We start from the raw sequence: 144,179 nt of genomic DNA on the forward strand, positions 1-144,179 counted from the left end.
TGGTGAATCCACAATGCCCTCCTATCCGAGACTGCCATGAAATTGGCCCGTGAACTCAAGAGTCCTATATCCCTTGCAGTCGTAAGTATGCTGCAGTGTCCTTGATATGATCCAACGTAAGGAGCATCCCATGTCTCCAGGATATCTATATCGGATGACAAGGTATTCGACCAATTCTTGAATACTACTACTCACCCATGCGCATGTAATGGCAGGTCTAAGTAATGTACCCGTGGTTACATAACTAGAAATAATGTAGCTTCCTGCATACGATCCGCTGGATTTGTGACAGGGCCCCATGCAGAACAGGGGGTGATTCCCACTTTATTCTGTCCGCGGCAGGAAATGAATAAACAACCGGAAACCTTTTGGGGATTTGAAACCATCTTGTCGAGCTTGCCCAGACTTTCTCAAACAGAGATGGAGGAACGTTACATCAGCTTTCATTATATATCTATATATACATACATATAGACCCCTTTGTCAGGAACAGCAGGGTCCTCAGTGATGTTAATATGTCCTTAATATCCACAATCATGTACTGAATGCTCCTTGCCAATATTGGATCTAATCAGGAAATATTATGGTCGACATAGGAATCAGTATCCGAGTCAGTATCAGTGTGTAGTAACTGGGCAAAATAACATTTTTGCGGGGCCTGAGGGAAAAGAAGCATAGCCATGAACATCACATCTTTTCTCTACGTCTGTGTCTGGGACACAGATTTATCCAACCTCACTCTGATATTACTGAAACTTTCACCCAGTCAGTTATTGGTGGTGCCAACAGGGCCACCATCATATGTCTGCATTCCTAATATAGTTTCCTCTTGGGAAAAACATTCAGCCACCGACATGTTGACACACATGTACCAAGTACCCACAGACACATTGGCTTATGGGGGATAGACCTACAGTAAATCTGTCAGAGGGACAGATGGGATTTTTCAGCTCACAACCCAGCGTCAAAAGTACACAGTCTGGGAAATAATAAACTCTATAGTGATAGACTTGTAACGCTCTATAGATGTGCTGGTGAGGTGAGGAAGAAGCCCCGCCGCTGTAATGGCACGCTTCTGTCCCGCTCAGAAACAAATAATTAATTACGCTGGTGGGGTAAGGACAGTGCCCAGGCACTAATGTCCACTTTTGCCAGCCTTTTGTGAGGAATTTATGCTGCCCAGGGTGCCCCCCCCCCCCAACGCCCTGCACCCTGCAGTGCCTGTGTTTGTGTGGGAGCATGGCGCACAGCATTCCGCTCGCTGCGTGGTACCTCAGAATGCCATCTGTTCTTCTGCTACTCGCCTGTCTTCTGACTTCTGGCTCTGTAAGGGGGTGATGGCAGGCTACGGGAGTGGGCATCTAGGCGTACCCAGCGATCAGCACCCTCAGGAGCTAATGGTGTCCTGTCAGCCAGAAGTAGAGCCATTGAACTCACTAGAAGTTGGTCATACTTCTCTCCCCTAAGTCCCACGAAGCAGGGAGACTGTTGCCAGCAGCCTCCCTGAAAATAAGAAAAACTAACATAAGTCTTTTCAGAGAAACTCAGTAGAGCTCCCCTGTAGTGCATCCAGTCTCACTGGGCACAATTCTAAAACTGGAGTCTGGAGGAGGGGCATAGAGGGAGGAGACAGTTCACACCCTTTGAAAGTCTTAAAGTGCCCATGTCTCCTGCGGATCCCGTCTATACCCCATGGTTCTTAATGTGATCCCAGCATCCTCTAGGACGTATGAGAAAACAAATAACGCACACACGAGGAGAGAACAAAGGAAGCTATAAGGAGGGGAGGGGAGGGGGGGGTAAGGTAAGGTAGTAAAGGCATATTGGATAAACTACAACCTTATACATATTCATTAATGTACCAGTAGTTAGAAGTAGAAGAGCTCTAACAGAAACCACAAAGCTTATCTAAAGCCACACCACACTGGATATGCCCAATCTCATTTGATCTTTGAAGCAAAGCAGTATTGGACTTTGTTACTACCAAGCAGTCTCCCATCCATGTATTATCAGATTCTTTAGGTGTTTTTAAACTACCAACACCCTTTTCTTGGTACATTTAATTTTTACATGTATTCTTTTATGTACCAGAAGTTAGAAGTAGAAAAGCTCTAACAGAAACCACCAGCTCATCTACAGCCACAGCACACTGGATTTGCCCAATCTCTCCTGATCATGGAAGCTGAGCAGTGTTGGTCCTGGTTTTAGTACTTGGATGGGAGACCACCAGGAAATACCAGGAGCTGTGTGTATTTTTACAATACCAACACCGTTCTCTTGATGCATTCCATTTTGAAACATTGGGGCAGATCTATTAAGCCTGGTGAACTGATAAAGTGCAAGGTGATAAAGTACCAGCCAGTCAGCTCCTAACTGTCATTTTTCAAACCCAGCCTGTGACATGGCAATTAGGTACTTTATCACCATGCAAATTATCATTCCACCAGGTTTAATAAATCGGCCGCTTATTCATTTATGTACTAGTAGTTAGAAGTAGAAGAACTCTAACAGAAACCACTAAGCTCATCTACAGCCACACCACACTGTATATGCCCAATATCACCTGATCTTAGGCCTGGTTTGTTCTTGGATGTGAGACCACCTGGGAATACCAGGTGCTGTAGGTAGTTTTATACTACCAACACCGTTCTCTTGATGCATTCTATTTTGAAACTTATTCATTGATGTAGAAGTTAGAAACAGCAAAAATCATCTACAGCCGCATCACACTGGATATGTCCAATCTCATCTGATGTTGGAAGCTAAGCAGTGTTGTGCCTGGTTAGTTTTTGGATTTCAGGTCCTGCCTTCTGGTTTGGCCACGGCACCTCGGAAATTCACCAAGGTCATGGCCGTGATGACGACCCTTCACCATCGGTGGACCAGGGAGGAATCTCTCCTCCCGATAAACATTCTGGAATTGCGGGCAGTGTTCAATTCATTGATACTGGCCCTGCCTCTAGTACAGAACAGGCCTGTTCAAGTACAATCGGACAACGCCACCACGGTAGTGTACACAAATCATCAAGTCGGCACTCGAAACTGCATGGCAAAGCTGGAAGTATAAAAAAATCCTCAGTTGGGTAGAACGTCATCTGCCAGCAATATCGGCAGTGTTCATTCCCGGAGTCCTCAACTGAGAAGCGGATTTCCTCAGTCGTCAGGACGTTCACGCTGGAGAGTGGAGAGGCTGCAGCAGAAATATCTGCACTGGTGTCAGTAGGTGACTGAGGCAGGGATGACTGGGAGATAGTGGGTGACTGAAGCATGTATGAGTGGGATATAGTGGGTGACTGAAGCCGGGGTGACTGGGAGATAGTGGGTGACTGATGCAGGGGTGACAGTGATAGTGGGTGACTTAGGCAGGGGTGACAGGGAGATAGTGGGTTACTGAGGGAGGGGTGATAGGAAGGGGTTGGGTAAGTATGGGAAGAAAGTGGGTGACAGGGATAATAAATGAATAAGGCAGGGATGATAGGGAGATAGTGGATGACTGTGGCAGGGGTGACAGGGACAGTAAGAGACTGAGGCAGGGGTCGCAGGTATAGTGGTTGACTGAGGCAGCGGTGACTGGGAGATAGTGGGTAACTGAGGCAGGGGTGACAGGGAAAGTGTGCGACTCAGGCAGGGGTGATAGGGAGATAGTGGGCAGCATATCTCTGCCTCACTGCAGCAGCACATTCCTGCTTCACTGACAGCAGCACATCCCTGCAACGTTGACAGCAACACATCCCTGCAACATTGACGGCAGCACATCCCTGCCTCATTGACGGCAGCACATCCCTGCCTCACTTATAGCAGCACATCCCTGCCTCGCTGACAGCAGCACATCACTGCCTCGCTGACAGCAGCACATCACTGCTTCACTGACAGCAGCACATCACTGCTTCACTGACAGCAGAACATCCCTGCCTCACTGGCAGCAGCACATCCCTGCTTTACTGACAGCTGTATATAGGGCCTAATTAAGACCTGATCCCTGCTGTGCATATTCACACAACAGGAGATCAGGTCTGAAGTGCGTGTGTGCTGGTGCCACAGTGCACCGGCACATGCCAGAGATGCGATCAGCATCTCTGCCCAGTGAGCGCCTCTGCCTGATTGACAGGTAGAGGCGGTCACTGGGCAGGAGGAGTCGGGCCAGCGGCGTTGTGCCGCCATTTTGGGGGCACAGTCAGGACAACGCAGACATGACCGGACCGTATGGGGGCGGGGCCGTGACGGCTGTGTGACCCGGACAGCAACAGGCCTTATTTACTAAAATCTCAGATAAATTTTATGGCATTTATGTGCAGTCTAGTTTGCACAGTTGATAGAGTGTTGATCTTGCACTATCAATGTAAGCCTCACATAGGTTTGATACACATGTAAGTTTGTTTTTATTTTACTACATTGTGGTTTGTGGCTCTATACCATGTAATGCATGTCTTTTAACAGTAGTCAAGTCTTCCAATGTGCTTGTTAGTGAAACCCAATACATAGCTTTATTTTATTTTGTTTCTTCAAATATTACATAGTAACATAGTAACATAGTATCTGAGGTTGAAAAAAGACAATTGTCCATCGAGTTCAACCTATTTGTGGTGTCCTATGCATGATGATTTTACTAAAATGTCTGACTGATGCTGCTGTCAGCCATTGCATTTTATCCCTATTTATAGTAATTATAATGCATGACTATGCACCATACCCCTGGATATCCTTATCCAATAGGAATTTATCTAACCCATTCTTAAAGGTGTTGACAGATTCCGCCATTACAACTCCCTCGGGCAGGGAATTCCAAACACGTATTGTCCTTACCGTGAAAAAGCCTTTACGCTGTATTGTGCGGAATCTCCTCTCCTCTAACCTGAGCGAGTGTCCACGAGTCCTCTGTGTTGATCTAACCAGAAACAGGTCCCGCGCAAGCTCTGTGTATTGTCCCCTTATATATTTGTAGATGTTGATCATATCCCCTCTTAGTCTCCGCTTTTCCAATGTAAACATGCCTAGTCTTTCAAGCCTTTCCTTGTATTCCATCATCTCCATGCCCTTAATTAGTTTGGTCGCCCTCCTCTGTACCTTTTCAAGCTCCAGGATATCCTTTTTGTAGTACGGTGCCCAGAACTGTACACAGTATTCAAGGTGTGGCCTCACTAGTGATTTATATAACGGGAGTATAATACTCTCGTCCCTAGCATCAATACCCCGTTTTATGCATGCTAATATCTTATTAGCCTTCTTTGCTGCAGTCCTACTTTGGGTACTACTGCTTAGCTTGCTATCTATGAGGACACCTAAGTCCTTTTCCAGTACAGAATCCCCTAATTTTACCCCATTTAGTAGGTAGGCATATGTCTTATAACTTTTTTTTTCAATATATAAACATTTTTATTATAAGATTTTCAATGACACAAGTACATCCAAGTTGCAGATTATGGATTGTGAAGGACAAATCAACCATATAAACAATTTAAGCAATTTAAATTGCATGCAGGTAGTAGAATATCAAACTCCTTGGATGAAAGTTGGTCGTAATAAACTAGGATAGAAAAGAATAAAGTAGAAAATAAGATTTTAAACCTACCGGTAAATCTTTTTCTCGTAGTCCGTAGAGGATGCTGGGGACTCCGTAAGGACCATGGGGATAGACGGGCTCCGCAGGAGACATGGGCACTTTAAGAAAGACTTTAGTTCTGGGTGTGCACTGGCTCCTCCCTCTATGCCCCTCTATGCCACAGTTAGAGAAACTGTGCCCAGAGGAGACTGACAGTATGAGGAAAGGATTTTGTTAATCCAGGGCAAGATTCATGCCAGCCACACCAATCACACCGTATAACTTGTGATAAACTACCCAGTTATGAGTACGAAAAAACAACATACTGTAGCATCAGTGCAGGATTGATGCAACTCTAACATAACCCTTATTGAAGCAATAACTATATACAAGTATTGCAGAAGTAGTCCGCACTTGGGACGGTCACCCAGCATCCTCTACGGACTACGAGAAAAAGATTTACCGGTAGGTTTAAAATCTTATTTTCTCTAACATCCTAGAGGATGCTGGGGACTCCGTAAGGACCATGGGGATTATACCAAAGCTCCAAAACGGGCGGGAGAGAGCGGATGACTCTGCAGCACCGATTGAGCAAACATGAGTTCCTCCTCAGCCAGGGTATCAAACTTATAGTATTTTGAAAAGGTGTTTGAACCTGACCAAGTAGCAGCTCGACACAGCTGTAGTGCCGAGACCCCTCGGGCAGCCGCCCAAGAAGAGCCCACTTTCCTCGTGGAATGAGCCTAGACCGATTTCGGTAACTGCAATCCAGCCATAGAATGCGCTTGCTGAATCGTGTTACAAATCCAGCGAGCAATAGCCTGCTTTGAAGCAGGGGCACCAATCTTGTTGGTTGCATACAGGACAAACAGCGCTTCAGTTTTCCTGACTCTAGCCGTCCTGGCCACGTAAATCTTCAAAGCCCTGACCACATCAAGTAACTCGGAATCCTCCAAGTCACGCGTAGCCAAAGGCACCACAATAGGTTGGTTCATGTGAAAAGATGAGACCACTTTTGGTAGGAATTGAGGACGGGTCCGCAATTCCGCTCTATCCACATGGTACACCAAATATGGGCTTTTATGTGACAAAGCCGCTAATTCCGACACTCGCCTAGCCGAAGCCAAGGCTAATAACATGACCACCTTCCATGTGAGATATTTTAACTCCACCGTTTTAAGTGGTTCAAACCAGTGTGATTTTAGAAAACTTAACACCACGTTAAGGTCCCAAGGTGCCACCGGAGGCACAAAAGGAGGCTGAATATGCAGCACTCCTTTTACAAAAGTCTGAACTTCTGGAAGAGAAACCAATTCTTTTTGAAAGAAAATGGATAAGGCCGAAATCTGGACCTTAATAGAGCCTAATTTTAGGCCCAAATTCACTCCAGTTTGTAGGAAGTGAAGGAAACGGCCCAGATGGAATTCTTCCGTAGGAGCATTCCTGGCCTCACACCAAGAAACATAATTTCACCATATACGGTGTAATGTTTTGACGTTACATCCTTCCTAGCCTTTATCAGCGTAGGGATGACCTCAACCGGAATGCCTTTCACTGCTAGGATCCGGCATTCAACCGCCATGCCGTCAAACGCAGCCGCGGTAAGTCTTGGAACAGACAGGGCCCCTGATGCAACAGGTCCTGTCTTAGAGGAAGAGGCCACGGATCTTCTGTGAGCATTTCCTGCAGATCCGGATACCAGGTCCTCCGTGGCCAATCTGGAACAATGAGGATTGTTCTCACTCCTCTTTGTCTTATTATCCTTAACACCTTGGGTATGAGAGGAAGAGGAGGAAATACATAGACCGGCCGGAACACCCACGGTGTCACTAGGGTGTCTACAGCTACTGCCTGAGGGTCTCTTGACCTTGCGCAATACCTCTGTAGCTTTTTGTTGAGCCGGGACGCCATCATGTCTATCTGTGGCAGTTCCCACCGACTTGTAATCTGTGCAAAGACTTCCTGATGAAGTCCCCACTCTCCCGGATGTAGGTCGTGTCTGCTGAGGAAGTCTGCTTCCCATTTGTCCACTCCCAGAATGAACACTGCTGACAGTGCGCTTGCGTGATTCTCCACCCAGCGAAGAATTCTGGTGGCTTGTGCCATCGCCACTCTGCTCCTTGTGCCGCCTTGGCGGTTTACATGAGCCACTGCGGTGACGTTGTCTGACTGGATCAGAACCGGTTGGTCGCGAAGTAAGGTCTCCGCTTGACGTAGGGCATTGTATATGGCCCCTAGTTTCAGGATGTTGATGTGAAGACAAGTCTCTTGACTTGACCAAAGACCTTGGATATTTCTTCCCTGTGTGACTGCTCCCCAACCTTGGAGGCTTGCCTCTGTGGTCACCAGGATCCAGTCCTGAATGCCGAATCTGCGTCACTCGAGAAGGTGAGCACTCTGCAGCCACCACAGGAGTGATACCCTGACCCTGGGGGACAGGGTGATCAACCAATGCATCTGCAAATGTGACCCAGACCACTAGTCCAGTAGGTCCCATTGGAAAGTCCTCGCATGGAACCTGCCGAATGGAATGGCTTCGTATGATGCCACCATCTTTCCCAGGACTCGAGTGCAGTGATGCACTGACACAAGTTTTGGTTTCAATAGGTTCCTGACAAGAGTCATGAGTTCCTGAGCCTTTCCTATCGGGAGATAAACTCTCTTCTGGTCTGTGTCCAGAATCATGCCCAAGAAAGACAGACGAGTCGTAGAAACCAACTGCGACTTTGGGATATTGAAAATCCAGCCGTGTTGCTGTAACACTTTCAGTGAAAGTGATACGCTGTTCAGCAACTGCTCTCTTGATCTCGCTTTTATGAGATCGCTCAAGTACGGGATAATTGTGACACCTTGCTTACGCAGGAGAACCATCATTTCCGCCATTACCTTGGTGAAAATTCTCTGGGCCGTGGAGAGACCAAACAGCAACGTCTGAAATTGGCAATGACAGTCCTGTACCGCAAATCTGAGGTACGCCTGATGAGATGGATAAATGGGGACATGAAGGTATGCATCCTGTACACAAATGCGGACAACAGGTGTCAAGCCGTGTGTTGCCTTTGTCAAGCTGTAATAAGTAGGGGTAAGGACGTTAACCACCTCAGAACATCCTCCCTTATACGTCACCTGCAGCGCATTAATCATAAGTCAGTGACAAGTTCAAAAACTTTGGATGACAGCGGAAGCAGTCCACTGACCACTAAATCCCTTCCTCTTGTAACCAAGCTCCTGCAAACCACACCACCAACTCCCTCAGTGTCAATTTCCTCCTTAGACAGGAAAGCCAATAGTCCTGTAGGCCATGTCACTGGCAAGTCTGACGAGTCCTCTCCTGCCTGGGATTCCTCCGATGCATCCTTGAGTGTAACGCCTACTGCTGCTGGCGCTGCTGTTGTTGCTGCTGGGAGTCGATCGTCATCCCAGAGGGGAAGTCGGAAGACCACTTGTACTACTTCCAGTAGGCAATTGACTGTCCAACAGTCCTTTGCGAGGAAGATGAAATATCACAGCAGTCATCCTGCTGCAAAGCGGATAACTCAGGTCTTGTCAGCCTGGGTGGTGAGAAACGTGGTTCCGGTATCCATCGTTAATTCAGAGGCAACTAGAGACTTGATTGAGGTACTGTGTCCCCGGTACCAAATGCCATCTAGGTTCCATTTCTCTAGGCAGGCGATACCGAAAATGTACACAGACCTCAGAAAAAGAGTCACCAGTGTCCTAAAAAATGCAGTTGTACCCAAGGTCCACTAGTCCACATGTCCGTGGTTAAGTGGAGCAGGGCAGACTCAGGACTATATGACTGTGACAGCCCACTGGGTAGATGTATTGCCTCCCGCAGCAAGAACAGCAGCGGCGGCACCAGTAGCAGCATCTCGCAAATGCCAACTCGTTCCTAGGCAGACTACGCTTTGTATCACCGCTTTCCATAAGAGGCACACAGCTGACAACCTCTTACGGAAACTGAGGAACATCATCGCAGAATGGCTTACCCCAATTGGACTCTCCTGGGGATTTGTGACATCGGACAATGCCACCAATATTGTGCGTGCATTACATCTGGGCAAATTCCAGCACGTCCCATGTTTTGCATATACATTGAATTTGGTGGTGCAGAATTATTTTAAAAAACGACAGGGGCGTGCAAGAGATGCTGTCGGTGGCCCGAAGAATTGCGGGCCACTTTCTGCATTCAGCCACCGCGTGCCGAAGACTGGAGCACCACCAAACATTCCTGCACCTGCCCTGCCATCCTCTGAAGCAAGAGGTGGTAACGAGGTGGAATTCAACCCTCTATATGCTTCAGAGGATGGAGGAGCAGCAAAAGGCCATTCAAGCCTATACATCTACCCACGATATAGACAAAGGAGGGGGAATGCACCTGACTCAAGCGCAGTGGAGAATGATTTCAACGTTGTGTAAGGTTCTGCAACCCTTTGAACTTGCCACACGTGAAGTCAGTTCAGACACTGCCAGGCTTTTGCAGAAGAAGCTGGAGACATTGAAGGAGGAGCTAAAACAGAGCGATTCCGCTAGGCATGTGGGACTTGTGGATGGAGCCCTTAATTCGCTTAACCAGGATTCAATCTGTTGAAATCAGAGCAATACATTTTGGCCACCGTGCTCGATCCTAGATTTAAAACCTACATTGTATCTCTCTTTCCGGCAGACACAAGTCTGCAGAGGTTCAAAGACCTGCTGGTGAGAAAATTGTCAAGTCAAGCGGAACGTGACCCGTCAACAGCTCCTCCTTCACATTCTCCCGCAACTGGGGGTGCAAGGAAAAGGCTAAGAATTCCGAGCCCATCCGCTGGCGGTGATGCAGGGCAGTTTGGAGTGAGTGCTGACATCTGGTCCGGACTGAAGGACCTGGCAACGATTACTGACATGTCGTCTACTGTCACTACATATGATTCTGTCACCTTTGAAAGAATGGTGGAGGATTATATGAGTGACCGCATCCAGGTAGGCACGTCAGACAGTCCGTATGTATACTGGCAGGAAAAAGAGGCAATTTGGAGGCCCTTGCACAAACTGGCTTTATTCTACCTAAGTTGCCCTCCCTCCAGTGTGTACTCCAAAAGAGTGTTTAGTGCAGCCGCTCACCTTGTCAGCAATCGGCGTACGAGGTTACTTCCAGAAAATGTGGAGAAGATGATGATCATCAAAATGAATTATAATCAATTCCTCCGTGGAGACATTTACCAGCAATTGCCTCCAGAAAGTACACAGGGATCTGAGATGGTGGATTCCAGTGGGGACGAATTAATAATATGTGAGGGGGGCGATGTACACAGTGAAAGGGGTGAGGAATCGGAGGATGATGAGGTGGACATCTTGCCTCTGTAGAGCCAGTTTGTGCAAGGAGAGATTGATTGCTTCTTTTTTGGTGGGGACCCAAACCAACCAGTCATTTCAGTCAGCCGTGTGGCAGACCCTGTTGCTGAAATGATGGGTTCGTCAATGTTTTTCTTTTCAATCTAAGCCCCTGCAGTTTTCTGTAAGAATCTGCTTCGCTATGATGATCAACAAGTCACAAGGGCAAACACTCAGGGCTGGAGGTGTAGATCTTAGGACCAGCTGCTACAAGCATGGCAAAGGTGTCACTATCATTGGTGACACCCAGAGAGGCAGCGAGGGAGATTGTAATGCAGTGCGCGCAGATAAGCAGCGCAATGGTAAAAAGGAGGCATGGTCTCATAGGTAGGGGTGTGGCCTGTTTTCCTGAATCTCCATTTTGTTGCTCCGGGTATCCCGGGGGTTGAGTGCTGCACCCGGGGACTAGTGTGTGAGTGGTGCTGGCTCCTGCACAGTGACAGAAACTGGGTGTTGCACGTAATGTTACAGTGAAACACCCATATTCTGTCACTGAAGAGGAGCCGGCACTTTGGTGTCACCCCCCTTGGCGGGTGACACTCGGGTGTGGGCCGCAACCCCGTTGTGATGCCACTGACCCATGGGAAGCTTTACGTGGCTTACCCATGTGTTAGTAGCCCCAAGCATCTTTTGTGTTAGTCCCTGAAGAAAAACTTCAAATATTTACAAATACATTTTGTAATCAATGGGCCTAATTCAGTAAGGATTGCAAATTCTGCTAAGTAACAGAATTTGCAATCCTTTGGTTCGCATGCTGGGGCCACCCAGCATGCCGCCTCCCTTCTTGACCACGCTGAAATTGCAGTCTCAGTGCAGTTCAGCGTGATCATAAAAAATGGGTTAGCCTCCTGTTGGTGCAGACTGTATGTGTGCGCAGGAAGCCGCCACCATTTTTGTGATCGCAGCTGCTGCATGTGATGTCATGCAGCAGCACTGACCACGCCTCCTGTTTCTCCGTTGCCGACCCCATTTTGTAGCCCTGCCCATGCACCGCTCCATCTCCGACTTGGAAATGGATTGTTGCTGCCCCCCCCCAGCACCGATTGACAGTCAGAAGCGATCGCATTATCTGCGGGGTGCCGCAGAAAATGCAGGCGCATGCGTATGCTCTTAGCAATTTTTGCAGTTGGATTGCTTATTGCGATTGCAATCCAACCTGAATCAGGCTCTATTACCTATCACAATGCACTGCGGGTAGTACAAAATGGGGTTAATATAAGAGAAAACCCCCCCAGAGCTGTGCTCCTTAACTGTCCCTGGTGGCTAGTGGAGCGGCTGCCCAGTAATCAGTGTCCATGCCAGTGCGCACATGGCCCACCCCCTACAGCCACGCTGGATCACGGTATAGTGTGGGCACAGAAGTCCCTTACCTCCCTTTCATCAGCGGCCTCGTGATCCCGGAGGGCGGTGTGTGTGTGACTGACCTTAGGAAGAAACCGGAGCCTCCGCTGCAGTGACCCAGCAACCAGGGCACGGGAGTATACTGCGCCGCTGGGAGTGATGGAGCTGTAGTAAAGATGTCTATTAGACCTAACCTGCTGCAGCCCTTGTAGATTCTTATAAAAAAAGTTCTTCTTTTCTTGTCAAAATTAATAGCTAAGAATAGGCTGCCTGAGGCAGCCCCCTGTTAAGTGGCCTGCTACTGAAGGCACCAACTACAAACTGAGCTCCCTGTTCATGGAAGCGAGGTTATAGAGCAGGGGGCGCTGAGCATCTTGGGAACAGTCAAAAGCTTTGAGCCTGTTGGTGCCTCAGATCAAGATCCTACTCTACACCCCAATGTGAATCCTTGTGGAGTCCAGTGTACCCCACAGAAGAAATGAATGTGTCACACCCATTGGCAGCAACATTAGAATAGCTGCTGATGGGCACAATTGAGAAAGGAAGGGGGGAAAACATTTGAATCCAGCACATATATGTAATTTGAATATGTAATTTGTACCTTCCTACTTTAAAATGTAATGGATGAACCTCACCCTGTGAGAACTATCTTCATGATCAAGAGATCTCATACGCAAGAAAAGCATGTGTTGGGATAGGGCTGTGGAGGGCGGCTGCTCGAGCACACCCCCGTCAAGTTAAGGAGATTCAACTGAGGAAGCACAAGGGAACTCTTGTCTGGGGACAACAACTGCAGGGAGACCACATCTTTTCAGATGAAAATGAGAGGGCGGAAGGCTGCCTAATACTGAAGCACCCTCAAACATCAAACCATATGCAACAACTAGTACAAGCATTCCTGGGGAAAGGTCTGCAGCAGACGGATTTGCATACGGTGATGTCATCCAAGCAGTGGGCCAAAGTTGTCTGGAACCCTCATCTGCATATGAAAAGAGAAAAGGGGCGCTTGGATGACCCCTAGTTCGCATTGAACACCCCCCACCCTCCTTTGGTGTGGGGCTCATGTTGGCCATGCCCCAGCCCCTGAAGCATTCAAGCTGATTTCTTGCAGCAGCTGGGCACTGTAACAGCTCCAGAGCTGCTCTGTAAGGCAAATAAAAGGGTGTGGGCCCTGCAACACCACCTGTAGTTCGCATTGTGCGTTGGAAGGCACAAAGTAAGCAGACGGGAGAAGTCAGGATAGTGCGCAAGGGCATAGAAGGGAGGGGCTCAAGAAAAGAGAAGTGGAAACAGACAGCAAACTAGGCGGGAGAGAGACCTGAGACAATGAGATCTAAATTATACCAGAGCCAACCAGGGGAAAGCACAAATGCAGTCCCCCCCCCCCTACCACAAATTATGCAGTCGAGATTCCCACATTTGGGGAAATCACAGAGGTCAGCATACCCAGAATGCAATGAATGAACCTCACCCTGGGAAAACAATCTTCATGACCATGGAATCACCTAAGCAAAATAAGTATGATTTGAGATAGGGCTGGGGAGGGCCGCTGCTCAGGCACACCTCCGTCAAGTAAAGGAGATTCAACTGAGGCAGCACAAGGGAACTCTCATCTGGGGACAACAACTGCAGGGAGAACACATTTTCAGACGAATGTGTGAGGGAAGAAGGCTGCCTAATACTGAAGCACCCCCCAAACAACAAACCAAATGCAACAACTAGTGCAAGCATTCCTGGGGGAAGGCCTGCAGCAGATGGATTCGCATATGGTGATGTCATCCAAGCAATGGGTATAGTTGGCTGCAACCCTCGTCTGCATATGAAAAGAGAAAATGGTCACGCAGGGCATGGCGGCCTTTGTGGGGTTGCGCTTGGATGACCCCTAGATCGCTTTATACACCCCCATCAGTGTGGGGCTCATGTTGGCCATGCCCCAGCCCCTGAAGCATTCAAGCTGATTTCTTGCAGCAGCTTGACCCAGTAACAGCTCCAGAGTTGCTCTACAAGACAAGTAAAAGGGTGTGAGCCATGCAGCACCACCTGTAGTTTGCATACACACATATATAGGACAGCATCTCTTATATGCCCCAGGGGCAATAAAATAGTATCCTTATCTAGAGTATCCGTCCATGCCGCTACAGCACTACACATACACACCCAGGCCGACGCAATTGCCGGTCTGAGTAAGGTACCTGAATGTGTATAAATGGACTTCAGGGTAATCTCCTGTTTGCGGTCAGCAGACTCTTTGAGGGTAGCCGTATCCTGGGACGGGAGGGCTAACTTCTTGGATAAGCGTGTTAATGCTTTGTCCACCCAAGGGGAGGATTCCCATCGTAACCTATCCGTTGATGGGAAAGGATACGCCATAAGAATCCTTTTGGAAATCTGCAGGAGATTCCCAAGCTTTTTCACATAACTCGTTCAGCTCGTGTGAGGGGAAAAGGTTACCTCAGGCTTCTTTCCCTTGTACATATGTACCCTCTTGTCAGGGATAGGGGGCTCCTCTGTGATGTGCAAAACATCTTTTATTGCCATAATCATATATCAAATGTATTTTGCCAATTTTGGCTGTAACTTTGCATCATCGTAATCGACACTGGAGTCAGAATCCGTGTCGGTATCTGTGTCAACAATCTGGATAGTGGGCACTTATGAGACCCTGACAGTCCCTGCGACATAGGATCAGGCATGGGTTGAGACCCTGACTGTCCCAAAGCTTCAGCCTTGTCTAATCTTTTGTGCAATGAGTTTACACTAGCATTTAAAACATTCCACATATCCATCCAATCAGGTGTCGGCGGAGACACCACATTCATTTGCTCCCGCTCCTCTCTAATATAGCCTTCTTCCTCAGACATGTCGACACACGCGTACCGACACACCACACACACAGGGAATGCTTTTACTGAAGCCATTTCCCCCACAAGGCCCTTTGCCAAAGCTGGCCCTAACCAATATGATGCCCTAGGCAAGATTTTGCCTGGTGCCCCCTAGCACCACCGCTGGTTCCGCCTCTGACCTTGCACCTCTTTCCCAGCACCATCAACCCTCACCCATAACAGTACTTATTTTGGTGTTTGTACCCCCTATATTTTAAACAGGAACAGTTCGCACATTTGGCGCACAGTCCAAAAAGGGGTGTGTTTTTGCTGGCAATGGGCATGTCCACACAATAGTACCCCCAATTAAAATTCCGCCACACAGTACTGCAATTTTATTCACATTTGATCACGCGATAGTGTCCATAATTCACATTACATCCCACAGTAGTATTACTTTACCTTATAAACGTTACTTCTCACAGTAGTGCTCCGTATTCACATTACATCACACTGAATTGCTCCTTATTTACATTACACCACACCCTATTGCTCTTTATTCACATTAGACGACACAGTAAATGCCCTTTCTATACGCAACGCTACATATTAGAGCACCTTATACACATAATGCCACACATTAGTAATGCATTTATACACATAATTCCACACAGTAATGCCCCTTACACATATGAGACACATCACTAATGTCCTTATAAACATAATGCGTCTTACACATTATGACAACCTTTATTAATGCCCTTTTACACATAATGGCCCTCATTCCGAGTTGTTAGCTCGCAAGCTGCTTTTAGCAGCATTGCACACGTTAAGCCGCCGCCTACTGGCAGTGAATCTTAGCTTATCAAAATTGCGAACGAAAGATTAGCAGAATTGCGAATAGACACTTCTTAGCAGTTTCTGAGTAGCTCCAGACTTACTCGACAACTGTGATCAGTTCAGTCAGTTTCGTTCCTGGTTTGACGTCACAAACACACCCAGCGTTCGCCCAGACACTCCCCCGTTTCTTCAGACACTCCCGCGTTTTACCCAGAAACGGCAGCGTTTTTTCACACACACCCATAAAACGGCCAGTTTCCGCCCAGAAACACCCACTTCCTGTCAATCACACTACGATCAGCAGAACAAAGAAAAAACCTCGTAATGCCGTGAGTAAAATACCTAACTGCATAGCAAATTTACTTTGCGCAGTCGCAGAGCGAACATTGCGCATGCGCAATTAGCGGAAAATCGCTGCGATGCGAAGAAAATTACTGAGCGAACAACTCGGAATGACCACCCTTGCGCATGCGCAATTAGCGGAAAATCGCTGCGATGCGAAGAAAATTACCGAGCGAACAACTCGGAATGACCACCAATGTCCCTTACACATATGCCGCACATTATTAATGCCCTTATACACATAATGACACACATAGTGCCCCTTACACATATGTTGCACATTATTAATGCATTTTTACATGACACACATAATGCTCCTTACTCATATACCGAACACTACTGCACAATCAACCCACTCACATGCACACAGCACTCACACTGCCACTAACACTGTGACCTCTGCCTCTGCTTGGATACAGATGTGTCCTCATAAATCTTGCCTCAATGCTAACGTTGGGGCACCTTTTTTTTATTAAAATGCATCTTATTTGCATTGCTATGTTGTTAGGATGCACACGCAGCTTCTGCCGATTAAAATGATATGCAGCACGCCTATATACTGTGTGAGACTGTGGCTGTATCTGCATATGAAATGCTACACACAGAATATAGGCATGCCGCATATCATTTTAATCAGCAGAAGTTGCTGATGCCCCTAGGCATATCAAATGCCCTAGGCAATTGCCTAGTTTGCCTATGCCTATGGCCGGCTCTGCCCTTTGGAGAGACAGAGAGAGAGTATGCCAGCACATACCCCAGCGCTATATAACCCAGGAATAGCACAGTAACTTAATGTTTGCACAGTAGCGCTGCTGTAAGTAATTTGCGCCAAATTATGTGCCCCCCCCCCTCTCTTTTCAACCCTCTTGTCTACCGTGGTATAAGCAGGGGAGAGTCCGGGGAGCTTCCTCTCAGCGGTGCTGTGGAGAAAAAATGGCGCTGGTGAGTGCTGAGGGAGAAGCCCCGCCCCCTCGGCGGCGGGCTTCTGTCCTGCTTAAACTGTACAATTGGCGGGGGCTCATACATATATACAGTGCCCAGCTGTATATATGTTATATTTCTGCCAAAAAAAAGGTTTATATTGCAGCCCAGGGCGCCCCCCCTGCGCCCTGCACCCTTACAGTGACCGGAGTATGTGAGGTGTATGGGAGCAATGGCGCACAGCTGCAGTGCTGTGCGTTACCTCAATGAAGATCATGAAGTCCTCTGCCGCCTCTGAAGTCTTCTTTTCTTCTCATACTCACCCGGCTTCTATCTTCCGGCTCTGCGAGCGGGACGGCGGCGCGGCTCTGGGACGGACGGCGAGGGTGAGATCCTGCGTACCAATCCCTTTGGAGCTAATCCCTTTGGAGCTAATGGTGTCCAGTAGCTTAAGAAGCAGGACCTTGCAACTCGGAGAGTAGGGCTGCTTCTCTCCCCTCAGTCCCTCGATGCAGGGAGTCTGTTGCCAGCAGTGCTCCCTGAAAATTAAAAACCTAACAAAATACTTTCTGTCAGAAAGCTCAGGAGAGCTCCTGAAAAGCACCCAGTCTCCACTGGGCACAGTATCAAACTGAGGTATGGAGGAGGGGCATAGAGGGAGGAGCCAGTGCACACCCAGAACTAAAGTCTTTCTTAAAGTGCCCATGTCTCCTGCGGAGCCGTCTATCCCCATGTTCCTTACGGAGTCCCCAGCATCCTCTAGGACGTTAGAGAAAATAGGATTTTAATACCTACAGGTAAATCCTTTTCTCTTATTCCGTAGAGGATGCTGGGCACCCGTCCCAGTGCGTACTGTGTCTGCAGTTATTAAATGGCCCTTAACTCCAGAACATTTATGTGGAGACAACTTTCCAGACTTGACCATCTTCCTTGGACGTTTTCCCCCTGTGTGACTGCTCCCCAGCCTCGGAGGGTTGCATCCATGGTCCCTAGGATCCAGTCCTGGATCCCGAACCTTCGCCCCTCTAGGAGGTGAGAACTGTGCAGCCACCAATGGAGTGAGATTCTGGTCTTGGAAGACAGGATTATCCTCCGGTGCGTGTGTAGGTGGGATCCGGACCACTTGTCCAACAGGTCCCACTGGAACACTCTGGCATGGAACCAGCCAAACTGAATGGGCTCGTAGGCCGCAACCATCTTACCCAGCAACCAAATGCATTGATGGATTAACACTCTTGCTGGTTTCAGAATTTGTTTGACCAGACTCTGGATCTCCAGAGCCTTTCCACTGGAAGAAAACCTCTTCTGTGTCCAGTATCACTCCCAAAAACAACAACCGCGTCATTGGGACCAACTGCGATTTTGGCAAGTTTAGGAGCCAACTATGTTGTTGAAGAACTGTCAGGGAGAGTGCAATGTTTTGCACTAACTGGTCCCTGGATTTCGCCTTTATCAAAAGATCATCCAAGTACGGGATAATTGTTACTCCTTGCTTGCGATCACCCTGGTGAAAATCCTCAGAGCCGTGGACAGACCAAACGGCAATGTCTGAAATTGGTAATGACAATACTGAATTGCAAACCTCAGGTAGCTTGATGCAGAGGCTAAATGGGAACATGTAAGTAGGCATCCTTTATGTCTACCAAAACCATGAAATCTCCTTCCTCCGGACTGGAGATCACTGCACTGAGAGATTCCATCTTGAAATTTAATTTCCTTAGGTAGAAATTGAGGGATTTCAGATTTCAGATTGGTCTGACTGAGCTGTCCGGCTTAGGGACCACGAAGAGGCTTGAATAAAAACCTGCTCCCTGCTGACTAAAGCCGATTTGAACAATCGGTGAGGGGGAACGTCTTGAAACCCCAGTTTGTACCCTTGGGACACTATTTGTAAAACACACGAGTCCATGTCCGAATGAATCCAGAACTGACTGAAGAGTTTTAGACGTGCCCCCACTGGTGCGGGCTCCTGCAAGAGAGCCCAAGCGTCATGCGGTGGATTTGGCAGAAGCAGAGGATGATCTCTGCTCCTGCGATCTTGAAGAGGATGCAGACCTCTTCCCTCTTCTCCTTCCTCTACCTGCAAAGAAAGGGGAATCTTAACTTCTTGCATATCTATTGGGCCGAAATGACTGCATCAGATAATGATGCGTCTTCATCCGTTGGGAGGGAACATAGGGCAAGAAGGTTGACTTACCTGCGGGAGCTGCCGAGATCAAATTAACTAGGCAGTCACCAAACAACGCTTCACCTTCATAGGGAAGGGACTCCCTTTCTTCTTGGAGTCAGCATCAGCATTCTCTTGGTGAATCCACAATGCCCTCCTATCCGAGACTGCCATGAAATTGGCCCGTGAACTCAAGAGTCCTATATCCCTTGCAGTCTCACGTAAGTATGCTGCAGTGTCCTTGATATGATACAACGTAAGGAGTATCCCATCTCTCCAAGGTATCTATATCGGATGACAAGGTATTCGACCAATTCTTGAATACTACTACTCACCCATGCACATGTAATGGCAGGTCTAAGTAATGTACCCTTGGTTACATAACTAGAAATAATGTAGCTTCCTGCATACGATCCGCTGGATTTGTGACAGGGCCCCGTGCAGAACAGGGGGTGACTCCCACTTTATTCTGTCCGCGGCGGGAAATGAATAAACAACCAGAATCCTTTTAGGGATTTGAAACCATCTTGTCGAGCTGGCCCAGACTTTCTCAAACAGAGATGGAGGAACGTTACATCAGCTTTCATTATATATCTATATATACATACATATAGACCCCTTTGTCAGGAACAGCAGGGTCTTCAGTGATTTTAATATGTCCTTAATATCCACAATCATGTACTGAATGCTCCTTGCCAATATTGGATCTAATCAGGAAACATTATGGTCGACATAGGAATCAGTATCCGTGTCAGTATCAGTGTGTAGTAACTGGGCAAAATAACATTTTTGCGACCCCGCGGGGCCTGAGGGAAAAGAAACATAGCCATGAACATCACATCTATTCTCTACGTCTGTGTCTGGGACACAGATTTATCCAACCTTACTCTGATATTACTGAAACTTTTACCCAGTCAGTTATTGGTGGTGCCAACAGGGCCACCATCATATGTCTGCATTCCTAATATAGTTTCCTCTTGGGAAAAACATTCAGCCATCGACATGTTGACACACATGTACCAAGTACCCACAGACACATCGGGTTATGGGGGACAGACCATCAGTAAATCTGTCAGAGGGACACAGAGGATTTTTCAGCTCACAATCCAGCGCCAAAAGTACACAGTCTGGGAAATAATAAACTCTATAGTGATAGACTTGTAATGCTCTAAAGATGTTCTGGTGAGGTGAGGAAGAAGCCCCGCTACTGTAATGGCGCGTATCTGTCCTGCTCAGAAATAATTAATTACGCTAGCGGGGTAAGGACAGTGCCCAGGCACTAATGTCCACTTTTTCCAGCCTTTTGTGAGGAATTTATGCTGCCCAGGGTGCCCCCCCCCGTGCCCTGCACCCTGCAGTGCCTGTGTTTGTGTGGGAGCATGGCGCGCAGCGTTCCGCTCGCTGCTCTGTACCTCAGAATGCCATCACTGGAGAAGAAGTCTTCTGTTCTTCTGCTACTCACCTGTCTTCTGGCTCTGTAAGGGGGTGACGGCAGGCTGCGGGAGTGTGCATCTAGGCGTACCCAGCGATCATCACCCTCAGGAACTAATGGTGTCCTGTCAGCCTGAAGCAGAGCTATTGAACTCACTAGAAGTTGGTCATACTTCTCTCCCCTAAGTCCCACGAAGCAGGGAGACTGTTGCCAGCAGCCTCCCTGAAAATAAAAAAAACTAACAAGTCTTTTCAGAGAAACTCAGTAGAGCTCCCCTGTAGTGCATCCAGTATCACTGCGCACAATACTAAAACTGGAGTCTGGAGGAGGGGCATAGAGGGAGGAGACAGTTCACACCCTTTGAAAGTCTTAAAGTGCCCATGTCTCCTGTGGATCCAGTCTATACCCCAAGGTTCTTAATGTGACCCCAGCATCATCTAGGACGTATGAGAAAACAAATAACGCACACATGAGGAGGAGAGAACTAAGGAAGCTATAAGGAGAAGAGGGGAGGGGGGGTTGAAAGGTAAGGTAGTAAAGGCATATTGGATAAACTACAACCTTATACATATTCATTAATGTACCAGTAGTTAGAAGTAGAAGAGCTCTAACAGAAACCACAAAGCTTATCTAAAGCCACACCACACTGGATATGCCCAATCTCATTTGATTTTTGAAGCAAAGCAGTATTGGACTTTGTTAATACATGGATGGGAGACTGCTTGGTAGTATCAGATTCTTTAGGTGTTTTTAAACTACCAACACCATTTTCTTGGTACATTCAATTTTTACATGTATTCTTTTATGTACCAGAAGTTAGAAGTAGAAGAGCTGTAATAAAAACCACCAGCTCATCTACAGCCACAGCACACTGGATTTGCCCAATCTCTCCTGATCATGGAAGCTGAGCAGTGTTGGTCCTGGTTTTAGTACTTGGATGGGAGACCACCAGGAAATACCAGGAGCTGTGTGTATTTTTACAATACTAACACCGTTCTCTTGATGCATTCCATTTTGAAACATTGGGGCAGATCTATTAAGCCTGGTGAACTGATAAAGTGCAAGGTGATAAAGTACCAGCCAGTCAGCTCCTAACTGTCATTTTTCAAACCCAGCCTGTGACATGGCAATTAGGAGCTGATTGGCTGGTACTTTATCACCATGCAAATTATCATTTCACCAGGTTTAATAAATCGTCCGCTTACTCATTTATGTACGAGTAGTTAGAAGTAGAAGAACTCTAACAGAAACCACTAAGCTCATCTACAACCACACCACACTGTATATGCCCAATATCACCTGATTTTAGGCCTGGTTTGTTCTTGGATGTGAGACCACCTGGGAATACCAGGTGCTGTAGGTAGTTTTATACTACCAACACCGTTCTCTTGATGCATTCTATTTTGAAACTTATTCATTGATGTACCAGTAGTTAGAAGTAGAAGTTAGAAACAGCAAAAATCATCTACAGCCGCATCACACTGGATATGTCCAATCTCATCTGATGTTGGAAGCTAAGCAGTGTTGTGCCTGGTTAGTTTTTGGATTTCAGGTCCTGCCTTCTGGTTTGGCCACGGCACCTCGGAAATTCACCAAGGTCATGGCCGTGATGACGACCCTTCACCATCGGTGGACCAGGGAGGAATCTCTCCTCCCGATAAACATTCTGGAATTGCAGGCAGTGTTCAATTCATTGACACTGGCCCTGCCTCTAGTACAGAACAGGCCTGTTCAAGTACAATCGGACAACGCCACCACGGTATTGTACACAAATCATCAAGGCGGCACTCGAAATTGCATAGCAAAGCTGGAAGTATCAAAAATCCTCAGTTGGGTAGAACGTCATCTGCCAGCAATATCGGCAGTGTTCATTCCCGGAGTCCTCAACTGGGAAGCGGATTTCCTCAGTCGTCAGGACGTTCACGCTGGAGAGTGGAGAGGCCGCAGCAGAAATGTCTGCACTGGTGTCAGTAGGTGACTGAGGCAGGGATGACTGGGAGATAGTGGGTGACTGAAGCATGTATGAGTGGGAGATAGTGGGTGACTGAGGCCGGGGTGACAGAGATAGTGGGTGACTAAAGCAGGGGTGACTGGTATAGTGGGTGACTGAGGCAGGGGTCGCAGGTATAGTGGTTAACTGAGGCAGCGGTGACTGGGAGATAGTGGGTAACTGGGGCAGGGGTGACAGGGAAAGTGTGTGACTCAGGCAGGGGTGATAGGGAGATAGTGGGCAGCAGATCACTGCCTTGCTGACAGCAGCACATCCCTGCTTCACTGACAGCAGCACATCCCTGCCTCACTTATAGCAGCACATCCCTGCCTTACTGACAGCAGCAGATCACTGCCTCACTGACAGCAGCAGATCACTGCTTCACTGACAGCAGCACATCCCTGCCTCACCGGCAGCAGCAGATCCCTGCCTCACTGGCAGCAGCAGATCCCTGCCTCACTGGCAGCAGCAGATCCCTGCCTTACTGACAGCTGTATATAGGGCCTAATTCAGACCTGATCTCTGCTGTGCATATTCACACAACAGGAGATCAGGTCTGAAGTGTGTGTGTGTGCTGGTGCCGCAGTGCACCGGCACATGCCAGAGATGCGATCAGCATCTCTGCCCAGTGAGCGCCTCTGCCAACACATACTTATCTTGCATATGAGATCTCTTGATCATAAAGATAGTTCTCACAGGGTGAGGTTCATCCATTACATTTTAAAGTAGGAAGGTACAAATTACATATTCAAATTACATATATGTGCTGGATTCAAATGTTTTCCCCCCTTCCTTTCTCAATTGTGCCCATCAGCAGCTATTCTAATGTTGCTGCCAATGGGTGTGACACATTCATTTCTTCTGTGGGGTACACTGGACTCCACAAGGATTCACATTGGGGTGTAGAGTAGGATCTTGATCTGAGGCACCAACAGGCTCAAAGCTTTTGACTGTTCCCAAGATGCTCAGCGCCCCCTGCTCTATAACCTCGCTTCCATGAACAGGGAGCTCAGTTTGTAGTTGGTGCCTTCAGTAGCAGGCCACTTAACAGGGGGCTGCCTCAGGCAGCCTATTCTTAGCTATTAATTTTGACAAGAAAAGAAGAACTTTTTTTATAAGAATCTCCAAGGGCTGCAGCAGGCTAGGTCTAATAGACATCTTTACTGCAGCTCCATCACTCCCAGCGGCGCAGTATACTCCCGTGCCCTGGTTGCTGGGTCACTGCAGCGGAGGCTCCGGTTTCTTCCTAAGGTCAGTCACACACACACCGCCCTCCGGGATCACGAGGCCGCTGATGAAAGGGAGGTAAGGGGCTTCTGTGCCCACACTATACCGAGATCCAGCGTGGCTGTAGGGGGCGGGCCGTGTGCGCACTGGCGTGGACACTGATTACTGGGCAGCCGCTCCACTAGCCACCAGGGACAGTTAAGGAGCACAGCTCTGGGGGTTTTTCTCCTATATTAACCCCATTTTGTACTACCTGCACTGCATTGTGATAGGTAATAGAGCCTGATTCAGGTTGGATTGTAATCGCAAAGAGCTGCGCATTGGAAAATTCAGGGCTATGCCGTGTAGATGATGGCCTAACAGGAGGCTTTAAAATTTTCTTTCTAGTGTCCTTCGTTTGGAATTTTAAAGCCTCCTGTTAGGCCATCATCTACACGGCATAGCCCTGAATTTTCCAATGCGCAGCTCTTTGCAAAAGAGAGATATTGGCAAGGAAAAGCTGTCTTGTACCTTTGCATTTTTCTCCCAAGCGAAGGACACTAGAAAGAAAATTTTAAAGCCTCCTGTTAGGCCATCATCTACACGGCATAGCCCTGAATTTTCCAATGCGCAGCTCTTTGCAAAAGAGAGATATTGGCAAGGAAAAGCTGTCTTGTACCATTGGATTTTTCTCCCAAACGAAGGACACTAGAAAGAAAATTTTAAAGCCTCCTGTTAGTGCTTCATCTACACGGTATAGCCCTGAATTTTCCAATGCGTAGCTCTTTGCAAAAGAGAGATATTGGCAAGGAAAAGCTGTCTTGTACCTTTGCATTTTTCTCCCAAACAAATGTAGTTTGTTTTTGTCAATTACCATTTTAATAATAGGGTAAAAAAAATTAAGTAGATTTTTGAAAGAAAACAATACTGTCAATATACTATTAAAACAAATTAAAATGGTAAAAGTTATTGTACTTTAAGAAAACATAAAAGAGCTAACATATCAATCCCAGTTTTGGATTACTTTAATTAACAAAAAAAATGCATATAGCAGAGGATAGTTTCAATCTGCCTACCTCTGGGTAATGGGCCCAGCATGCTTCCATTGCAGTACTCTGCTGCACATGTAAGTGCAAGAGATCCTAAAGCACTCACTCATCATGGGAAAGTACCAATGTGTTTCTTCGTTGGTTGATGGAAGAAACATCTTAAAAAAACTCTCCAGATTATTGACTTTTTAAAGTTTTTCTAGGAAAAGTTTTAGATGTATGCTTATTAGCCTTTGTCAGTAGGTAATTTTTGCGAAGTGTCTCTGTGGCGCAATCGGTTAGTGTGTCCGGCTACTAACCAAAAGGTTGGTGGTTCAATCCCACCCAGGGACGTAATTGACCTTGTTATCAGATTTTGGTGATCTTTAAGTAGACAAGTCAAAATTTCAAACCCCCTGTTATGGTGTAGGGTACCTGGCCTTTTCTGATGTAATCAGAGTTAGATTTGATTCAGTGATTTAATAAAAACAGCTAGGAAGCACAATTTAGCAGTGGGTTGCAGAGAAAAAGAAATATGCTGGCAAAAAAAATCCAATTGAGTGATTAAACAGCTCTTCATTTTCTGGCTTTATTTTTATGCTAACAAATTTGTTCTCTGAAAAGTGTCCACAAAGCCAAGTCTCTGATTAACACCTTTGTAGGGATGGTTTTTCACCTATTACTAAATTAAACTTGCTTCATTGGAAAGGCAGCAAGATGCATCCTCATTTCAATGTCTACTGAAATAATACAGGTTGACACCAGGAAACATTAATGCCACTGCATCCTTGCTGCTTTCTCATGTAGAAGTCTGTTTAATGTGAAAACAAGGTGATATCTAATTAGCACACAGGTAAGGAATTAAGAAAATCTTTATTTAAGGGTGAAGATGTTTCTCACAAAATCGTTGCCCCAATGCATCATTGAAATTCAAGCTGGAAAGATGATTTTAATATATCACTTGTACATTTTGTATTGCTCTTCTGGTGACAATGTAGTTTGTTTTTGTCAATTACCCTTTTAATAATAGGGTAAAGAAAATGAAGTGGATTTTTTAAAGAAAACTATACTGTCAATATACTATTAAAACAAATTAAAATGGTAAAAGTTATTGTACTTTAAGTAAAAATAAAAGAGCAAAAATATCAATCCCAGTTTTGATTACTTAAATTAACAAAAAAAAATGCATATAGCAAAGGATAGTTTCAATCTGCCTACCTCTGGGTTATGGGCCCAGCATGCTTCCATTGCAGTACTCTGCTGCACATGTAAGTGCAAGAGATCCTGAAGCACTCACTCATCATGGGAAAGTACCAATGTGTTTCTTCATTGGTTGATGGAAGAAACATCTTACAAAAACTCTCCAGATTATTGACTTTTTAAAGTTTTTCTAGGAAACGTTCTAGATGTATGCTTATTAGACTTTGTCAGTATATACTTTTTGCAAAGTGTCTCTGTGGCGCAATCGGTTAGTGTGTCCGGCTACTAACCAAAAGGTTAGTGGTTCAATCCCAACCAGGGACGTAATTGACCTTGTTTACAGATTTTGGTGATCTTTAAGTAGACAAGTCAAAATTTCAAACCCCCTGTTATGGTGTAGGGTACCTGGCCTTCTCTGATGTAATCAGAGTTAGATTTGATTCAGTGATTTTATAAAAACAGCTAGGAAGCACAATTTAGCAGTGGGTTGCAGAGAAAAAGAAATATGCTGGCAAAAAAAATCCAATTGAGTGATTAAACAGCTCTTCATTTTCTGGCTTTATTTTTATGCTAACAAATTTGTTCTTTGAAAAGTGTCCACAAAGCCAAGTCTCTGATTAACACCTTTGTAGGGATGGTTTTTAACCTATTACTAAATTAAACTTGCTTCATTGGAAAGGCAGCAAGATGCATCCTCATTTCAATGTCTACTGAAATAATACAGGTTGACACCAGGAAACATTAACGCCACTGCATCCTTGCTGCTTTCTCATGTGGAAGTCTGTTTAATGTGAAAACAAGGTGATATCTAATTAGCACACAGGTAAGGAATTAAGAAAATATTTATTTAAGGGTGAAAATGTTTCTCACAAAATCGTTGCCCCAATGCATCATTGAAATTCAAGCTGGAAAGATGATTTTAATATATCACTTGTACATTTTGTATTGCTCTTCTGGTGACAATGTAGTTTGTTTTTGTCAATTACCATTTTAATAATAGGGTAAAGAAAATTAAGTGGATTTTTGAAAGAAAACAATACTGTCAATATACTATTAAAACAAATTAAAATGGTAAAAGTTATTGTACTGTAAGTAAAAATAAAAGAGCCAACATATCAATCCCAGTTTTGGATTACTTTAATTAACAAAAAAAAATGCATATAGCAGAGGATAGTTTCAATCTGCCTACCTCTGGGTTATGTGCCCAGCATGCTTCCATTGCTGTACTCTGCTGCACATGTAAGTGCAATAGATCCTGAAGCACTCACTCATCATGGGAAAGTACCAATGTGTTTCTTCGTTGGTGGATGGAAGAAACATCTTACAAAAACTCTCCAGATTATTGACTTTTTAAAGTTTTTCTAGGAAACGTTTTAGATGAATGCTTATTAGCCTTTGTCAGTATGTACTTTTGCAAAGTGTCTCTGTGGCGCAATCAGTTAGTGTGTACGGCTATAAACCAAAAGGTTGGTGGTTCAATCCCACCCAGGGACGTAATTGACCTTGTTATCAGATTTTGGTGATCTTTAAGTAGACAAGTCAAAATTTCAAACCCCCTCTTATGGTGTAGGGTACCTGGCCTTCTCTGATGTAATCAGAGTTAGATTTGATTCAGTGATTTTATAAAAACAGCTAGGAAGCACAATTTAGCAGTGGGTTGCAGAGAAAAAGAAATATGCTGGCAAAAAAATCCAATTGAGTGATTAAACAGCTCTTCATTTTCTGGCTTTATTTTTATGCTAACAAATTTGTTCTCTGAAAAGTGTCCACAAAGCCAAGTCTCTGATTAACACCTTTGTAGGGATGGTTTTTCACCTATTACTAAATTAAATTTGCTTCATTGGAAAGGCAGCAAGATGCATCCTCATTTCAATGTCTACTGAAATAATACGGGTTGACACCAGGAAACATTAACGCCACTGCATCCTTGCTGCTTTCTCATGTGGAAGTCTGTTTAATGTGAAAACAAGGTGATATCTAATTAGCACACAGGTAAGGAATTAAGAAAATCTTTATTTAAGGGTGAAGATGTTTCTCACAAAATCGTTGCCCCAATGCATCATTGAAATTCAAGCTGGAAAGATGATTTTAATATATCACTTGTACATTTTGTATTGCTCTTCTGGTGACAATGTAGTTTGTTTTTGTCAATTACCCTTTTAATAATAGGGTAAAGAAAATTAAGTGGATTTAAACAAATTAAAATGGTAAAAGTTATTGTACTTCAAGTAAAAATAAAAGAGCAAAAATATCAATCCCAGTTTTGATTACTTAAATTAACAAAAAAAATGCATATAGCAAAGGATAGTTTCAATCTGCCTACCTCTGGGTTATGGGCCCAGCATGCTTCCATTGCAGTACTCTGCTGCACATGTAAGTGCAAGAGATCCTGAAGCACTCACTCATCATGGGAAAGTACCAATGTGTTTCTTCGTTGGTTGATGGAAGAAACATTTTACAAAAACTCTCCAGATTATTGACTTTTTAAAGTTTTTCTAGGAAACGTTCTAGATGTATGCTTATTAGCCTTTGTCAGTAGGGACTTTTTGAGAAGTATCTCTGTGGCGCAATGGGTTAGTGTGTTCGGCTACTAACCAAAAGGTTGGTGGTTCAATCCCACCCAGGGACGTAATTGACCTTGTGATCAGATTTTGGTGATCTTTAAGTAGACAAGTCAAAATTTCAAACCCCCTGTTATGGTGTAGGGTACTTGGCCTTTTCTGATGTAATCAGAGTTAGATTTGATTCAGTGATATAATAAAAACAGCTAGGAAGCACAATTTAGCAGTGGGTTGCAGAGAAAAAGAAATATGCTGGCAAAAAAAATCCAATTGAGTGATTAAACAGCTCTTCATTTTCTGGCTTTATTTTTATGCTAACAAATTTGTTCTCTGAAAAGTGTCCACAAAGCCAAGTCTCTGATTAACACCTTTGTAGGGATGGTTTTTCACCTATTACTAAATTAAACTTGCTTCATTGGAAAGGCAGCAAGATGCATCCTCATTTCAATGTCTACTGAAATAATACAGGTTGACACCAGGAAACATTAACGCCACTGCATCCTTGCTGCTTTCTCATGTAGAAGTCTGTTTAATGTGAAAACAAGGTGATATCTAATTAGCACACAGGTAAGGAATTAAGAAAATCTTTATTTAAGGGTGAAGATGTTTCTCACAAAATCGTTGCCCCAATGCATCATTGAAATTCAAGCTGGAAAGATGATTTTAATATATCACTTGTACATTTTGTATTGCTCTTCTGGTGACAATGTAGTTTGTTTTTGTCAATTACCCTTTTAATAATAGGGTAAAGAAAATTAAGTGGATTTTTTAAAGAAAACTATACTGTCAATATACTATTAAAACAAATTAAAATGGTAAAAGTTATTGTACTTTAAGTAAAAATAAAAGAGCAAAAATATCAATCCCAGTTTTGATTACTTAAATTAACAAAAAAAAATGCATATAGCAAAGGATAGTTTCAATCTGCCTACCTCTGGGTTATGGGCCCAGTATGCTTCCATTGCAGTACTCTGCTGCACATGTAAGTGCAAGAGATCCTGAAGCACTCACTCATCATGGGAAAGTACCAATGTGTTTCTTCTTTGGTTGATGGAAGAAACATCTTACAAAAACTCTCCAGATTATTGACTTTTTAAAGTTTTTCTAGGAAACGTTTTAGATGAATGCTTATTAGCCTTTGTCAGTATGGACTTTTGCAAAGTGTCTCTGTGGCGCAATCAGTTAGTGTGTATGGCTATTAACCAAAAGGTTGGTGGTTCAATCCCACCCAGGGGCGTAATTGACCTTGTTATCAGATTTTGGTGATCTTTAAGTAGACAAGTCAAAATATCAAACCCCCTCTTATGGTGTAGGGTACCTGGCCTTCTCTGATGTAATCAGAGTTAGATTTGATTCAGTGATTTTATAAAAACAGCTAGGAAGCACAATTTAGCAGTGGGTTGCAGAGAAAAAGAAATATGCTGGCAAAAAAATCCAATTGAGTGATTAAACAGCTCTTCATTTTCTGGCTTTATTTTTATGCTAACAAATTTGTTCTCTGAAAAGTGTCCACAAAGCCAAGTCTCTGATTAACACCTTTGTAAGGATGGTTTTTCACCTATTACTAAATTAAACTTGCTTCATTGGAAAGGCAGCAAGATGCATCCTCATTTCAATGTCTACTGAAATAATACAGGTTGACACCAGGAAACATTAACGCCACTGCATCCTTGCTGCTTTCTCATGTAGAAGTCTGTTTAATGTGAAAACAAGGTGATATCTAATTAGCACACAGGTAAGGAATTAAGAAAATCTTTATTTAAGGGTGAAGATGTTTCTCACAAAATCGTTGCCCCAATGCATCATTGAAATTCAAGCTGGAAAGATGATTTTAATATATCACTTGTACATTTTGTATTGCTCTTCTGGTGACAATGTAGTTTGTTTTTGTCAATTACCCTTTTAATAATAGGGTAAAGAAAATTAAGTGGATTTTTTAAAGAAAACTATACTGTCAATATACTATTAAAACAAATTAAAATGGTAAAAGTTATTGTACTTTAAGTAAAAATAAAAGAGCAAAAATATCAATCCCAGTTTTGATTACTTAAATTAACAAAAAAAAAAATGCATATAGCAAAGGATAGTTTCAATCTGCCTACCTCTGGGTTATGGGCCCAGTATGCTTCCATTGCAGTACTCTGCTGCACATGTAAGTGCAAGAGATCCTGAAGCACTCACTCATCATGGGAAAGTACCAATGTGTTTCTTCTTTGGTTGATGGAAGAAACATCTTACAAAAACTCTCCAGATTATTGACTTTTTAAAGTTTTTCTAGGAAACGTTTTAGATGAATGCTTATTAGCCTTTGTCAGTATGGACTTTTGCAAAGTGTCTCTGTGGCGCAATCAGTTAGTGTGTATGGCTATTAACCAAAAGGTTGGTGGTTCAATCCCACCCAGGGACGTAATTGACCTTGTTATCAGATTTAGGTGATCTTTAAGTAGACAAGTCAAAATATCAAACCCCCTCTTATGGTGTAGGGTACCTGGCCTTCTCTGATGTAATCAGAGTTAGATTTGATTCAGTGATTTTATAAAAACAGCTAGGAAGCACAATTTAGCAGTGGGTTGCAGAGAAAAAGAAATATGCTGGCAAAAAAATCCAATTGAGTGATTAAACAGCTCTTCATTTTCTGGCTTTATTTTTATGCTAACAAATTTGTTCTCTGAAAAGTGTCCACAAAGCCAAGTCTCTGATTAACACCTTTGTAAGGATGGTTTTTCACCTATTACTAAATTAAACTTGCTTCATTGGAAAGGCAGCAAGATGCATCCTCATTTCAATGTCTACTGAAATAATACAGGTTGACACCAGGAAACATTAACGCCACTGCATCCTTGCTGCTTTCTCATGTGGAAGTCTGTTTAATGTGAAAACAAGGTGATATCTAATTAGCACACAGGTAAGGAATTAAGAAAATCTTTATTTAAGGGTGAAAATGTTTCTCACAAAATCGTTGCCCCAATGCATCATTGAAATTCAAGCTGGAAAGATGATTTTAATATATCACTTGTACATTTTGTATTGCTCTTCTGGTGACAATGTAGTTTGTTTATGTCAATTACCATTTTAATAATAGGGTAAAGAAAATTAAGTGGATTTTTAAAAGAAAACAATTCTTTCAATATACTATTAAAACAAATTAAAATGGTAAAAGTTATTGTACTTTAATGAAAAATAAAAGAGCAAAAATATCAATCCCAGTTTTGGATTACTTTAATTAACAAAAAAAATGCATATAGCAGAGGATAGTTTTAATTTGCCTACCTCTGGGTTATGGGCCCAGCATGCTTCCATTGCAGTACTCTGCTGCACATGTAAGTGCAAGAGATCCTGAAGCACTCACTCATCATGGGAAAGTACCAATGTGTTTCTTCGTTGGTGGATGGAAGAAACATCTTACAAAAACTCTCCAGATTATTGACTTTTTAAAGTTTTTCTAGGAAATGTTTTAGATGAATGCTTATTAGCCTTTGTCAGTATGTACTTTCGCAAAGTGTCTCTGTGGTGCAATCAGTTAGTGTGTACGGCTATAAACCAGAAGGTTGGTGGTTCAATCCCACCCAGGGACGTAATTGACCTTGTGATCAGATTTTGGTGATCTTTAAGTAGACAAGTCAAAATTTCAAATCCCCTCTTATGGTGTAGGGTACCTGGCCTTCTCTGATGTAATCAGAGTTAGATTTGATTCAGTGATTTTATAAAAACAGCTAGGAAGCACAATTTAGCAGTGGGTTGCAGAGAAAAAGAAATATGCTGGCAAAAAAATCCAATTGAGTGATTAAACAGCTCTTCATTTTCTGGCTTTATTTTTATGCTAACAAATTTGTTCTCTGAAAAGTGTCCACAAAGCCAAGTCTCTGATTAACACCTTTGTAAGGATGGTTTTTCACCTATTACTAAATTAAACTTGCTTCATTGGAAAGGCAGCAAGATGCATCCTCATTTCAATGTCTACTGAAATAATACAGGTTGACACCAGGAAACATTAACGCCAATGCATCCTTGCTGCTTTCTCATGTGGAAGTCTGTTTAATGTGAAAACAAGGTGATATCAAATTAGCACACAGGTAAGGAATTAAGAAAATCTTTATTTAAGGGTGAAGATGTTTCTCACAAAATCGTTGCCCCAATGCATCATTGAAATTCAAGCTGGAAAGATGATTTTAATATATCACTTGTACATTTTGTATTGCTCTTCTGGTGACAATGTAGTTTGTTTTTGTCAATTACCATTTTAATAATAGGGTAAAGAAAATTAAGTGGATTTTTGAAAGAAAACAATACTGTCAATATACTATTAAAACAAATTAAAATGGTAAAAGTTATTGTACTTTAAGTAAACATAAAATAGCTAACATATCAATCCCAGTTTTGGATTACTTTAATTAACAAAAAAAATGCATATAGCAGAGGATAGTTTCAATCTGCCTACCTCAGGGTAATGGGCCCAGCATGCTTCCATTGCAGTACTCTGCTGCACATGTAAGTGCAAGAGATCCTGAAGCACTCATCTCATCATGGGAAAGTACCAATGTGTTTCTTCGTTGGTTGAGTTAAGAAAATTCTTACAAAAACTCTCCAGATTATTAACTTTTTAAAGTTTTTCTAGGAAACGTTCTAGATGAATGCTTATTAGCCTTTGTCAGTATGTACTTTTTGCAAAGTGTCTCTGTGGCGCAATCGGTTAGTGTGTCTGGCTACTAACCAAAAGGTTGGTGGTTCGATCCCACCCAGGGACATAATTGACCTTGTGATCAGGTTTTGGTGATATTTAAGTAGACAAGTCAAAATTTCAAACCCCCTCTTATGGTGTAGGGTACCTGGCCTTCTCTGATGGAGTTAGATTTGATTCAGTGATTTTATAAAAAACAGCTAGGAAGCACAATTTAGCAATGGGTTGCAGAGAAAAAAAATATGCTGGCAGAAAAATCCAATTGAGTGATTAAACAGCTCTTCATTTTCTGCCTTTATTTTTATGCTAACAAATTTGTTCTCTAAAAAGTATCCACAAAGCCAAGTCTCTGATTAACACCTTTGTAGGGATGGTTTTTCACCTATAACTAAATTAAACTTGCTTCATTGGAAAGGCAGCAAGATGCATCCTCATTTCAATGTCTACTGAAATAATACGGGTTGACACCAGGAAACATTAACGCCACTGCATCCTTGCTGCTTTCTCATGTGGAAGTCTGTTTAATGTGAAAACAAGGTGATATCTAATTAGCACACAGGTAAGGAATTAAGAAAATCTTTATTTAAGGGTGAAGATGTTTCTCACAAAATCGTTGCCCCAATGCATCATTGAAATTCAAGCTGGAAAGATGATTTTAATATATCACTTGTACATTTTGTATTGCTCTTCTGGTGACAATGTAGTTTGTTTTTGTCAATTACCCTTTTAATAATAGGGTAAAGAAAATTAAGTGGATTTTTTAAAGAAAACTATACTGTCAATATACTATTAAAACAAATTAAAATGGTAAAAGTTATTGTACTTTAAGTAAAAATAAAAGAGCAAAAATATCAATCCCAGTTTTGATTACTTAAATTAACAAAAAAAATGCATATAGCAAAGGATAGTTTCAATCTGCCTACCTCTGGGTTATGGGCCCAGCATGCTTCCATTGCAGTACTCTGCTGCACATGTAAGTGCAAGAGATCCTGAAGCACTCACTCATCATGGGAAAGTACCAATGTGTTTCTTCGTTGGTTGATGGAAGAAACATCTTACAAAAACTCTCCAGCTTATTAACTTTTTAAAGTTTTTCTAGGAAACGTTCTAGATGTATGCTTATTAGCCTTTGTCAGTATAAACTTTTTGCAAAGTGTCTCTGTGGCGCAATCGGGTAGTGTGTCTGGCTACTAACCAAAAGGTTGGTGGTTCAATCCCACCCAGGGAAGTAATTGAACTTGTTATCAGATTTTGGTGATCTTTAAGTAGACAAGTCAAAATTTCAAACCCCCTCTTATGGTGTAGGGTACCTGGCCTTCTCTGATGTAATCAGAGTTAGATTTGATTCAGTGATTTTATAAAAACAGCTAGGAAGCACAATTTAGCAGTGGGTTGCAGAGAAAAAGAAATATGCTGGCAAAAAAAATCCAATTGAGTGATTAAACAGCTCTTCATTTTCTGGCTTTATTTTTATGCTAACAAATTTGTTCTCTGAAAAGTGTCCACAAAGCCAAGTCTCTGATTAACACCTTTGTAGGGATGGTTTTTCACCTATTACTAAATTAAACTTGCTTCATTGGAAAGGCAGTAAGATGCATCCTCATTTCAATGTCTACTGAAATAATACAGGTTGACACCAGGAAACATTAACGCCACTGCATCCTTGCTGCTTTCTCATGTAGAAGTCTGTTTAATGTGAAAACAAGGTGATATCTAATTAGCACACAGGTAAGGAATTAAGAAAATCTTTATTTAAGGGTGAAGATGTTTCTCACAAAATCGTTGCCCCAATGCATCATTGAAATTCAAGCTGGAAAGATGATTTTAATATATCACTTGTACATTTTGTATTGCTCTTCTGGTGACAATGTAGTTTGTTTTTGTCAATTACCCTTTTAATAATAGGGTAAAGAAAATTAAGTGGATTTTTTAAAGAAAACTATACTGTCAATATACTATTAAAACAAATTAAAATGGTAAAAGTTATTGTACTTTAAGTAAAAATAAAAGAGCAAAAATATCAATCCCAGTTTTGATTACTTAAATTAACAAAAAAAAATGCATATAGCAAAGGATAGTTTCAATCTGCCTACCTCTGGGTTATGGGCCCAGCATGCTTCCATTGCAGTACTCTGCTGCACATGTAAGTGCAAGAGATCCTGAAGCACTCACTCATCATGGGAAAGTACCAATGTGTTTCTTCGTTGGTTGATGGAAGAAACATCTTACAAAAACTCTCCAGATTATTGACTTTTTAAAGTTTTTCTAGGAAACGTTCTAGATGTATGCTTATTAGCCTTTGTCAGTACGTAATTTTTACAAAGTGTCTCTGTGGCGCAATCGGTTAGTGTGTCTGGCTACTAACCAAAAGGTTGGTGGTTCAATCCCACCCAGGGACGTAATTGACCTTGTTATCAGATTTTGGTGATCTTTAAGTAGACAAGTCAAAATTTCAAACCCCCTGTTATGGTGTAGGGTACCTGGCCTTCTCTGATGTAATCAGAGTTAGATTTGATTCAGTGATTTTATAAAAACAGCTAGGAAGCACAATTTAGCAGTGGGTTGCAGAGAAAAAGAAATATGCTGGAAAAAAAATCCAATTGAGTGATTAAACAGCTCTTCATTTTCTGGCTTTATTTTTATGCTAACAAATTTGTTCTCTGAAAAGTGTCCACAAAGCCAAGTCTCTGATTAACACCTTTGTAGGGATGGTTTTTCACCTATTACTAAATTAAACTTGCTTCATTGGAAAGGCAGCAAGATGCATCCTCATTTCAATTTCTACTGAAATAATACAGGTTGACACCAGGAAACATTAACGCCACTGCATCCTTGCTGCTTTCTCATGTGGAAGTCTGTTTAATGTGAAAACAAGGTGATATCTAATTAGCACACAGGTAAGGAATTAAGAAAATCTTTATTTAAGGGTGAAGATGTTTCTCACAAAATCGTTGCCCCAATGCATCATTGAAATTCAAGCTGGAAAGATGATTTTAATATATCACTTGTACATTTTGTATTGCTCTTCTGGTGACAATGTAGTTTGCTTTTGTCAATTACCATTTTAATAATAGGGTAAAGAAAATTAAGTGGATTTTTGAAAGAAAACAATACTGTCAATATACTATTAAAACAAATTAAAATGGTAAAAGTTATTGTACTTTAAGTAAACATAAAATAGCTAACATATCAATACCAGTTTTGGATTACTTTAATTAACAAAAAAAATGCATATAGCAGAGGATAGTTTCAATCTGCCTACCTCTGGGTAATGGGCCCAGCATGCTTCCATTGCAGTACTCTGCTGCACATGTAAGTGCAAGAGATCCTGAAGCACTCACTCATCATGGGAAAGTACCAATTTGTTTCTTCGTTGGTTGATTTAAGAAAATTCTTACAAAAACTCTCCAGATTATTGACTTTTTAAAGTTTTTCTAGTAAACGTTTTAGATGAATGCTTATTAGCCTTTGTCAGTATATACTTTTGCAAAGTGTCTCTGTGGCGCAATCAGTTAGTGTGTATGGCTATTAACCAAAAGGTTGGTGGTTCAATCCCACCCAGGGACGTAATTGACCTTGTTATCAGATTTTGGTGATCTTTAAGTAGACAAGTCAAAATTTCAAACCCCCTGTTATGGTGTAGGGTACCTGGCCTTCTCTGATGTAATCAGAGTTAGATTTGATTCAGTGATTTTATAAAAACAGCTAGGAAGCACAATTTAGCAGTGGGTTGCAGAGAAAAAGAAATATGCTGGCAAAAAAATCCAATTGAGTGATTAAACAGCTCTTCATTTTCTGGCTTTATTTTTATGCTAACAAATTTGTTCTCTGAAAAGTGTCCACAAAGCCAAGTCTCTGATTAACACCTTTGTAAGGATGGTTTTTCACCTATTACTAAATTAAACTTGCTTCATTGGAAAGGCAGCAAGATGCATCCTCATTTCAATGTCTACTGAAATAATACAGGTTGACACCAGGAAACATTATCGCCACTGCATCCTTGCTGCTTTCTCATGTGGAAGTCTGTTTAATGTGAAAACAAGGTGATATCTAATTAGCACACAGGTAAGGAATTAAGAAAATCTTTATTTAAGGGTGAAGATGTTTCTCACAAAATCGTTGCCCCAATGCATCATTGAAATTCAAGCTGGAAAGATGATTTTAATATATCACTTGTACATTTTGTATTGCTCTTCTGGTGACAATGTAGTTTGTTTTTGTCAATTACCATTTTAATAATAGGGTAAAGAAAATTAAGTGGATTTTTTAAAGAAAATAATACTTTCAATATACTATTAAAACAAATTAAAATGGTAAAAGTTATTGTACTTTAATGAAAAATAAAAGAGCAAAAATATCAATCCCAGTTTTGGATTACTTTAATTAACAAAAAAATATGCATATAGCAGAGGATAGTTTTAATCTGCTTACCTCTGGGTTATGGGCCCAGCATGCTTCCATTGCAGTACTTTGCTGCACATGTAAGTGCAAGAGATCCTGAAGCACTCACTCATCATGGGAAAGTACCAATGTGTTTCTTCGTTGGTGGATGGAAGAAACATCTTACAAAAACTCTCCAGATTATTGACTTTTTAAAGTTTTTCTAGGAAACGTTTTAGATGAATGCTTATTAGCCTTTGTCAGTATATACTTTTGCAAAGTGTCTCTGTGGCGCAATCAGTTAGTGTGAACGGCTATAAACCAAAAGGTTGGTGGTTCAATCCCACCCAGGGACGTAATTGACCTTGTGATCAGATTTTGGTGATCTTTAAGTAGACAAGTCAACATTTCAAACCCCCTCTTATGGTGTAGGGTACCTGGCCTTCTCTGATGTAATCAGAGTTAGATTTGATTCAGTGATTTTATAAAAACAGCTAGGAAGCACAATTTAGCAGTGGGTTGCAGAGAAAAAGAAATATGCTGGCAAAAAAATCCAATTGAGTGATTAAACAGCTCTTAATTTTCTGGCTTTATTTTTATGCTAACAAATTTGTTCTCTGAAAAGTGTCCACAAAGCCAAGTCTCTGATTAACACCTTTGTAGGGATGGTTTTTCACCTATTACTAAATTAAATTTGCTTCATTGGAAAGGCAGCAAGATGCATCCTCATTTCAATGTCTACTGAAATAATACGGGTTGACACCAGGAAACATTAACGCCACTGCATCCTTGCTGCTTTCTCATGTGGAAGTCTGTTTAATGTGAAAACAAGGTGATATCTAATTAGCACACAGGTAAGGAATTAAGAAAATCTTTATTTAAGGGTGAAGATGTTTCTCACAAAATCGTTGCCCCAATGCATCATTGAAATTCAAGCTGGAAAGATGATTTTAATATATCACTTGTACATTTTGTATTGCTCTTCTGGTGACAATGTAGTTTGGTTTTGTCAATTACCATTTTAATAATAGGGTAAAGAAAATTAAGTGGATTTTTGAAAGAAAACAATACTGTCAATATACTATTAAAACAAATTAAAATGGTAAAAGTTATTGTACTTTAAGTAAAAATAAAAGAGCAAAAATATCAATCCCAGTTTTGATTACTTAAATTAACAAAAAAAATGCATATAGCAGAGGATAGTTTCAATCTGCCTACCTCTGGGTTATGGGCCCAGCATGCTTCCATTGCAGTACTCTGCTGCACATGTAAGTGCAAGAGATCCTGAAGCACTCACTCATCATAGGAAAGTACCAATGTGTTTCTTCGTTGGTTGATGGAAGAAACATCTTACAAAAACTCTCCAGATTATTGACTTTTTAAAGTTTTTCTAGGAAACGTTCTAGATGTATGCTTATTAGCCTTTGTCAGTACGTACTTTTTACAAAGTGTCTCTGTGGCGCAATCGGTTAGTGTGTCTGGTTGGTGGTTCAATCCCACCCAGGGACGTAATTGACCTTGTTATCAGATTTTGGTGATCTTTAAATAGACAAGTCAAAATTTCAAACCCCCTGTTATGGTGTAGGGTACCTGGCCTTCTCTGATGTAATCAGAGTTAGATTTGATTCAGTAATTTTATAAAAACAGATAGGAAGCACAATTTAGCAGTGGGTTGCAGAGAAAAAGAAATATGCTGGGAAAAAAAATCCAATTGAGTGATTAAACAGCTCTTCATTTTCTGGCTTTATTTTTATGCTAACAAATTTGTTCTCTGAAAAGTGTCCACAAAGCCAAGTCTCTGATTAACACCTTTGTAGGGATGGTTTTTCACCTATTACTAAATTAAACTTGCTTCATTGGAAAGGCAGCAAGATGCATCCTCATTTCAATTTCTACTGAAATAATACAGGTTGACACCAGGAAACATTAACGCCACTGCATCCTTGCTGCTTTCTCATGTGGAAGTCTGTTTAATGTGAAAACAAGGTGATATCTAATTAGCACACAGGTAAGGAATTAAGAAAATCTTTATTTAAGGGTGAAGATGTTTCTCACAAAATCGTTGCCCCAATGCATCATTGAAATTCAAGCTGGAAAGATGATTTTAATATATCACTTGTACATTTTGTATTGCTCTTCTGGTGACAATGTAGTTTGTTTTTGTCAATTACCATTTTAATAATAGGGTAAAGAAAATTAAGTGGATTTTTTAAAGAAAATAATACTTTCAATATACTATTAAAACAAATTAAAATGGTAAAAGTTATTGTACTTTAATGAAAAATAAAAGAGCAAAAATATCAATCCCAGTTTTGGATTACTTTAATTAACAAAAAAATATGCATATAGCAGAGGATAGTTTTAATCTGCTTACCTCTGGGTTATGGGCCCAGCATGCTTCCATTGCAGTACTTTGCTGCACATGTAAGTGCAAGAGATCCTGAAGCACTCACTCATCATGGGAAAGTACCAATGTGTTTCTTCGTTGGTGGATGGAAGAAACATCTTACAAAAACTCTCCAGATTATTGACTTTTTAAAGTTTTTCTAGGAAACGTTTTAGATGAATGCTTATTAGCCTTTGTCAGTATATACTTTTGCAAAGTGTCTCTGTGGCGCAATCAGTTAGTGTGAACGGCTATAAACCAAAAGGTTGGTGGTTCAATCCCACCCAGGGACGTAATTGACCTTGTGATCAGATTTTGGTGATCTTTAAGTAGACAAGTCAACATTTCAAACCCCCTCTTATGGTGTAGGGTACCTGGCCTTCTCTGATGTAATCAGAGTTAGATTTGATTCAGTGATTTTATAAAAACAGCTAGGAAGCACAATTTAGCAGTGGGTTGCAGAGAAAAAGAAATATGCTGGCAAAAAAATCCAATTGAGTGATTAAACAGCTCTTAATTTTCTGGCTTTATTTTTATGCTAACAAATTTGTTCTCTGAAAAGTGTCCACAAAGCCAAGTCTCTGATTAACACCTTTGTAGGGATGGTTTTTCACCTATTACTAAATTAAATTTGCTTCATTGGAAAGGCAGCAAGATGCATCCTCATTTCAATGTCTACTGAAATAATACGGGTTGACACCAGGAAACATTAACGCCACTGCATCCTTGCTGCTTTCTCATGTGGAAGTCTGTTTAATGTGAAAACAAGGTGATATCTAATTAGCACACAGGTAAGGAATTAAGAAAATCTTTATTTAAGGGTGAAGATGTTTCTCACAAAATCGTTGCCCCAATGCATCATTGAAATTCAAGCTGGAAAGATGATTTTAATATATCACTTGTACATTTTGTATTGCTCTTCTGGTGACAATGTAGTTTGGTTTTGTCAATTACCATTTTAATAATAGGGTAAAGAAAATTAAGTGGATTTTTGAAAGAAAACAATACTGTCAATATACTATTAAAACAAATTAAAATGGTAAAAGTTATTGTACTTTAAGTAAAAATAAAAGAGCAAAAATATCAATCCCAGTTTTGATTACTTAAATTAACAAAAAAAATGCATATAGCAGAGGATAGTTTCAATCTGCCTACCTCTGGGTTATGGGCCCAGCATGCTTCCATTGCAGTACTCTGCTGCACATGTAAGTGCAAGAGATCCTGAAGCACTCACTCATCATAGGAAAGTACCAATGTGTTTCTTCGTTGGTTGATGGAAGAAACATCTTACAAAAACTCTCCAGATTATTGACTTTTTAAAGTTTTTCTAGGAAACGTTCTAGATGTATGCTTATTAGCCTTTGTCAGTACGTACTTTTTACAAAGTGTCTCTGTGGCGCAATCGGTTAGTGTGTCTGGTTGGTGGTTCAATCCCACCCAGGGACGTAATTGACCTTGTTATCAGATTTTGGTGATCTTTAAATAGACAAGTCAAAATTTCAAACCCCCTGTTATGGTGTAGGGTACCTGGCCTTCTCTGATGTAATCAGAGTTAGATTTGATTCAGTAATTTTATAAAAACAGATAGGAAGCACAATTTAGCAGTGGGTTGCAGAGAAAAAGAAATATGCTGGGAAAAAAAATCCAATTGAGTGATTAAACAGCTCTTCATTTTCTGGCTTTATTTTTATGCTAACAAATTTGTTCTCTGAAAAGTGTCCACAAAGCCAAGTCTCTGATTAACACCTTTGTAGGGATGGTTTTTCACCTATTACTAAATTAAACTTGCTTCATTGGAAAGGCAGCAAGATGCATCCTCATTTCAATTTCTACTGAAATAATACAGGTTGACACCAGGAAACATTAACGCCACTGCATCCTTGCTGCTTTCTCATGTGGAAGTCTGTTTAATGTGAAAACAAGGTGATATCTAATTAGCACACAGGTAAGGAATTAAGAAAATCTTTATTTAAGGGTGAAGATGTTTCTCACAAAATCGTTGCCCCAATGCATCATTGAAATTCAAGCTGGAAAGATGATTTTAATATATCACTTGTACATTTTGTATTGCTCTTCTGGTGACAATGTAGTTTGTTTTTGTCAATTACCCTTTTAATATTAGGGTAAAGAAAATTAAGTTGATTTTTTAAAGAAAACTATACTGTCAATATACTATTCAAACAAATTAAAATGGTAAAAGTTATTGTACTTCAAGTAAAAATAAAAGAGCAAAAATATCAATCCCAGTTTTGATTACTTAAATTAACAAAAAAAATGCATATAGCAAAGGATAGTTTCAATCTGCCTACCTCCGGGTTATGGGCCCAGCATGCTTCCGTTGCAGTACTCTGCTGCACATGTAAGTGCAAGAGATCCTGAAGCACTTACTCATCATGGGAAAGTACCAATGTGTTTCTTCGTTGGTTGATGGAAGAAACATTTTACAATAATTCTCCAGATTATTGACTTTTTAAAGTTTTTCTAGGAAACGTTCTAGATGTATGCTTATTAGCCTTTGTCAGTATGTACTTTTTGCGAAGTGTCTCTGTGGCGCAATCGGTTAGTGTGTCCGGCTACTAACCAAAAGGTTGGTGGTTCAATCCCACCCAGGGACGTAATTGACCTTGTTATCAGATTTTGGTGATCTTTAAGTAGACAAGTCAAAATTTCAAACCCCCTGTTATGGTGTAGGGTACCTGGCCTTTTCTGATGTAATCAGAGTTAGATTTGATTCAGTGATTTAATAAAAACAGCTAGGAAGCACAATTTAGCAGTGGGTTGCAGAGAAAAAGAAATATGCTGGCAAAAAAAATCCAATTGAGTGATTAAACAGCTCTTCATTTTCTGGCTTTATTTTTATGCTAACAAATTTGTTCTCTGAAAAGTGTCCACAAAGCCAAGTCTCTGATTAACACCTTTGTAGGGATGGTTTTTCACCTATTACTAAATTAAACTTGCTTCATTGGAAAGGCAGCAAGATGCATCTTCATTTCAATGTCTACTGAAATAATACAGGTTGACACCAGGAAACATTACCGCCACTGCATACTTGCTGCTTTCTCATGTAGAAGTCTGTTTAATGTGAAAACAAGGTGATATCTAATTAGCACACAGGTAAGGAATTAAGAAAATCTTTATTTAAGGGTGAAGATGTTTCTCACAAAATCGTTGCCCCAATGCATCATTGAAATTCAAGCTGGAAAGATGATTTTAATATATCACTTGTACATTTTGTATTGCTCTTCTGGTGACAATGTAGTTTGTTTTTGTCAATTACCATTTTAATAATAGGGTAAAGAAAATTAAGTGGATTTTTGAAAGAAAACAATACTGTCAATATACTATTAAAACAAATTAAAATGGTAAAAGTTATTGTACTTTAAGTAAAAATAAAAGAGCCAAAATATCAATCCCAGTTTTGGATTACTTTAATTAACAAAAAAAAATGCATATAGCAGAGAATAGTTTCAATCTGCTTACCTCTGGGTTATGTGCCCAGCATGCTTCCATTGCTGTTCTCTGCTGCACATGTAAGTGCAGTAGATCCTGAAGCACTCACTCATCATGGGAAAGTACCAATGTGTTTCTTCGTTGGTTGATGGAAGAAACATCTTACAAAAACTCTCCAGATTATTGACTTTTTAAAGTTTTTCTAGGAAACGTTTTAGATGAATGCTTATTAGCCTTTGTCAGTATGTACTTTTGCAAAGTGTCTCTGTGGCGCAATCAGTTAGTGTGTATGGCTATTAACCAAAAGGTTGGTGGTTCAATCCCACCCAGGGACGTAATTGACCTTGTTGTCAGATTTTGGTGATCTTTAAGTAGACAAGTCAAAATTTCAAACCCCCTCTTATGGTGTAGGGTACCTGGCCTTCTCTGATGTAATCAGAGTTAGATTTGATTCAGTGATTTTATAAAAACAGCTAGGAAGCACAATTTAGCAGTGGGTTGCAGAGAAAAAGAAATATGCTGGCAAAAAAATCCAATTGAGTAATTAAACAGCTCTTCATTTTCTGGCTTTATTTTTATGCTAACAAATTTGTTCTCTGAAAAGTGTCCACAAAGCCAAGTCTCTGATTAACACCTTTGTAGGGATGGTTTTTCACCTATTACTAAATTAAACTTGCTTCATTGGAAAGGCAGCAAGATGCTTTTTCATTTCAATGTCTACTGAAATAATACAGGTTGACACCAGGAAACATTACCGCCACTGCATCCTTGCTGCTTTCTCATGTAGAAGTCTGTTTATTGTGAAAACAAGGTGATATCTAATTAGCACACAGGTAAGGAATTAAGAAAATCTTTATTTAAGGGTGAAAATGTTTCTCACAAAATCGTTGCCCCAATGCATCATTGAAATTCAAGCTGGAAAGATGATTTTAATATATCACTTGTACATTTTGTATTGCTCTTCTGGTGACAATGTAGTTTGTTTTTGTCAATTACCATTTTAATAATAGGGTAAAGAAAATTAAGTGGATTTTTTAAAGAAAATAATACTTTCAATATACTATTAAAACAAATTAAAATGGTAAAAGTTATTGTACTTTAATGAAAAATAAAAGAGCAAAAATATCAATCCCAGTTTTGGATTACTTTAATTAACAAAAAAATATGCATATAGCAGAGGATAGTTTTAATCTGCCTACCTCTGGGTTATGGGCCCAGCATGCTTCCATTGCAGTACTTTGCTGCACATGTAAGTGCAAGAGATCCTGAAGCACTCACTCATCATGGGAAAGTACCAATGTGTTTCTTCGTTGGTGGATGGAAGAAACATCTATCAAAAACTCTCCAGATTATTGACTTTTTAAAGTTTTTCTAGGAAACGTTTTAGATGAATGCTTATTAGCCTTTGTCAGTATATACTTTTGCAAAGTGTCTCTGTGGCGCAATCAGTTAGTGTGAACGGCTATAAACCAAAAGGTTGGTGGTTCAATCCCACCCAGGGACGTAATTGACCTTGTGATCAGATTTTGGTGATCTTTAAGTAGACAAGTCAAAATTTCAAACCCCCTGTTATGGTGTAGGGTACCTGGCCTTTTCTGATGTAATCAGAGTTAGATTTGATTCAGTGATTTAATAAAAACAGCTAGGAAGCACAATTTAGCAGTGGGTTGCAGAGAAAAAGAAATATGCTGGCAAAAAAAATCCAATTGAGTGATTAAACAGCTCTTAATTTTCTGGCTTTATTTTTATGCTAACAAATTTGTTCTCTGAAAAGTGTCCACAAAGCCAAGTCTCTGATTAACACCTTTGTAGGGATGGTTTTTCACCTATTACTAAATTAAATTTGCTTCATTGGAAAGGCAGCAAGATGCATCCTCATTTCAATGTCTACTGAAATAATACGGGTTGACACCAGGAAACATTAACGCCACTGCATCCTTGCTGCTTTCTCATGTGGAAGTCTGTTTAATGTGAAAACAAGGTGATATCTAATTAGCACACAGGTAAGGAATTAAGAAAATCTTTATTTAAGGGTGAAGATGTTTCTCACAAAATCGTTGCCCCAATGCATCATTGAAATTCAAGCTGGAAAGATGATTTTAATATATCACTTGTACATTTTGTATTGCTCTTCTGGTGACAATGTAGTTTGTTTTTGTCAATTACCCTTTTAATAATAGGGTAAAGAAAATTAAGTGGATTTTTTAAAGAAAACTATACTGTCAATATACTATTAAAACAAATTAAAATGGTAAAAGTTATTGTACTTTAAGTAAAAATAAAAGAGCAAAAATATCAATCCCAGTTTTGATTACTTAAATTAACAAAAAAAAATGCATATAGCAAAGGATAGTTTCAATCTGCCTACCTCTGGGTTATGGGCCCAGCATGCTTCCATTACAGTACTCTGCTGCACATGTAAGTGCAAGAGATCCTGAAGCACTCAGTCATCATGGGAAAGTACCAATGTGTTTCTTCGTTGGTTGATGGAAGAAACATCTTACAAAAACTCTCCAGATTATTGACTTTTTAAAGTTTTTCTAGGAAACGTTCTAGATGTATGCTTATTAGCCTTTGTCAGTATGTACTTTTTGCAAAGTGTCTCTGTGGCGCAATCGGTTAGTGTGTCTGGCTACTAACCAAAAGGTTGGTGGTTCAATCCCACCCAGGGATGTAATTGACCTTGCTATCAGATTTTGGTGATCTTTAAGTAGACAAGTCAAAATTTCAAACCCCCTGTTATGGTGTAGGGTACCTGGCCTTCTCTGATGTAATCAGAGTTAGATTTGATTCATTGATTTTATAAAAACAGCTAGGAAGCACAATTTAGCAGTGGGTTGCAGAGAAAAAGAAATATGCTGGCAAAAAAAAATCCAATTGAGTGATTAAACAGCTCTTCATTTTCTGACTTTATTTTTATGCTAACAAATTTGTTCTCTGAAAAGTGTCCACAAAGCCAAGTCTCTGATTAACACCTTTGTAGGGATGGTTTTTCACCTATTACTAAATTAAACTTGCTTCATTGGAAAGGCAGCAAGATGCATCCTCATTTCAATGTCTACTGAAATAATACAGGTTGACACCAGGAAACATTAACGCCACTGCATCCTTGCTGCTTTCTCATGTAGAAGTCTGTTTAATGTGAAAACAAGGTGATATCTAATTAGCACACAGGTAAGGAATTAAGAAAATCTTTATTTAAGGGTGAAGATGTTTCTCACAAAATCGTTGCCCCAATGCATCATTGAAATTCAAGCTGGAAAGATGATTTTAATATATCACTTGTACATTTTGTATTGCTCTTCTGGTGACAATGCAGTTTGTTTTTGTCAATTACCCTTTTAATAATAGGGTAAAGAAAATTAAGTGGATTTTTTAAAGAAAACTATACTGTCAATATACTATTAAAACAAATTAAAATGGTAAAAGTTATTGTACTTTAAGTAAAAATAAAAGAGCAAAAATATCAATCCCAGTTTTGATTACTTAAATTAACAAAAAAAATGCATATAGCAAAGGATAGTTTCAATCTGCCTACCTCTGGGTTATGGGCCCAGCATGCTTCCATTGCAGTACTCTGCTGCACATGTAAGTGCAAGAGATCCTGAAGCACTCACTCATCATGGGAAAGTACCAATGTGTTTCTTCGTTGGTTGATGGAAGAAACATCTTACAAAAACTCTCCAGATTATTGACTTTTTAAAGTTTTTCTAGGAAACGTTCTAGATGTATGCTTATTAGCCTTTGTCAGTATGTAATTTTTGCAAAGTGTCTCTGTGGCGCAATCGGTTAGTGTGTCCGGCTACTAACCAAAAGGTTGGTGGTTCAATCCCACCCAGGGACGTAATTGACCTTGTTATCAGATTTTGGTGATCTTTAAGTAGACAAGTCAAAATTTCAAACCCCCTGTTATGGTGTAGGGTACCTGGCCTTTTCTGATGTAATCAGAGTTAGATTTGATTCAGTGATTTAATAAAAACAGCTAGGAAGCACAATTTAGCAGTGGGTTGCAGAGTAAAAGAAATATGCTGGCAAAAAAAATCCAATTGAGTGATTAAACAGCTCTTCATTTTCTGGCTTTATTTTTATGCTAACAAATTTGTTCTCTGAAAAGTGTCCACAAAGCCAAGTCTCTGATTAACACCTTTGTAGGGATGGTTTTTCACCTATTACTAAATTAAACTTGCTTCATTGGAAAGGCAGCAAGATGCATCCTCATTTCAATGTCTACTGAAATAATACAGGTTGACACCAGGAAACATTAACGCCACTGCATCCTTGCTGCTTTCTCATGTAGAAGTCTGTTTAATGTGAAAACAAGGTGATATCTAATTAGCACACAGGTAAGGAATTAAGAAAATCTTTATTTAAGGGTGAAGATGTTTCTCACAAAATCGTTGCCCCAATGCATCATTGAAATTCAAGCTGGAAAGATGATTTTAATATATCACTTGTACATTTTGTATTGCTCTTCTGGTGACAATGTAGTTTGTTTTTGTCAATTACCATTTTAATAATAGGGTAAAGAAAATTAAGTGGATTTTTGAAAGAAAACAATACTGTCAATATACTATTAAAACAAATTAAAATGGTAAAAGTTATTGTACTTTAAGTAAAAATAAAAGAGCCAAAATATCAATCCCAGTTTTGGATTACTTTAATTAACAAAAAAAAATGCATATAGCAGAGGATAGTTTCAATCTGCTTACCTCTGGGTTATATGCCCAGCATGCTTCCATTGCTGTACTCTGCTGCACATGTAAGTGCAGTAGATCCTGAAGCACTCACTCATCATGGGAAAGTACCAATGTGTTTCTTCGTTGGTTGATGGAAGAAACATCTTACAAAAACTCTCCAGATTATTGACTTTTTAAAGTTTTTCTAGGAAACGTTTTAGATGAATGCTTATTAGCCTTTGTCAGTATGTACTTTTGCAAAGTGTCTCTGTGGCGCAATCAGTTAGTGTGTATGGCTATTAACCAAAAGGTTGGTGGTTCAATCCCACCCAGGGACGTAATTAACCTTGTTATCAGATTTTGGTGATCTTTAAGTAGACAAGTCAAAATTTCAAACCCCCTCTTATGGTGTAGGGTACCTGGCCTTCTCTGATGTAATCAGAGTTAGATTTGATTCAGTGATTTTATAAAAACAGCTAAGAAGCACAATTTAGCAGTGGGTTGCAGAGAAAAAGAAATATGCTGGCAAAAAAATCCAATTGAGTGATTAAACAGCTCTTCATTTTCTGGCTTTATTTTTATGCTAACAAATTTGTTCTCTGAAAAGTATCCACAAAGCCAAGTCTCTGATTAACACCTTTGTAAGGATGGTTTTTCACCTATTACTAAATTAAACTTGCTTCATTGGAAAGGCAGCAAGATGCATCCTCATTTCAATGTCTACTGAAATAATACAGGTTGACACCAGGAAACATTATCGCCACTGCATCCTTGCTGCTTTCTCATGTGGAAGTCTGTTTAATGTGAAAACAAGGTGATATCTAATTAGCACACAGGTAAGGAATTAAGAAAATCTTTATTTAAGGGTGAAGATGTTTCTCACAAAATCGTTGCCCCAATGCATCATTGAAATTCAAGCTGGAAAGATGATTTTAATATATCACTTGTACATTTTGTATTGCTCTTCTGGTGACAATGTAGTTTGTTTTTGTCAATTACCATTTTAATAATAGGGTAAAGAAAATTAAGTGGATTTTTTAAAGAAAATAATACTTTCAATATACTATTAAAACAAATTAAAATGGTAAAAGTTATTGTACTTTAATGAAAAATAAAAGAGCAAAAATATCAATCCCAGTTTTGGATTACTTTAATTAACAAAAAAAAATGCATATAGCAGAGGATAGTTTCAATCTGCTTACCTCTGGGTTATGTGCCCAGCATGCTTCCATTGCTGTACTCTGCTGCACATGTAAGTGCAGTAGATCCTGAAGCACTCACTCATCATGGGAAAGTACCAATGTGTTTCTTCGTTGGTTGATGGAAGAAACATCTTACAAAAACTCTCCAGATTATTGACTTTTTAAAGTTTTTCTAGGAAACGTTTTAGATGAATGCTTATTAGCCTTTGTCAGTATGTACTTTTGCAAAGTGTCTCTGTGGCGCAATCAGTTAGTGTGTATGGCTATTAACCAAAAGGTTGGTGGTTCAATCCCACCCAGGGACGTAATTGACCTTGTTATCAGATTTTGGTGATCTTTAAGTAGACAAGTCAAAATTTCAAACCCCCTCTTATGGTGTAGGGTACCTGGCCTTCTCTGATGTAATCAGAGTTAGATTTGATTCAGTGATTTTATAAAAACAGCTAGGAAGCACAATTTAGCAGTGGATTGCAGAGAAAAAGAAATATGCTGGCAAAAAAATCCAATTGAGTGATTAAACAGCTCTTCATTTTCTGGCTTTATTTTTATGCTAACAAATTTGTTCTCTGAAAAGTATCCACAAAGCCAAGTCTCTGATTAACACCTTTGTAAGGATGGTTTTTCACCTATTACTAAATTAAACTTGCTTCATTGGAAAGGCAGCAAGATGCATCCTCATTTCAATGTCTACTGAAATAATACAGGTTGACACCAGGAAACATTATCGCCACTGCATCCTTGCTGCTTTCTCATGTGGAAGTCTGTTTAATGTGAAAACAAGGTGATATCTAATTAGCACACAGGTAAGGAATTAAGAAAATCTTTATTTAAGGGTGAAGATGTTTCTCACAAAATCGTTGCCCCAATGCATCATTGAAATTCAAGCTGGAAAGATGATTTTAATATATCACTTGTACATTTTGTATTGCTCTTCTGGTGACAATGTAGTTTGTTTTTGTCAATTACCATTTTAATAATAGGGTAAAGAAAATTAAGTGGATTTTTGAAAGAAAACAATACTGTCAATATACTATTAAAACAAATTAAAATGGTAAAAGTTATTGTACTTTAAGTAAAAATAAAAGAGCCAAAATATCAATCCCAGTTTTGGATTACTTTAATTAACAAAAAAAAATGCATATAGCAGAGGATAGTTTCAATCTGCTTACCTCTGGGTTATATGCCCAGCATGCTTCCATTGCTGTACTCTGCTGCACATGTAAGTGCAGTAGATCCTGAAGCACTCACTCATCATGGGAAAGTACCAATGTGTTTCTTCGTTGGTTGATGGAAGAAACATCTTACAAAAACTCTCCAGATTATTGACTTTTTAAAGTTTTTCTAGGAAACGTTTTAGATGAATGCTTATTAGCCTTTGTCAGTATGTACTTTTGCAAAGTGTCTCTGTGGCGCAATCAGTTAGTGTGTATGGCTATTAACCAAAAGGTTGGTGGTTCAATCCCACCCAGGGACGTAATTAACCTTGTTATCAGATTTTGGTGATCTTTAAGTAGACAAGTCAAAATTTCAAACCCCCTCTTATGGTGTAGGGTACCTGGCCTTCTCTGATGTAATTAGATTTGATTCAGTGATTTTATAAAAACAGCTAAGAAGCACAATTTAGCAGTGGGTTGCAGAGAAAAAGAAATATGCTGGCAAAAAAATCCAATTGAGTGATTAAACAGCTCTTCATTTTCTGGCTTTATTTTTATGCTAACAAATTTGTTCTCTGAAAAGTGTCCACAAAGCCAAGTCTCTGATTAACACCTTTGTAAGGATGGTTTTTCACCTATTACTAAATTAAACTTGCTTCATTGGAAAGGCAGCAAGATGCATCCTCATTTCAATGTCTACTGAAATAATACAGGTTGACACCAGGAAACATTATCGCCACTGCATCCTTGCTGCTTTCTCATGTGGAAGTCTGTTTAATGTGAAAACAAGGTGATATCTAATTAGCACACAGGTAAGGAATTAAGAAAATCTTTATTTAAGGGTGAAGATGTTTCTCACAAAATCGTTGCCCCAATGCATCATTGAAATTCAAGCTGGAAAGATGATTTTAATATATCACTTGTACATTTTGTATTGCTCTTCTGGTGACAATGTAGTTTGTTTTTGTCAATTACCATTTTAATAATAGGGTAAAGAAAATTAAGTGGATTTTTTAAAGAAAATAATACTTTCAATATACTATTAAAACAAATTAAAATGGTAAAAGTTATTGTACTTTAATGAAAAATAAAAGAGCAAAAATATCAATCCCAGTTTTGGATTACTTTAATTAACAAAAAAAAATGCATATAGCAGAGGATAGTTTCAATCTGCTTACCTCTGGGTTATGTGCCCAGCATGCTTCCATTGCTGTACTCTGCTGCACATGTAAGTGCAGTAGATCCTGAAGCACTCACTCATCATGGGAAAGTACCAATGTGTTTCTTCGTTGGTTGATGGAAGAAACATCTTACAAAAACTCTCCAGATTATTGACTTTTTAAAGTTTTTCTAGGAAACGTTTTAGATGAATGCTTATTAGCCTTTGTCAGTATGGACTTTTGCAAAGTGTCTCTGTGGCGCAATCAGTTAGTGTGTATGGCTATTAACCAAAAGGTTGGTGGTTCAATCCCACCCAGGGACGTAATTGACCTTGTTATCAGATTTTGGTGATCTTTAAGTAGACAAGTCAAAATTTCAAACCCCCTCTTATGGTGTAGGGTACCTGGCCTTCTCTGATGTAATCAGAGTTAGATTTGATTCAGTGATTTTATAAAAACAGCTAGGAAGCACAATTTAGCAGTGGATTGCAGAGAAAAAGAAATATGCTGGCAAAAAAATCCAATTGAGTGATTAAACAGCTCTTCATTTTCTGGCTTTATTTTTATGCTAACAAATTTGTTCTCTGAAAAGTATCCACAAAGCCAAGTCTCTGATTAACACCTTTGTAAGGATGGTTTTTCACCTATTACTAAATTAAACTTGCTTCATTGGAAAGGCAGCAAGATGCATCCTCATTTCAATGTCTACTGAAATAATACAGGTTGACACCAGGAAACATTATCGCCACTGCATCCTTGCTGCTTTCTCATGTGGAAGTCTGTTTAATGTGAAAACAAGGTGATATCTAATTAGCACACAGGTAAGGAATTAAGAAAATCTTTATTTAAGGGTGAAGATGTTTCTCACAAAATCGTTGCCCCAATGCATCATTGAAATTCAAGCTGGAAAGATGATTTTAATATATCACTTGTACATTTTGTATTGCTCTTCTGGTGACAATGTAGTTTGTTTTTGTCAATTACCATTTTAATAATAGGGTAAAGAAAATTAAGTGGATTTTTGAAAGAAAACAATACTGTCAATATACTATTAAAACAAATTAAAATGGTAAAAGTTATTGTACTTTAAGTAAAAATAAAAGAGCCAAAATATCAATCCCAGTTTTGGATTACTTTAATTAACAAAAAAAAATGCATATAGCAGAGGATAGTTTCAATCTGCTTACCTCTGGGTTATATGCCCAGCATGCTTCCATTGCTGTACTCTGCTGCACATGTAAGTGCAGTAGATCCTGAAGCACTCACTCATCATGGGAAAGTACCAATGTGTTTCTTCGTTGGTTGATGGAAGAAACATCTTACAAAAACTCTCCAGATTATTGACTTTTTAAAGTTTTTCTAGGAAACGTTTTAGATGAATGCTTATTAGCCTTTGTCAGTATGTACTTTTGCAAAGTGTCTCTGTGGCGCAATCAGTTAGTGTGTATGGCTATTAACCAAAAGGTTGGTGGTTCAATCCCACCCAGGGACATAATTAACCTTGTTATCAGATTTTGGTGATCTTTAAGTAGACAAGTCAAAATTTCAAACCCCCTCTTATGGTGTAGGGTACCTGGCCTTCTCTGATGTAATCAGAGTTAGATTTGATTCAGTGATTTTATAAAAACAGCTAAGAAGCACAATTTAGCAGTGGGTTGCAGAGAAAAAGAAATATGCTGGCAAAAAAATCCAATTGAGTGATTAAACAGCTCTTCATTTTCTGGCTTTATTTTTATGCTAACAAATTTGTTCTCTGAAAAGTATCCACAAAGCCAAGTCTCTGATTAACACCTTTGTAAGGATGGTTTTTCACCTATTACTAAATTAAACTTGCTTCATTGGAAAGGCAGCAAGATGCATCCTCATTTCAATGTCTACTGAAATAATACAGGTTGACACCAGGAAACATTATCGCCACTGCATCCTTGCTGCTTTCTCATGTGGAAGTCTGTTTAATGTGAAAACAAGGTGATATCTAATTAGCACACAGGTAAGGAATTAAGAAAATCTTTATTTAAGGGTGAAGATGTTTCTCACAAAATCGTTGCCCCAATGCATCATTGAAATTCAAGCTGGAAAGATGATTTTAATATATCACTTGTACATTTTGTATTGCTCTTCTGGTGACAATGTAGTTTGTTTTTGTCAATTACCATTTTAATAATAGGGTAAAGAAAATTAAGTGGATTTTTTAAAGAAAATAATACTTTCAATATACTATTAAAACAAATTAAAATGGTAAAAGTTATTGTACTTTAATGAAAAATAAAAGAGCAAAAATATCAATCCCAGTTTTGGATTACTTTAATTAACAAAAAAAAATGCATATAGCAGAGGATAGTTTCAATCTGCTTACCTCTGGGTTATGTGCCCAGCATGCTTCCATTGCTGTACTCTGCTGCACATGTAAGTGCAGTAGATCCTGAAGCACTCACTCATCATGGGAAAGTACCAATGTGTTTCTTCGTTGGTTGATGGAAGAAACATCTTACAAAAACTCTCCAGATTATTGACTTTTTAAAGTTTTTCTAGGAAACGTTTTAGATGAATGCTTATTAGCCTTTGTCAGTATGTACTTTTGCAAAGTGTCTCTGTGGCGCAATCAGTTAGTGTGTATGGCTATTAACCAAAAGGTTGGTGGTTCAATCCCACCCAGGGACGTAATTGACCTTGTTATCAGATTTTGGTGATCTTTAAGTAGACAAGTCAAAATTTCAAACCCCCTCTTATGGTGTAGGGTACCTGGCCTTCTCTGATGTAATCAGAGTTAGATTTGATTCAGTGATTTTATAAAAACAGCTAGGAAGCACAATTTAGCAGTGGATTGCAGAGAAAAAGAAATATGCTGGCAAAAAAATCCAATTGAGTGATTAAACAGCTCTTCATTTTCTGGCTTTATTTTTATGCTAACAAATTTGTTCTCTGAAAAGTGTCCACAAAGCCAAGTCTCTGATTAACACCTTTGTAAGGATGGTTTTTCACCTATTACTAAATTAAATTTGCTTCATTGGAAAGGCAGCAAGATGCATCCTCATTTCAATGTCTACTGAAATAATACGGGTTGACACCAGGAAACATTAACGCCACTGCATCCTTGCTGCTTTCTCATGTGGAAGTCTGTTTAATGTGAAAACAAGGTGATATCTAATTAGCACACAGGTAAGGAATTAAGAAAATCTTTATTTAAGGGTGAAGATGTTTCTCACAAAATCGTTGTCCCAATGCATCATTGAAATTCAAGCTGGAAAGATGATTTTAATATATCACTTGTACATTTTGTATTGCTCTTCTGGTGACAATGTAGTTTGTTTTTGTCAATTACCATTTTAATAATAGGGTAAAGAAAATTAAGTGGATTTTTGAAAGAAAACAATACTGTCAATATACTATTAAAACAAATTAAAATGGTAAAAGTTATTGTACTTTAAGTAAAAATAAAAGAGCAAAAATATCAATCCCAGTTTTGATTACTTAAATTAACAAAAAAAATGCATATAGCAAAGGATAGTTTCAATCTGCCTACCTCTGGGTTATGGGCCCAGCATGCTTCCATTGCAGTACTCTGCTGCACATGTAAGTGCAAGAGATCCTGAAGCACTCACTCATCATAGGAAAGTACCAATGTGTTTCTTCGTTGGTTGATGGAAGAAACATCTTACAAAAACTCTCCAGATTATTGACTTTTTAAAGTTTTTCTAGGAAACGTTCTAGATGTATGCTTATTAGCCTTTGTCAGTATGTACTTTTTGCAAAGTGTCTCTGTGGCGCAATCGGTTAGTGTGTCCGGCTACTAACCAAAAGGTTGGTGGTTCAATCCCACCCAGGGACGTAATTGACCTTGTTATCAGATTTTGGTGATCTTTAAGTAGACAAGTCAAAATTTCAAACCCCCTGTTATGGTGTAGGGCATGGGTCTTCAACCTGTGGCCCTCCAGCTGCTGTGGAACTACACATCCCAGCATGCCCTGCCTCAGTTTTAGCATACCTTAATAGCAAAACTGTGTCAGGGCATGCTGGGATGTGTAGTTTCACAACAGCTGGAGGGACACAGGTTGAAGACCCATGGTGTAGGGTACTTGGCCTTTTCTGATGTAATCAGAGTTAGATTTGATTCAGTGATTTAATAAAAACAGCTAGGAAGCACAATTTAGCAGTGGGTTGCAGAGAAAAAGAAATATGCTGGCAAAAAAAATCCAATTGAGTGATTAAACAGCTCTTCATTTTCTGGCTTTATTTTTATGCTAACAAATTTGTTCTCTGAAAAGTGTCCACAAAGCCAAGTCTCTGATTAACACCTTTGTAGGGATGGTTTTTCACCTATTACTAAATTAAACTTGCTTCATTGGAAAGGCAGCAAGATGCATCTTCATTTCAATGTCTACTGAAATAATACAGGTTGACACCAGGAAACATTACCGCCACTGCATCCTTGCTGCTTTCTCATGTAGAAGTCTGTTTAATGTGAAAACAAGGTGATATCTAATTAGCACACAGGTAAGGAATTAAGAAAATCTTTATTTAAGGGTGAAGATGTTTCTCACAAAATCGTTGCCCCAATGCATCATTGAAATTCAAGCTGGAAAGATGATTTTAATATATCACTTGTACATTTTGTATTGCTCTTCTGGTGACAATGTAGTTTGTTTTTGTCAATTACCATTTTAATAATAGGGTAAAGAAAATTAAGTGGATTTTTGAAAGAAAACAATACTGTCAATATACTATTAAAACAAATTAAAATGGTAAAAGTTGTTGTACTTTAAGTAAAAATAAAAGAGCCAAAATATCAATCCCAGTTTTGGATTACTTTAATTAACAAAAAAAAATGCATATAGCAGAGGATAGTTTCAATCTGCTTACCTCTGGGTTATGTGCCCAGCATGCTTCCATTGCTGTACTCTGCTGCACATGTAAGTGCAGTAGATCCTGAAGCACTCACTCATCATGGGAAAGTACCAATGTGTTTCTTCGTTGGTTGATGGAAGAAACATTTTACAAAAACTCTCCAGATTATTGACTTTTTAAAGTTTTTCTAGGAAACGTTTTAGATGAATGCTTATTAGCCTTTGTCAGTATATACTTTTGCAAAGTGTCTCTGTGGCGCAATCAGTTAGTGTGTACGGCTATAAACCAAAAGGTTGGTGGTTCAATCCCACCCAGGGACATAATTGACCTTGTGATCAGATTTTGGTGATCTTTAAGTAGACAAGTCAACATTTCAAACCCCCTCTTATGGTGTAGGGTACCTGGCCTTCTCTGATGTAATCAGAGTTAGATTTGATTCAGTGATTTTATAAAAACAGCTAGGAAGCACAATTTAGCAGTGGGTTGCAGAGAAAAAGAAATATGCTGGCAAAAAAATCCAATTGAGTGATTAAACAGCTCTTAATTTTCTGGCTTTATTTTTATGCTAACAAATTTGTTCTCTGAAAAGTGTCCACAAAGCCAAGTCTCTGATTAACACCTTTGTAGGGATGGTTTTTCACCTATTACTAAATTAAATTTGCTTCATTGGAAAGGCAGCAAGATGCATCCTCATTTCAATGTCTACTGAAATAATACGGGTTGACACCAGGAAACATTAACGCCACTGCATCCTTGCTGCTTTCTCATGTGGAAGTCTGTTTAATGTGAAAACAAGGTGATATCTAATTAGCACACAGGTAAGGAATTAAGAAAATCTTTATTTAAGGGTGAAGATGTTTCTCACAAAATCGTTGCCCCAATGCATCATTGAAATTCAAGCTGGAAAGATGATTTTAATATATCACTTGTACATTTTGTATTGCTCTTCTGGTGACAATGTAGTTTGTTTTTGTCAATTACCATTTTAATAATAGGGTAAAGAAAATTAAGTGGATTTTTGAAAGAAAACAATACTGTCAATATACTATTAAAACAAATTAAAATGGTAAAAGTTATTGTACTTTAAGTAAAAATAAAAGAGCCAAAATATCAATCCCAGTTTTGGATTACTTTAATTAACAAAAAAAAATGCATATAGCAGAGAATAGTTTCAATCTGCTTACCTCTGGGTTATGTGCCCAGCATGCTTCCATTGCTGTTCTCTGCTGCACATGTAAGTGCAGTAGATCCTGAAGCACTCACTCATCATGGGAAAGTACCAATGTGTTTCTTCGTTGGTTGATGGAAGAAACATCTTACAAAAACTCTCCAGATTATTGACTTTTTAAAGTTTTTCTAGGAAACGTTCTAGATGTATGCTTATTAGCCTTTGTCAGTATGTACTTTTGCAAAGTGTCTCTGTGGCGCAATCGGTTAGTGTGTCCGGCTACTAACCAAAAGGTTGGTGGTTCAATCCCACCCAGGGACGTAATTGACCTTGTTATCAGATTTTGGTGATCTTTAAGTAGACAAGTCAAAATTTCAAACCCCCTGTTATGGTGTAGGGTACCTGGCCTTTTCTGATGTAATCAGAGTTAGATTTGATTCAGTGATTTAATAAAAACAGCTAGGAAGCACAATTTAGCAGTGGGTTGCAGAGAAAAAGAAATATGCTGGCAAAAAAAATCCAATTGAGTGATTAAACAGCTCTTCATTTTCTGGCTTTATTTTTATGCTAACAAATTTGTTCTCTGAAAAGTGTCCACAAAGCCAAGTCTCTGATTAACACCTTTGTAGGGATGGTTTTTCACCTATTACTAAATTAAACTTGCTTCATTGGAAAGGCAGCAAGATGCATCTTCATTTCAATGTCTACTGAAATAATACAGGTTGACACCAGGAAACATTACCGCCACTGCATCCTTTCTGCTTTCTCATGTAGAAGTCTGTTTAATGTGAAAACAAGGTGATATCTAATTAGCACACAGGTAAGGAATTAAGAAAATCTTTATTTAAGGGTGAAGATGTTTCTCACAAAATCGTTGCCCCAATGCATCATTGAAATTCAAGCTGGAAAGATGATTTTAATATATCACTTGTACATTTTGTATTGCTCTTCTGGTGACAATGTAGTTTGTTTTTGTCAATTACCATTTTAATAATAGGGTAAAGAAAATTAAGTGGATTTTTGAAAGAAAACAATACTGTCAATATACTATTAAAACAAATTAAAATGGTAAAAGTTGTTGTACTTTAAGTAAAAATAAAAGAGCCAAAATATCAATCCCAGTTTTGGATTACTTTAATTAACAAAAAAAAATGCATATAGCAGAGGATAGTTTCAATCTGCTTACCTCTGGGTTATGTGCCCAGCATGCTTCCATTGCTGTACTCTGCTGCACATGTAAGTGCAGTAGATCCTGAAGCACTCACTCATCATGGGAAAGTACCAATGTGTTTCTTCGTTGGTTGATGGAAGAAACATCTTACAAAAACTCTCCAGATTATTGACTTTTTAAAGTTTTTCTAGGAAACGTTTTAGATGAATGCTTATTAGCCTTTGTCAGTATATACTTTTGCAAAGTGTCTCTGTGGCGCAATCAGTTAGTGTGAACGGCTATAAACCAAAAGGTTGGTGGTTCAATCCCACCCAGGGACATAATTGACCTTGTGATCAGATTTTGGTGATCTTTAAGTAGACAAGTCAACATTTCAAACCCCCTCTTATGGTGTAGGGTACCTGGCCTTCTCTGATGTAATCAGAGTTAGATTTGATTCAGTGATTTTATAAAAACAGCTAGGAAGCACAATTTAGCAGTGGGTTGCAGAGAAAAAGAAATATGCTGGCAAAAAAATCCAATTGAGTGATTAAACAGCTCTTAATTTTCTGGCTTTATTTTTATGCTAACAAATTTGTTCTCTGAAAAGTGTCCACAAAGCCAAGTCTCTGATTAACACCTTTGTAGGGATGGTTTTTCACCTATTACTAAATTAAATTTGCTTCATTGGAAAGGCAGCAAGATGCATCCTCATTTCAATGTCTACTGAAATAATATGGGTTGACACCAGGAAACATTAACGCCACTGCATCCTTGCTGCTTTCTCATGTGGAAGTCTGTTTAATGTGAAAACAAGGTGATATCTAATTAGCACACAGGTAAGGAATTAAGAAAATCTTTATTTAAGGGTGAAGATGTTTCTCACAAAATCGTTGCCCCAATGCATCATTGAAATTCAAGCTGGAAAGATGATTTTAATATATCACTTGTACATTTTGTATTGCTCTTCTGGTGACAATGTAGTTTGTTTTTGTCAATTACCATTTTAATAATAGGGTAAAGAAAATTAAGTGGATTTTTGAAAGAAAACAATACTGTCAATATACTATTAAAACAAATTAAAATGGTAAAAGTTATTGTACTTTAAGTAAAAATAAAAGAGCCAAAATATCAATCCCAGTTTTGGATTACTTTAATTAACAAAAAAAAAATGCATATAGCAGAGAATAGTTTCAATCTGCTTACCTCTGGGTTATGTGCCCAGCATGCTTCCATTGCTGTTCTCTGCTGCACATGTAAGTGCAGTAGATCCTGAAGCACTCACTCATCATGGGAAAGTACCAATGTGTTTCTTCGTTGGTTGATGGAAGAAACATCTTACAAAAACTCTCCAGATTATTGACTTTTTAAAGTTTTTCTAGGAAACGTTCTAGATGTATGCTTATTAGCCTTTGTCAGTATGTACTTTTTGCGAAGTGTCTCTGTGGCGCAATCGGTTAGTGTGTCCGGCTACTAACCAAAAGGTTGGTGGTTCAATCCCACCCAGGGAAGTAATTGACCTTGTTATCAGATTTTGGTGATCTTTAAGTAGACAAGTCAAAATTTCAAACCCCCTGTTATGGTGTAGGGTACCTGGCCTTTTCTGATGTAATCAGAGTTAGATTTGATTCAGTGATTTAATAAAAACAGCTAGGAAGCACAATTTAGCAGTGGGTTGCAGAGAAAAAGAAATATGCTGGCAAAAAAAATCCAATTGAGTGATTAAACAGCTCTTCATTTTCTGGCTTTATTTTTATGCTAACAAATTTGTTCTCTGAAAAGTGTCCACAAAGCCAAGTCTCTGATTAACACCTTTGTAGGGATGGTTTTTCACCTATTACTAAATTAAACTTGCTTCATTGGAAAGGCAGCAAGATGCATCTTCATTTCAATGTCTACTGAAATAATACAGGTTGACACCAGGAAACATTACCGCCACTGCATCCTTGCTGCTTTCTCATGTAGAAGTCTGTTTAATGTGAAAACAAGGTGATATCTAATTAGCACACAGGTAAGGAATTAAGAAAATCTTTATTTAAGGGTGAAGATGTTTCTCACAAAATCGTTGCCCCAATGCATCATTGAAATTCAAGCTGGAAAGATGATTTTAATATATCACTTGTACATTTTGTATTGCTCTTCTGGTGACAATGTAGTTTGTTTTTGTCAATTACCATTCTAATAATAGGGTAAAGAAAATTAAGTGGATTTTTGAAAGAAAACAATACTGTCAATATACTATTAAAACAAATTAAAATGGTAAAAGTTATTGTACTTTAAGTAAAAATAAAAGAGCCAAAATATCAATCCCAGTTTTGGATTACTTTAATTAACAAAAAAAATGCATATAGCAGAGGATAGTTTCAATCTGCTTACCTCTGGGTTATGTGCCCAGCATACTTCCATTGCTGTACTCTGCTGCACATGTAAGTGCAGTAGATCCTGAAGCACTCACTCATCATGGGAAAGTACCAATGTGTTTCTTCGTTGGTTGATGGAAGAAACATCTTACAAAAACTCTCCAGATTATTGACTTTTTAAAGTTTTTCTAGGAAACGTTTTAGATGAATGCTTATTAGCCTTTGTCAGTATGTACTTTTGCAAAGTGTCTCTGTGGCACAATCAGTTAGTGTGTATGGCTATTAACCGAAAGGTTGGTGGTTCAATCCCACCCAGGGACGTAATTGACCTTGTTATCAGATTTTGGTGATCTTTAAGTAGACAAGTCAAAATTTCAAACCCCCTCTAATGGTGTAGGGTACCTGTCCTTCTCTGATGTAATCAGAGTTAGATTTGATTCAGTGATTTTATAAAAACAGCTAGGAAGCACAATTTAGCAGTGGGTTGCAGAGAAAAAGAAATATGCTGGCAAAAAAATCCAATTGAGTGATTAAACAGCTCTTCATTTTCTGGCTTTATTTTTATGCTAACAAATTTGTTCTCTGAAAAGTGTCCACAAAGCCAAGTCTCTGATTAACACCTTTGTAAGGATGGTTTTTCACCTATTACTAAATTAAACTTGCTTCATTGGAAAGGCAGCAAGATGCATCCTCATTTCAATGTCTACTGAAATAATACAGGTTGACACCAGGAAACATTATCGCCACTGCATCCTTGCTGCTTTCTCATGTGGAAGTCTGTTTAATGTGAAAACAAGGTGATATCTAATTAGCACACAGGTAAGGAATTAAGAAAATCTTTATTTAAGGGTGAAGATGTTTCTCACAAAATCGTTGCCCCAATGCATCATTGAAATTCAAGCTGGAAAGATGATTTTAATATATCACTTGTACATTTTGTATTGCTCTTCTGGTGACAATGTAGTTTGTTTTTGTCAATTACCATTTTAATAATAGGGTAAAGAAAATTAAGTGGATTTTTGAAAGAAAACAATACTGTCAATATACTATTAAAACAAATTAAAATGGTAAAAGTTGTTGTACTTTAAGTAAAAATAAAAGAGCCAAAATATCAATCCCAGTTTTGGATTACTTTAATTAACAAAAAAAAAATGCATATAGCAGAGGATAGTTTCAATCTGCTTACCTCTGGGTTATGTGCCCAGCATGCTTCCATTGCTGTACTCTGCTGCACATGTAAGTGCAGTAGATCCTGAAGCACTCACTCATCATGGGAAAGTACCAATGTGTTTCTTCGTTGGTTGATGGAAGAAACATCTTACAAAAACTCTCCAGATTATTGACTTTTTAAAGTTTTTCTAGGAAACGTTTTAGATGAATGCTTATTAGCCTTTGTCAGTATATACTTTTGCAAAGTGTCTCTGTGGCGCAATCAGTTAGTGTGAACGGCTATAAACCAAAAGGTTGGTGGTTCAATCCCACCCAGGGACATAATTGACCTTGTGATCAGATTTTGGTGATCTTTAAGTAGACAAGTCAACATTTCAAACCCCCTCTTATGGTGTAGGGTACCTGGCCTTCTCTGATGTAATCAGAGTTAGATTTGATTCAGTGATTTTATAAAAACAGCTAGGAAGCACAATTTAGCAGTGGGTTGCAGAGAAAAAGAAATATGCTGGCAAAAAAATCCAATTGAGTGATTAAACAGCTCTTAATTTTCTGGCTTTATTTTTATGCTAACAAATTTGTTCTCTGAAAAGTGTCCACAAAGCCAAGTCTCTGATTAACACCTTTGTAGGGATGGTTTTTCACCTATTACTAAATTAAATTTGCTTCATTGGAAAGGCAGCAAGATGCATCCTCATTTCAATGTCTACTGAAATAATATGGGTTGACACCAGGAAACATTAACGCCACTGCATCCTTGCTGCTTTCTCATGTGGAAGTCTGTTTAATGTGAAAACAAGGTGATATCTAATTAGCACACAGGTAAGGAATTAAGAAAATCTTTATTTAAGGGTGAAGATGTTTCTCACAAAATCGTTGCCCCAATGCATCATTGAAATTCAAGCTGGAAAGATGATTTTAATATATCACTTGTACATTTTGTATTGCTCTTCTGGTGACAATGTAGTTTGTTTTTGTCAATTACCATTTTAATAATAGGGTAAAGAAAATTAAGTGGATTTTTGAAAGAAAACAATACTGTCAATATACTATTAAAACAAATTAAAATGGTAAAAGTTATTGTACTTTAAGTAAAAATAAAAGAGCCAAAATATCAATCCCAGTTTTGGATTACTTTAATTAACAAAAAAAAATGCATATAGCAGAGAATAGTTTCAATCTGCTTACCTCTGGGTTATGTGCCCAGCATGCTTCCATTGCTGTTCTCTGCTGCACATGTAAGTGCAGTAGATCCTGAAGCACTCACTCATCATGGGAAAGTACCAATGTGTTTCTTCGTTGGTTGATGGAAGAAACATCTTACAAAAACTCTCCAGATTATTGACTTTTTAAAGTTTTTCTAGGAAACGTTCTAGATGTATGCTTATTAGCCTTTGTCAGTATGTACTTTTTGCGAAGTGTCTCTGTGGCGCAATCGGTTAGTGTGTCCGGCTACTAACCAAAAGGTTGGTGGTTCAATCCCACCCAGGGAAGTAATTGACCTTGTTATCAGATTTTGGTGATCTTTAAGTAGACAAGTCAAAATTTCAAACCCCCTGTTATGGTGTAGGGTACCTGGCCTTTTCTGATGTAATCAGAGTTAGATTTGATTCAGTGATTTAATAAAAACAGCTAGGAAGCACAATTTAGCAGTGGGTTGCAGAGAAAAAGAAATATGCTGGCAAAAAAAATCCAATTGAGTGATTAAACAGCTCTTCATTTTCTGGCTTTATTTTTATGCTAACAAATTTGTTCTCTGAAAAGTGTCCACAAAGCCAAGTCTCTGATTAACACCTTTGTAGGGATGGTTTTTCACCTATTACTAAATTAAACTTGCTTCATTGGAAAGGCAGCAAGATGCATCTTCATTTCAATGTCTACTGAAATAATACAGGTTGACACCAGGAAACATTACCGCCACTGCATCCTTGCTGCTTTCTCATGTAGAAGTCTGTTTAATGTGAAAACAAGGTGATATCTAATTAGCACACAGGTAAGGAATTAAGAAAATCTTTATTTAAGGGTGAAGATGTTTCTCACAAAATCGTTGCCCCAATGCATCATTGAAATTCAAGCTGGAAAGATGATTTTAATATATCACTTGTACATTTTGTATTGCTCTTCTGGTGACAATGTAGTTTGTTTTTGTCAATTACCATTCTAATAATAGGGTAAAGAAAATTAAGTGGATTTTTGAAAGAAAACAATACTGTCAATATACTATTAAAACAAATTAAAATGGTAAAAGTTATTGTACTTTAAGTAAAAATAAAAGAGCCAAAATATCAATCCCAGTTTTGGATTACTTTAATTAACAAAAAAAATGCATATAGCAGAGGATAGTTTCAATCTGCTTACCTCTGGGTTATGTGCCCAGCATACTTCCATTGCTGTACTCTGCTGCACATGTAAGTGCAGTAGATCCTGAAGCACTCACTCATCATGGGAAAGTACCAATGTGTTTCTTCGTTGGTTGATGGAAGAAACATCTTACAAAAACTCTCCAGATTATTGACTTTTTAAAGTTTTTCTAGGAAACGTTTTAGATGAATGCTTATTAGCCTTTGTCAGTATGTACTTTTGCAAAGTGTCTCTGTGGCACAATCAGTTAGTGTGTATGGCTATTAACCGAAAGGTTGGTGGTTCAATCCCACCCAGGGACGTAATTGACCTTGTTATCAGATTTTGGTGATCTTTAAGTAGACAAGTCAAAATTTCAAACCCCCTCTAATGGTGTAGGGTACCTGTCCTTCTCTGATGTAATCAGAGTTAGATTTGATTCAGTGATTTTATAAAAACAGCTAGGAAGCACAATTTAGCAGTGGGTTGCAGAGAAAAAGAAATATGCTGGCAAAAAAATCCAATTGAGTGATTAAACAGCTCTTCATTTTCTGGCTTTATTTTTATGCTAACAAATTTGTTCTCTGAAAAGTGTCCACAAAGCCAAGTCTCTGATTAACACCTTTGTAAGGATGGTTTTTCACCTATTACTAAATTAAACTTGCTTCATTGGAAAGGCAGCAAGATGCATCCTCATTTCAATGTCTACTGAAATAATACAGGTTGACACCAGGAAACATTATCGCCACTGCATCCTTGCTGCTTTCTCATGTGGAAGTCTGTTTAATGTGAAAACAAGGTGATATCTAATTAGCACACAGGTAAGGAATTAAGAAAATCTTTATTTAAGGGTGAAGATGTTTCTCACAAAATCGTTGCCCCAATGCATCATTGAAATTCAAGCTGGAAAGATGATTTTAATATATCACTTGTACATTTTGTATTGCTCTTCTGGTGACAATGTAGTTTGTTTTTGTCAATTACCATTTTAATAATAGGGTAAAGAAAATTAAGTGGATTTTTGAAAGAAAACAATACTGTCAATATACTATTAAAACAAATTAAAATGGTAAAAGTTGTTGTACTTTAAGTAAAAATAAAAGAGCCAAAATATCAATCCCAGTTTTGGATTACTTTAATTAACAAAAAAAAATGCATATAGCAGAGGATAGTTTCAATCTGCTTACCTCTGGGTTATGTGCCCAGCATGCTTCCATTGCTGTACTCTGCTGCACATGTAAGTGCAGTAGATCCTGAAGCACTCACTCATCATGGGAAAGTACCAATGTGTTTCTTCGTTGGTTGATGGAAGAAACATCTTACAAAAACTCTCCAGATTATTGACTTTTTAAAGTTTTTCTAGGAAACGTTTTAGATGAATGCTTATTAGCCTTTGTCAGTATATACTTTTGCAAAGTGTCTCTGTGGCGCAATCAGTTAGTGTGAACGGCTATAAACCAAAAGGTTGGTGGTTCAATCCCACCCAGGGACATAATTGACCTTGTGATCAGATTTTGGTGATCTTTAAGTAGACAAGTCAACATTTCAAACCCCCTCTTATGGTGTAGGGTACCTGGCCTTCTCTGATGTAATCAGAGTTAGATTTGATTCAGTGATTTTATAAAAACAGCTAGGAAGCACAATTTAGCAGTGGGTTGCAGAGAAAAAGAAATATGCTGGCAAAAAAATCCAATTGAGTGATTAAACAGCTCCTAATTTTCTGGCTTTATTTTTATGCTAACAAATTTGTTCTCTGAAAAGTGTCCACAAAGCCAAGTCTCTGATTAACACCTTTGTAGGGATGGTTTTTCACCTATTACTAAATTAAATTTGCTTCATTGGAAAGGCAGCAAGATGCATCCTCATTTCAATGTCTACTGAAATAATACGGGTTGACACCAGGAAACATTAACGCCACTGCATCCTTGCTGCTTTCTCATGTGGAAGTCTGTTTAATGTGAAAACAAGGTGATATCTAATTAGCACACAGGTAAGGAATTAAGAAAATCTTTATTTAAGGGTGAAGATGTTTCTCACAAAATCGTTGCCCCAATGCATCATTGAAATTCAAGCTGGAAAGATGATTTTAATATATCACTTGTACATTTTGTATTGCTCTTCTGGTGACAATGTAGTTTGTTTTTGTCAATTACCATTTTAATAATAGGGTAAAGAAAATTAAGTGGATTTTTGAAAGAAAACAATACTGTCAATATACTATTAAAACAAATTAAAATGGTAAAAGTTATTGTACTTTAAGTAAAAATAAAAGAGCCAAAATATCAATCCCAGTTTTGGATTACTTTAATTAACAAAAAAAAAATGCATATAGCAGAGAATAGTTTCAATCTGCTTACCTCTGGGTTATGTGCCCAGCATGCTTCCATTGCTGTTCTCTGCTGCACATGTAAGTGCAGTAGATCCTGAAGCACTCACTCATCATGGGAAAGTACCAATGTGTTTCTTCGTTGGTTGATGGAAGAAACATCTTACAAAAACTCTCCAGATTATTGACTTTTTAAAGTTTTTCTAGGAAACGTTCTAGATGTATGCTTATTAGCCTTTGTCAGTATGTACTTTTTGCGAAGTGTCTCTGTGGCGCAATCGGTTAGTGTGTCCGGCTACTAACCAAAAGGTTGGTGGTTCAATCCCACCCAGGGACGTAATTGACCTTGTTATCAGATTTTGGTGATCTTTAAGTAGACAAGTCAAAATTTCAAACCCCCTGTTATGGTGTAGGGTACCTGGCCTTTTCTGATGTAATCAGAGTTAGATTTGATTCAGTGATTTAATAAAAACAGCTAGGAAGCACAATTTAGCAGTGGGTTGCAGAGAAAAAGAAATATGCTGGCAAAAAAAATCCAATTGAGTGATTAAACAGCTCTTCATTTTCTGGCTTTATTTTTATGCTAACAAATTTGTTCTCTGAAAAGTGTCCACAAAGCCAAGTCTCTGATTAACACCTTTGTAGGGATGGTTTTTCACCTATTACTAAATTAAACTTGCTTCATTGGAAAGGCAGCAAGATGCATCTTCATTTCAATGTCTACTGAAATAATACAGGTTGACACCAGGAAACATTACCGCCACTGCATCCTTGCTGCTTTCTCATGTAGAAGTCTGTTTAATGTGAAAACAAGGTGATATCTAATTAGCACACAGGTAAGGAATTAAGAAAATCTTTATTTAAGGGTGAAGATGTTTCTCACAAAATCGTTGCCCCAATGCATCATTGAAATTCAAGCTGGAAAGATGATTTTAATATATCACTTGTACATTTTGTATTGCTCTTCTGGTGACAATGTAGTTTGTTTTTGTCAATTACCATTTTAATAATAGGGTAAAGAAAATTAAGTGGATTTTTGAAAGAAAACAATACTGTCAATATACTATTAAAACAAATTAAAATGGTAAAAGTTATTGTACTTTAAGTAAAAATAAAAGAGCCAAAATATCAATCCCAGTTTTGGATTACTTTAATTAACAAAAAAAAATGCATATAGCAGAGGATAGTTTCAATCTGCTTACCTCTGGGTTATGTGCCCAGCATACTTCCATTGCTGTACTCTGCTGCACATGTAAGTGCAGTAGATCCTGAAGCACTCACTCATCATGGGAAAGTACCAATGTGTTTCTTCGTTGGTTGATGGAAGAAACATCTTACAAAAACTCTCCAGATTATTGACTTTTTAAAGTTTTTCTAGGAAACGTTTTAGATGAATGCTTATTAGCCTTTGTCAGTATGTACTTTTGCAAAGTGTCTCTGTGGCACAATCAGTTAGTGTGTATGGCTATTAACCGAAAGGTTGGTGGTTCAATCCCACCCAGGGACGTAATTGACCTTGTTATCAGATTTTGGTGATCTTTAAGTAGACAAGTCAAAATTTCAAACCCCCTCTTATGGTGTAGGGTACCTGGCCTTCTCTGATGTAATCAGAGTTAGATTTGATTCAGTGATTTTATAAAAACAGCTAGGAAGCACAATTTAGCAGTGGGTTGCAGAGAAAAAGAAATATGCTGGCAAAAAAATCCAATTGAGTGATTAAACAGCTCTTCATTTTCTGGCTTTATTTTTATGCTAACAAATTTGTTCTCTGAAAAGTGTCCACAAAGCCAAGTCTCTGATTAACACCTTTGTAAGGATGGTTTTTCACCTATTACTAAATTAAACTTGCTTCATTGGAAAGGCAGCAAGATGCATCCTCATTTCAATGTCTACTGAAATAATACAGGTTGACACCAGGAAACATTATCGCCACTGCATCCTTGCTGCTTTCTCATGTGGAAGTCTGTTTAATGTGAAAACAAGGTGATATCTAATTAGCACACAGGTAAGGAATTAAGAAAATCTTTATTTAAGGGTGAAGATGTTTCTCACAAAATCGTTGCCCCAATGCATCATTGAAATTCAAGCTGGAAAGATGATTTTAATATATCACTTGTACATTTTGTATTGCTCTTCTGGTGACAATGTAGTTTGTTTTTGTCAATTACCATTTTAATAATAGGGTAAAGAAAATTAAGTGGATTTTTTAAAGAAAATAATACTTTCAATATACTATTAAAACAAATTAAAATGGTAAAAGTTATTGTACTTTAATGAAAAATAAAAGAGCAAAAATATCAATCCCAGTTTTGGATTACTTTAATTAACAAAAAAATATGCATATAGCAGAGGATAGTTTTAATCTGCCTACCTCTGGGTTATGGGCCCAGCATGCTTCCATTGCAGTACTTTGCTGCACATGTAAGTGCAAGAGATCCTGAAGCACTCACTCATCATGGGAAAGTACCAATGTGTTTCTTCGTTGGTGGATGGAAGAAACATCTTACAAAAACTCTCCAGATTATTGACTTTTTAAAGTTTTTCTAGGAAACGTTTTAGATGAATGCTTATTAGCCTTTGTCAGTATATACTTTTGCAAAGTGTCTCTGTGGCGCAATCAGTTAGTGTGAACGGCTATAAACCAAAAGGTTGGTGGTTCAATCCCACCCAGGGACGTAATTGACCTTGTGATCAGATTTTGGTGATCTTTAAGTAGACAAGTCAACATTTCAAACCCCCTCTTATGGTGTAGGGTACCTGGCCTTCTCTGATGTAATCAGAGTTAGATTTGATTCAGTGATTTTATAAAAACAGCTAGGAAGCACAATTTAGCAGTGGGTTGCAGAGAAAAAGAAATATGCTGGCAAAAAAATCCAATTGAGTGATTAAACAGCTCTTAATTTTCTGGCTTTATTTTTATGCTAACAAATTTGTTCTCTGAAAAGTGTCCACAAAGCCAAGTCTCTGATTAACACCTTTGTAGGGATGGTTTTTCACCTATTACTAAATTAAATTTGCTTCATTGGAAAGGCAGCAAGATGCATCCTCATTTCAATGTCTACTGAAATAATACGGGTTGACACCAGGAAACATTAACGCCACTGCATCCTTGCTGCTTTCTCATGTGGAAGTCTGTTTAATGTGAAAACAAGGTGATATCTAATTAGCACACAGGTAAGGAATTAAGAAAATCTTTATTTAAGGGTGAAGATGTTTCTCACAAAATCGTTGCCCCAATGCATCATTGAAATTCAAGCTGGAAAGATGATTTTAATATATCACTTGTACATTTTGTATTGCTCTTCTGGTGACAATGTAGTTTGTTTTTGTCAATTACCATTTTAATAATAGGGTAAAGAAAATTAAGTGGATTTTTGAAAGAAAACAATACTGTCAATATACTATTAAAACAAATTAAAATGGTAAAAGTTATTGTACTTTAAGTAAAAATAAAAGAGCAAAAATATCAATCCCAGTTTTGTTTACTTAAATTAACAAAAAAAATGCATATAGCAAAGGATAGTTTCAATCTGCCTACCTCTGGGTTATGGGCCCAGCATGCTTCCATTGCAGTACTCTGCTGCACATGTAAGTGCAAGAGATCCTGAAGCACTCACTCATCATAGGAAAGTACCAATGTGTTTCTTCGTTGGTTGATGGAAGAAACATCTTACAAAAACTCTCCAGATTATTGACTTTTTAAAGTTTTTCTAGGAAACGTTCTAGATGTATGCTTATTAGCCTTTGTCAGTACGTACTTTTTACAAAGTGTCTCTGTGGCGCAATCGGTTAGTGTGTCTGGTTACTAACCAATAGGTTGGTGGTTCAATCCCACCCAGGGACGTAATTGACCTTGTTATCAGATTTTGGTGATCTTTAAGTAGACAAGTCAAAATTTCAAACCCCCTGTTATGGTGTAGGGTACCTGGCCTTCTCTGATGTAATCAGAGTTAGATTTGATTCAGTGATTTTATAAAAACAGATAGGAAGCACAATTTAGCAGTGGGTTGCAGAGAAAAAGAAATATGCTGGGAAAAAAAATCCAATTGAGTGATTAAACAGCTCTTCATTTTCTGGCTTTATTTTTATGCTAACAAATTTGTTCTCTGAAAAGTGTCCACAAAGCCAAGTCTCTGATTAACACCTTTGTAGGGATGGTTTTTCACCTATTACTAAATTAAACTTGCTTCATTGGAAAGGCAGCAAGATGCATCCTCATTTCAATTTCTACTGAAATAATACAGGTTGACACCAGGAAACATTAACGCCACTGCATCCTTGCTGCTTTCTCATGTGGAAGTCTGTTTAATGTGAAAACAAGGTGATATCTAATTAGCACACAGGTAAGGAATTAAGAAAATCTTTATTTAAGGGTGAAGATGTTTCTCACAAAATCGTTGCCCCAATGCATCATTGAAACTCAAGCTGGAAAGATGATTTTAATATATCACTTGTACATTTTGTATTGCTCTTCTGGTGACAATGTAGTTTGTTTTTGTCATTACCCTTTTAATAATAGGGTAAAGAAAATTAAGTTGATTTTTTAAAGAAAACTATACTGTCAATATACTATTCAAACAAATTAAAATGGTAAAAGTTATTGTACTTCAAGTAAAAATAAAAGAGCAAAAATATCAATCCCAGTTTTGATTACTTAAATTAACAAAAAAAATGCATATAGCAAAGGATAGTTTCAATCTGCCTACCTCTGGGTTATGGGCCCAGCATGCTTCCATTGCAGTACTCTGCTGCACATGTAAGTGCAAGAGATCCTGAAGCACTCACTCATCATGGGAAAGTACCAATGTGTTTCTTCGTTGGTTGATGGAAGAAACATTTTACAAAAATTCTCCAGATTATTGACTTTTTAAAGTTTTTCTAGGAAACGTTCTAGATGTATGCTTATTAGCCTTTGTCAGTAGGTACTTTTTGCGAAGTGTCTCTGTGGCGCAATCGGTTAGTGTGTCTGGCTACTAACCAAAAGGTTGGTGGTTCAATCCCACCCAGGGACGTAATTGACCTTGTTATCAGATTTTGGTGATCTTTAAGTAGACAAGTCAAAATTTCAAACCCCCTGTTATGGTGTAGGGTACCTGGCCTTTTCTGATGTAATCAGAGTTAGATTTGATTCAGTGATTTAATAAAAACAGCTAGGAAGCACAATTTAGCAGTGGGTTGCAGAGAAAAAGAAATATGCTGGAAAAAAAAATCCAATTGAGTGATTAAACAGCTCTTCATTTTCTGGCTTTATTTTTATGCTAACAAATTTGTTCTCTGAAAAGTGTCCACAAAGCCAAGTCTCTGATTAACACCTTTGTAGGGATGGTTTTTCACCTATTACTAAATTAAACTTGCTTCATTGGAAAGGCAGCAAGATGCATCTTCATTTCAATGTCTACTGAAATAATACAGGTTGACACCAGGAAACATTACCGCCACTGCATCCTTGCTGCTTTCTCATGTAGAAGTCTGTTTAATGTGAAAACAAGGTGATATCTAATTAGCACACAGGTAAGGAATTAAGAAAATCTTTATTTAAGGGTGAAGATGTTTCTCACAAAATCGTTGCCCCAATGCATCATTGAAATTCAAGCTGGAAAGATGATTTTAATATATCACTTGTACATTTTGTATTGCTCTTCTGGTGACAATGTAGTTTGTTTTTGTCAATTACCATTTTAATAATAGGGTAAAGAAAATTAAGTGGATTTTTGAAAGAAAACAATACTGTCAATATACTATGAAAACAAATTAAAATGGTAAAAGTTGTTGTACTTTAAGTAAAAATAAAAGAGCCAAAATATCAATCCCAGTTTTGGATTACTTTAATTAACAAAAAAAAATGCATATAGCAGAGGATAGTTTCAATCTGCTTACCTCTGGGTTATGTGCCCAGCATGCTTCCATTGCTGTACTCTGCTGCACATGTAAGTGCAGTAGATCCTGAAGCACTCACTCATCATGGGAAAGTACCAATGTGTTTCTTCGTTGGTTGATGGAAGAAACATCTTACAAAAACTCTCCAGATTATTGACTTTTTAAAGTTTTTCTAGGAAACGTTTTAGATGAATGCTTATTAGCCTTTGTCAGTATGTACTTTTGCAAAGTGTCTCTGTGGCGCAATCAGTTAGTGTGTATGGCTATTAACCAAAAGGTTGGTGGTTCAATCCCACCCAGGGACGTAATTGACCTTGTTATCAGATTTTGGTGATCTTTAAGTAGACAAGTCAAAATTTCAAACCCCCTCTTATGGTGTAGGGTACCTGGCCTTCTCTGATGTAATCAGAGTTAGATTTGATTCAGTGATTTTATAAAAACAGCTAGGAAGCACAATTTAGCAGTGGGTTGCAGAGAAAAAGAAATATGCTGGCAAAAAAATCCAATTGAGTGATTAAACAGCTCTTCATTTTCTGGCTTTATTTTTATGCTAACAAATTTGTTCTCTGAAAAGTGTCCACAAAGCCAAGTCTCTGATTAACACCTTTGTAAGGATGGTTTTTCACCTATTACTAAATTAAACTTGCTTCATTGGAAAGGCAGCAAGATGCATCCTCATTTCAATGTCTACTGAAATAATACAGGTTGACACCAGGAAACATTATCGCCACTGCATCCTTGCTGCTTTCTCATGTGGAAGTCTGTTTAATGTGAAAACAAGGTGATATCTAATTAGCACACAGGTAAGGAATTAAGAAAATCTTTATTTAAGGGTGAAGATGTTTCTCACAAAATCGTTGCCCCAATGCATCATTGAAATTCAAGCTGGAAAGATGATTTTAATATATCACTTGTACATTTTGTATTGCTCTTCTGGTGACAATGTAGTTTGTTTTTGTCAATTACCATTTTAATAATAGGGTAAAGAAAATTAAGTGGATTTTTTAAAGAAAATAATACTTTCAATATACTATTAAAACAAATTAAAATGGTAAAAGTTATTGTACTTTAATGAAAAATAAAAGAGCAAAAATATCAATCCCAGTTTTGGATTACTTTAATTAACAAAAAAATATGCATATAGCAGAGGATAGTTTTAATCTGCCTAACTCTGGGTTATGGGCCCAGCATGCTTCCATTGCAGTACTTTGCTGCACATGTAAGTGCAAGAGATCCTGAAGCACTCACTCATCATGGGAAAGTACCAATGTGTTTCTTCGTTGGTGGATGGAAGAAACATCTTACAAAAACTCTCCAGATTATTGACTTTTTAAAGTTTTTCTAGGAAACGTTTTAGATGAATGCTTATTAGCCTTTGTCAGTATATACTTTTGTAAAGTGTCTCTGTGGCGCAATCAGTTAGTGTAAACGGCTATAAACCAAAAGGTTGGTGGTTCAATCCCACCCAGGGACGTAATTGACCTTGTGATCAGATTTTGGTGATCTTTAAGTAGACAAGTCAACATTTCAAACCCCCTCTTATGGTGTAGGGTACCTGGCCTTCTCTGATGTAATCAGAGTTAGATTTGATTCAGTGATTTTATAAAAACAGCTAGGAAGCACAATTTAGCAGTGGGTTGCAGAGAAAAAGAAATATGCTGGCAAAAAAATCCAATTGAGTGATTAAACAGCTCTTAATTTTCTGGCTTTATTTTTATGCTAACAAATTTGTTCTCTGAAAAGTGTCCACAAAGCCAAGTCTCTGATTAACACATTTGTAGGGATGGTTTTTCACCTATTACTAAATTAAATTTGCTTCATTGGAAAGGCAGCAAGATGCATCCTCATTTCAATGTCTACTGAAATAATACGGGTTGACACCAGGAAACATTAACGCCACTGCATCCTTGCTGCTTTCTCATGTGGAAGTCTGTTTAATGTGAAAACAAGGTGATATCTAATTAGCACACAGGTAAGGAATTAAGAAAATCTTTATTTAAGGGTGAAGATGTTTCTCACAAAATCGTTGCCCCAATGCATCATTGAAATTCAAGCTGGAAAGATGATTTTAATATATCACTTGTACATTTTGTATTGCTCTTCTGGTGACAATGTAGTTTGTTTTTGTCAATTACCCTTTTAATAATAGGGTAAAGAAAATTAAGTGGATTTTTTAAAGAAAACTATACTGTCAATATACTATTAAAACAAATTAAAATGGTAAAAGTTATTGTACTTTAAGTAAAAATAAAAGAGCAAAAATATCAATCCCAGTTTTGATTACTTAAATTAACAAAAAAAATGCATATAGCAAAGGATAGTTTCAATCTGCCTACCTCTGGGTTATGGGCCCAGCATGCTTCCATTGCAGTACTCTGCTGCACATGTAAGTGCAAGAGATTCTGAAGCACTCAGTCATCATGGGAAAGTACCAATGTGTTTCTTCGTTGGTTGATGGAAGAAACATCTTACAAAAACTCTCCAGATTATTGACTTTTTAAAGTTTTTCTAGGAAACGTTCTAGATGTATGCTTATTAGCCTTTGTCAGTATGTACTTTTTGCAAAGTGTCTCTGTGGCGCAATCGGTTAGTGTGTCTGGCTACTAACCAAAAGGTTGGTGGTTCAATCCCACCCAGGGATGTAATTGACCTTGTTATCAGATTTTGGTGATCTTTAAGTAGACAAGTCAAAATTTCAAACCCCCTGTTATGGTGTAGGGTACCTGGCCTTCTCTGATGTAATCAGAGTTAGATTTGATTCATTGATTTTATAAAAACAGCTAGGAAGCACAATTTAGCAGTGGGTTGCAGAGAAAAAGAAATATGCTGGCAAAAAAAAATCCAATTGAGTGATTAAACAGCTCTTCATTTTCTGACTTTATTTTTATGCTAACAAATTTGTTCTCTGAAAAGTGTCCACAAAGCCAAGTCTCTGATTAACACCTTTGTAGGGATGGTTTTTCACCTATTACTAAATTAAACTTGCTTCATTGGAAAGGCAGCAAGATGCATCCTCATTTCAATGTCTACTGAAATAATACAGGTTGACACCAGGAAACATTATCGCCACTGCATCCTTGCTGCTTTCTCATGTGGAAGTCTGTTTAATGTGAAAACAAGGTGATATCTAATTAGCACACAGGTAAGGAATTAAGAAAATCTTTATTTAAGGGTGAAGATGTTTCTCACAAAATCGTTGCCCCAATGCATCATTGAAATTCAAGCTGGAAAGATGATTTTAATATATCACTTGTACATTTTGTATTGCTCTTCTGGTGACAATGTAGTTTGTTTTTGTCAATTACCATTTTAATAATAGGGTAAAGAAAATTAAGTGGATTTTTTAAAGAAAATAATACTTTCAATATACTATTAAAACAAATTAAAATGGTAAAAGTTATTGTACTTTAATGAAAAATAAAAGAGCAAAAATATCAATCCCAGTTTTGGATTACTTTAATTAACAAAAAAATATGCATATAGCAGAGGATAGTTTTAATCTGCCTACCTCTGGGTTATGGGCCCAGCATGCTTCCATTGCAGTACTCTGCTGCACATGTAAGTGCAAGAGATCCTGAAGCACTCAGTCATCATGGGAAAGTACCAATGTGTTTCTTTGTTGGTTGATGGAAGAAACATCTTACAAAAACTCTCCAGATTATTGACTTTTTAAAGTTTTTCTAGGAAACGTTCTAGATGTATGCTTATTAGCCTTTGTCAGTATGCACTTTTTGCAAAGTGTCTCTGTGGCGCAATCAGTTAGTGTGTCCGGCTACTAACCAAAAGGTTGGTGGTTCAGTCCCAACCAGGGACGTAATTGACCTTGTTATCAGATTTTGGTGATCTTTAAGTAGACAAGTCAAAATTTCAAACCCCCTGTTATGGTGTAAGGTACCTGGCCTTCTCTGATGTAATCAGAGTTAGATTTGATTCATTGATTTTATAAAAACAGCTAGGAAGCACAATTTAGCAGTGGGTTGCAGAGAAAAAGAAATATGCTGGCAAAAAAAAATCCAATTGAGTGATTAAACAGCTCTTCATTTTCTGGCTTTATTTTTATGCTAACAAATTTGTTCTCTGAAAAGTGTCCACAAAGCCAAGTCTCTGATTAACACCTTTGTAGGGATGGTTTTTCACCTATTACTAAATTAAACTTGCTTCATTGGAAAGGCAGCAAGATGCATCCTCATTTCAATGTCTACTGAAATAATACAGGTTGACACCAGGAAACATTAACGCCACTGCATCCTTGCTGCTTTCTCATGTAGAAGTCTGTTTAATGTGAAAACAAGGTGATATCTAATTAGCACACAGGTAAGGAATTAAGAAAATCTTTATTTAAGGGTGAAGATGTTTCTCACAAAATCGTTGCCCCAATGCATCATTGAAATTCAAGCTGGAAAGATGATTTTAATATATCACTTGTACATTTTGTATTGCTCTTCTGGTGACAATGTAGTTTGTTTTTGTCAATTACCCTTTTAATAATAGGGTAAAGAAAATTAAGTGGATTTTTTAAAGAAAACTATACTGTCAATATACTATTAAAACAAATTAAAATGGTAAAAGTTATTGTACTTTAAGTAAAAATAAAAGAGCAAAAATATCAATCCCAGTTTTGATTACTTAAATTAACAAAAAAAAATGCATATAGCAAAGGATAGTTTCAATCTGCCTACCTCTGGGTTATGGGCCCAGCATGCTTCCATTGCAGTACTCTGCTGCACATGTAAGTGCAAGAGATCCTGAAGCACTCAGTCATCATGGGAAAGTACCAATGTGTTTCTTCGTTGGTTGATGGAAGAAACATCTTACAAAAACTCTCCAGATTATTGACTTTTTAAAGTTTTTCTAGGAAACGTTCTAGATGTATGCTTATTAGCCTTTGTCAGTATGTACTTTTTGCAAAGTGTCTCTGTGGCGCAATCGGTTAGTGTGTCCGGCTACTAACCAAAAGGTTGGTGGTTCAATCCCACCCAGGGATGTAATTGACCTTGTTATCAGATTTTGGTGATCTTTAAGTAGACAAGTCAAAATTTCAAACCCCCTGTTATGGTGTAGGGTACCTGGCCTTCTCTGATGTAATCAGAGTTAGATTTGATTCATTGATTTTATAAAAACAGCTAGGAAGCACAATTTAGCAGTGGGTTGCAGAGAAAAAGAAATATGCTGGCAAAAAAAAATCCAATTGAGTGATTAAACAGCTCTTCATTTTCTGGCTTTATTTTTATGCTAACAAATTTGTTCTCTGAAAAAAGTCCACAAAGCCAAGTCTCTGATTAACACCTTTGTAGGGATGGTTTTTCACCTATTACTAAATTAAACTTGCTTCATTGGAAAGGCAGCAAGATGCATCCTCATTTCAATGTCTACTGAAATAATACAGGTTGACACCAGGAAACATTAACGCCACTGCATCCTTGCTGCTTTCTCATGTAGAAGTCTGTTTAATGTGAAAACAAGGTGATATCTAATTAGCACACAGGTAAGGAATTAAGAAAATCTGTATTTAAGGGTGAAGATGTTTCTCACAAAATTGTTGCCCCAATGCATCATTGAAATTCAAGCTGGAAAGATGATTTTAATATATCACTTGTACATTTTGTATTGCTCTTCTGGTGACAATGTAGTTTGTTTTTGTCAATTACCCTTTTAATAATAGGGTAAAGAAAATTAAGTGGATTTTTTAAAGAAAACTATACTGTCAATATACTATTAAAACAAATTAAAATGGTAAAAGTTATTGTACTTTAAGTAAAAATAAAAGAGCAAAAATATCAATCCCAGTTTTGATTACTTAAATTAACAAAAAAAATGCATATAGCAAAGGATAGTTTCAATCTGCCTACCTCTGGGTTATGGGCCCAGCATGCTTCCATTGCAGTACACTGCTGCACATGTAAGTGCAAGAGATCCTGAAGCACTCAGTCATCATGGGAAAGTACCAATGTGTTTCTTCGTTGGTTGATGGAAGAAACATCTTACAAAAACTCTCCAGATTATTGACTTTTTAAAGTTTTTCTAGGAAACGTTCTAGATGTATGCTTATTAGCCTTTGTCAGTATGGTCTTTTTGCAAAGTGTCTCTGTGGCGCAATCGGTTAATGTGTCCTGCTACTAACCAAAAGGTTGGTGGTTCAATCCCACCCAGGGACGTAATTGACCTTGTTATCAGATTTTGGTGATCTTTAAGTAGACAAGTCAAAATTTCAAACCCCTTGTTATGGTGTAGGGTACCTGGCCTTCTCTGATGTAATCAGAGTTAGATTTGATTCATTGATTTTATAAAAACAGCTAGGAAGCACAATTTAGCAGTGGGTTGCAGAGAAAAAGAAATATGCTGGCAAAAAAAAAATCCAATTGAGTGATTAAACAGCTCTTCATTTTCTGGCTTTATTTTTATGCTAACAAATTTGTTCTCTGAAAAGTGTCCTCAAAGCCAAGTCTCTGATTAACACCTTTGTAGGGATGGTTTTTCACCTATTACTAAATTAAACTTGCTTCATTGGAAAGGCAGCAAGATGCATCCTCATTTCAATGTCTACTGAAATAATACAGGTTGACACCAGGAAACATTAACGCCACTGCATCCTTGCTGCTTTCTCATGTAGAAGTCTGTTTAATGTGAAAACAAGGTGATATCTAATTAGCACACAGGTAAGGAATTAAGAAAATCTTTATTTAAGGGTGAAGATGTTTCTCACAAAATCGTTGCCCCAATGCATCATTGAAATTCAAGCTGGAAAGATGATTTTAATATATCACTTGTACATTTTGTATTGCTCTTCTGGTGACAATGTAGTTTGTTTTTGTCAATTACCCTTTTAATAATAGGGTAAAGAAAATTAAGTGGATTTTTTAAAGAAAACTATACTGTCAATATACTATTAAAACAAATTAAAATGGTAAAAGTTATTGTACTTTAAGTAAAAATAAAAGAGCAAAAATATCAATCCCAGTTTTGATTACTTAAATTAACAAAAAAAAAAAAGCATATAGCAAAGGATAGTTTCAATCTGCCTACCTCTGGGTTATGGGCCCAGCATGCTTCCATTGCAGTACTCTGCTGCACATGTAAGTGCAAGAGATCCTGAAGCACTCACTCATCATGGGAAAGTACCAATGTGTTTCTTCATTGGTTGATGGAAGAAACATCTTACAAAAACTCTCCAGATTATTGACTTTTTAAAGTTTTTCAAGGAAACGTTCTAGATGTATGCTTATTAGACTTTGTCAGTATGTACTTTTTGCAAAGTGTCTCTGTGGCGCAATCGGTTAGTGTGTCCGGCTACTAACCAAAAGGTTGGTGGTTCAATCCCAACCAGGGACGTAATTGACCTTGTTATCAGATTTTGGTGATCTTTAAGTAGACAAGACAAAATTTCAAACCCCCTGTTATGGTGTAGGGTACCTGGCCTTCTCTGATGTAATCAGAGTTAGATTTGATTCAGTGATTTTATAAAATTAGCTAGGAAGCACAATTTAGCAGTGGGTTGCAGAGAAAAAGAAATATGCTGGCAAAAAAAATCCAATTGAGTGATTAAACAGCTCTTCATTTTCTGGCTTTATTTTTATGCTAACAAATTTGTTCTCTGAAAAGTGTCCACAAAGCCAAGTCTCTGATTAACACCTTTGTAGGGATGGTTTTTCACCTATTACTAAATTAAACTTGCTTCATTGGAAAGGCAGCAAGATGCATCCTCAATTCAATGTCTACTGAAATAATACAGGTTGACACCAGGAAACATTAACGCCACTGTATCCTTGCTGCTTTCTCATGTGGAAGTCTGTTTAATGTGAAAACAAGGTGATATCTAATTAGCACACAGGTAAGGAATTAAGAAAATCTTTATTTAAGGGTGAAGATGTTTCTCACAAAATCGTTGCCCCAATGCATCATTGAAATTCAAGCTGGAAAGATGATTTTAATATATCACTTGTACATTTTGTATTGCTCTTCTGGTGACAATGTAGTTTGTTTTTGTCAATTACCATTTTAATAATAGGGTAAAGAATATTAAGTGGATTTTTGAAAGAAAACAATACTGTCAATATACTATTAAAACAAATTAAAATGGTAAAAGTTATTGTACTTTAAGTAAAAATAAAAGAGCCAAAATATCAATCCCAGTTTTGGATTACTTTAATTAACAAAAAAAAATGCATATAGCAGAGGATAGTTTCAATCTGCCTACCGCTGGGTTATGGGCCCAGCATGCTTCCATTGCTGTACTCTGCTGCACATGTAAGTGCAAGAGATCCTGAAGCACTCACTCATCATGGGAAAGTACCAATGTGTTTCTTCGTTGGTTGATGGAAGAAACATTTTACAAAAACTCTCCAGATTATTGACTTTTTAAAGTTTTTCTAGGAAACGTTTTAGATGAATGCTTATTAGCCTTTGTCAGTATATACTTTTGCAAAGTGTCTTTGTGGCGCAATCAGTTAGTGTGCACGGCTAATAACCAGAAGGTTGGTGGTTCAATCCCACCCAGGGACGTAATTGACCTTGTTATCAGATTTTGGTGATCTTTAAGTAGACAAGTAAAAATTTCAAATCCCCCTGTTCTGGTGTAGGGTACCTGGCCTTCTCTGATGTAATCAGAGTTAGATTTGATTCAGTGATTTTATAAAAACAGCTAGGAAGCACAATTTAGCAGTGGGTTGCAGAGAAAAAGAAATATGCTGGCAAAAAAAATCCAATTGAGTGATTAAACAGCTCTTAATTTTCTGGCTTTATTTTTATGCTAACAAATTTGTTCTCTGAAAAGTGTCCACAAAGCCAAGTCTCTGATTAACACCTTTGTAAGGATGGTTTTTAACCTATTACTAAATTAAACTTGCTTCATTGGAAAGGCAGCAAGATGCATCCTCATTTCAATGTCTACTGAAATAATACAGGTTGACACCAGGAAACATTAACGCCACTGCATCCTTGCTGCTTTCTCATGTGGAAGTCTGTTTAATGTGAAAACAAGGTGATATCTAATTAGCACACAGGTAAGGAATTAAGAAAATCTTTATTTAAGGGTGAAAATGTTTCTCACAAAATCGTTGCCCCAATGCATCATTGAAATTCAAGCTGGAAAGATGATTTTAATATATCACTTGTACATTTTGTATTGCTCTTCTGGTGACAATGTAGTTTGTTTTTGTCAATTACCATTTTAATATTAGGGTAAAGAAAATTAAGTGGATTTTTGAAAGAAAACAATACTGTCAATATACTATTAAAACAAATTAAAATGGTAAAAGTTATTGTACTGTAAGTAAAAATAAAAGAGCCAACATATCAATCCCAGTTTTGGATTACTTTAATTGACAAAAAAAAATGCATATAGCAGAGGATAGTTTCAATCTGCCTACCTCTGGGTTATGTGCCCAGCATGCTTCCATTGCTGTACTCTGCTGCACATGTAAGTGCAATAGATCCTGAAGCACTCACTCATGATGGGAAAGTACCAATGTGTTTCTTCGTTGGTTGATGGAAGAAACATCTTACAAAAACTCTCCAGATTATTGACTTTTTAAAGTTTTTCTAGGAAACGTTTTAGATGAATGCTTATTAGCCTTTGTCAGTATGTACTTTTGCAAAGTGTCTCTGTGGCGCAATCAGTTAGTGTGTATGGTTATTAACCAAAAGGTTGGTGGTTCAATCCCACCCAGGGACGTAATTGACCTTGTTATCAGATTTTGGTGATCTTTAAGTAGACAAGTCAAAATTTCAATCCCCCTCTTATGGTGTAGGGTACCTGGCCTTCTCTGATGTAATCAGAGTTAGATTTGATTCAGTGATTTTATAAAAACAGCTAGGAAGCACAATTTAGCAGTGGGTTACAGAGAAAAAGAAATATGCTGGCAAAAAAATCCAATTGAGTGATTAAACAGCTCTTCATTTTCTGGCTTTATTTTTATGCTAACAAATTTGTTCTCTGAAAAGTGTCCACAAAGCCAAGTCTCTGATTAACACCTTTGTAAGGATGGTTTTTCACCTATTACTAAATTAAACTTGCTTCATTGGAAAGGCAGCAAGATGCATCCTCATTTCAATGTCTACTGAAATAATACAGGTTGACACCAGGAAACATTAACGCCACGTGGAAGTCTGTTTAATGTGAAAACAAGGTGATATCTAATTAGCACACAGGTAAGGAATTAAGAAAATCTTTATTTAAGGGTGAAAATGTTTCTCACAAAATCGTTGCCCCAATGCATCATTGAAATTCAAGCTGGAAAGATGATTTTAATATATCACTTGTACATTTTGTATTGCTCTTCTGGTGACAATGTAGTTTGTTTTTGTCAATTACCATTTTAATAATAGGGTAAAGAAAATTAAGTGGATTTTTAAAAGAAAACAATACTTTCAATATACTATTAAAACAAATTAAAATGGTAAAAGTTATTGTACTTTAATGAAAAATAAAAGAGCAAAAATATCAATCCCAGTTTTGGATTACTTTAATTAACAAAAAAAATGCATATAGCAGAGGATAGTTTTAATCTGCCTACCTCTGGGTTATGGGCCCAGCATGCTTCCATTGCAGTACTCTGCTGCACATGTAAGTGCAAGAGATCCTGAAGCACTCACTCATCATGGGAAAGTACCAATGTGTTTCTTCGTTGGTGGATGGAAGAAACATCTTACAAAAACTCTCCAGATTATTGACTTTTTAAAGTTTTTCTAGGAAACGTTTTAGATGAATGCTTATTAGCCTTTGTCAGTATGTACTTTTGCAAAGTGTCTCTGTGGCGCAATCAGTTAGTGTGTACGGCTATAAACCAAAAGGTTGGTGGTTCAATCCCACCCAGGGACGTAATTGACCTTGTTATCAGATTTTGGTGATCTTTAAGTAGACAAGTCAAAATTTCAAATCCCCTCTTATGGTGTAGGGTACCTGGCCTTCTCTGATGTAATCAGAGTTAGATTTGATTCAGTGATTTTATAAAAACAGCTAGGAAGCACAATTTAGCAGTGGGTTGCAGAGAAAAAGAAATATGCTGGCAAAAAAATCCATTTGAGTGATTAAACAGCTCTTCATTTTCTGGCTTTATTTTTATGCTAACAAATATGTTCTCTGAAAAGTGTCCACAAAGCCAAGTCTCTGATGAACACCTTTGTAAGGATGGTTTTTCACCTATTACTAAATTAAACTTGCTTCATTGGAAAGGCAGCAAGATGCATCCTCATTTCAATGTCTACTGAAATAATACAGGTTGACACCAGGAAACATTAACGCCAATGCATCCTTGCTGCTTTCTCATGTGGAAGACTGTTTAATGTGAAAACAAGGTGATATCTAATTAGCACACAGGTAAGGAATTAAGAAAATCTTTATTTAAGGGTGAAGATGTTTCTCACAAAATCGTTGCCCCAATGCATCATTGAAATTCAAGCTGGAAAGATGATTTTAATATATCACTTGTACATTTTGTATTGCTCTTCTGGTGACAATGTAGTTTGTTTTTGTCAATTACCATTTTAATAATAGGGTAAAGAAAATTAAGTGGATTTTTGAAAGAAAACAATACTGTCAATATACTATTAAAACAAATTAAAATGGTAAAAGTTATTGTACTTTAAGTAAACATAAAATAGCTAACATATCAATCCCAGTTTTGGATTACTTTAACAAAAAAAATGCATATAGCAGAGGATAGTTTCAATCTGCCTACCTCTGGGTAATGGGCCCAGCATGCTTCCATTGCAGTACTCTGCTGCACATGTAAGTGCAAGAGATCCTGAAGCACTCACTCATCATGGGAAAGTACCAATGTGTTTCTTCGTTGGTTGATTTAAGAAAATTCTTACAAAAACTCTCCAGATTATTGACTTTTTAAAGTTTTTCTAGGAAACGTTCTAGATTAATACTTATTAGCCTTTGTCAGTATGTAGTTTTTGCAAAGTATCTCTGTGGCGCAATCGGTTAGTGTGTCTGGCTACTAACAAAAAGGTTGGTGGTTCAATCCCACCCAGGGACATGATTGACCTTGTGATCAGGTTTTGGTGATATTTAAGTAGACAAGTCAAATTTTCAAACCCCCTCTTATGGTGTAGGGTACCTGGCCTTCTCTGATGTAATCAGAGTTAGATTTGATTCAGTGATTTTATAAAAACAGCTAGGAAGCACAATTTAGCAGTGGGTTGCAGAGAAAAAGAAATATGCTGGCAAAAAATCCAATTGAGTGATTAAACAGCTCTTCATTTTCTGGCTTTATTTTTATGCTAACAAATTTGTTCTCTGAAAAGTGTCCACAAAGCCAAGTCTCTGATTAACACCTTTGTAAGGATGGTTTTTCACCTATTACTAAATTAAACTTGCTTCATTGGAAAGGCAGCAAGATGCATCCTCATTTCAATGTCTACTGAAATAATACAGGTTGACACCAGGAAACATTAACGCCACTGCATCCTTGCTGCTTTCTCAAGTGGAAGTCTGTTTAATGTGAAAACAAGGTGATATCTAATTAGCACACAGGTAAGGAATTAAGAAAATCTTTATTTAAGGGTGAAAATGTTTCTCACAAAATCGTTGCCCCAATGCATCATTGAAATTCAAGCTGGAAAGATGATTTTAATATATCACTTGTACATTTTGTATTGCTCTTTTGGTGACAATGTAGTTTGTTTTAGTCAACTACCATTTTAATAATAGGGTAAAGAAAATTAAGTGGATTTTTAAAAGAAAACAATACTTTCAATATACTATTAAAACAAATTAAAATGGTAAAAGTTATTGTACTTTAATGAAAAATAAAAGAGCAAAAATATCAATCCCAGTTTTGGATTACTTTAATTAACAAAAAAAATGCATATAGCAGAGGATAGTTTTAATCTGCCTACCTCTGGGTTATGGGCCCAGCATGCTTCCATTGCAGTACTCTGCTGCACATGTAAGTGCAAGAGATCCTGAAGCACTCACTCATCATGGGAAAGTACCAATGTGTTTCTTCGTTGGTGGATGGAAGAAACATCTTACAAAAACTCTCCAGATTATTGACTTTTTAAAGTTTTTCTAGGAAACGTTTTAGATGAATGCTTATTAGCCTTTGTCAGTATGTACTTTTGCAAAGTGTCTCTGTGGTGCAATCAGTTAGTGTGTACGGCTATAAACCAAAAGGTTGGTGGTTCAATCCCACCCAAGGACGTAATTGACCTTGTTGTCAGATTTTGGTGATCTTTAAGTAGACAAGTCAAAATTTCAAACCCCCTGTTATGGTGTAGGGTACCTGGCCTTCTCTGATGTAATCAGAGTTAGATTTGATTCAGTGATTTTATAAAAACAGCTAGGAAGCACAATTTAGCAGTGGGTTGCAGAGAAAAAGAAATATGCTGGCAAAAAAATCCAATTGAGTGATTAAACAGCTCTTAATTTTCTGGCTTTATTTTTATGCTAACAAATTTGTTCTCTGAAAAGTGTCCACAAAGCCAAGTCTCTGATTAACACCTTTGTAGGGATGGTTTTTCACCTATTACTAAATTAAATTTGCTTCATTGGAAAGGCAGCAAGATGCATCCTCATTTCAATGTCTACTGAAATAATACGATTTGACACCAGGAAACATTAACGCCACAGCATCCTTGCTGCTTTCTCATGTGGAAGTCTGTTTAATGTGAAAACAAGGTGATATCTAATTAGCACACAGGTAAGGAATTAAGAAAATCTTTATTTAAGGGTGAAGATGTTTCTCACAAAATCGTTGCCCCAATGCATCATTGAAATTCAAGCTGGAAAGATGATTTTAATATATCACTTGTACATTTTGTATTGCTCTTCTGGTGACAATGTAGTTTGTTTTTGTCAATTACCCTTTTAATAATAGGGTAAAGAAAATTAAGTGGATTTTTGAAAGAAAACTATACTGTCAATATACTATTAAAACAAATTAAAATGGTAAAAGTTATTGTACTTTAAGTAAAAATAAAAGAGCAAAAATATCAATCCCAGTTTTGATTACTTTAATTAACAAAAAAAATGCATATAGCAAAGGATAGTTTCAATCTGCCTACCTCTGGGTTATGGGCCCAGCATGCTTCCATTGCAGTACTCTGCTGCACATGTAAGTGCAAGAGATCCTGAAGCACTCAGTCATCATGGGAAAGTACCAATGTGTTTCTTCGTTGGTTGATGGAAGAAACATCTTACAAAAACTCTCCAGATTATTGACTTTTTAAAGTTTTTCTAGGAAACGTTCTAGATGTATGCTTATTAGCCTTTGTCAGTATGTACTTTTTGCAAAGTGTCTCTGTGGCGCAATCGGTTAGTGTGTCTGGCTACTAACCAAATGGTTGGTGGTTCAATCCCACCCAGGGACGTAATTGACCTTGTTATCAGATTTTGGTGATCTTTAAGTAGACAAGTCAAAATTTCAAACCCCATGTTCTGGTGTAGGGTACCTCGCCTGCTCTGATGTAATCAGAGTTAGATTTGATTCATTGATTTTATAAAAACAGCTAGGAAGCACAATTTAGCAGTGGGTTGCAGAGAAAAAGAAATATGCTGGCAAAAAAAATCCAATTGAGTGATTAAACAGCTCTTCATTTTCTGGCTTTATTTTTATGCTAACAAATTTGTTCTCTGAAAAGTGTCCACAAAGCCAAGTCTCTGATTAACACCTTTGTAGGGATGGTTTTTCACCTATTACTAAATTAAACTTGCTTCATTGGAAAGGCAGCAAGATGCATCCTCATTTCAATGTCTACTGAAATAATACAGGTTGACACCAGGAAACATTAACGCCACTGCATCCTTGCTGCTTTCTCATGTAGAAGTCTGTTTAATGTGAAAACAAGGTGATATCTAATTAGCACACAGGTAAGGAATTAAGAAAATCTTTATTTAAGGGTGAAGATGTTTCTCACAAAATCGTTGCCCCAATGCATCATTGAAATTCAAGCTGGAAAGATGATTTTAATATATCACTTGTACATTTTGTATTGCTCTTCTGGTGACAATGTAGTTTGTTTTTGTCAATTACCCTTTTAATAATAGGGTAAAGAAAATTAAGTGGATTTTTTAAAGAAAACTATACTGTCAATATACTATTAAAACAAATTAAAATGGTAAAAGTTATTGTACTTTAAGTAAAAATAAAAGAGCAAAAATATCAATCCCAGTTTTGATTACTTAAATTAACAAAAAAAAATGCATATAGCAAAGGATAGTTTCAATCTGCCTACCTCTGGGTTATGGGCCCAGCATGCTTCCATTGCAGTACTCTGCTGCACATGTAAGTGCAAGAGATCCTGAAGCACTCACTCATCATGGGAAAGTACCAATGTGTTTCTTCGTTGGTTGATGGAAGAAACATCTTACAAAAACTCTCCAGATTATTGACTTTTTAAAGTTTTTCTAGGAAACGTTCTAGATGTATGCTTATTAGCCTTTGTCAGTATGTAATTTTTACAAAGTGTCTCTGTGGCGCAATCGGTTAGTGTGTCTGGCTACTAACCAAAAGGTTGGTGGTTTAATCCCACCCAGGGACGTAATTGACCTTGTAATCAGATTTTGGTGATCTTTAAGTAGACAAGTCAAAATTTCAAACCCCCTGTTATGGTGTAGGGTACCTGGCCTTCTCTGATGTAATCAGAGTTAGATTTGATTCAGTGATTTTATAAAAACAGATAGGAAGCACAATTTAGCAGTGGGTTGCAGAGAAAAAGAAATATGCTGGCAAAAAAAATCCAATTGAGTGATTAAACAGCTCTTCATTTTCTGGCTTTATTTTTATGCTAACAAATTTGTTCTCTGAAAAGTGTCCACAAAGCCAAGTCTCTGATTAACACCTTTGTAGGGATGGTTTTTCACCTATTACTAAATTAAACTTGCTTCATTGGAAAGGCAGCAAGATGCATCCTCATTTCAATTTCTACTGAAATAATACAGGTTGACACCAGGAAACATTAACGCCACTGCATCCTTGCTGCTTTCTCATGTGGAAGTCTGTTTAATGTGAAAACAAGGTGATATCTAATTAGCACACAGGTAAGGAATTAAGAAAATCTTTATTTAAGGGTGAAAATGTTTCTCACAAAATCGTTGCCCCAATGCATCATTGAAATTCAAGCTGGAAAGATGATTTTAATATATCACTTGTACATTTTGTATTGCTCTTCTGGTGACAATGTAGTTTGTTTTTGTCAATTACCATTTTAATAATAGGGTAAAGAAAATTAAGTGGATTTTTAAAAGAAAACAATACTTTCAATATACTATTAAAACAAATTAAAATGGTAAAAGTTATTGTACTTTAATGAAAAATAAAAGAGCAAAAATATCAATCCCAGTTTTGGATTACTTTAATTAACAAAAAAAATGCATATAGCAGAGGATAGTTTTAATCTGCCTACCTCTGGGTTATGGGCCCAGCATGCTTCCATTGCAGTACTCTGCTGCACATGTAAGTGCAAGAGATCCTGAAGCACTCACTCATCATGGGAAAGTACCAATGTGTTTCTTCGTTGGTGGATGGAAGAAACATCTTACAAAAACTCTCCAGATTATTGACTTTTTAAAGTTTTTCTAGGAAACGTTCTAGATGTATGTTTATTAGCCTTTGTCAGTATGTGCTTTTAGCAAAGTGTCTCTGTGGCGCAATCGGTTAGTGTGTCCGGCTACTAACCAAATGGTTGGTGGTTCAATCCCAACCAGGGACGTAATTGACCTTGTTATCAGATTTTGGTGATCTTTAAGTAGACAAGTCAAAATTTCAAACCCCCTGTTCTGGTGTAGGGTACCTGGCCTTCTCTGATGTAATCAGAGTTAGATTTGATTCATTGATTTTATAAAAACAGCTAGGAAGCACAATTTAGCAGTGGGTTGCAGAGAAAAAGAAATATGCTGGCAAAAAAAATCCAATTGAGTGATTAAACAGCTCTTCATTTTCTGCCTTTATTTTTATGCTAACAAATTTGTTCTCTGAAAAGTGTCCACAAAGCCAAGTCTCTGATTAACACCTTTGTAGGGATGGTTTTTCACCTATTACTAAATTAAACTTGCTTCATTGGAAAGGCAGCAAGATGCATCCTCATTTCAATGTCTACTGAAATAATACAGGTTGACACCAGAAAACATTAACGCCACTGCATCCTTGCTGCTTTCTCATGTAGAAGTCTGTTTAATGTGAAAACAAGGTGATATCTAATTAGCACACAGGTAAGGAATTAAGAAAATCTTTATTTAAGGGTGAAGATGTTTCTCACAAAATCGTTGCCCCAATGCATCATTGAAATTCAAGCTGGAAAGATGATTTTAATATATCACTTGTACATTTTGTATTGCTCTTCTGGTGACAATGTAGTTTGTTTTTGTCAATTACCCTTTTAATAATAGGGTAAAGAAAATTAAGTGGATTTTTTAAAGAAAACTATACTGTCAATATACTATTCAAACAAATTAAAATGGTAAAAGTTATTGTACTTCAAGTAAAAATAAAAGAGCAAAAATATCAATCCCAGTTTTGATTACTTAAATTAACAAAAAAAATGCATATAGCAAAGGATAGTTTCAATCTGCCTACCTCTGGGTTATGGGCCCAGCATGCTTCCATTGCAGTACTCTGCTGCACATGTAAGTGCAAGAGATCCTGAAGCACTCACTCATCATGGGAAAGTACCAATGTGTTTCTTCGTTGGTTGATGGAAGAAACATTTTACAAAAACTCTCCAGATTATTGACTTTTTAAAGTTTTTCTAGGAAACGTTCTAGATGTATGCTTATTAGCCTTTGTCAGTATGTAATTTTTACAAAGTGTCTCTGTGGCGCAATCGGTTAGTGTGTCTGGCTACTAACCAAAAGGTTGGTGGTTCAATCCCATCCAGGGACGTAATTGACCTTGTTATCAGATTTTGGTGATCTTTAAGTAGACAAGTCAAAATTTCAAACCCCCTGTTATGGTGTAGGGTACCTGGCCTTCTCTGATGTAATCAGAGTTAGATTTGATTCAGTGATTTTATAAAAACAGATAGGAAGCACAATTTAGCAGTGGGTTGCAGAGAAAAAGAAATATGCTGGCAAAAAAAAATCCAATTGAGTGATTAAACAGCTCTTCATTTTCTGGCTTTATTTTTATGCTAACAAATTTGTTCTCTGAAAAGTGTCCACAAAGCCAAGTCTCTGATTAACACCTTTGTAGGGATGGTTTTTCACCTATTACTAAATTAAACTTGCTTAATTGGAAAGGCAGCAAGATGCATCCTCATTTCAATTTCTACTGAAATAATACAGGTTGACACCAGGAAACATTAACGCCACTGCATCCTTGCTGCTTTCTCATGTGGAAGTCTGTTTAATGTGAAAACAAGGTGATATCTAATTAGCACACAGGTAAGGAATTAAGAAAATCTTTATTTAAGGGTGAAGATGTTTCTCACAAAATCGTTGCCCCAATGCATCATTGAAATTGAAGCTGGAAAGATGATTTTAATATATCACTTGTACATTTTGTATTGCTCTTCTGGTGACAATGTAGTTTGTTTTTGTCAATTACCCTTTTAATAATAGGGTAAAGAAAATTAAGTGGATTTTTTAAAGAAAACTATACTGTCAATATACTATTCAAACAAATTAAAATGGTAAAAGTTATTGTACTTCAAGTAAAAATAAAAGAGCAAAAATATCAATCCCAGTTTTGATTACTTAAATTAACAAAAAAAATGCATATAGCAAAGGATAGTTTCAATCTGCCTACCACTGGGTTATGGGCCCAGCATGCTTCCATTGCTGTACTCTGCTGCACATGTAAGTGCAAGAGATCCTGAAGCACTCAGTCATCATGGGAAAGTACCAATGTGTTTCTTCGTTGGTTGATGGAAGAAACATCTTACAAAAACTCTCCAGATTATTGACTTTTTAAAGTTTTTCAAGGAAACGTTTTAGATGAATGCTTATTAGCCTTTGTCAGTATGGAGTTTTGCAAAGTGTCTCTGTGGCGCAATCAGTTAGTGTGTATGGCTATTAACCAAAAGGTTGGTGGTTCAATCCCACCCAGGGACGTAATTGACCTTGTTATCAGATTTTGGTGATTGTTAAGTAGACAAGTCAAAATTTCAAACCCCCTCTTATGGTGTAGGGTACCTGGCCTTCTCTGATGTAGTTAGATTTGATTCATTGATTTTATAAAAACAGCAAGGAAGCACAATTTAGCAGTGGGTTGCAGAGAAAAAGAAATATGCTGGCAAAAAAAATCCAATTGAGTGATTAAACAGCTCTTAATTTTCTGGCTTTATTTTTATGCTAACAAATTTGTTCTCTGAAAAGTGTCCACAAAGCCAAGTCTCTGATTAACACCTTTGTAAGGATGGTTTTTAACCTATTACTAAATTAAACTTGCTTCATTGGAAAGGCAGCAAGATGCATCCTCATTTCAATGTCTACTGAAATAATACAGGTTGACACCAGGAAACATTAACGCCACTGCATCCTTGCTGCTTTCTCATGTGGAAGTCTGTTTAATGTGAAAACAAGGTGATATCTAATTAGCACACAGGTAAGGAATTAAGAAAATCTTTATTTAAGGGTGAAGATGTTTCTCACAAAATCGTTGCCCCAATGCATCATTGAAATTCAAGCTGGAAAGATGATTTTAATATATCACTTGTACATTTTGTATTGCTCTTCTGGTGACAATGTAGTTTGTTTTTGTCAATTACCATTTTAATAATAGGGTAAAGAAAATTAAGTGGATTTTTGAAAGAAAACAATACTGTCAATATACTATTAAAACAAATTAAAATGGTAAAAGTTATTGTACTGTAAGTAAAAATAAAAGAGCCAACATATCAATCCCAGTTTTGGATTACTTTAATTAACAAAAAAAAAATGCATATAGCAGAGGATAGTTTCAATCTGCCTACCTCTGGGTTATGTGCCCAGCATGCTTCCATTGCTGTACTCTGCTGCACATGTAAGTGCAATAGATCCTGAAGCACTCACTCATCATGGGAAAGTACCAATGTGTTTCTTCGTTGGTTGATGGAAGAAACATCTTACAAAAACTCTCCAGATTATTGAATTTTTAAAGTTTTTCTAGGAAACGTTTTAGATGAATGCTTATTAGCCTTTGTCAGTATGTACTTTTGCAAAGTGTCTCTGTGGCGCAATCAGTTAGTGTGTATGGCTATTAACCAAAAGATTGGTGGTTCAATCCCACCCAGGGATGTAATTGACCTTGTTATCAGATTTTGGTGATCTTTAAGTAGACAAGTCAAAATTTCAAACCCCCTCTTATGGTGTAGGGTACCTGGCCTTCTCTGATGTAATCAGAGTTAGATTTGATTCAGTGATTTTATAAAAACAGCTAGGAAGCACAATTTAGCAGTGGGTTGCAGAGAAAAAGAAATATGCTGGCAAAAAAATCCAATTGAGTGATTAAACAGCTCTTCATTTTCTGGCTTTATTTTTACGCCACTGCATTTAATAATAGGGTAAAGAAAATCCACTTAATTTTCTTTACCCTATTATTAAAAGGGTAATTGACAAAAACAAACTACATTGTCACCAGAAGAGCAATACAAAATGTACAAGTGATATATTAAAATCATCTTTCCAGCTTGAATTTCAATGATGCATTGGGGCAACTATTTTGTGAGAAACATCTTCACCCTTAAATAAAGATTTTCTTAATTCCTTACCTGTGTGCTAATTAGATATCACCTTGTTTTCACATTAAACAGACTTCTACATGAGAAAGCAGCAAGGATGCAGTGGCGTTAATGTTTCCTGGTGTCAACCTGTATTATTTCAGTAGACATTGAAATGAGGATGCATCTTACTGCCTTTCCAATGAAGCAAGTTTAATTTAGTAATAGGTGAAAAACCATCCCTACAAAGGTGTTAATCAGAGACTTGGCTTTGTGGACACTTTTCAGAGAACAAATTTGTTAGCATAAAAATAAAGCCAGAAAATGAAGAGCTGTTTAATCACTCAATTGGATTTTTTTGCCAGCATATTTCTTTTTCTCTGCAACCCACTGCTAAATTGTGCTTCCTAGCTGTTTTTATAAAATCACTGAATCAAATCTAACTCTGATTACATCAGAGAAGGCCAGGTACCCTACACCATAAGAGGGGGTTTGAAATTTTGACTTGTCTACTTAAAGATCACCAAAATCTGATAACATGTTCAATTACGTCCCTGGGTGGGATTGAACCACCAACCTTTTGGTTAGTAGCCGAACACACTAACCGATTGCGCCACAGAGACACTTTGCAAAAAGTATATACTGACAAAGGCTAATAAGCATACATCTAGAACGTTTCCTAGAAAAACTTTAAAAATTCAATAATCTGGAGAGTTTTTGTAAGATGTTTCTTCCATCAACCAACGAAGAAACACATTGGTACTTTCCCATGATGAGTGAGTGCTTCAGGATCTCTTGCACTTACATGTGCAGCAGAGTACTGCAATGGAAGCATGCTGGGCCCATAACCCAGAGGTAGGCAGATTGAAACTATCCTTTGCTATATGCATTTTTTTTTGTTAATTTAAGTAATCAAAACTGGGATTGATATTTTTGCTCTTTTATTTTTACTTAAAGTACAATAACTTTTACCATTTTAATTTGTTTTAATAGTATATTGACAGTATAGTTTTCTTTAAAAAATCCACTTAATTTTCTTTACCCTATTATTAAAAGGGTAATTGACAAAAACAAACTACATTGTCACCAGAAGAGCAATACAAAATGTACAAGTGATATATTAAAATCATCTTTCCAGCTTGAATTTCAATGATGCAATGGGGCAACGATTTTGTGAGAAACATCTTCACCCTTAAATAAAGATTTTCTTAATTCCTTACCTGTGTGCTAATTAGATATCACCTTGTTTTCACATTAAACAGACTTCTACATGAGAAAGCAGCAAGGATGCAGTGGCGTTAATGTTTCCTGGTGTCAACCTGTATTATTTCAGTAGACATTGAAATGAGGATGCATCTTACTGCCTTTCCAATGAAGCAAGTTTAATTTAGTAATAGGTGAAAAACCATCCCTACAAAGGTGTTAATCAGAGACTTGGCTTTGTGGACACTTTTCAGAGAACAAATTTGTTAGCATAAAAATAAAGCCAGAAAATGAAGAGCTGTTTAATCACTCAATTTGATTTTTTTTGCCAGCATATTTCTTTTCTCTGCAACCCACTGCTAAATTGTGCTTCCTAGCTGTTTTTATAAAATCACTGAATCAAATCTAACTCTGATTACATCAGAGAAGGCCAGGTACCCTACACCATAAGAGGGGGTTTGAAATTTTGACTTGTCTACTTAAAGATCACCAAAATCTGATAACAAGTTCAATTACGTCCCTGGGTGGGATTGAACCACCAACCTTTTGGTGAGTAGCTGGACACACTAACCGATTGCGCCACAGAGACACTTTGCAAAAAATATATACTGACAAAGGCTAATAAGCATACATCTAGAACGTTTCCTAGAAAAACTTTAAAAAGTCAATAATCTGGAGAGTTTTTGTAAGATGTTTCTTCCATCAACCAACGAAGAAACACATTGGTACTTTCCCATGATGAGTGAGTGCTTCAGGATCTCTTGCACTTACATGTGCAGCAGAGTACTGCAATGGAAGCATGCTGGGCCCATAACCCAGAGGTAGGCAGATTGAAACTATCCTCTGCTATATGCATTTTTTTTGTTAATTAAAGTAATCCAAAACTGGGATTGATATGTTAGCTATTTTATGTTTACTTAAAGTACAATAACTTTTACCATTTTAATTTGTTTTAATAGTATATTGACAGTATTGTTTTCTTTCAAAAATCCACTTAATTTTCTTTACCCTATTATTAAAATGGTAATTGACAAAAACAAACTACATTGTCACCAGAAGAGCAATACAAAATGTACAAGTGATATATTAAAATCATCTTTCCAGCTTGAATTTCAATGATGCATTGGGGCAACGATTTTGTGAGAAACATCTTCACCCTTAAATAAAGATTTTCTTAATTCCTTACCTGTGTGCTAATTAGATATCACCTTGTTTTCACATTAAACAGACTTCCACATGAGAAAGCAGCAAGGATGCATTGGCGTTAATGTTTCCTGGTGTCAACCTGTATTATTTCAGTAGACATTGAAATGAGGATGCATCTTGCTGCCTTTCCAATTAAGCAAGTTTAATTTAGTAATAGGTGAAAAACCATCCTTACAAAGGTGTTCATCAGAGACTTGGCTTTGTGGACACTTTTCAGAGAACAAATTTGTTAGCATAAAAATAAAGCCAGAAAATGAAGAGCTGTTTAATCACTCAATTGGATTTTTTTGCCAGCATATTTCTTTTTCTCTGCAACCCACTGCTAAATTGTGCTTCCTAGCTGTTTTTATAAAATCACTTAATCAAATCTAACTCTGATTACATCAGAGAAGGCCAGGTACCCTACACCATAAGAGGGGATTTGAAATTTTGACTTGTCTACTTAAAGATCACCAAAATCTGATAACAAGGTCAATTACGTCCCTGGGTGGGATTGAACCACCAACCTTTTGGTTTATAGCCATACACACTAACTGATTGCACCACAGAGACACTTTGCAAAAGTACATACTGACAAAGGCTAATAAGCATTCATCTAAAACGTTTCCTAGAAAAACTTTAAAAAGTCAATAATCTGGAGAGTTTTTGTAAGATGTTTCTTCCATCCACCAACGAAGAAACACATTGGTACTTTCCCATGATGAGTGAGTGCTTCAGGATCTCTTGCACTTACATGTGCAGCAGAGTACTGCAATGGAAGCATGCTGGGCCCATAACCCAGAGGTAGGCAGATTGAAACTATCCTTTGCTATATGCATTTTTTTTTGTTAATTTAAGTAATCAAAACTGGGATTGATATTTTTGCTCTTTTATTTTTACTTGAAGTACAATAACTTTTACCATTTTAATTTGTTTGAATAGTATATTGACAGTATAGTTTTCTTTAAAAAATCAACTTAATTTTCTTTACCCTATTATTAAAAGGGTAATTGACAAAAACAAACTACATTGTCACCAGAAGAGCAATACAAAATGTACAAGTGATATATTAAAATCATCTTTCCAGCTTGAATTTCAATGATGCATTGGGGCAACGATTTTGTGAGAAACATCTTCACCCTTAAATAAAGATTTTCTTAATTCCTTACCTGTGTGCTAATTAGATATCACCTTGTTTTCACATTAAACAGACTTCCACATGAGAAAGCAGCAAGGATGCAGTGGCGTTAATGTTTCCTGGTGTCAACCTGTATTATTTCAGTAGAAATTGAAATGAGGATGCATCTTGCTGCCTTTCCAATGAAGCAAGTTTAATTTAGTAATAGGTGAAAAACCATCCCTACAAAGGTGTTAATCAGAGACTTGGCTTTGTGGACACTTTTCAGAGAACAAATTTGTTAGCATAAAAATAAAGCCAGAAAATGAAGAGCTGTTTAATCACTCAATTGGATTTTTTTTCCAGCATATTTCTTTTTCTCTGCAACCCACTGCTAAATTGTGCTTCCTATCTGTTTTTATAAAATCACTGAATCAAATCTAACTCTGATTACATCAGAGAAGGCCAGGTACCCTACAACATAACAGGAGGTTTGAAATTTTGACTTGTCTACTTAAAGATCACCAAAATCTGATAACAAGGTCAATTACGTCCCTGGGTGGGATTGAACCACCAACCTTTTGGTTAGTAGCCAGACACACTAACCGATTGCGCCACAGAGACACTTTGTAAAAAGTGCGTACTGACAAAGGCTAATAAGCATACATCTAGAACGTTTCCTAGAAAAACTTTAAAAAGTCAATAATCTGGAGAGTTTTTGTAAGATGTTTCTTCCATCAACCAACAAAGAAACACATTGGTACTTTCCCATGATGAGTGAGTGCTTCAGGATCTCTTCCACTTACATGTGCAGCAGAGTACTGCAATGGAAGCATGCTGGGCCCATAACCCAGAGGTAGGCAGATTGAAACTATCCTTTGCTATATGCATTTTTTTTGTTAATTTAAGTAATCAAAACTGGGATTGATATTTTTGCTCTTTTATTTTTACTTAAAGTACAATAACTTTTACCATTTTAATTTGTTTTAATAGTATATTGACAGTATAGTTTTCTTTAAAAAAATCCACTTAATTTTCTTTACCCTATTATTAAAAGGGTAATTGACAAAAACAAACTACATTGTCACCAGAAGAGCAATACAAAATGTACAAGTGATATATTAAAATCATCTTTCCAGCTTGAATTTCAATGATGCATTGGGGCAACGATTTTGTGAGAAACATCTTCACCCTTAAATAAAGATTTTCTTAATTCCTTACCTGTGTGCTAATTAGATATCACCTTGTTTTCACATTAAACAGACTTCCACATGAGAAAGCAGCAAGGATGCAGTGGCGTTAATGTTTCCTGGTGTCAACCTGTATTATTTCAGTAGACATTGAAATGAGGATGCATCTTACTGCCTTTCCAATGAAGCAAGTTTAATTTAGTAATAGGTGAAAAACCATCCCTACAAAGGTGTTAATCAGAGACTTGGCTTTGTGGACACTTTTCAGAGAACAAATTTGTTAGCATAAAAATAAAGCCAGAAAATGAAGAGCTGTTTAATCACTCAATTGGATTTTTTTTGCCAGCATATTTCTTTTTCTCTGCAACCCACTGCTAATTTGTGCTTCCTAGCTGTTTTTATAAAATCACTGAATCAAATCTAACTCTGATTACATCAGAGAAGGCCAGGTACCCTAACACCATAAGAGGGGGTTTGAAATTTTGACTTGTCTACTTAAAGATCACCAAAATCTGATAACAAGTTCAATTACGTCCCTGGGTGGGATTGAACCACCAACCTTTTGGTTAGTAGCCGGACACACTAACCGATTGCGCCACAGAGACACTTTGCAAAAAGTATATTTTGACAAAGGCTAATAAGCATACATCTAGAACGTTTCCTAGAAAAACTTTAAAAAGTCAATAATCTGGAGAGTTTTTGTAAGATGTTTCTTCCATCAACCAACGAAGAAACACATTGGTACTTTCCCATGATGAGTGAGTGCTTCAGGATCTCTTGCACTTACATGTGCAGCAGAGTACTGCAATGGAAGCATGCTGGGCCCATAACCCAGAGGTAGGCAGATTGAAACTATCCTTTGCTATATGCATTTTTTTTTGTTAATTTAAGTAATCAAAACTGGGATTGATATTTTTGCTCTTTTATTTTTACTTAAAGTACAATAACTTTTACCATTTTAATTTGTTTTAATAGTATATTGACAGTATAGTTTTCTTTAAAAAATCCACTTAATTTTCTTTACCCTATTATTAAAAGGGTAATTGACAAAAACAAACTACATTGTCACCAGAAGAGCAATACAAAATGTACAAGTGATATATTAAAATCATCTTTCCAGCTTGAATTTCAATGATGCATTGGGGCAACGATTTTGTGAGAAACATCTTCACCCTTAAATAAAGATTTTCTTAATTCCTTACCTGTGTGCTAATTAGATATCACCTTGTTTTCACATTAAACAGACTTCTACATGAGAAAGCAGCAAGGATGCAGTGGCGTTAATGTTTCCTGGTGTCAACCTGTATTATTTCAGTAGACATTGAAATGAGGATGCATCTTACTGCCTTTCCAATGAAGCAAGTTTAATTTAGTAATAGGTGAAAAACCATCCCTACAAAGGTGTTAATCAGAGACTTGGCTTTGTGGACACTTTTCAGAGAACAAATTTGTTAGCATAAAAATAAAGCCAGAAAATGAAGAGCTGTTTAATCACTCAATTGGATTTTTTTTGCCAGCATATTTCTTTTTCTCTGCAACCCACTGCTAAATTGTGCTTCCTAGCTGTTTTTATAAAATCACTGAATCAAATCTAACTCTGATTACATCAGAGAAGGCCAGGTACCCTACACCATAAGAGGGGGTTTGAAATTTTGACTTGTCTACTTAAAGATCACCAAAATCTGATAACAAGTTCAATTACGTCCCTGGGTGGGATTGAACCACCAACCTTTTGGTTAGTAGCTGGACACACTAACCGATTGCGCCACAGAGACACTTTGCAAAAAGTATATACTGACAAAGGCTAATAAGCATACATCTAGAACGTTTCCTAGAAAAACTTTAAAAAGTCAATAATCTGGAGAGTTTTTGTAAGATGTTTCTTCCATCAACCAACGAAGAAACACATTGGTACTTTCCCATGATGAGTGAGTGCTTCAGGATCTCTTGCACTTACATGTGCAGCAGAGTACTGCAATGGAAGCATGCTGGGCCCATAACCCAGAGGTAGGCAGATTGAAACTATCCTTTGCTATATGCATTTTTTTTTTAATTTAAGTAATCAAAACTGGGATTGATATTTTTGCTCTTTTATTTTTACTTAAAGTACAATAACTTTTACCATTTTAATTTGTTTTAATAGTATATTGACAGTATAGTTTTCTTTAAAAAATCCACTTAATTTTCTTTACCCTATTATTAAAAGGGTAATTGACAAAAACAAACTACATTGTCACCAGAAGAGCAATACAAAATGTACAAGTGATATATTAAAATCATCTTTCCAGCTTGAATTTCAATGATGCATTGGGGCAACGATTTTGTGAGAAACATCTTCACCCTTAAATAAAGATTTTCTTAATTCCTTACCTGTGTGCTAATTAGATATCACCTTGTTTTCACATTAAACAGACTTCTACATGAGAAAGCAGCAAGGATGCAGTGGCGTTAATGTTTCCTGGTGTCAACCTGTATTATTTCAGTAGACATTGAAATGAGGATGCATCTTGCTGCCTTTCCAATGAAGCAAGTTTAATTTAGTAATAGGTGAAAAACCATCCCTACAAAGGTGTTAATCAGAGACTTGGCTTTGTGGACACTTTTCAGAGAACAAATTTGTTAGCATAAAAATCAAGCCAGAAAATGAAGAGCTGTTTAATCACTCAATTGGATTTTTTTTGCCAGCATATTTCTTTTTCTCTGCAACCCACTGCTAAATTGTGCTTCCTAGCTGTTTTTATAAAATCACTGAATCAAATCTAACTCTGATTACATCAGAGAAGGCCAGGTACCCTACACCATAAGAGGGGGTTTGAAATTTTGACTTGTCTACTTAAAGATCACCAAAATCTGATAACAAGTTCAATTACGTCCCTGGGTGGGATTGAACCACCAACCTTTTGGTTAGTAGCTGGACACACTAACCGATTGCGCCACAGAGACACTTTGCAAAAAATATATACTGACAAAGGCTAATAAGCATACATCTAGAACGTTTCCTAGAAAAACTTTAAAAAGTCAATAATCTGGAGAGTTTTTGTAAGATGTTTCTTCCATCAACCAACGAAGAAACACATTGGTACTTTCCCATGATGAGTGAGTGCTTCAGGATCTCTTGCACTTACATGTGCAGCAGAGTACTGCAATGGAAGCATGCTGGGCCCATAACCCAGAGGTAGGCAGATTGAAACTATCCTCTGCTATATGCATTTTTTTTGTTAATTAAAGTAATCCAAAACTGGGATTGATATGTTAGCTATTTTATGTTTACTTAAAGTACAATAACTTTTACCATTTTAATTTGTTTTAATAGTATATTGACAGTATTGTTTTCTTTCAAAAATCCACTTAATTTTCTTTACCCTATTATTAAAATGGTAATTGACAAAAACAAACTACATTGTCACCAGAAGAGCAATACAAAATGTACAAGTGATATATTAAAATCATCTTTCCAGCTTGAATTTCAATGATGCATTGGGGCAACGATTTTGTGAGAAACATCTTCACCCTTAAATAAAGATTTTCTTAATTCCTTACCTGTGTGCTAATTAGATATCACCTTGTTATCACATTAAACAGACTTCCACATGAGAAAGCAGCAAGGATGCATTGGCGTTAATGTTTCCTGGTGTCAACCTGTATTATTTCAGTAGACATTGAAATGAGGATGCATCTTGCTGCCTTTCCAATGAAGCAAGTTTAATTTAGTAATAGGTGAAAAACCATCCTTACAAAGGTGTTTATCAGAGACTTGGCTTTGTGGACACTTTTCAGAGAACAAATTTGTTAGCATAAAAATAAAGCCAGAAAATGAAGAGCTGTTTAATCACTCAATTGGATTTTTTTGCCAGCATATTTCTTTTTCTCTGCAACCCACTGCTAAATTGTGCTTCCTAGCTGTTTTTATAAAATCACTGAATCAAATCTAACTCTAATTACATCAGAGAAGGCCAGGTACCCTACACCATAAGAGGGGATTTGAAATTTTGACTTGTCTACTTAATGATCACCAAAATCTGATAACAAGGTCAATTACGTCCCTGGGTGGGATTGAACCACCAACCTTTTGGTTTATAGCCGTACACACTAACTGATTGCACCACAGAGACACTTTGCAAAAGTACATACTGACAAAGGCTAATAAGCATTCATCTAAAACGTTTCCTAGAAAAACTTTAAAAAGTCAATAATCTGGAGAGTTTTTGTAAGATGTTTCTGCCATCCACCAACGAAGAAACACATTGGTACTTTCCCATGATGAGTGAGTGCTTCAGGATCTCTTGCACTTCCATGTGCAGCAGAGTACTGCAATGGAAGCATGCTGGGCCCATAACCCAGAGGTAGGCAGATTGAAACTATCCTTTGCTATATGCATTTTTTTTGTTAATTTAAGTAATCAAAACTGGGATTGATATTTTTGCTCTTTTTTACTTGAAGTACAATAACTTTTACCATTTTAATTTGTTTGAATAGTATATTGACAGTATAGTTTTCTTTAAAAAATCAACTTAATTTTCTTTACCCTATTATTAAAAGGGTAATTGACAAAAACAAACTACATTGTCACCAGAAGAGCAATACAAAATGTACAAGTGATATATTAAAATCATCTTTCCAGCTTGAATTTCAATGATGCATTGGGGCAACGATTTTGTGAGAAACATCTTCACCCTTAAATAAAGATTTTCTTAATTCCTTACCTGTGTGCTAATTAGATATCACCTTGTTTTCACATTAAACATACTTCCACATGAGAAAGCAGCAAGGATGCAGTGGCGTTAATGTTTCCTGGTGTCAACCTGTATTATTTCAGTAGAAATTGAAATGAGGATGCATCTTGCTGCCTTTCCAATGAAGCAAGTTTAATTTAGTAATAGGTGAAAAACCATCCCTACAAAGGTGTTAATCAGAGACTTGGCTTTGTGGACACTTTTCAGAGAACAAATTTGTTAGCATAAAAATAAAGCCAGAAAATGAAGAGCTGTTTAATCACTCAATTGGATTTTTTTTGCCAGCATATTTCTTTTTCTCTGCAACCCACTGCTAAATTGTGCTTCCTAGCTGTTTTTATTAAATCACTGAATCAAATCTAACTCTAATTACATCAGAAAAGGCCAGGTACCCTACACCATAACAGGGGGTTTGAAATTTTGACTTGTCTACTTAAAGATCACCAAAATCTGACAACAACGTAAATTATGACCCTGGGTGGGATTGAACCACCGACCTTTTGGTTAGTAGCCGGACACACTAACCGATTGCGCCACAGAGACACTTCACAAAAAGTACCTACTGACAAAGGCTAATAAGCATACATCTAGAACGTTTCCTAGAAAAACTTTAAAAAGTCAATAATCTGGAGAGTTTTTGTAAGATGTTTCTTCCATCAACCAACGAAGAAACACATTGGTACTTTCCCATGATGAGTGAGTGCTTCAGGATCTCTTCCACTTACATGTGCAGCAGAGTACTGCAATGGAAGCATGCTGGGCCCATAACCCAGAGGTAGGCAGATTGAAACTATCCTTTGCTATATGCATTTTTTTTTGTTAATTTAAGTAATCAAAACTGGGATTGATATTTTTGCTCTTTTATTTTTACTTAAAGTACAATAACTTTTACCATTTTAATTTGTTTTAATAGTATATTGACAGTATAGTTTTCTTTAAAAAAATCCACTTAATTTTCTTTACCCTATTATTAAAAGGGTAATTGACAAAAACAAACTACATTGTCACCAGAAGAGCAATACAAAATGTACAAGTGATATATTAAAATCATCTTTCCAGCTTGAATTTCAATGATGCATTGGGGCAACGATTTTGTGAGAAACATCTTCACCCTTAAATAAAGATTTTCTTAATTCCTTACCTGTGTGCTAATTAGATATCACCTTGTTTTCACATTAAACAGACTTCTACATGAGAAAGCAGCAAGGATGCAGTGGCGTTAATGTTTCCTGGTGTCAACCTGTATTATTTCAGTAGACATTGAAATGAGGATGCATCTTACTGCCTTTCCAATGAAGCAAGTTTAATTTAGTAATAGGTGAAAAACCATCCCTACAAAGGTGTTAATCAGAGACTTGGCTTTGTGGACACTTTTCAGAGAACAAATTTGTTAGCATAAAAATAAAGCCAGAAAATGAAGAGCTGTTTAATCACTCAATTGGATTTTTTTTGCCAGCATATTTCTTTTTCTCTGCAACCCACTGCTAATTTGTGCTTCCTAGCTGTTTTTATAAAATCACTGAATCAAATCTAACTCTGATTACATCAGAGAAGGCCAGGTACCCTACACCATAAGAGGGGGTTTGAAATTTTGACTTGTCTACTTAAAGATCACCAAAATCTGATAACAAGTTCAATTACGTCCCTGGGTGGGATTGAACCACCAACCTTTTGGTTAGTAGCTGGACACACTAACCGATTGCGCCACAGAGACACTTTGCAAAAAGTATATTCTGACAAAGGCTAATAAGCATACATCTAGAACGTTTCCTAGAAAAACTTTAAAAAGTCAATAATCTGGAGAGTTTTTGTAAGATGTTTCTTCCATCAACCAACGAAGAAACACATTGGTACTTTCCCATGATGAGTGAGTGCTTCAGGATCTCTTGCACTTACATGTGCAGCAGAGTACTGCAATGGAAGCATGCTGGGCCCATAACCCAGAGGTAGGCAGATTGAAACTATCCTTTGCTATATGCATTTTTTTTTGTTAATTTAAGTAATCAAAACTGGGATTGATATTTTTGCTCTTTTATTTTTACTTAAAGTACAATAACTTTTACCATTTTAATTTGTTTTAATAGTATATTGACAGTATAGTTTTCTTTAAAAAATCCACTTAATTTTCTTTACCCTATTATTAAAAGGGTAATTGACAAAAACAAACTACATTGTCACCAGAAGAGCAATACAAAATGTACAAGTGATATATTAAAATCATCTTTCCAGCTTGAATTTCAATGATGCATTGGGGCAACGATTTTGTGAGAAACATCTTCACCCTTAAATAAAGATTTTCTTAATTCCTTACCTGTGTGCTAATTAGATATCACCTTGTTTTCACATTAAACAGACTTCTACATGAGAAAGCAGCAAGGATGCAGTGGCGTTAATGTTTCCTGGTGTCAACCTGTATTATTTCAGTAGACATTGAAATGAGGATGCATCTTACTGCCTTTCCAATGAAGCAAGTTTAATTTAGTAATAGGTGAAAAACCATCCCTACAAAGGTGTTAATCAGAGACTTGGCTTTGTGGACACTTTTCAGAGAACAAATTTGTTAGCATAAAAATAAAGCCAGAAAATGAAGAGCTGTTTAATCACTCAATTGGATTTTTTTTGCCAGCATATTTCTTTTTCTCTGCAACCCACTGCTAAATTGTGCTTCCTAGCTGTTTTTATAAAATCACTGAATCAAATCTAACTCTGATTACATCAGAGAAGGCCAGGTACCCTACACCATAAGAGGGGGTTTGAAATTTTGACTTGTCTACTTAAAGATCACCAAAATCTGATAACAAGTTCAATTACGTCCCTGGGTGGGATTGAACCACCAACCTTTTGGTTAGTAGCTGGACACACTAACCGATTGCGCCACAGAGACACTTTGCAAAAAATATATACTGACAAAGGCTAATAAGCATACATCTAGAACGTTTCCTAGAAAAACTTTAAAAAGTCAATAATCTGGAGAGTTTTTGTAAGATGTTTCTTCCATCAACCAACGAAGAAACACATTGGTACTTTCCCATGATGAGTGAGTGCTTCAGGATCTCTTGCACTTACATGTGCAGCAGAGTACTGCAATGGAAGCATGCTGGGCCCATAACCCAGAGGTAGGCAGATTGAAACTATCCTTTGCTATATGCATTTTTTTTTGTTAATTTAAGTAATCAAAACTGGGATTGATATTTTTGCTCTTTTATTTTTACTTAAAGTACAATAACTTTTACCATTTTAATTTGTTTTAATAGTATATTGACAGTATAGTTTTCTTTAAAAAATCCACTTAATTTTCTTTACCCTATTATTAAAAGGGTAATTGACAAAAACAAACTACATTGTCACCAGAAGAGCAATACAAAATGTACAAGTGATATATTAAAATCATCTTTCCAGCTTGAATTTCAATGATGCATTGGGGCAACGATTTTGTGAGAAACATCTTCACCCTTAAATAAAGATTTTCTTAATTCCTTACCTGTGTGCTAATTAGATATCACCTTGTTTTCACATTAAACAGACTTCTACATGAGAAAGCAGCAAGGATGCAGTGGCGTTAATGTTTCCTGGTGTCAACCTGTATTATTTCAGTAGACATTGAAATGAGGATGCATCTTACTGCCTTTCCAATGAAGCAAGTTTAATTTAGTAATAGGTGAAAAACCATCCCTACAAAGGTGTTAATCAGAGACTTGGCTTTGTGGACACTTTTCAGAGAACAAATTTGTTAGCATAAAAATAAAGCCAGAAAATGAAGAGCTGTTTAATCACTCAATTGGATTTTTTTTGCCAGCATATTTCTTTTTCTCTGCAACCCACTGCTAAATTGTGCTTCCTAGCTGTTTTTATAAAATCACTGAATCAAATCTAACTCTGATTACATCAGAGAAGGCCAGGTACCCTACACCATAAGAGGGGGTTTGAAATTTTGACTTGTCTACTTAAAGATCACCAAAATCTGATAACAAGTTCAATTGCGTCCCTGGGTGGGATTGAACCACCAACCTTTTGGTTAGTAGCTGGACACACTAACCGATTGCGCCACAGAGACACTTTGCAAAAAATATATACTGACAAAGGCTAATAAGCATACATCTAGAACGTTTCCTAGAAAAACTTTAAAAAGTCAATAATCTGGAGAGTTTTTGTAAGATGTTTCTTCCATCAACCAACGAAGAAACACATTGGTACTTTCCCATGATGAGTGAGTGCTTCAGGATCTCTTGCACTTACATGTGCAGCAGAGTACTGCAATGGAAGCATGCTGGGCCCATAACCCAGAGGTAGGCAGATTGAAACTATCCTCTGCTATATGCATTTTTTTTGTTAATTAAAGTAATCCAAAACTGGGATTGATATGTTAGCTATTTTATGTTTACTTAAAGTACAATAACTTTTACCATTTTAATTTGTTTTAATAGTATATTGACAGTATTGTTTTCTTTCAAAAATCCACTTAATTTTCTTTACCCTATTATTAAAATGGTAATTGACAAAAACAAACTACATTGTCACCAGAAGAGCAATACAAAATGTACAAGTGATATATTAAAATCATCTTTCCAGCTTGAATTTCAATGATGCATTGGGGCAACGATTTTGTGAGAAACATCTTCACCCTTAAATAAAGATTTTCTTAATTCCTTACCTGTGTGCTAATTAGATATCACCTTGTTTTCACATTAAACAGACTTCCACATGAGAAAGCAGCAAGGATGCATTGGCGTTAATGTTTCCTGGTGTCAACCTGTATTATTTCAGTAGACATTGAAATGAGGATGCATCTTACTGCCTTTCCAATGAAGCAAGTTTAATTTAGTAATAGGTGAAAAACCATCCTTACAAAGGTGTTTATCAGAGACTTGGCTTTGTGGACACTTTTCAGAGAACAAATTTGTTAGCATAAAAATAAAGCCAGAAAATGAAGAGCTGTTTAATCACTCAATTGGATTTTTTTGCCAGCATATTTCTTTTTCTCTGCAACCCACTGCTAAATTGTGCTTCCTAGCTGTTTTTATAAAATCACTGAATCAAATCTAACTCTGATTACATCAGAGAAGGCCAGGTACCCTACACCATAAGAGGGGATTTGAAATTTTGACTTGTCTACTTAATGATCACCAAAATCTGATAACAAGGTCAATTACGTCCCTGGGTGGGATTGAACCACCAACCTTTTGGTTTATAGCCGTACACACTAACTGATTGCACCACAGAGACACTTTGCAAAAGTACATACTGACAAAGGCTAATAAGCATTCATCTAAAACGTTTCCTAGAAAAACTTTAAAAAGTCAATAATCTGGAGAGTTTTTGTAAGATGTTTCTTCCATCCACCAACGAAGAAACACATTGGTACTTTCCCATGATGAGTGAGTGCTTCAGGATCTCTTGCACTTCCATGTGCAGCAGAGTACTGCAATGGAAGCATGCTGGGCCCATAACCCAGAGGTAGGCAGATTGAAACTATCCTTTGCTATATGCATTTTTTTTGTTAATTTAAGTAATCAAAACTGGGATTGATATTTTTGCTCTTTTTTACTTAAAGTACAATAACTTTTACCATTTTAATTTGTTTTAATAGTATATTGACAGTATAGTTTTCTTAAAAAAATCCACTTAATTTTCTTTACCCTATTATTAAAAGGGTAATTGACAAAAACAAACTACATTGTCACCAGAAGAGCAATACAAAATGTACAAGTGATATATTAAAATCATCTTTCCAGCTTGAATTTCAATGATGCATTGGGGCAACGATTTTGTGAGAAACATCTTCACCCTTAAATAAAGATTTTCTTAATTCCTTACCTGTGTGCTAATTAGATATCACCTTGTTTTCACATTAAACAGACTTCTACATGAGAAAGCAGCAAGGATGCAGTGGCGTTAATGTTTCCTGGTGTCAACCTGTATTATTTCAGTAGACATTGAAATGAGGATGCATCTTGCTGCCTTTCCAATGAAGCAAGTTTAATTTAGTAATAGGTGAAAAACCATCCCTACAAAGGTGTTAATCAGAGACTTGGCTTTGTGGACACTTTTCAGAGAACAAATTTGTTAGCATAAAAATAAAGCCAGAAAATGAAGAGCTGTTTAATCACTCAATTGGATTTTTTTTGCCAGCATATTTCTTTTTCTCTGCAACCCACTGCTAAATTGTGCTTCCTAGCTGTTTTTATTAAATCACTGAATCAAATCTAACTCTAATTACATCAGAAAAGGCCAGGTACCCTACACCATAACAGGGGGTTTGAAATTTTGACTTGTCTACTTAAAGATCACCAAAATCTGATAACAACGTAAATTATGTCCCTGGGTGGGATTGAACCACCGACCTTTTGGTTAGTAGCCGGACACACTAACCGATTGCGCCACAGAGACACTTCACAAAAAGTACCTACTGACAAAGGCTAATAAGCATACATCTAGAACGTTCCCTAGAAAAACTTTAAAAAGTCAATAATCTGGAGAGTTTTTGTAAAATGTTTCTTCCATCAACCAACGAAGAAACACATTGGTACTTTCCCATGATGAGTGAGTGCTTCAGGATCTCTTGCACTTACATGTGCAGCAGAGTACTGCAATGGAAGCATGCTGGGCCCATAACCCAGAGGTAGGCAGATTGAAACTGTCCTTTGCTATATGCATTTTTTTTGTTAATTTAAGTAATCAAAACTGGGATTGATATTTTTGCTCTTTTATTTTTACTTGAAGTACTATAACTTTTACCATTTTAATTTGTTTAAATCCACTTAATTTTCTTTACCCTATTATTAAAAGGGTAATTGACAAAAACAAACTACATTGTCACCAGAAGAGCAATACAAAATGTACAAGTGATATATTAAAATCATCTTTCCAGCTTGAATTTCAATGATGCATTGGGGCAACGATTTTGTGAGAAACATCTTCACCCTTAAATAAAGATTTTCTTAAATCCTTACCTGTGTGCTAATTAGATATCACCTTGTTTTCACATTAAACAGACTTCCACATGAGAAAGCAGCAAGGATGCAGTGGCGTTAATGTTTCCTGGTGTCAACCCGTATTATTTCAGTAGACATTGAAATGAGGATGCATCTTGCTGCCTTTCCAATGAAGCAAATTTAATTTAGTAATAGGTGAAAAACCATCCCTACAAAGGTGTTAATCAGAGACTTGGCTTTGTGGACACTTTTCAGAGAACAAATTTGTTAGCATAAAAATAAAGCCAGAAAATGAAGAGCTGTTTAATCACTCAATTGGATTTTTTTTTCCAGCATATTTCTTTTTCTCTGCAACCCACTGCTAAATTGTGCTTCCTAGCTGTTTTTATTAAATCACTGAATCAAATCTAACTCTAATTACATCAGAAAAGGCCAGGTACCCTACACCATAACAGGGGGTTTGAAATTTTGACTTGTCTACTTAAAGATCACCAAAATCTGATAACAACGTAAATTATGTCCCTGGGTGGGATTGAACCACCGACCTTTTGGTTAGTAGCCGGACACACTAACCGATTGCGCCACAGAGACACTTCACAAAAAGTACCTACTGACAAAGGCTAATAAGCATACATCTAGAACGTTCCCTAGAAAAACTTTAAAAAGTCAATAATCTGGAGAGTTTTTGTAAAATGTTTCTTCCATCAACCAACGAAGAAACACATTGGTACTTTCCCATGATGAGTGAGTGCTTCAGGATCTCTTGCACTTACATGTGCAGCAGAGTACTGCAATGGAAGCATGCTGGGCCCATAACCCAGAGGTAGGCAGATTGAAACTGTCCTTTGCTATATGCATTTTTTTTGTTAATTTAAGTAATCAAAACTGGGATTGATATTTTTGCTCTTTTATTTTTACTTGAAGTACTATAACTTTTACCATTTTAATTTGTTTAAATCCACTTAATTTTCTTTACCCTATTATTAAAAGGGTAATTGACAAAAACAAACTACATTGTCACCAGAAGAGCAATACAAAATGTACAAGTGATATATTAAAATCATCTTTCCAGCTTGAATTTCAATGATGCATTGGGGCAACGATTTTGTGAGAAACATCTTCACCCTTAAATAAAGATTTTCTTAATTCCTTACCTGTGTGCTAATTAGATATCACCTTGTTTTCACATTAAACAGACTTCCACATGAGAAAGCAGCAAGGATGCAGTGGCGTTAATGTTTCCTGGTGTCAACCCGTATTATTTCAGTAGACATTGAAATGAGGATGCATCTTGCTGCCTTTCCAATGAAGCAAATTTAATTTAGTAATAGGTGAAAAACCATCCCTACAAAGGTGTTAATCAGAGACTTGGCTTTGTGGACACTTTTCAGAGAACAAATTTGTTAGCATAAAAATAAAGCCAGAAAATGAAGAGCTGTTTAATCACTCAATTGGATTTTTTTTGCCAGCATATTTCTTTTTCTCTGCAACCCACTGCTAAATTGTGCTTCCTAGCTGTTTTTATTAAATCACTGAATCAAATCTAACTCTAATTACATCAGAAAAGGCCAGGTACCCTACACCATAACAGGGGGTTTGAAATTTTGACTTGTCTACTTAAAGATCACCAAAATCTGATAACAACGTAAATTATGTCCCTGGGTGGGATTGAACCACCGACCTTTTGGTTAGTAGCTGGACACACTAACCGATTGCGCCACAGAGACACTTCACAAAAAGTACCTACTGACAAAGGCTAATAAGCATACATCTAGAACGTTCCCTAGAAAAACTTTAAAAAGTCAATAATCTGGAGAGTTTTTGTAAAATGTTTCTTCCATCAACCAACGAAGAAACACATTGGTACTTTCCCATGATGAGTGAGTGCTTCAGGATCTCTTGCACTTACATGTGCAGCAGAGTACTGCAATGGAAGCATGCTGGGCCCATAACCCAGAGGTAGGCAGATTGAAACTGTCCTTTGCTATATGCATTTTTTTTGTTAATTTAAGTAATCAAAACTGGGATTGATATTTTTGCTCTTTTATTTTTACTTGAAGTACTATAACTTTTACCATTTTAATTTGTTTAAATCCACTTAATTTTCTTTACCCTATTATTAAAAGGGTAATTGACAAAAACAAACTACATTGTCACCAGAAGAGCAATACAAAATGTACAAGTGATATATTAAAATCATCTTTCCAGCTTGAATTTCAATGATGCATTGGGGCAACGATTTTGTGAGAAACATCTTCACCCTTAAATAAAGATTTTCTTAAATCCTTACCTGTGTGCTAATTAGATATCACCTTGTTTTCACATTAAACAGACTTCCACATGAGAAAGCAGCAAGGATGCAGTGGCGTTAATGTTTCCTGGTGTCAACCCGTATTATTTCAGTAGACATTGAAATGAGGATGCATCTTGCTGCCTTTCCAATGAAGCAAATTTAATTTAGTAATAGGTGAAAAACCATCCCTACAAAGGTGTTAATCAGAGACTTGGCTTTGTGGACACTTTTCAGAGAACAAATTTGTTAGCATAAAAATAAAGCCAGAAAATGAAGAGCTGTTTAATCACTCAATTGGATTTTTTTTGCCAGCATATTTCTTTTTCTCTGCAACCCACTGCTAAATTGTGCTTCCTAGCTGTTTTTATTAAATCACTGAATCAAATCTAACTCTAATTACATCAGAAAAGGCCAGGTACCCTACACCATAACAGGGGGTTTGAAATTTTGACTTGTCTACTTAAAGATCACCAAAATCTGATAACAACGTAAATTATGTCCCTGGGTGGGATTGAACCACCAACCTTTTGGTTAGTAGCCGGACACACTAACCGATTGCGCCACAGAGACACTTCACAAAAAGTACCTACTGACAAAGTCTAATAAGCATACATCTAGAACGTTCCCTAGAAAAACTTTAAAAAGTCAATAATCTGGAGAGTTTTTGTAAAATGTTTCATCCATCAACCAACGAAGAAACACATTGGTACTTTCCCATGATGAGTGAGTGCTTCAGGATCTCTTGCACTTACATGTGCAGCAGAGTACTGCAATGGAAGCATGCTGGGCCCATAACCCAGAGGTAGGCAGATTGAAACTGTCCTTTGCTATATGCAATTTTTTTGTTAATTTAAGTAATCAAAACTGGGATTGATATTTTTGCTCTTTTATTTTTACTTGAAGTACAATAACTTTTACCATTTTAATTTGTTTTAATAGTATATTGACAGTATTGTTTTCTTTCAAAAATCCACTTAATTTTCTTTACCCTATTATTAAAATGGTAATTGACAAAAACAAACTACATTGTCACCAGAAGAGCAATACAAAATGTACAAGTGATATATTAAAATCATCTTTCCAGCTTGAATTTCAATGATGCATTGGGGCAACGATTTTGTGAGAAACATCTTCACCCTTAAATAAAGATTTTCTTAATTCCTTACCTGTGTGCTAATTAGATATCACCTTGTTTTCACATTAAACAGACTTCCACATGAGAAAGCAGCAAGGATGCAGTGGCGTTAATGTTTCCTGGTGTCAACCTGTATTATTTCAGTAGACATTGAAATGAGGATGCATCTTGCTGCCTTTCCAATGAAGCAAGTTTAATTTAGTAATAGGTGAAAAACCATCCCTACAAAGGTGTTAATCAGAGACTTGGCTTTGTGGACACTTTTCAAAGAACAAATTTGTTAGCATAAAAATAAAGCCAGAAAATGAAGAGCTGTTTAATCACTCAATTGGATTTTTTTTGCCAGCATATTTCTTTTTCTCTGCAACCCACTGCTAAATTGTGCTTCCTAGCTGTTTTTATTAAATCACTGAATCAAATCTAACTCTGATTACATCAGAGAAGGCCAGGTACCCTACACCATAACAGGGGGTTTGAAATTTTGACTTGTCTACTTAAAGATCACCAAAATCTGACAACAAGGTCAATTACGTCCCTGGTTGGGATTGAACCACTGACCTTTTGGTTAGTAGCCGGACACACTAACCGATTGCGCCACAGAGACACTTTGCAAAAAGTACATACTGACAAAGTCTAATAAGCATACATCTAGAACGTTTCCTAGAAAAACTTTAAAAAGTCAATAATCTGGAGAGTTTTTGTAAGATGTTTCTTCCATCAACCAATGAAGAAACACATTGGTACTTTCCCATGATGAGTGAGTGCTTCAGGATCTCTTGCACTTACATGTGCAGCAGAGTACAGCAATGGAAGCATGCTGGGCCCATTACCCAGAGGTAGGCAGATTGAAACTATCCTCTGCTATATGCATTTTTTTTGTTAATTAAAGTAATCCAAAACTGGGATTGATATGTTAGCTCTTTTATGTTTTCTTAAAGTACAATAACTTTTACCATTTTAATTTGTTTTAATAGTATATTGACAGTATTGTTTTCTTTCAAAAATCTACTTAATTTTTTTTACCCTATTATTAAAATGGTAATTGACAAAAACAAACTACATTTGTTTGGGAGAAAAATGCAAAGGTACAAGACAGCTTTTCCTTGCCAATATCTCTCTTTTGCAAAGAGCTACGCATTGGAAAATTCAGGGCTATACCGTGTAGATGAAGCACTAACAGGAGGCTTTAAAATTTTCATTCTAGTGTCCTTCATTTGGGAGAAAAATCCAATGGTACAAGACAGCTTTTCCTTGCCAATATCTCTCTTTTGCAAAGAGCTGCGCATTGGAAAATTCAGGGCTATGCCGTGTAGATGATGGCCTAACAGGAGGCTTTAAAATTTTCTTTCTAGTGTCCTTCGTTTGGGAGAAAAATGCAAAGGTACAAGACAGCTTTTCCTTGCCAATATCTCTCTTTTGCAAAGAGCTGCGCATTGGAAAATTCAGGGCTATGCCGTGTAGATGATGGCCTAACAGGAGGCTTTAAAATTCCAAACGAAGGACACTAGAAAGAAAATTTTAAAGCCTCCTGTTAGGCCATCATCTACACGGCATAGCCCTGAATTTTCCAATGCGCAGCTCTTTGCGATTACAATCCAACCTGAATCAGGCTCTATTACCTATCACAATGCACTGCAGGTAGTACAAAATGGGGTTAATATAGGAGAAAAACCCCCAGAGCTGTGCTCCTTAACTGTCCCTGGTGGCTAGTGGAGCGGCTGCCCAGTAATCAGTGTCCACGCCAGTGCGCACACGGCCCGCCCCCTACAGCCACGCTGGATCTCGGTATAGTGTGGGCACAGAAGCCCCTTACCTCCCTTTCATCAGCGGCCTCGTGATCCCGGAGGGCGGTGTGTGTGTGTGACTGACCTTAGGAAGAAACCGGAGCCTCCGCTGCAGTGACCCAGCAACCAGGGCACGGGAGTATACTGCGCCGCTGGGAGTGATGGAGCTGCAGTAAAGATGTCTATTAGACCTAGCCTGCTGCAGCCCTTGTAGATTCTTATAAAAAAAGTTCTTCTTTTCTTGTCAAAATTAATAGCTAAGAATAGGCTGCCTGAGGCAGCCCCCTGTTAAGTGGCCTGCTACTGAAGGCACCAACTACAAACTGAGCTCCCTGTTCATGGAAGCGAGGTTATAGAGCAGGGGGCGCTGAGCATCTTGGGAACAGTCAAAAGCTTTGAGCCTGTTGGTGCCTCAGATCAAGATCCTACTCTACACCCCAATGTGAATCCTTGTGGAGTCCAGTGTACCCCACAGAAGAAATGAATGTGTCACACCCATTGGCAGCAACATTAGAATAGCTGCTGATGGGCACAATTGAGAAAGGAAGGGGGGAAAACATTTGAATCCAGCACATATATGTAATTTGAATATGTAATTTGTACCTTCCTACTTTAAAATGTAATGGATGAACCTCACCCTGTGAGAACTATCTTTATGATCAAGAGATCTCATATGCAAGATAAGTATGTGTTGGCAGAGGCGCTCACTGGGCAGAGATGCTGATCGCATCTCTGGCATGTGCCGGTGCACTGCGGCACCAGCACACACACACACTGCAGACCTGATCTCCTGTTGTGTGAATATGCACAGCAGAGATCAGGTCTGAATTAGGCCCTATATACAGCTGTCAGTAAGGCAGGGATCTGCTGCTGCCAGTGAGGCAGGGATCTGCTGCTGCCAGTGAGGCAGGGATCTGCTGCTGCCAGTGAGGCAGGGATGTGCTGCTGTCAGTGAAGCAGTGATCTGCTGCTGTCAGTGAGGCAGTGATCTGCTGCTGTCAGTAAGGCAGGGATGTGCTGCTATAAGTGAGGCAGGGATGTGCTGCTGTCAGTGAAGCAGGGATGTGCTGCTGTCAGCAAGGCAGTGATCTGCTGCCCACTATCTCCCTATCACCCCTGCCTGAGTCACACACTTTCCCTGTCACCCCTGCCCCAGTTACCCACTATCTCCCAGTCACCGCTGCCTCAGTTAACCACTATACCTGCGACCCCTGCCTCAGTCACCCACTATACCAGTCACCCCTGCTTTAGTCACCCACTATCTCTGTCACCCCGGCCTCAGTCACCCACTATCTCCCACTCATACATGCTTCAGTCACCCACTATCTCCCAGTCATCCCTGCCTCAGTCACCTACTGACACCAGTGCAGACATTTCTGCTGCGGCCTCTCCACTCTCCAGCGTGAACGTCCTGACGACTGAGGAAATCCGCTTCCCAGTTGAGGACTCCGGGAATGAACACTGCCGATATTGCTGGCAGATGACGTTCTACCAAACTGAGGATTTTTGATACTTCCAGCTTTGCTATGCAATTTCGAGTGCCGCCTTGATGATTTGTGTACACTACCGTGGTGGCGTTGTCCAATTGTACTTGAACAGGCCTGTTCTGTACTAGAGGCAGGGCCAGTGTCAATGAATTGAACACTGCCTGCAATTCCAGAATGTTTATCGGGAGGAGAGATTCCTCCCTGGTCCACCGATGGTGAAGGGTCGTCATCACGGCCATGACCTTGGTGAATTTCCGAGGTGCCGTGGCCAAACCAGAAGGCAGGACCTGAAATCCAAAAACTAACCAGGCACAACACTGCTTAGCTTCCAACATCAGATGAGATTGGACATATCCAGTGTGATGCGGCTGTAGATGATTTTTGCTGTTTCTAACTTCTACTTCTAACTACTGGTACATCAATGAATAAGTTTCAAAATAGAATGCATCAAGAGAACGGTGTTGGTAGTATAAAACTACCTACAGCACCTGGTATTCCCAGGTGGTCTCACATCCAAGAACAAACCAGGCCTAAAATCAGGTGATATTGGGCATATACAGTGTGGTGTGGCTGTAGATGAGCTTAGTGGTTTCTGTTAGAGTTCTTCTACTTCTAACTACTCGTACATAAATGAGTAAGCGGACGATTTATTAAACCTGGTGAAATGATAATTTGCATGGTGATAAAGTACCAGCCAATCAGCTCCTAATTGCCATGTCACAGGCTGGGTTTGAAAAATGACAGTTAGGAGCTGACTGGCTGGTACTTTATCACCTTGCACTTTATCAGTTCACCAGGCTTAATAGATCTGCCCCAATGTTTCAAAATGGAATGCATCAAGAGAACGGTGTTAGTATTGTAAAAATACACACCGCCCCTGGTATTTCCTGGTGGTCTCCCATCCAAGTACTAAAACCAGGACCAACACTGCTCAGCTTCCATGATCAGGAGAGATTGGGCAAATCCAGTGTGCTGTGGCTGTAGATGAGCTGGTGGTTTTTATTACAGCTCTTCTACTTCTAACTTCTGGTACATAAAAGAATACATGTAAAAATTAAATGTACCAAGAAAATGGTGTTGGTAGTTTAAAAACACCTAAAGAATCTGATACTACCAAGCAGTCTCCCATCCATGTATTAACAAAGTCCAATACTGCTTTGCTTCAAAAATCAAATGAGATTGGGCATATCCAGTGTGGTGTGGCTTTAGATAAGCTTTGTGGTTTCTGTTAGAGCTCTTCTACTTCTAACTACTGGTACATTAATGAATATGTATAAGGTTGTAGTTTATCCAATATGCCTTTACTACCTTACCTTTCAACCCCCCCTCCCCTCTTCTCCTTATAGCTTCCTTAGTTCTCTCCTCCTCATGTGTGCGTTATTTGTTTTCTCATACGTCCTAGATGATGCTGGGGTCACATTAAGAACCTTGGGGTATAGACTGGATCCGCAGGAGACATGGGCACTTTAAGACTTTCAAAGGGTGTGAACTGTCTCCTCCCTCTATGCCCCTCCTCCAGACTCCAGTTTTAGTATTGTGCGCAGTGATACTGGATGCACTACAGGGGAGCTCTACTGAGTTTCTCTGAAAAGACTTGTTAGTTTTTTTTATTTTCAGGGAGGCTGCTGGCAACAGTCTCCCTGCTTCGTGGGACTTAGGGGAGAGAAGTATGACCAACTTCTAGTGAGTTCAATAGCTCTGCTTCAGGCTGACAGGACACCATTAGCTCCTGAGGGTGCTGATCGCTGGGTACGCCTAGATGCACACTCCCGCAGCCTGCCGTCACCCCCTTACAGAGCCAGAAGACAGGTGAGTAGCAGAAGAACAGAAGACTTCTTCTCCAGTGATGGCATTCTGAGGTACCGAGCAGCGAGCGGAACGCTGCGCGCCATGCTCCCACACAAACACAGGCACTGCAGGGTGCAGGGCACGGGGGGGGGGGCACCCTGGGCAGCATAAATTCCTCACAAAAGGCTGGAAAAAGTGGACATTAGTGCCTGGGCACTGTCCTTACCCCACCAGCATAATTAATTATTTCTGAGCAGGACAGATACGCGCCATTACAGTAGCGGGGCTTCTTCCTCACCTCACCAGAACATCTTTAGAGCATTACAAGTCTATCACTATAGAGTTTATTATTTCCCAGACTGTGTACTTTTGGCGCTGGATTGTGAGCTGAAAAATCCTCTGTGTCCCTCTGACAGATTTACTGACGGTCTGTCCCCCATAAGCCGATGTGTCTGTGGGTACTTGGTACATGTGTGTCAACATGTCGATGGCTGAATGTTTTTCCCAAGAGGAAACTATATTAGGAATGCAGACATATGATGGTGGCCCTGTTGGCACCACCAATAACTGACTGGGTAAAAGTTTCAGTAATATCAGAGTAAGGTTGGATAAATCTGTGTCCCAGACACAGACGTAGAGAATAGATGTGATGTTCATGGCTATGTTTCTTTTCCCTCAGGCCCCGCGGGGTCGCAAAAATGTTATTTTGCCCAGTTACTACACACTGATACTGACACGGATACTGATTCCTATGTCGACCATAATGTTTCCTGATTAGATCCAATATTGGCAAGGAGCATTCAGTACATGATTGTGGATATTAAGGACATATTAAAATCACTGAAGACCCTGCTGTTCCTGAGAAAGGGGTCTATATGTATGTATATATAGATATATAATGAAAGCTGATGTAACGTTCCTCCATCTCTGTTTGAGAAAGTCTGGGCCAGCTCGACAAGATGGTTTCAAATCCCCAAAAGGATTCTGGTTGTTTATTCATTTCCCGCCGCGGACAGAATAAAGTGGGAGTCACCCCCTGTTCTGCACGGGGCCCTGTCACAAATCCAGCGGATCGTATGCAGGAAGCTACATTATTTCTAGTTATGTAACCAAGGGTACATTACTTAGACCTGCCATTACATGTGCATGGGTGAGTAGTAGTATTCAAGAATTGGTCGAATACCTTGTCATCCGATATAGATACCTTGGAGAGATGGGATACTCCTTACGTTGTATCATATCAAGGACACTGCAGCATACTTACTTGAGACTGCAAGGGATATAGGACTCTTGAGTTCACGGGCCAATTTCATGGCAGTCTCGGATAGGAGGGCATTGTGGATTCACCAAGAGAATGCTGATGCTGACTCCAAGAAGAAAGGGAGTCCCTTCCCTATGAAGGTGAAGCGTTGTTTGGTGACTGCCTAGTTAATTTGATCTCGGCAGCTCCCGCAGGTAAGTCAACCTTCTTGCCCTATGTTCCCTCCCAACGGATGAAGACGCATCATTATCTGATGCAGTCATTTCGGCCCAATAGATATGCAAGAAGTTAAGATTCCCCTTTCTTTGCAGGTAGAGGAAGGAGAAGAGGGAAGAGGTCTGCATCCTCTTCAAGATCGCAGGAGCAGAGATCATCCTCTGCTTCTGCCAAATCCACCGCATGACGCTGGGGCTCTCTTGCAGGAGCCCGCACCAGTGGGGGCACGTCTAAAACTCTTCAGTCAGTTCTGGATTCATTCGGACATGGACTCGTGTGTTTTACAAATAGTGTCCCAAGGGTACAAACTGGGGTTTCAAGACGTTCCCCCTCACCGATTGTTCAAATCGGCTTTAGTCAGCAGGGAGAAGGTTTTTATTCAAGCCTCTTCGTGGTCCCTAAGCCGGACAGCTCAGTCAGACCAATCTGAAATCTGAAATCCCTCAATTTCTACCTAAGGAAATTAAATTTCAAGATGGAATCTCTCAGTGCAGTGATCTCCAGTCCGGAGGAAGGAGATTTCATGGTTTTGGTAGACATAAAGGATGCCTACTTACATGTTCCCATTTAGCCTCTGCATCAAGCTACCTGAGGTTTGCAATTCAGTATTGTCATTACCAATTTCAGACATTGCCGTTTGGTCTGTCCACGGCTCTGAGGATTTTCACCAGGGTGATCGCAAGCAAGGAGTAACAATTATCCCGTACTTGGATGATCTTTTGATAAAGGCGAAATCCAGGGACCAGTTAGTGCAAAACATTGCACTCTCCCTGACAGTTCTTCAACAACATAGTTGGCTCCTAAACTTGCCAAAATCGCAGTTGGTCCCAATGACGCGGTTGTTGTTTTTGGGAGTGATACTGGACACAGAAGAGGTTTTCTTCCAGTGGAAAGGCTCTGGAGATCCAGAGTCTGGTCAAACAAATTCTGAAACCAGCAAGAGTGTTAATCCATCAATGCATTTGGTTGCTGGGTAAGATGGTTGCGGCCTACGAGCCCATTCAGTTTGGCTGGTTCCATGCCAGAGTGTTCCAGTGGGACCTGTTGGACAAGTGGTCCGGATCCCACCTACACACGCACCGGAGGATAATCCTGTCTTCCAAGACCAGAATCTCACTCCATTGGTGGCTGCACAGTTCTCACCTCCTAGAGGGGCGAAGGTTCGGGATCCAGGACTGGATCCTAGGGACCATGGATGCAACCCTCCGAGGCTGGGGAGCAGTCACACAGGGGGAAAACGTCCAAGGAAGATGGTCAAGTCGGGAAAGTTGTCTCCACATAAATGTTCTGGAGTTAAGGGCCATTTAATAACTGCAGACACAGTACGCACTGGGACGGGTGCCCAGCATTCTCTACGGAATAAGAGAAAAGGATTTACCTGTAGGTATTAAAATCCTATTTTCTCTAACGTCCTAGAGGATGCTGGGGACTCCGTAAGGACCATGGGGATAGACGGCTCCGCAGGAGACATGGGCACTTTAAGAAAGACTTTAGTTCTGGGTGTGCACTGGCTCCTCCCTCTATGCCCCTCCTCCATACCTCAGTTTGATACTGTGCCCAGTGGAGACTGGGTGCTTTTCAGGAGCTCTCCTGAGCTTTCTGACAGAAAGTATTTTGTTAGGTTTTTAATTTTCAGGGAGCACTGCTGGCAACAGACTCCCTGCATCGAGGGACTGAGGGGAGAGAAGCAGCCCTACTCTCCGAGTTGCAAGGTCCTGCTTCTTAAGCTACAGGACACCATTAGCTCCAAAGGGATTAGCTCCAAAGGGATTGGTACGCAGGATCTCACCCTCGCCGTCCGTCCCAGAGCCGCGCCGCCGTCCCCCTCGCAGAGCCGGAAGATAGAAGCCGGGTGAGTATGAGAAGAAAAGAAGACTTCAGAGGCGGCAGAGGACTTCATGATCTTCATTGAGGTAACGCACAGCACTGCAGCTGTGCGCCATTGCTCCCATACACCTCACATACTCCGGTCACTGTAAGGGTGCAGGGCGCAGGGGGGGCGCCCTGGGCTGCAATATAAACCTCTTTTTGGCAGAAATATAACATATATACAGCTGGGCACTGTATATATGTATGAGCCCCCGCCAATTGTACAGTTTAAGCAGGACAGAAGCCCGCCACCGAGGGGGCGGGGCTTCTCCCTCAGCACTCACCAGCACCATTTTTTCTCCACAGCACCGCTGAGAGGAAGCTCCCCGGACTCTCCCCTGCTTATACCACGGTAGACAAGAGGGTTGAAAAGAGAGGGGGGGGGCACATAATTTGGCGCAAATTACTTACAGCAGCACTACTGTGCAAACATTAAGTTACTGTGCTATTCCTGGGTTATATAGCGCTGGGGTATGTGCTGGCATACTCTCTCTCTGTCTCTCCAAAGGGCAGAGCCGGCCATAGGCATAGGCAAACTAGGCAATTGCCTAGGGCATTTGATATGCCTAGGGGCATCAGCAACTTCTGCTGATTAAAATGATATGCGGCATGCCTATATTCTGTGTGTAGCATTTCATATGCAGATACAGCCACAGTCTCACACAGTATATAGGCGTGCTGCATATCATTTTAATCGGCAGAAGCTGCGTGTGCATCCTAACAACATAGCAATGCAAATAAGATGCATTTTAATAAAAAAAAGGTGCCCCAACGTTAGCATTGAGGCAAGATTTATGAGGACACATCTGTATCCAAGCAGAGGCAGAGGTCACAGTGTTAGTGGCAGTGTGAGTGCTGTGTGCATGTGAGTGGGTTGATTGTGCAGTAGTGTTCGGAATATGAGTAAGGAGCATTATGTGTGTCATGTAAAAATGCATTAATAATGTGCAACATATGGGTAAGGGGCACTATGTGTGTCATTATGTGTATAAGGGCATTAATAATGTGCGGCATATGTGTAAGGGACATTGGTGGTCATTTCGAGTTGTTCGCTCTGTAATTTTCTTCGCATCGCAGCGATTTTCCGCTAATTGCGCATGCGCAAGGGTGGTCATTCCGAGTTGTTCGCTCGGTAATTTTCTTCGCATCGCAGCGATTTTCAGCTAATTGCGCATGCGCAATGTTCGCTCTGCGACTGCGCAAAGTAAATTTGCTATGCAGTTAGGTATTTTACTCACGGCATTAGGAGGTTTTTTCTTTGTTCTGCTGATCGTAGTGTGATTGACAGGAAGTGGGTGTTTCTGGGCGGAAACTGGCCGTTTTATGGGTGTGTGTGAAAAAACGCTGCCGTTTCTGGGTAAAACGCGGGAGTGTCTGAAGAAACGGGGGAGTGTCTGGGCGAACGCTGGGTGTGTTTGTGACGTCAAACCAGGAACGAAACTGACTGAACTGATCACAGTTGTCGAGTAAGTCTGGAGCTACTCAGAAACTGCTAAGAAGTGTCTATTCGCAATTCTGCTAATCTTTCGTTCGCAATTTTGATAAGCTAAGATTCACTCCCAGTAGGCGGCGGCTTAACGTGTGCAATGCTGCTAAAAGCAGCTTGCGAGCTAACAACTCGGAATGAGGGCCATTATGTGTAAAAGGGCATTAATAAAGGTTGTCATAATGTGTAAGACGCATTATGTTTATAAGGACATTAGTGATGTGTCTCATATGTGTAAGGGGCATTACTGTGTGGAATTATGTGTATAAATGCATTACTAATGTGTGGCATTATGTGTATAAGGTGCTCTAATATGTAGCGTTGCGTATAGAAAGGGCATTTACTGTGTCGTCTAATGTGAATAAAGAGCAATAGGGTGTGGTGTAATGTAAATAAGGAGCAATTCAGTGTGATGTAATGTGAATAAGGAGCACTACTGTGAGAAGTAACGTTTATAAGGTAAAGTAATACTACTGTGGGATGTAATGTGAATTATGGACACTATCGCGTGATCAAATGTGAATAAAATTGCAGTACTGTGTGGCGGAATTTTAATTGGGGGTGCTATTGTGAGGACATGCCCATTGCCAGCAAAAACACACCCCTTTTTGGACTGTGCGCCAAATGTGCGAACTGTTCCTGTTTAAAATATAGGGGGTACAAACACCAAAATAAGTACTGTTATGGGTGAGGGTTGATGGTGCTGGGAAAGAGGTGCAAGGTCAGAGGCGGAACCAGCGGTGGTGCTAGGGGGCACCAGGCAAAATCTTGCCTAGGGCATCATATTGGTTAGGGCCAGCTCTGCCAAAGGGCCTTGTGGGGGAAATGTCTTCAGTAAAAGCATTCCCTGTGTGTGTGGTGTGTCGGTACGCGTGTGTCGACATGTCTGAGGAAGAAGGCTATATAAGAGAGGAGCGGGAGCAAATGAATGTGGTGTCTCCGCCGACACCTGATTGGATGGATATGTGGAATGTTTTAAATGCTAGTGTAAACTCATTGCACAAAAGATTAGACAAGGCTGAAGCTTTGGGACAGTCAGGGTCTCAACCCATGCCTGATCCTATGTCGCAGGGACTGTCAGGGTCTCATAAGTGCCCACTATCCAGATTGTTGACACAGATACCGACACGGATTCTGACTCCAGTGTCGATTACGATGATGCAAAGTTACAGCCAAAATTGGCAAAATACATTTGATATATGATTATGGCAATAAAAGATGTTTTGCACATCACAGAGGAGCCCCCTATCCCTGACAAGAGGGTACATATGTACAAGGGAAAGAAGCCTGAGGTAACCTTTTCCCCTCACACGAGCTGAACGAGTTATGTGAAAAAGCTTGGGAATCTCCTGCAGATTTCCAAAAGGATTCTTATGGCGTATCCTTTCCCATCAACGGATAGGTTACGATGGGAATCCTCCCCTTGGGTGGACAAAGCATTAACACGCTTATCCAAGAAGTTAGCCCTCCCGTCCCAGGATACGGCTACCCTCAAAGAGTCTGCTGACCGCAAACAGGAGATTACCCTGAAGTCCATTTATACACATTCAGGTACCTTACTCAGACCGGCAATTGCGTCGGCCTGGGTGTGTATGTGTAGTGCTGTAGCGGCATGGACGGATACTCTAGATAAGGATACTATTTTATTGCCCCTGGGGCATATAAGAGATGCTGTCCTATATATGTGTGTATGCAAACTACAGGTGGTGCTGCATGGCTCACACCCTTTTACTTGTCTTGTAGAGCAACTCTGGAGCTGTTACTGGGTCCAGCTGCTGCAAGAAATCAGCTTGAATGCTTCAGGGGCTGGGGCATGGCCAACATGAGCCCCACACTGATGGGGGTGTATAAAGCGATCTAGGGGTCATCCAAGCGCAACCCCACAAAGGCCGCCATGCCCTGCGTGACCATTTTCTCTTTTCATATGCAGACGAGGGTTGCAGCCAACTATACCCATTGCTTGGATGACATCACCATATGCGAATCCATCTGCTGCAGGCCTTCCCCCAGGAATGCTTGCACTAGTTGTTGCATTTGGTTTGTTGTTTGGGGGGTGCTTCAGTATTAGGCAGCCTTCTGCCCTCACACATTCGTCTGAAAATGTGTTCTCCCTGCAGTTGTTGTCCCCAGATGAGAGTTCCCTTGTGCTGCCTCAGTTGAATCTCCTTTACTTGACGGAGGTGTGCCTGAGCAGCGGCCCTCCCCAGCCCTATCTCAAATCATACTTATTTTGCTTAGGTGATACCATGGTCATGAAGATTGTTTTCCCAGGGTGAGGTTCATTCATTGCATTCTGGGTATGCTGACCTCTGTGATTTCCCCAAATGTGGGAATCTAGACTGCATAATTTGTGGTAGGGGGGGGGGACTGCATTTGTGCTTTCCCCTGGTTGGCTCTGGTATAATTTAGATCTCATTGTCTCAGGTCTCTCTCCCGCCTAGTTTGCTGTCTGTTTCCACTTCTCTTTTCTTGAGCCCCTCCCTTCTATGCCCTTGCGCACTATCCTGACTTCTCCCGTCTGCTTACTTTGTGCCTTCCAACGCACAATGCGAACTACAGGTGGTGTTGCAGGGCCCACACCCTTTTATTTGCATTACAGAGCAGCTCTGGAGCTGTTACAGTGCCCAGCTGCTGCAAGAAATCAGCTTGAATGCTTCAGGGGCTGGGGCATGGCCAACATGAGCCCCACACCAAAGGAGGGTGGGGGGTGTTCAATGCGAACTAGGGGTCATCCAAGCGCCCCTTTTCTCTTTTCATATGCAGATGAGGGTTCCAGCCAACTTTGGCCCACTGCTTGGATGACATCACCGTATGCAAATCCGTCTGCTGCAGACCTTTCCCCAGGAATGCTTGTACTAGTTGTTGCATATGGTTTGATGTTTGAGGGTGCTTCAGTATTAGGCAGCCTTCCGCCCTCTCATTTTCATCTGAAAAGATGTGGTCTCCCTGCAGTTGTTGTCCCCAGACAAGAGTTCCCTTGTGCTTCCTCAGTTGAATCTCCTTAACTTGACGGGGGTGTGCTCGAGCAGCCGCCCTCCACAGCCCTATCCCAACACATGCTTTTCTTGCGTATGAGATCTCTTGATCATGAAGATAGTTCTCACAGGGTGAGGTTCATCCATTACATTTTAAAGTAGGAAGGTACAAATTACATATTCAAATTACATATATGTGCTGGATTCAAATGTTTTCCCCCCTTCCTTTCTCAATTGTGCCCATCAGCAGCTATTCTAATGTTGCTGCCAATGGGTGTGACACATTCATTTCTTCTGTGGGGTACACTGGACTCCACAAGGATTCACATTGGGGTGTAGAGTAGGATCTTGATCTGAGGCACCAACAGGCTCAAAGCTTTTGACTGTTCCCAAGATGCTCAGCGCCCCCTGCTCTATAACCTCGCTTCCATGAACAGGGAGCTCAGTTTGTAGTTGGTGCCTTCAGTAGCAGGCCACTTAACAGGGGGCTGCCTCAGGCAGCCTATTCTTAGCTATTAATTTTGACAAGAAAAGAAGAACTTTTTTTTATAAGAATCTACAAGGGCTGCAGCAGGTTAGGTCTAATAGACATCTTTACTGCAGCTCCATCACTCCCAGCGGCGCAGTATACTCCCGTGCCCTGGTTGCTGGGTCACTGCAGCGGAGGCTCCGGTTTCTTCCTAAGGTCAGTCACACACACACCGCCCTCCGGGATCACGAGGCCGCTGATGAAAGGGAGGTAAGGGACTTCTGTGCCCACACTATACCGTGATTCAGCGTGGCTGTAGGGGGTGGGCCATGTGCGCACTGGCGTGGACACTGATTACTGGGCAGCCGCTCCACTAGCCACCAGGGACAGTTAAGGAGCACAGCTCTGGGGGGGTTTTCTCTTATATTAACCCCATTTTGTACTACCCGCAGTGCATTGTGATAGGTAATAGAGCCTGATTCAGGTTGGATTGCAATCGCAATAAGCAATCCAACTGCAAAAATTGCTAAGAGCATACGCATGCGCCTGCATTTTCTGCGGCACCCCGCAGATAATGCGATCGCTTCTGACTGTCAATCGGTGCTGGGGGGGGGGGGCAGCAACAATCCATTTCCAAGTCGGAGATGGAGCGGTGCATGGGCAGGGCTACAAAATGGGGTCGGCAACGGAGAAACAGGAGGCGTGGTCAGAGCTGCTGCATGACATCACATGCAGCAGCTGCGATCACAAAAATGGTGGCGGCTTCCTGCGCACACATACAGTCTGCACCAACAGGAGGCTAACCCATTTTTTATGATCACGCTGAACTGCACTGAGACTGCAATTTCAGCGTGGTCAAGAAGGGAGGCGGCATGCTGGGTGGCCCCAGCATGCGAACCAAAGGATTGCAAATTCTGTTACTTAGCAGAATTTGCAATCCTTACTGAATTAGGCCCATTGATTACAAAATGTATTTGTAAATATTTGAAGTTTTTCTTCAGGGACTAACACAAAAGATGCTTGGGGCTACTAACACATGGGTAAGCCACGTAAAGCTTCCCATGGGTCAGTGGCATCACAACGGGGTTGCGGCCCACACCCGAGTGTCACCCGCCAAGGGGGGTGACACCAAAGTGCCGGCTCCTCTTCAGTGACAGAATATGGGTGTTTCACTGTAACATTACGTGCAACACCCAGTTTCTGTCACTGTGCAGGATCCAGCACCACTCACACACTAGTCCCCGGGTGCAGCACTCAACCCCCGGGATACCCGGAGCAACAAAATGGAGATTCAGGAAAACAGGCCACACCCCTACCTATGAGACCATGCCTCCTTTTTACCATTGCGCTGCTTATCTGCGCGCACTGCATTACAATCTCCCTCGCTGCCTCTCTGGGTGTCACCAATGATAGTGACACCTTTGCCATGCTTGTAGCAGCTGGTCCTAAGATCTACACCTCCAGCCCTGAGTGTTTGCCCTTGTGACTTGTTGATCATCATAGCGAAGCAGATTCTTACAGAAAACTGCAGGGGCTTAGATTGAAAAGAAAAACATTGACGAACCCATCATTTCAGCAACAGGGTCTGCCACACGGCTGACTGAAATGACTGGTTGGTTTGGGTCCCCACCAAAAAAGAAGCAATCAATCTCTCCTTGCACAAACTGGCTCTACAGAGGCAAGATGTCCACCTCATCATCCTCCGATTCCTCACCCCTTTCACTGTGTACATCGCCCCCCTCACATATTATTAATTCGTCCCCACTGGAATCCACCATCTCAGATCCCTGTGTACTTTCTGGAGGCAATTGCTGGTGAATGTCTCCACGGAGGAATTGATTATAATTCATTTTGATGATCATCATCTTCTCCACATTTTCTGGAAGTAACCTCGTACGCCGATTGCTGACAAGGTGAGCGGCTGCACTAAACACTCTTTTGGAGTACACACTGGAGGGAGGGCAACTTAGGTAGAATAAAGCCAGTTTGTGCAAGGGCCTCCAAATTGCCTCTTTTTCCTGCCAGTATACATACGGACTGTCTGACGTGCCTACCTGGATGCGGTCACTCATATAATCCTCCACCATTCTTTCAAAGGTGACAGAATCATATGTAGTGACAGTAGACGACATGTCAGTAATCGTTGCCAGGTCCTTCAGTCCGGACCAGATGTCAGCACTCACTCCAAACTGCCCTGCATCACCGCCAGCGGGTGGGCTCGGAATTCTTAGCCTTTTCCTTGCACCCCCAGTTGCGGGAGAATGTGAAGGAGGAGCTGTTGACGGGTCACGTTCCGCTTGACTTGACAATTTTCTCACCAGCAGGTCTTTGAACCTCTGCAGACTTGTGTCTGCCGGAAAGAGAGATACAATGTAGGTTTTAAATCTAGGATCGAGCACGGTGGCCAAAATGTATTGCTCTGATTTCAACAGATTGAATCCTGGTTAAGCGAATTAAGGGCTCCATCCACAAGTCCCACATGCCTAGCGGAATCGCTCTGTTTTAGCTCCTCCTTCAATGTCTCCAGCTTCTTCTGCAAAAGCCTGGCAGTGTCTGAACTGACTTCACGTGTGGCAAGTTCAAAGGGTTGCAGAACCTTACACAACGTTGAAATCATTCTCCACTGCGCTTGAGTCAGGTGCATTCCCCCTCCTTTGTCTATATCGTGGGTAGATGTATAGGCTTGAATGGCCTTTTGCTGCTCCTCCATCCTCTGAAGCATATAGAGGGTTGAATTCCACCTCGTTACCACCTCTTGCTTCAGAGGATGGCAGGGCAGGTGCAGGAATGTTTGGTGGTGCTCCAGTCTTCGGCACGCGGTGGCTGAATGCAGAAAGTGGCCCGCAATTCTTCGGGCCACCGACAGCATCTCTTGCACGCCCCTGTCGTTTTTTTAAATAATTCTGCACCACCAAATTCAATGTATGTGCAAAACATGGGACGTGCTGGAATTTGCCCAGATGTAATGCACGCACAATATTGGTGGCATTGTCCGATGTCACAAATCCCCAGGAGAGTCCAATTGGGGTAAGCCATTCTGCGATGATGTTCCTCAGTTTCCGTAAGAGGTTGTCAGCTGTGTGCCTCTTATGGAAAGCGGTGATACAAAGCGTAGTCTGCCTAGGAACGAGTTGGCATTTGCGAGATGCTGCTACTGGTGCCGCCGCTGCTGTTCTTGCTGCGGGAGGCAATACATCTACCCAGTGGGCTGTCACAGTCATATAGTCCTGAGTCTGCCCTGCTCCACTTAACCACGGACATGTGGACTAGTGGACCTTGGGTACAACTGCATTTTTTAGGACACTGGTGACTCTTTTTCTGAGGTCTGTGTACATTTTCGGTATCGCCTGCCTAGAGAAATGGAACCTAGATGGCATTTGGTACCGGGGACACAGTACCTCAATCAAGTCTCTAGTTGCCTCTGAATTAACGATGGATACCGGAACCACGTTTCTCACCACCCAGGCTGACAAGACCTGAGTTATCCGCTTTGCAGCAGGATGACTGCTGTGATATTTCATCTTCCTCGCAAAGGACTGTTGGACAGTCAATTGCCTACTGGAAGTAGTACAAGTGGTCTTCCGACTTCCCCTCTGGGATGACGATCGACTCCCAGCAGCAACAACAGCAGCGCCAGCAGCAGTAGGCGTTACACTCAAGGATGCATCGGAGGAATCCCAGGCAGGAGAGGACTCGTCAGACTTGCCAGTGACATGGCCTGCAGGACTATTGGCTTTCCTGTCTAAGGAGGAAATTGACACTGAGGGAGTTGGTGGTGTGGTTTGCAGGAGCTTGGTTACAAGAGGAAGGGATTTAGTGGTCAGTGGACTGCTTCCGCTGTCATCCAAAGTTTTTGAACTTGTCACTGACTTATGATTAATGCGCTGCAGGTGACGTATAAGGGAGGATGTTCTGAGGTGGTTAACGTCCTTACCCCTACTTATTACAGCTTGACAAAGGCAACACACGGCTTGACACCTGTTGTCCGCATTTGTGTACAGGATGCATACCTTCATGTCCCCATTTATCCATCTCATCAGGCGTACCTCAGATTTGCGGTACAGGATTGTCATTGCCAATTTCAGACGTTGCTGTTTGGTCTCTCCACGGCCCAGAGAATTTTCACCAAGGTAATGGCGGAAATGATGGTTCTCCTGCGTAAGCAAGGTGTCACAATTATCCCGTACTTGAGCGATCTCATAAAAGCGAGATCAAGAGAGCAGTTGCTGAACAGCGTATCACTTTCACTGAAAGTGTTACAGCAACACGGCTGGATTTTCAATATCCCAAAGTCGCAGTTGGTTTCTACGACTCGTCTGTCTTTCTTGGGCATGATTCTGGACACAGACCAGAAGAGAGTTTATCTCCCGATAGGAAAGGCCCAGGAACTCATGACTCTTGTCAGGAACCTATTGAAACCAAAACTTGTGTCAGTGCATCACTGCACTCGAGTCCTGGGAAAGATGGTGGCATCATACGAAGCCATTCCATTCGGCAGGTTCCATGCGAGGACTTTCCAATGGGACCTACTGGACAAGTGGTCTGGGTCACATTTGCAGATGCATTGGTTGATCACCCTGTCCCCCAGGGTCAGGGTATCACTCCTGTGGTGGCTGCAGAGTGCTCACCTTCTCGAGTGACGCAGATTCGGCATTCAGGACTGGATCCTGGTGACCACAGAGGCAAGCCTCCAAGGTTGGGGAGCAGTCACACAGGGAAGAAATATCCAAGGTCTTTGGTCAAGTCAAGAGACTTGTCTTCACATCAACATCCTGAAACTAGGGGCCATATACAATGCCCTACGTCAAGCGGAGACCTTACTTCGCGACCAACCGGTTCTGATCCAGTCAGACAACGTCACCGCAGTGGCTCATGTAAACCGCCAAGGCGGCACAAGGAGCAGAGTGGCGATGGCACAAGCCACCAGAATTCTTCGCTGGGTGGAGAATCACGCAAGCGCACTGTCAGCAGTGTTCATTCTGGGAGTGGACAACTGGGAAGCAGACTTCCTCTGCAGACACGACCTACATCCGGGAGAGTGGGGACTTCATCAGGAAGTCTTTGCACAGATTACAAGTCGGTGGGAACTGCCACAGATAGACATGATGGCGTCCCGGCTCAACAAAAAGCTACAGAGGTATTGCGCAAGGTCAAGAGACCCTCAGGCAGTAGCTGTAGACACCCTAGTGACACCGTGGGTGTTCCGGCCGGTCTATGTATTTCCTCCTCTTCCTCTCATACCCAAGGTGTTAAGGATAATAAGACAAAGAGGAGTGAGAACAATCCTCATTGTTCCAGATTGGCCACGGAGGACCTGGTATCCGGATCTGCAGGAAATGCTCACAGAAGATCCGTGGCCTCTTCCTCTAAGACAGGACCTGTTGCATCAGGGGCCCTGTCTGTTCCAAGACTTACCGCGGCTGCGTTTGACGGCATGGCGGTTGAATGCCGGATCCTAGCAGTGAAAGGCATTCCGGTTGAGGTCATCCCTACGCTGATAAAGGCTAGGAAGGATGTAACGTCAAAACATTACACCGTATATGGTGAAATTATGTTTCTTGGTGTGAGGCCAGGAATGCTCCTACGGAAGAATTCCATCTGGGCCGTTTCCTTCACTTCCTACAAACTGGAGTGAATTTGGGCCTAAAATTAGGCTCTATTAAGGTCCAGATTTCGGCCTTATCCATTTTCTTTCAAAAAGAATTGGTTTCTCTTCCAGAAGTTCAGACTTTTGTAAAAGGAGTGCTGCATATTCAGCCTCCTTTTGTGCCTCCGGTGGCACCTTGGGACCTTAACGTGGTGTTAAGTTTTCTAAAATCACACTGGTTTGAACCACTTAAAACGGTGGAGTTAAAATATCTCACATGGAAGGTGGTCATGTTATTAGCCTTGGCTTCGGCTAGGCGAGTGTCGGAATTAGCGGCTTTGTCACATAAAAGCCCATATTTGGTGTACCATGTGGATAGAGCGGAATTGCGGACCCGTCCTCAATTCCTACCAAAAGTGGTCTCATCTTTTCACATGAACCAACCTATTGTGGTGCCTTTGGCTACGCGTGACTTGGAGGATTCCGAGTTACTTGATGTGGTCAGGGCTTTGAAAATTTACGTGGCCAGGACGGCTAGAGTCAGGAAAACTGAAGCGCTGTTTGTCCTGTATGCAACCAACAAGATTGGTGCCCCTGCTTCAAAGCAGGCTATTGCTCGCTGGATTTGTAACACGATTCAGCAAGCGCATTCTATGGCTGGATTGCAGTTACCGAAATCGGTCTAGGCCCATTCCACGAGGAAAGTGGGCTCTTCTTGGGCGGCTGCCCGAGGGGTCTCGGCACTACAGCTGTGTCGAGCTGCTACTTGGTCAGGTTCAAACACCTTTTCAAAATACTATAAGTTTGATACCCTGGCTGAGGAGGAACTCATGTTTGCTCAATCGGTGCTGCAGAGTCATCCGCACTCTCCCGCCCGTTTTGGAGCTTTGGTATAATCCCCATGGTCCTTACGGAGTCCTCAGCATCCTCTAGGATGTTAGAGAAAATAAGATTTTAAACCTACCGGTAAATCTTTTTCTCGTAGTCCGTAGAGGATGCTGGGTGACCGTCCCAAGTGCGGACTACTTCTGCAATACTTGTATATAGTTATTGCTTCAATAAGGGTTATGTTAGAGTTGCATCAATCCTGCACTGATGCTACAGTATGTTGTTTTTTCGTACTCATAACTGGGTAGTTTATCACAAGTTATACGGTGTGATTGGTGTGGCTGGTATGAATCTTGCCCTGGATTAACAAAATCCTTTCCTCATACTGTCAGTCTCCTCTGGGCACAGTTTCTCTAACTGTGGCATAGAGGGGCATAGAGGGAGGAGCCAGTGCACACCCAGAACTAAAGTCTTTCTTAAAGTGCCCATGTCTCCTGCGGAGCCCGTCTATCCCCATGGTCCTTACGGAGTCCCCAGCATCCTCTACGGACTACGAGAAAAAGATTTACCGGTAGGTTTAAAATCTTATTTTCTACTTTATTCTTTTCTATCCTAGTTTATTACGACCAACTTTCATCCAAGGAGTTTGATATTCTACTACCTGCATGCAATTTAAATTGCTTAAATTGTTTATATGGTTGATTTGTCCTTCACAATCCATAATCTGCAACTTGGATGTACTTGTGTCATTGAAAATCTTATAATAAAAATGTTTATATATTGAAAAAAAAAGTTATAAGACATATGCCTACCTACTAAATGGGGTAAAATTAGGGGATTCTGTACTGGAAAAGGACTTAGGTGTCCTCATAGATAGCAAGCTAAGCAGTAGTACCCAAAGTAGGACTGCAGCAAAGAAGGCTAATAAGATATTAGCATGCATAAAACGGGGTATTGATGCTAGGGACGAGAGTATTATACTCCCGTTATATAAATCACTAGTGAGGCCACACCTTGAATACTGTGTACAGTTCTGGGCACCGTACTACAAAAAGGATATCCTGGAGCTTGAAAAGGTACAGAGGAGGGCGACCAAACTAATTAAGGGCATGGAGATGATGGCATACAAGGAAAGGCTTGAAAGACTAGGCATGTTTACATTGGAAAAGCGGAGACTAAGAGGGGATATGATCAACATCTACAAATATATAAGGGGACAATACACAGAGCTTGCGTGGGACCTGTTTCTGGTTAGATCAACACAGAGGACTCGTGGACACTTGCTCAGGTTAGAGGAGAGGAGATTCCGCACAATACAGCGTAAAGGCTTTTTCACGGTAAGGACAATACGTGTTTGGAATTCCCTGCCCGAGGGAGTTGTAATGGCGGAATCTGTCAACACCTTTAAGAATGGGTTAGATAAATTCCTATTGGATAAGGATATCCAGGGGTATGGTGCATAGTCATGCATTATAATTACTATAAATAGGGATAAAATGCAATGGCTGACAGCAGCATCAGTCAGACATTTTAGTAAAATCATCATGCATAGGACACCACAAATAGGTTGAACTCGATGGACAATTGTCTTTTTTCAACCTCAGATACTATGTTACTATGTTACTATGTAATATTTGAAGAAACAAAATAAAATAAAGCTATGTATTGGGTTTCACTAACAAGCACATTGGAAGACTTGACTACTGTTAAAAGACATGCATTACATGGTATAGAGCCACAAACCACAATGTAGTAAAATAAAAACAAACTTACATGTGTATCAAACCTATGTGAGGCTTACATTGATAGTGCAAGATCAACACTCTATCAACTGTGCAAACTAGACTGCACATAAATGCCATAAAATTTATCTGAGATTTTAGTAAATAAGGCCTGTTGCTGTCCGGGTCACACAGCCGTCACGGCCCCGCCCCCATACGGTCCGGTCATGTCTGCGTTGTCCTGACTGTGCCCCCAAAATGGCGGCACAACGCCGCTGGCCCGACTCCTCCTGCCCAGTGACCGCCTCTACCTGTCAATCAGGCAGAGGCGCTCACTGGGCAGAGATGCTGATCGCATCTCTGGCATGTGCCGGTGCACTGTGGCACCAGCACACACGCACTTCAGACCTGATCTCCTGTTGTGTGAATATGCACAGCAGGGATCAGGTCTTAATTAGGCCCTATATACAGCTGTCAGTAAAGCAGGGATGTGCTGCTGCCAGTGAGGCAGGGATGTTCTGCTGTCAGTGAAGCAGTGATGTGCTGCTGTCAGTGAAGCAGTGATGTGCTGCTGTCAGCGAGGCAGTGATGTGCTGCTGTCAGCGAGGCAGGGATGTGCTGCTATAAGTGAGGCAGGGATGTGCTGCCGTCAATGAGGCAGGGATGTGCTGCCGTCAATGTTGCAGGGATGTGTTGCTGTCAACGTTGCAGGGATGTGCTGCTGTCAGTGAAGCAGGAATGTGCTGCTGCAGTGAGGCAGAGATATGCTGCCCACTATCTCCCTATCACCCCTGCCTGAGTCGCACACTTTCTCTGTCACCCCTGCCTCAGTTACCCACTATCTCCCAGTCACCGCTGCCTCAGTCAACCACTATACCTGCGACCCCTGCCTCAGTCTCTTACTGTCCCTGTCACCCCTGCCACAGTCATCCACTATCTCCCTATCATCCCTGCCTTATTCATTTATTATCCCTGTCACCCACTTTCTTCCCATACTTACCCAACCCCTTCCTATCACCCCTCCCTCAGTAACCAACTATCTCCCTGTCACCCCTGCCTAAGTCACCCACTATCACTGTCACCCCTGCATCAGTCACCCACTATCTCCCAGTCACCCCGGCTTCAGTCACCCACTATATCCCACTCATACATGCTTCAGTCACCCACTATCTCCCAGTCATCCCTGCCTCAGTCACCTACTGACACCAGTGCAGATATTTCTGCTGCAGCCTCTCCACTCTCCAGCGTGAACGTCCTGACGACTGAGGAAATCCGCTTCCCAGTTGAGGACTCCGGGAATGAACACTGCCGATATTGCTGGCAGATGACGTTCTACCCAACTGAGGATTTTTTTATACTTCCAGCTTTGCCATGCAGTTTCGAGTGCCGACTTGATGATTTGTGTACACTACCGTGGTGGCGTTGTCCGATTGTACTTGAACAGGCCTGTTCTGTACTAGAGGCAGGGCCAGTATCAATGAATTGAACACTGCCCGCAATTCCAGAATGTTTATCGGGAGGAGAGATTCCTCCCTGGTCCACCGATGGTGAAGGGTCGTCATCACGGCCATGACCTTGGTGAATTTCCGAGGTGCCGTGGCCAAACCAGAAGGCAGGACCTGAAATCCAAAAACTAACCAGGCACAACACTGCTTAGCTTCCAACATCAGATGAGATTGGACATATCCAGTGTGATGCGGCTGTAGATGATTTTTGCTGTTTCTAACTTCTACATCAATGAATAAGTTTCAAAATAGAATGCATCAAGAGAACGGTGTTGGTAGTATAAAACTACCTACATCACCTGGTATTCCCAGGTGGTCTCACATCCAAGAACAAACCAGGCCTAAGATCAGGTGATATTGGGCATATACAGTGTGGTGTGGCTGTAGATGAGCTTAGTGGTTTCTGTTAGAGTTCTTCTACTTCTAACTACTAGTACATAAATGAATAAGCGGCCGATTTATTAAACCTGGTGGAATGATAATTTGCATGGTGATAAAGTACCAGCCAATCAGCTCCTAATTGCCATGTCACAGGCTGGGTTTGAAAAATGACAGTTAGGAGCTGACTGGCTGGTACTTTATCACCTTGCACTTTATCAGTTCACCAGGCTTAATAGATCTGCCCCAATGTTTCAAAATGGAATGCATCAAGAGAACGGTGTTGGTATTGTAAAAATACACACAGCTCCTGGTATTTCCTGGTGGTCTCCCATCCAAGTACTAAAACCAGGACCAACACTGCTCAGCTTCCATGATCAGGAGAGATTGGGCAAATCCAGTGTGCTGTGGCTGTAGATGAGCTGGTGGTTTCTGTTAGAGCTTTTCTACTTCTAACTTCTGGTACATAAAAGAATACATGTAAAAATTAAATGTACCAAGAAAAGGGTGTTGGTAGTTTAAAAACACCTAAAGAATCTGATAATACATGGATGGGAGACTGCTTGGTAGTAACAAAGTCCAATACTGCTTTGCTTCAAAGATCAAATGAGATTGGGCATATCCAGTGTGGTGTGGCTTTAGATAAGCTTTGTGGTTTCTGTTAGAGCTCTTCTACTTCTAACTACTGGTACATTAATGAATATGTATAAGGTTGTAGTTTATCCAATATGCCTTTACTACCTTACCTTACCCCCCCCCCCCTCCCCTCCCCTCCTTATAGCTTCCTTTGTTCTCTCCTCGTGTGTGCGTTATTTGTTTTCTCATACGTCCTAGAGGATGCTGGGATCACATTAAGAACCATGGGGTATAGACGGGATCCGCAGGAGACATGGGCACTTTAAGACTTTCAAAGGGTGTGAACTGTCTCCTCCCTCTATGCCCCTCCTCCAGACTCCAGTTTTAGAATTGTGCCCAGTGAGACTGGATGCACTACAGGGGAGCTCTACTGAGTTTCTCTGAAAAGACTTATGTTAGTTTTTCTTATTTTCAGGGAGGCTGCTGGCAACAGTCTCCCTGCTTCGTGGGACTTAGGGGAGAGAAGTATGACCAACTTCTAGTGAGTTCAATGGCTCTACTTCTGGCTGACAGGACACCATTAGCTCCTGAGGGTGCTGATCGCTGGGTACGCCTAGATGCCCACTCCCGTAGCCTGCCATCACCCCCTTACAGAGCCAGAAGTCAGAAGACAGGCGAGTAGCAGAAGAACAGATGGCATTCTGAGGTACCACGCAGCGAGCGGAATGCTGTGCGCCATGCTCCCACACAAACACAGGCACTGCAGGGTGCAGGGCGTTGGGGGGGGGGGGCACCCTGGGCAGCATAAATTCCTCACAAAAGGCTGGCAAAAGTGGACATTAGTGCCTGGGCACTGTCCTTACCCCACCAGCGTAATTAATTATTTGTTTCTGAGCGGGACAGAAGCGTGCCATTACAGCGGCGGGGCTTCTTCCTCACCTCACCAGCACATCTATAGAGCGTTACAAGTCTATCACTATAGAGTTTATTATTTCCCAGACTGTGTACTTTTGACGCTGGGTTGTGAGCTGAAAAATCTCATCTGTCCCTCTGACAGATTTACTGTAGGTCTATCCCCCATAAGCCGATGTGTCTGTGGGTACTTGGTACATGTGTGTCAACATGTCGGTGGCTGAATGTTTTTCCCAAGAGGAAACTATATTAGGAATGCAGACATATGATGGTGGCCCTGTTGGCACCACCAATAACTGACTGGGTGAAAGTTTCAGTAATATCAGAGTGAGGTTGGATAAATCTGTGTCCCAGACACAGACGTAGAGAAAAGATGTGATGTTCATGGCTATGCTTCTTTTCCCTCAGGCCCCGCAAAAATGTTATTTTGCCCAGTTACTACACACTGATACTGACTCGGATACTGATTCCTATGTCGACCATAATATTTCCTGATTAGATCCAATATTGGCAAGGAGCATTCAGTACATGATTGTGGATATTAAGGACATATTAACATCACTGAGGACCCTGCTGTTCCTGACAAAGGGGTCTATATGTATGTATATATAGATATATAATGAAAGCTGATGTAACGTTCCTCCATCTCTGTTTGAGAAAGTCTGGGCCAGCTCGACAAGATGGTTTCAAATCCCCAAAAGGTTTCCGGTTGTTTATTCATTTCCTGCCGCGGACAGAATAAAGTGGGAATCACCCCCTGTTCTGCATGGGGCCCTGTCACAAATCCAGCGGATCGTATGCAGGAAGCTACATTATTTCTAGTTATGTAACCACGGGTACATTACTTAGACCTGCCATTACATGCGCATGGGTGAGTAGTAGTATTCAAGAATTGGTCGAATACCTTGTCATCCGATATAGATATCCTGGAGACATGGGATGCTCCTTACGTTGGATCATATCAAGGACACTGCAGCATACTTACGACTGCAAGGGATATAGGACTCTTGAGTTCACGGGCCAATTTCATGGCAGTCTCGGATAGGAGGGCATTGTGGATTCACCAAGGGAATGCTGATGCTGACTCCAAGAAGAAAGGGAGTCTCTTCCCTATGAAGGTGAAGCCTTGTTTGGCGACGGCCTAGTTAATTTGATCTCGGCAGCTCCCGCAGGTAAGTCAACCTTCTTGCCCTATGTTCCCTCTCAACGGATGAAGACGCATCATTATCTAACGCAGTCATTTTGGCCCAATAGATATGCAAGAAGTTAAGATTCCCCTTTCTTTGCAGGTAGAGGAAGGAGAAGAGGGAAGAGGTCTGTAGCCTCTTCAAGATCGCAGGAGCAGAGATCGTCCTCTGCTTCTGCCAAATCCACTGCATGACGCTGGGGCTCTCTTGCAGGAGCCCACACCAGTGGGGGCACGTCTAAAACACTTCAGTCAGTTCTGGATTAATTTGGACCTGGACTCGTGGGTTTTACAAATAGTGTCCCAAGGGTACAAACTGGGGTTTCAAGACGTTCCCCCTCACCGATTGTTCAAATCGGCCTTAGTCAGCAGGGAGAAGGCTTTTATTCAAGCCTCTTCGTGGTCCCGAAGCCGGAAGGCTCAGTCAGACCAATCTGAAATCTGAAATCCCTCAATTTCTACCTAAAGAAATTCAATTTCAAGATGGAATCTCTCAGGGTAGGGATCTCCAGTCCGGAGGAAGGAGATTTCATGGTTTTGGTAGACATAAGGATGCCTACTTACATGTTCCGTTTAGCCACTGCATCAAGCTACCTGAGGTTTGCAATTCAGTATTGTCATTACCAATTTCAGACGTTGCCGTTTGGTCTGTCCACGGCTCCGAGGATTTTCACCAGGGTGATGGCGGAAATGATGGTTCTCCTTCGCAAGCACGGAGTCACAATTATCCCGTACTTGGATGATCTCTTGATAAAGGCGAGATCCAGGGACCAGTTGTTGCAAAACATTGCACTCTCCCTGACAGTTCTTCAACAACATGGTTGGCTCCTAAACTTGCCAAAATCGCAGTTGGTCCCAATGACGCGGTTGTTGTTTTTGGGAGTGATACTGGACACAGAAGAGGTTTTCTTCCAGTGGAAAGGCTATGGAGATCCAGAGTCTGGTCAAACAAATTCTGAAACCAGCAAGAGTGTTAATCCATCAATGCATTCGGTTGCTGGGGAAGATGGTTGCGGCCTACGAGGCCATTCAGTTTGGCAGGTTCCATGCTAGAGTGTTCCAGTGGGACCTGTTGGACAAGTGGTCCGGATCCCACCTACACATGCACCGGAGGATAATCCTATCTTCCAAGACCAGAATATCACTCCATTGGCGGCTGCACAGTTCTCACCTCCTAGAGGGGCGATGGTTCGGGATCCAGGACTGGATCCTAGGGACCACGGATGCAACCCTCCGAGGCTGGGGAGCAGTCACACAGGGGGAAAACATCCAAGGAAGATGGTCAAGTCGGGAAAGTTGTCTCCACATAAATGTTCTGGAGTTAAGGGCCATTTAATAACTGCAGACACAGTACGCACTGGGACGGGTGCCCTGCATCCTCTACGGACTAAGAGAAAAGGATTTACCGGTAGGTATTAAAATCCTATTTTCTCTAACGTCCTAGAGGATGCTGGGGACTCTGTAAGGACCATGGGGATAGACGGGCTCCGCAGGAGACATGGGCACTTTAAGAAAGACTTTAGTTCTGGGTGTGCAGTGGCTCCTCCCTCTATGCCCCTCCTCCATACCTCAGTTTGATACTGTGCCCAGTGGAAACTGTGTGCTTTTCAGGAGCTCTCCTGAGCTTTCTGACAGAAAGTATTTTGTTAGGTTTTTAATTTTCAGGGAGCACTGCTGGCAACAGACTCCCTGCATCGAGGGACTGAGGGGAGAGTAGCAGCCCTACTCTCTGAGTTGCAAGGTCCTGCTTCTTAGGCTACTGGACACCATTAGCTCCAGCGGGATTGGTACGCAGGATCTCACCCTCGCCGTCCGTCCCAGAGCCGCGCCGCCGTCCCCCTCGCAGAGCCGGAAGATAGAAGCCGGGTGAGTATGAGAAGAAAAGAGACTTCAGCGGTGGCAGAAGACTTCATGATCTTCACTGAAGTAAGGCACAGCACTGCAGCTGTGCGCCATTGCTCCCATACACCTCACATACTCTGGTCACTGTAAGGGTGCAGGGCGCCCTGGGCAGCAATATAAACCTCTTTTTGCCAAAAATATAACATATATACAGCTGAGCACTGTATATATGTATGAGCCCCCGCCAATTTTACAGTTTAAGCGGGACAGAAGCCCGCCGCCGAGGGGGCGGGGCTTCTCCCTCAGCACTCACCAGCGCCATTTTTTCTCCACAGCACCGCTGAGGCAGCTCCCCAGACTCTCGCCTGCTGAAACCACGGTAGACAAGAGGGTTGAAAAGAGGGGGGGGGGCACATAATTCGGCGCAAATTACATACAGCAGCACTACTGGGCAAACATTAAGTTACTGTGTTATTCCTGGGTTATATAGCGCTGGGGTGTGTGCTGGCATACTCTCTCTCTCTGTCTCTCCAAAGGGCCTTGTGGGGAAACTGTTTTCAGAAAAAGCATTCCCTGTGTGTGTGGTGTGTCGGTACACGTGTGTCGACATGTCTGAGGAAGAAGGCTATATTAGAGAGGAGCGGGAGCAAATTAATGTGGTGTCTCTGCGACAGCTGATTGGATGGATATGTGGAATGTTTTAAATGCTAGTGTAAACTCAGTGCACAAAAGATTAGACAAGGCTGAAGCTTTGGGACAGTCAGGGTCTCAACCCATGCCTGATCCTATGTCGCAGGGACTGTCAGGGTCTCATAAGCGCCCACTATCCCAGATTGTTGACACAGATACTGACACGGATTCTGACTCCAGTGTCGATTACGATGATGCAAAGTTACAGCCAAAATTGGCAAAATCCATTCGATATAGGATTATGGCAATAAAAGATGTTTTGCACATCACAGAGGAACCCCCTGTCCCTGACAAGAGGGTACATAAGTACAAGGGAAAGAAGCCTGAGGTAACCTTTCCCCCCTCACACGAGCTGAACGAGTTATGTGAAAAAGCCTGGGAATCTCAAGATAAAAGACTGCAGATTTCCAAAAGGATTCTTATGGCGTATCCTTTCCCATCAATGGATAGGTTAAGATGGGAATCCTCCCCTAGGGTGGACAAAGCATTAACACGCTTATCCAAGAAGGTAGCCCTCCCGTCCCAGGATACGGCTACCCTCAAAGAGTCTGCTAACCGCAAACAGGAGATAACCCTGAAGTCCATTTATACACATTCGGGTACCTTACTCAGATCGGCAATTGCGTCGGCCTGGGTGTGTAGTGCTGTAGCAGCATGGACGGATACCTTATCTGAGGGGATGGATACCCTAGATAAGGATACTATTTTATTGACCCTGGGGCATATAAGAGATGCTGTCCTATATGTGTGTATGCAAAGTACAGGTGGTGCTGCAGGGCTCACACCCTTTTACTTGTCTTGTAGAGCAACTCTGGAGCTGTTATTGGATCCATCTGCTGCAGGCCTTCCCCCAGGAATGCTTGCACTAGTTGTTGCATTTGGTTTGTTGTTTGGGGGTGCTTCAGTATTAGGCAGCCTTCTGCCCTCCCACATTCATCTGAAAATGTGTTCTCCCTGCAGTTGTTGTCCCCAGATGAGAGTTCCCTTGTGCTTCCTCAGTTGAATCTCCTTAACTTGACGGGGGTGTGCCCGAGCAGCCGCCCTCCACAGCCCTATCCCAACACATACTTATCTTGCATATGAGATCTCTTGATCATGAAGATAGTTCTCACAGGGTGAGGTTCATCCATTACATTTTAAAGTAGGAAGGTACAAATTACATATTCGAATTACATATATGTGCTGGATTCAAATGTTTTCCCCCCTTCCTTTCTCAATTGTGCCCATCAGCAGCTATTCTTATGTTGCTGCCAATGGTTGTGACACATTTTTTTCTTCTGTGGGGTACACTGGACTCCACAAGGATTCATATTGGGGTGTAGAGTAGGATCTTGATCTGAGGCACCAACAAGCTCAAAGCTTTTGACTGTTCACAAGATACTCAGCGCCCCCTCCTCTATAACCTCGCTTCCATGAACAGGGAGCTCAGTTTGTAGTTGGTGCCTTCAGTAGCAGGCCACTTAACAGGGGGCTGCCTCAGGCAGCCTATTCTTAGCTATTAATTTTGACAAGAAAAGAAGAACTTTTTTAATAAGAATCTACAAGGGCTGCAGCAGGCTAGGTCTAATAGACATATTTACTGCAGCTCCATCACTCCCAGCGGCACAGTATACTCCAGTGCCCCGGTTGCTGGGTCACTGCAGCGGAGGCTCCGGTTTCTTCCTAAGGTCAGTCACACACACACCGCCCTCCGGGATCACGAGGCCGCTGATGAAAGGGTGGTAAGGGGCTTCTGTGCCCACTTTATACCGTGATCCAGCGTGGCTGTAGGGGGCGGGCCGTGTGCGCACTGGCGTGGACACTGATTACTGGGCAGCTGCTCCACTAGCCACCAGGGACAGTTAAGGAGCACAGCTCTGGGGGTTTTTCTCCTATATTAACCCCATTTTGTACTACCCGCAGTGCATTGTGATAGGTAATAGGGCCTGATTCAGGTTGGATTGCAATCGCAATAAGCAATCCAACTGCAAAAATTGCTAAGAGCATACGCATCCGCCTGCAGATAATGCGATCGCCTCTGCCTGTCAATCGGTGCAGGGGGGGGGGAGGGGGGTCAACAACACTCCATTTCCAAGTCGGAGATGGAGCGGTGCGGGGGCAGGGTTTTCAATATTGGGTCGGCAACGGAGAAACAGGAGGCGTGGTCAGAGCGGCTGCATGACATCACATG

At 39.7% G+C, this 144,179-nt stretch overlaps 22 non-coding genes across 22 annotated transcripts; 15 read left to right on the forward strand and 7 right to left on the reverse strand.

The window, feature by feature from the left end:
- Window positions 1-13,607: 13,607 nt before the first annotated feature.
- LOC134951742 (U1 spliceosomal RNA) lies at window positions 13,608-13,775 on the reverse strand. Its single transcript, XR_010184426.1, has one exon. It is a non-coding gene; the product is annotated as a U1 spliceosomal RNA (small nuclear RNA).
- Window positions 13,776-25,281: 11,506 nt separating this feature from the next.
- On the forward strand, window positions 25,282-25,355 carry TRNAS-ACU (transfer RNA serine (anticodon ACU)). Its single transcript has one exon. It is a non-coding gene; the product is annotated as a tRNA-Ser (tRNA).
- Window positions 25,356-33,433: 8,078 nt separating this feature from the next.
- On the forward strand, window positions 33,434-33,507 carry TRNAS-ACU (transfer RNA serine (anticodon ACU)). The gene has a single exon. It is a non-coding gene; the product is annotated as a tRNA-Ser (tRNA).
- Window positions 33,508-35,765: 2,258 nt separating this feature from the next.
- On the forward strand, window positions 35,766-35,839 carry TRNAS-ACU (transfer RNA serine (anticodon ACU)). Its single transcript has one exon. It is a non-coding gene; the product is annotated as a tRNA-Ser (tRNA).
- Window positions 35,840-42,747: 6,908 nt separating this feature from the next.
- Window positions 42,748-42,821, forward strand: TRNAS-ACU (transfer RNA serine (anticodon ACU)). The gene has a single exon. It is a non-coding gene; the product is annotated as a tRNA-Ser (tRNA).
- Window positions 42,822-46,256: 3,435 nt separating this feature from the next.
- Window positions 46,257-46,330, forward strand: TRNAS-ACU (transfer RNA serine (anticodon ACU)). Its single transcript has one exon. It is a non-coding gene; the product is annotated as a tRNA-Ser (tRNA).
- Window positions 46,331-47,426: 1,096 nt separating this feature from the next.
- On the forward strand, window positions 47,427-47,500 carry TRNAS-ACU (transfer RNA serine (anticodon ACU)). The gene has a single exon. It is a non-coding gene; the product is annotated as a tRNA-Ser (tRNA).
- Window positions 47,501-55,603: 8,103 nt separating this feature from the next.
- Window positions 55,604-55,677, forward strand: TRNAS-ACU (transfer RNA serine (anticodon ACU)). The gene has a single exon. It is a non-coding gene; the product is annotated as a tRNA-Ser (tRNA).
- A 2,431-nt stretch (window positions 55,678-58,108) lies between these two features.
- On the forward strand, window positions 58,109-58,182 carry TRNAS-ACU (transfer RNA serine (anticodon ACU)). Its single transcript has one exon. It is a non-coding gene; the product is annotated as a tRNA-Ser (tRNA).
- Window positions 58,183-67,467: 9,285 nt separating this feature from the next.
- TRNAS-ACU (transfer RNA serine (anticodon ACU)) lies at window positions 67,468-67,541 on the forward strand. The gene has a single exon. It is a non-coding gene; the product is annotated as a tRNA-Ser (tRNA).
- A 4,601-nt stretch (window positions 67,542-72,142) lies between these two features.
- Window positions 72,143-72,216, forward strand: TRNAS-ACU (transfer RNA serine (anticodon ACU)). The gene has a single exon. It is a non-coding gene; the product is annotated as a tRNA-Ser (tRNA).
- Window positions 72,217-75,649: 3,433 nt separating this feature from the next.
- TRNAS-ACU (transfer RNA serine (anticodon ACU)) lies at window positions 75,650-75,723 on the forward strand. Its single transcript has one exon. It is a non-coding gene; the product is annotated as a tRNA-Ser (tRNA).
- An 11,600-nt stretch (window positions 75,724-87,323) lies between these two features.
- TRNAS-ACU (transfer RNA serine (anticodon ACU)) lies at window positions 87,324-87,397 on the forward strand. Its single transcript has one exon. It is a non-coding gene; the product is annotated as a tRNA-Ser (tRNA).
- Window positions 87,398-88,493: 1,096 nt separating this feature from the next.
- TRNAS-ACU (transfer RNA serine (anticodon ACU)) lies at window positions 88,494-88,567 on the forward strand. Its single transcript has one exon. It is a non-coding gene; the product is annotated as a tRNA-Ser (tRNA).
- A 2,265-nt stretch (window positions 88,568-90,832) lies between these two features.
- On the forward strand, window positions 90,833-90,906 carry TRNAS-ACU (transfer RNA serine (anticodon ACU)). Its single transcript has one exon. It is a non-coding gene; the product is annotated as a tRNA-Ser (tRNA).
- Window positions 90,907-94,210: 3,304 nt separating this feature from the next.
- On the reverse strand, window positions 94,211-94,284 carry TRNAS-ACU (transfer RNA serine (anticodon ACU)). Its single transcript has one exon. It is a non-coding gene; the product is annotated as a tRNA-Ser (tRNA).
- Window positions 94,285-97,716: 3,432 nt separating this feature from the next.
- Window positions 97,717-97,790, reverse strand: TRNAS-ACU (transfer RNA serine (anticodon ACU)). The gene has a single exon. It is a non-coding gene; the product is annotated as a tRNA-Ser (tRNA).
- A 1,097-nt stretch (window positions 97,791-98,887) lies between these two features.
- On the reverse strand, window positions 98,888-98,961 carry TRNAS-ACU (transfer RNA serine (anticodon ACU)). The gene has a single exon. It is a non-coding gene; the product is annotated as a tRNA-Ser (tRNA).
- A 10,441-nt stretch (window positions 98,962-109,402) lies between these two features.
- Window positions 109,403-109,476, reverse strand: TRNAS-ACU (transfer RNA serine (anticodon ACU)). Its single transcript has one exon. It is a non-coding gene; the product is annotated as a tRNA-Ser (tRNA).
- A 1,062-nt stretch (window positions 109,477-110,538) lies between these two features.
- Window positions 110,539-110,612, reverse strand: TRNAS-ACU (transfer RNA serine (anticodon ACU)). Its single transcript has one exon. It is a non-coding gene; the product is annotated as a tRNA-Ser (tRNA).
- Window positions 110,613-112,810: 2,198 nt separating this feature from the next.
- Window positions 112,811-112,884, reverse strand: TRNAS-ACU (transfer RNA serine (anticodon ACU)). The gene has a single exon. It is a non-coding gene; the product is annotated as a tRNA-Ser (tRNA).
- A 12,677-nt stretch (window positions 112,885-125,561) lies between these two features.
- LOC134951797 (U1 spliceosomal RNA) lies at window positions 125,562-125,728 on the forward strand. Its single transcript, XR_010184470.1, has one exon. It is a non-coding gene; the product is annotated as a U1 spliceosomal RNA (small nuclear RNA).
- Window positions 125,729-144,179: the final 18,451 nt, after the last annotated feature.

Source organism: Pseudophryne corroboree, chromosome 8 (assembly GCF_028390025.1).
Source record: "Pseudophryne corroboree isolate aPseCor3 chromosome 8, aPseCor3.hap2, whole genome shotgun sequence".
In the NCBI taxonomy this organism is placed as follows: Eukaryota; Metazoa; Chordata; class Amphibia; order Anura; family Myobatrachidae; genus Pseudophryne; species Pseudophryne corroboree.